Raw genomic sequence first — 143,202 nt, forward strand, 5'->3', positions numbered from 1 at the left:
CTAGAAGATTAAATACAGCAAAATATGAACATAAACATAGTTTACAAGTCATTTAATAACTGTAGTTGTATAGACTTTTCAAATTATTCACTTTTCAAATTATTTTTCTGAATTACCAAATTTGTAAAACAAAATATATCATGTGACCCTTGAAAAAACTGTTAAATGGTGGATTAACTCCAATGTAAAACTTCTTTCTATATTCCGGAAGAGAGGGGAATGCACAGTAATCCTATGTAGTAGTTAGCTCCTATGATCCCCACTGAACAGAAGAGGAAAATGAGGCTCAAAAAGACTAAGTAACCTACCAAAGGTCACACGGCCATGACTGGCAGTGTCTTGCTAGGAAGTGCAAACTTGGCCTCTCTGAAAGGAAGATTAATTTTAAATTAAGTACTAGTTGTTACTTACAAAATGAAAATATTCATGTGATTAATGACAAAATATTTCACTGAGGTCAGTCTTACAGAAAGTTTAAGGGAAACCAAAGTTAAGGACTCCAGATTCATTTAGGCCCCTTTCAAATATAAAATATTCCTAATTTTCCTTGTCTTACTACTACTGGAAGGGAAAGGGGAATCTTGCTATGAATTAAAAAGAAAAAAAAAAGCCAAAACAGCAATTCTGTTCCTAGGTATGTACCAAAAGAACTGAAAACAGGTATTTAAACAAACACTTATGCACAAATGTTCATAACAGAAGCCCTATTCACACAGCTAAAAAGTGGAAATAACCCAACTGTTCACCAAGAAATAAATGGATAAACACAACGTGGTATCCATGCAAGGTAGTGTTTTCAGCTATTACAACGAACAAAGTACTGATACATGCTACAATGTGGATTAAACTCAAAAATAATATGCTAAGTGAAAGAAGCCAGACACAAAAGGTCACATACTGTATGATTCCATTTATATGAAATGTCCAGAACAGGTAAGTCCACTGAGACAGAAAGTAGATTAGTGGTTGCTGGAGGACTGGAAGGAGGAGGGAATGACTACTTAGTAAGTACGGGGTCTCCTTCAGGGGGGATGAAGATGTTTGGAAACTAGATAATGGTGATCACTGCCCAACACTGTGAATGTACTGAATGCCGCTGAATTGCATACTGTAAAACAGTGAATTTTATGTCATGTGAATTTCACTTTGGCTACAAAAACCACAGAAAATAATGAATTAATGATGACTGACCACAAAACCCTAGATGAATAGCAGGTAATTTGCTTTGTCTTAATTTATCACAATTTAATGAGTTTTTGACCATCATAAACCAATATATAAAAAATTACCTATTAAAAGTTCCAAATAAGGCATTAATGTAGCTGAGGTCCCCTAATTTGTGCAGTTGGCAGAGCACCTAGTAGAGCTTACAGTACACAAGAAGCTTTGAAAATGTTTTTAATTTGTATAAAGTACAAAGAAAAAGAATATTGAGAAAAACGTGTAAGAATATAAAGTGGCCAGAGCCTAGAAAATAAGGTGCCGTACATGCATATGGAGAAATCTACATATTTGAGCATGCAGAGGGATGTAAACACTCAGGAGAGAAACCAGCTTCTCCTCAACTTATTTTGTGTTTCTCCAAAAACTGAAGAGTAAATAGTAGTTTACAATCACCACTCTCTGGGTTTCAGCAAAGAGGTCACACACATGCAGGGCCTCCAGCTGCCACTTCCAATTGCTTCCCTGGTTGAAACAACGCAGGAGGTTAAGTTACTTCAGGAGGCTCTCAACAGGGCTCCCATTGTTCCAAGCTCAAAACTCAGAGACACAATGGGCACCATTCATACTGAGCGCTTACGGGCTGGGGAATGGTCCCTCAGCAACAACTTTTTGTTGGGACATTGAATTTTCATAAACACGGACTTGCACAAATATGTGTTAATTATTTTTTAAAAGCAGCACAAAATAAAGAAATAAAACTCAATGGACACTAAACTGACAGGACACCCCAGTCTTATTCCCAGCTCTGTCTCTAATGTGACTTTAAGCAAGTCACTCGCCCTTTCTGAGCCTCACCTTCCTTGTTTGTAAAATGAAAATGATTTCTAAGATCACTTAGAACTCTAAAATTCTACAAATACATATGAGGTCTGTTGATGTTGCTACATTATTTACTCCAACAAGTGGGGATAAATTATGAGCAGAAAAGAATCGTCAGTTCACATCTTTTCATTTACTATCAGCACTAAAAAACAAGGAGGCTTAATAAAAACAGGCAGAGACGCTGTTTTGTTTTCTCTTAAACAGACAAACTATAATGAATAAGGTCTAGTGAGTCCCTCCACCCCAACAAGTTCAGGATCACTGAAGCGGGAATCCCTACACAAAGCACAGTGATGAAGGGCATAAACAAAAACCGTAAGTATGTTTTTCTGTCACCTTTTCTTAGGTTATTAATACATTTCATGAATCTCTTGACTTCTTTGCCATGACTCAAAATCCCCAGAAGAAAAATGCCATTTACTAGAATGTGATCAATGTCCCAAGCTTTCACACCACGTCATTTTTTTGTTTTTTCAACCTCAAAACTTGCCAAAGCAAGAACTTTGTCTCCAGAGCCTAAGGAGAAAGACACACAATAAAAACATCATTTCAAATGCATTTATAGTTCCAAGTAAAGAGAGAAAAATCTATCACATAGATATTAAAATAGAAAATAAAATAAGCTTCTATTATCAGTGTATTACCCCTAAACCTTCCCACTGCCATCCCAATTTCCTTCCCCTGCACAAACAACTCAGCTACATAGGGTGATTTTTGGTTACAAACACTTAATTTAATTCAGGTTTGAAACAGAATATGTGAAATTTTAGTTTACTTTTATATTTACATTTAGCTGACAAATATTTTTAAAACATTAGACTATATTAATTTGATTATTTTTAGTTAAAAATATTGGGAAATAAACCCATTAAAAAGGGGTTTATAAAGAAAACAATTCTGGTTTCACCTCTAAACACCCATGCCGTCTGTCAATCTGGAGCAGTAATTCCTGTCCAGCTTTCAGAAATACGAGGGTACTCACCAAGGTCTGTAGAGACTTTCTCAAACTGGCTGAGTATAGCACCTGCATTTGCTGACAAGAAGGCCTCATCATCTGCAGTCAGCTAAACAAACAAAACAAAGCCCAAAGGACTGAGTTCCAATGTCAACAAAGTGGTTCTAGGAACCACTGTTAAGAATGTCTTAGGACCACAAACTAGATCACAGATCAAGAAGTTCTATACCAAATACTTCCCACTTTTTCTTTATACCTAGTGAACTAAATACAAGTACCTTCTCTCCAAGTTTCCTGAGAGCTGTTAGTATCTCCACTTTCTGTTGAGTATACAGGTCTCTTTCCAGCTTTCCTACCATGAGATCTCTATCCATCTGTAATAGATGAGTGCAAAGCATACAGTATTTAAATTAAAAACATTCTTTGCATGCAATCAAGCTTTTCAGATCTACTTCTTTAAGAAAAGGCCCTCTACTGATTAATATCATAAAGAACTATAGAAACAATTCAAGGTAAACATGATAGAAATGTTATTACACAGTTCTAATAAATCTTGACACTAATCATAACCATTGTCTTAGTTATAAACTCTACTGAGGAATTAGTAGGTCAATAGCTTCCTTTAAAGAGAAGCTATCCTCTAAGAACTCTATTTCATTAAACTGAAGTGTGGTCTAAAGGCCTGAATGAGATAACTGGTAACAGATCTCCTGGAACTTTGATTAAATATCACCTCTACTACGAGAAACACTGACAGCATGTACTGAGCCTTAGTACTATTCTATGTGCTTTACGTATGTTACTCCATTTAAACCTCATAACAACCATAAGAGGTAGGGACTATCATTATTGCCTTTTTACAAATGGGGAAACAGGCACAAAAAGAGGTTGAAGAAAATAACTCCCTCAATATCACATATATCCACAGTAGAACAGGGGTACAAATTCAGCCAGTTTGACCCAAGTCCATGCTCCTAACCACTATGCTATTAAATTACCAGTGGTTGCAAATAACTTATTAATGTCTTAATTATATCGACGTCTATAAACAGACTTCTTCAAGTATCAGGTTTACAAAGGTGTCTGAAATTCTTACACGGGAAAGGCTACACACGTAGAGCGCACTGCTGCTAATGAATGCTAGATGGGACTTCAATGCAGAGCTCCAGAGGTAAATAGTGGAACGCTTAACATGGAGCCCTAGCAGAAGTGGTCAGGAGCAGTGTGGCTGCCACATGCTGCTTCAGCCACACATCCGTTATCAACAACAACTGCTCAAAGGACTAATTCTGTCCGAAAACTAGTTGTGGGTTGTGGCTCTAACATCAACTGACAAGTGTTTTAAAACAGACTATTTTTAGAGCAGTTTTAGGTTCACAGTAAATTGAGCAAAAGGTATAGAGATTCCCCATACAGCCCTTGCCCCCACTCATGCATACTCTCCCCATTACAAACATCCCCCACCAGATGGTACATTTGTTCCCGCTGAGGAACCTACACTGACACAACATAATCACCCAAAGTCCATACTTTACATCAGGGTTCACTCTTTTTTTTTTTCTTTTAAATTAATTAATTAATTTATTTGGCTGCGCTGGGTCTTAGTTGTGGCATGAGGGATCTAGTTCCCTGATCAGGGATCAAACCCGGGCCCCCTGCATTGGGAGCTTGGAGTCTTCACCACTGGACCGCCAGGGAAGTCCCTAGGGCTCACTCTTGGGGTTTGACATTTTCAACTGACCAATTTTTAAACCTCATAATAACATAATGAGCAAATTCTTGGGCTGAGGAAAGAAATACACACAGAGATTGGATCAATGTAAAGAAACTTTACCTCTGCTAACCTTGTCCGAAGCTGACCTGGTTGTTTCTTCGCAAACAATCTGATGACCTCTGGGGTTTTAAAGGCCTGGCTGATAGCTGCCTGGATAGCCTAGAAATACAAGAAGGTGAAAACTAACCAAAATAGTCCAAAAAATCAGATAGTACAATATTTGATTGATGGGTCTTCAATTCTTAATAGGACTTCTTTGCTCATCACTGTTACAACTTTAGTTTCCATTTGCTATTTCTATACATGTCACTGGAGTCAAATACATAACTAGATGAAGATCTGGAAGCAAATGATGTTTTATCCATAAGTAGACATTCCCCTAGAAGTTAAACCCCAGCAATGGTACATTTTCTATCTTAAATATACTTACCGGAAAAAGAAACAACAAAAACCAAACTGTGTCACCAATGTAAGTAAATTATGCTTACCAATTGCATTCCACTTAGTTCATCGACCAAAGTCATATTTCCAGACATAATTTTCTTCAGTGAATCATTAAATTCACTTAGTTGCTCCAGAGTTTCCTTTTTGGTTTCTTCATATTCATCTCCATCAAGTTCCTCTCTAAAGTACCATGAACATAATATAGAAAAACACAGAGTTCCAAGAGAAAAAAACAATCTTAGTATTTACACACTATAACCTCAGACACATATATACACAAAAAATATCCTTGGGGGAAAAGGCTGAAAGGAAATATCAAAATACTAATGATGGATGTGTTCAGATATTAGTGTGGGTGTTTTCCTGCAACTGTGACAATTAACTTTTTAATTTTTATAACCAAAATGAGGCATACTTAACAAACAAACCACATAATAACTTCCTTTTAAGCAGTCTCTGCATCAATGGTATAACCTCGGGCAAGATACTTAACTAGCCAAGTTTCCGTTTTTTTTATCTATTGTATAAGCTGCAGATTATGATAGTACCTCCCTTATATGTTATGAGCATTAAATGAAATATGGAAAGTCCTTGGCATATAACAGGTACTTAATAAATAGCTGTCATTATTACCATCATCATTAATGGTAGGTAAAATTTTATGCACCTTGAAATACAACAGCAATGCAGTACTTGCCATCTGAGTACTCCAAACAAGCCATTTATTAAACATTTGCTACAAAAACAGCTTCCATTTATTGAGTGCCTGCTTTGGGCCAAGCGTTGTGTTGCTCTCTTCATCTGTAATATTTACAACAATCTTTCACGGTTGTTAAAAAGGCAATGAGCAGTCTTAGTCCTTTGAGCAGTTTAGGCTGAAAACACACACCAGAAATTCAAGTAGTACCTTCTCAGCTTGATACCAGGCAGGGCTACTTTAAATACTAAAGACAAGGTGCATGTTATTATTTCCATTTCACACTCCAGGAAATGGAAACTTAAGGTGGTTAAATATTTTGCCCAAGTTTACACTCACTTTGTAATCAATCTAAAGACTTTCATATCCCAGCCTTTTTAACTCCAAAGCCAGTACTGAGTTTATTTCTCCAGCAGACAAAGCACTGTGAAGAACACTACAGGGGAAACCAAAATCACATGTGGACCTGCACACATGGAGCTTATAATCCAGCTGCAGAAAAAAGCCATTTCACAGCATAGCAGCACACAATTATATTACCTGCATTCCTCTAGGTCTTGTAATTGCTGCATTAGTCTATCCAACTGTTCTTCTAAATTCTGCTTTAATTTGCTTGTCTCTGTCTTTCCTCTGGAAGCCATTTTACTCTCTAAGTAGAACAATAAAGCAATTTAAAGTAGGCTATACTCAAAAAAATTTTAAAAAGAAAAAAAAAAAAGGAGGGTGGGGGGACCCTCCCCTGGCAGTCCAGCGGTTAAGACTCTGCACTTCCACCGCATGGGACACTTGTTCAATCCCTGGTTGGGGAACTAAGATTCTGCATGCTGCATGGCACAGCCAAAAGAAAAACAAAAGTAGGCTATACTCTTTCTGAGCTACAGGTGTGGGGAAGATAGCTATGCAAAGAAAATCTCCATTTTTTTTTTTTTGGCTGTGTCGGGTCTTCATTGCTGCGCTCGGGCTTTCTCTAGTTGCAGCGAGCAGGGGCCACTCTTCCGTGCAGCGCGCGGGCTTCTCATTGCTGTAGCTTCTCTTGCCGCAGAACACAGGCTCTAAGCACACGGGCTTCAGTAGTTGTGGCTCGGAGGCTCCAGAGTGTAGGCGCAGCAGTTGTGATGCATGGGCTTAGTTGCTCCACAGCATGTGGGGTCTTCCAGGACCTGGGATTGAACCTGTGTCCCCTGCATTGGCAGGTGAACTCCCAACCACTGTGCCAGCAGGGAAGTCCCCAGAAAATCTCAATTTAGATATAAAAGTTTAAACTCATTTAGTAGTAACATCCCACAAAAATGCCTGACAGTCTTCTTAACTGAATTGACAAATTTAGAAGTTTTAACTATTAGTCTATCTTACTTTAAACAAATTTGATAGATAAAAATATAGATTTATAAAGAAACAGATCAGGCATGACTTTGTTTTACAAGATTCATTTTAACATTCTTTTTCATTCTTAATAAGTATACTCTAGGACTCAGAATACTCCTAGTATTATCTTGTCAGCCTTTATGTGCATTTACCTAATGACGTGTGGGCATAAACAACTTCTGATATGAATTTCTTCTTTGGGAATATGCCCATTGTTCTACTGGATTATCTTTCTCTTATTGATTTATATAACACGATATACAGTCTTTGTAATTATGTTGTAAATATTACCTTTTGTGTCCTGACTTTAAATTTTATTTATGGTATTGTTATGGTAAATTATTATTTTTAATGGCCAAACCTATCTTCTGCTCTATGTCTTCTTAGTTTTGTGTCCCATGAAAGTAAGCCTTAACCATCTCAAGATTTTTTTATAATATATTGTTTTGTTTTTGTTTTTTGGCAGCATCACAGGGCTTACGGGATCTTAGTTCCCTGACCAGGGATTGAACCCAGGCCCATGGGAATGAAAGTGCCAAATCCTAACCACTGGACCGACAGGGAATTCAAAAATATACTATTTTGTATTCTAAGACTTTGACAGATTTTTTTTTTTTACATTGAAGTCCTTAAGCCCATGCAACTTTTTTTGTTAATGCTGTGAAGTAGGGATCTAACTTTTATTCACTTTCAAATGGATAGCCAACTGCCCCAAAACTGTTTACTAGTCAGTATTTATTTACACTACATTTAATTGAGACTCAAGAGAAACAGATTCAAGTCTGTTTCATTGATAATATTCTGGTCCGAAGGCATTACTTTGCTATTTTAATTATTACAGCCTTAGAGCTGGTGTACACTGATGACTGATAAGGAGTTGCCTCTATTATTGTGGGTTTTCCCCCTAAATTCTTGACTATTCTTGTTCATTTTCTCATCTAGATAAATTTAAGATTCAGTTTGACAAATTCCCCAAAACATTCAGTTGAAATTTTGACAAGGGTTACATTAAAATTAATATGGAGAAAATTTGCATCCTTGAAATTTGAATCTTCTAATCAAGCAATATATCTCTCCACTTATCTAGGCTTTCTTTTATGATCTTTAGTTTAAAAAAAAAGCACTGTTTTATTCACAAAGGCTTTGAACATTGGCTCTTCTTAGATATTTCGTATTTTTTGTTAATATCAGAAATAGGGTTTTTGTTATTACAATTTCTGATTATTGCTAGTGTAGAGAAAAGCTACTGATCTGGTGTGTTGACACTGTATGCACTTACCTTAACATTTATAGCATTTAAATTTTTCCATTTATAAAAATTAAACTTATATTCCTTTTCGGAAACACATTTAATATTAGGTACAACCATCCATCAAAATCTAAACCCTAGGGTAACCTATGAAAGCACTTAAAATTTTCCAGGACTTTCCCGGTGGCACAGTGGTTAAGAATCTGCCTGCCAATGCAGGGGATACAGGTTCGAGCCCTGGTCTGGGAAGATCCCACATGCTGTGAAGCAACTAAGCCCATTCGCCACAACTACTGAGCCTACATTCTAGAGCCCACAAGCCACAACTACTGAAGCCCACGCGCCTAGAGCCTGTGCTCCGCAACGAGAGAAGCCACCGCAATCAGAAGCCAGTGCATCACAACAAAGAGTAGCCCCTGCTCACCACAACCAGAGAAAGCCCGTGTGCAGCAATGAAGACCCAATGCAGCCAAAAATTTTAAAAATAATAATTTCCTACACATAATCATTACCACATGATTTGACATGTGAACTTTAATGAAGGGGATTCCTTACATTATTTTCAAAATAGAATGTAATCGGTGAGAATCTATTCTTACTACTGAATTTTTTTTTTTACTGTATCTTTTAAAATTGGCTTAAATCATCTGCAATCATTAATACATAAACATAAATGAACATTATAGCCAGAAGTGTAATTTATTATGGCTATATTTCATGTATAATAGGTTCATGTATAATAGATTAGCCAGAAGTGTAATTTACCATAGCTATGATTCATGTATAATTTTCCCTGGAAATACACATTTAAATTTTATTTTAGGGGCTTCCTAGGTGGTGCAGTGGTTAAGAATCCGCCTGCCAATGCAGAGGTCACGGGTTCGATCCCAGCTCCAGGAAGATCCCACATGCCACGGAGCAACTAAGCCCGTGTGCCAAAAAAAAAAAAATTTTATTTTAAATCTGTTGAATTTTCTAGTATAAGTTAAGGAAAACCCCAAATAAAACATGTCTTTCAGGCTTAATTTCCTACAGTCTAACCACACTGGACTACTTGCTCTTTCAAAACATGCCATGCACTTTCATCCTTCTCTTTTGAGCCTGCATTTTTTTCTACCTACCAAGGCCAAGTCATCCATTCTTCAAGGTCAAGTTTCACCTTCTCCATAATGCTCACCTTGGTTCCCTCCCAATCACTAGATTGTGAGTTATTTGAGAGTAGGGATTTTACACTTTCTTTATACACCAGCATCTAGCACAATGCTGGGCAAATAGAAGGTACTGGGTAAATAACTGGTAAATGAATAATAAGAACTAATTGCTTTTTCCATTGCATTCTACATCTTAGTCTCTATTTAACACTATGTCTGCCTTGAATTATATGTGATTTCATTACAGCTTGTTGTTTATTTGTCTGTCTTCCTCTCCAGACTGCAAACTCAGAGCAGCAAATTACTCTGATTCCTTTCTTAGCCTCTTCAGCACTTAATACGGACCAGATATTAAATAACTGGATGAACTGTATAAAGGCACAGCATATTTTAAGAAGATAAAGCTATTCTGAATGAATTTCAGGGAAGATGGAGATACTTTAAAAACAGCCTTGCACTTCATTATTTGAGATTTATCCCAGAACGATTAACTCGCGGGCACCACCTAGCATTCAATAAAGGTGGTGCACTTTTTACCGAAACTACAAAATTACTCTCAAAAACTGTAATCTGGAGTGGAAGGTACTCATTCATGCTCACCTGTCTCTTAGTCCTCTGAACTCTGCTCAGTGCTGACCGGTCTCAAACTGCATTAACCTCCAATTCTTGAAGTTCCAAGTGTCTTAAACTTGAGGAAAGCGAAACTGTTCATCAGGACTACAAGAGGTTCGAAGTTCAAACCAACCACCTGAGGGTGGAGCCGGCTGGGAAAAGGGAAACCATTAACAAGTGGTTCTATTTACAATATATAAACGTGGCCCAAAGCAGCCCCGATAACTGCCACTTTAGGCAGCCTGCAACTGAAACACACCCTCTCTTTCTAGGACGACATCATAGGGGAGGGAGGGGGTTGCGGAGGGGGGGGGGGGGAAACCCGTTTTCTCTTTCGACTGTGCCTCTGGAGTCAGTCTGAGTTTTTTTCTAGTAAGGCCGAGGGTGTTACTAAGGAAAACCCCGCACCCGGATCTGCCTTGAGAGACGCTGTCATACCCAGAAGCACAGAAAAGGTAAAGATGGAGCGCACGCGTTTTCCCGGCTGGAAGTGAGCACAGTCTGGACCTTCACCATCCGGACGCAGTCAGGGAGCAGCTCCGGTCACAGCCCCAAATCCTACCTCACACCGGGGAACTCGAAGCTCCCGCATTTGGGTCCTGCGGCGGCCGGCTCGACTAGGCCTGGCCGCCACCAGAGGTCGCCGGCAATCCTCCGTCCCAGAACCGCTTCCCGCTCTTGCCAGACCAGAAACCGAACCACCTCCTCAGGCCCTCGGGGTCCCTTCTCTGCCTCCACCCGCCAGTAAGTCCCAGAGTTGGGAGCAAGGGGCCCCGCCTACCTGAGGGGCCCGGCTGGGCGGACGCGTGCAGGAGGAGCACTTCCGTCAGAGGCACGCACTTCCGGCCTCCTGGAGCCAATGAGGGCGCGGCCTCGGGTGTTACCCTCAGTGGCGTCCGGGCTGCGGAGCGTCTCTCGGAGGTCTCGGGCCGCTCGGCCCTGAGGACGTGGTAAGTCCCCACCCGGGGCCTCTGAAAAATCCGTCTCTAGTGGAGTCAGCTCAGGACGTCTTGGGGTCTTTGAGGGTCAAATACAACTGTCCCTGAAGCTAGGTCACATTCAAGTTTGGGACAAAGAGTCTTGCTCCTTCATTCTTTCTATTTTTCTGCGTGGAACCAAAAACCTCGGTAAATTTGCCTTTGGAACAGGTGAGTTCACCCTGGGGAAAAAAAAAATCCTTTTCTAGAGGCTTCCTGGGGTTGGCGGGGGGCACTTCTCTTTTTCCCAAATCTATGAAAGACTAGATCCACGTTCCAGGAAGCGGTATGACACTCCTTTTGAGAAGGAGATTGCTAGCTGTCGGCAACACTAAAAATTACTCAAAAATTAGGTGGAAACCGTTTTCAGCTGGTCCCAGCCCATCTCCTTGAAGTCATTAGTCCACAAGACGACATCAGGGTTTACGGCGAAATTGTTTCTCAGAGGTTGTTTTTAAAGTTAATTCTCTTCCAGCCGCCCAGGACAACTTCCAAGATTACCGTAGAACTCAACCAGAATGAATTATTTGTCCGATCATAGGATTTCTTAAATTTCTTGCTTATCACCATAAATTGTGTTTCAGAGTTACAATGTGTACGTGAAGCCGCTGTTCGAAGTCCAACTTAGAGAAGACTAAGTTGACACAGTTGGAATGGTTCCAATAGCCTACCTTGCAGAACGCTTCAGAGTCACAGAATTTCCTTTGTAAAAGTAAGTGGCCGTTATAGTAATATGATTAGCTCTAATTTTTGATATGTGAATATGTGTGGAAGTGTCAACGTTTTTGTGTCGTGTCAAACTCTCAGCGACAAATAGGGTCAGCGCCACACAAAACAAAACTGGAAAATATACTTCTTTCATCATTTGAAGAACTTGCTGAATAAACGTTTTTCTCACTGTGTCCATCTCGGAATTTTGGTGATGATAATAAGGTGTTCTGTTTAGGTATTTGTGTTGCTTTTTTGGTGTGTGCAGTCTTAGGAGCGGTGGAGGAAAGGCCTCACTGTACATGCCTTGTATTTGCCAGCTTTTTCTCGGTAACAATCTGATTCAGTGGTTCTATGCTGAGAGTATTCTTACACACCTTTGAGTTCTTGTTTAGAGCTAATGCATAGTGGAAAAGTATTCCTAATGCATAGGCAAGAGAAACTGGTTTGGGTCCCAGTTCTGAAGCAAAAACAGAATCCAAGCCTGGCAGGGGAATAGGAAGGGAAGAGAAGAAACTGGGAAAAGAGGAATGCATGTTAGGGAGGTAGTCACAGGAGAGAGCACTGGGGAAAATAACTTCAGAACTGGGAGTCATAACTGGAAAACCAGATAAATACTACTTGGCAGCTGGGAGAGTTTAGGACACTTCAACTTGGACTTGGGATGGGAGTCCAGAGAGCACTAGTTGCTCCAACCAGGTAGCGAAAATGCAGGGGCAGATGAAACTTGAGTGGCTAACAAGACATACCATGAGCCAAAGGCTCTCTGAATGTGTGGACCTCTTTTAAATGTTTACCAGTAGATAATGTACCTTTGTAAATCTTGTGTAATGGTCCTAGAGTCAGGGTTGTCATACAAGCTGTGAGATCTTGAGCAAGTTAATCAACTGCTTTCAGCTTCAGTTTCCTCATGTGTTAAAAAAGAGAGATAATAACAGTACCTACTTCATTGGAGTGTTGTAAGGATCACACGGGTGCTTAGTATATTGCTTGGCACACAGGAGGAACTCAATGAGTGTTCCTATTATAGTTATCCCCATAGTTATAGTTACATGAGCATACTTGGGTAATTTGTTTATGGGAAAGAAGCCCATCCAAAGAGAATGGGTGAATGTATTGCCATTCAGTGAAAAGCCCAGGAGAAAAAATGAGGATTCTATATCAGGAACCCTGAAGCTCTCTGTCCTTCTGCTGTCAATTTCCCAGGCCCAGGCAAGCACTGATCTGTCTTCTGTCATTATAGATTAAAATCTCTTTTATAGAATTTCATATAACTGGAATCATACAGTGTGTGTTTTTTTGTATCTGGCTTCTTTCGCTCAAAATAATGTCTTTGAGATTCATCCATGTTATTTGTATCAGTAGTTTCTTCCTTTCTGTTGCTCAATAGTATTCCATTATATGAGTATAATAATAATAAACTTCATTCATTCATTCATCTCTTGGTTAACATTTGAATTGTTTCCAGTTTGGGGCTGTTACGTATAAAGCCAAACCATACAATTCTTTCTGTGGACATATGTTTTCATTTCTACGCATTTTTAAGCTATCCTCTTAATTGGTACCTAAAATCCTTTCTTTATGGCCTCGTTAAGGACCTTTCTTCATCAATTATTTGCTTTCTTGCAGGTTCTGTGGCTTCCCTCAACCTACCAACATTCTAATTCTATTCTTCAAAAAAAAAAAATCAACAACCTTCTTTGAACCATGATATCCCATTGAAGGTAGTCTTTAGTGTCTCTGGGTTTCACTGCCAAGTTCTAGTCTCTATTTCTGTCTACCTACTCAATCTCACTACTTGGGTGTCCTGTGTGTACCTCAGGTTCAGCACCTTTAAAACCATAGTGTGTCTCTATATGCCTTCCCTCCATACCTCCCAACCTGTGTGTGCTTCCCCTAATACTGTCTTTGTTGACCATCTGTTCAGTCACTTAAGTCAGAAATCTCCTCCCTTCACCTCCTTCCCACCTCCATTCAGTCAGCTGATCTACTTGTAAACCCTTGACACCACCCTTCCTGTTATTATCCTTTATTATCTCTCACCTGGACCAGTGGAGCTTTACAAACTTCAAGATGCATACAGATCACCTGGGGGTCTTGTTAAGATGCAAATTCTTATTCAGTAGACCTGGGGTAGGGCCTGTGGGTCTGTATTTCTAACCTGCTCCCAGGTGATGCCCACACTGCTGTTCCATTCTGTCACTCTCTTTCTCTTGGTAATGTCATCCAGCCTTACGATTTTAAATACCATCGATATGCGGATGACCCCAAATCTGGTAAATCTCTGGTCCTCTCCCCTGAACTTGGCTGTGTTCTTAGCTGCCTACTTAACACCACTGTTTGTATATCTAATAGACATCCCAAAGTTAACTACTTTATAAACTGAACTACTGTTCTTCTCCCCTAAACCTATTCCTTGGGCCATCTTTCTCTTCTCAATTTAAGGTAACTCTAGTCATTTTGTTTTGTTTATTTGCTGCATTGGGTCTTTGTTGCTGTGCCCAGGCTTCCTCTAGTAGCGGAGAGCGGGGGCTACTCTTTGTTGCGGTGCAAGGGCTCCTCATTTCAGTGGCTTCTCTTGTTGTAGAGCATTGGCTCTAGTAGTTGCAGCACAGGGGCTCTAGAGCACAGGCTCAGTAGTTGTGGCGCACGGGCTTAGTTGCTCTGTGGCATGTGGGATCTTTCAGGCCAGGGATCGAACCCGTGTCCCCCGCATTGGCAGGTGGATTCTTAACCACTGAGCCATCAGGGAATGTCTACTCTAGTCTTTTAGTTGCTTAAGCCAAAAACTTTTGGATTCATGTTTGACTCCTCTTTCTCTCGCAGCACACATTCCATCCACCAGCAGATCACATTGGCTCTACCTTCATAATATATCTAGAATCGAATGACTTCTCACCACTTGCGCAGCTACCATCCTGGTTCAAGTCAGCATCAACTCTCACCTGGGTTACTGGAGTAGCTTCCTCTCTGGTCTCCTTGCTTCCACCCTATTTCACCCTACATTCTGTTGTCAGCTTCAGCAGCCAGAGAGAACGTTTGAAAATATGTTAGGTCATGTCATTCATCTGCCCAGAAAGCCTGCAGTGGCTCCCTTTTACCACCAGTGATGTCTACTACTCCTCCTTCCCTCTGTTAACTCGGACTCAGCCCTTCTGATCTCTCAGGAGATCCTGGAACAGGCATGCTTCTGCCTCAGGACTTTTGCATTGTGTCCTTTGCTTAGAACATTTTTGCTTCATATGTCTGCCTGGCTTACTCCTTTGTCTCCTTTAATCCTTTGCTCAAGTGTCACATGGTGAGCCCTTTCCTAACCACCCTATTTAGAATTCCAACACTCCTTATCCTCTTGCCTTCTTTTGTTTTACTCATAGCCCCATTATTTAATACGCCTTTATATGCATGCATTTTGATTTTTATCTCCCAACACTAGAATGGAAGCTCCACATGGATAGGGAATTTCGATAGTTTTGTGTGCTGCTTTATTCCCACATCTTCAGCTAGTATTGATAATTGCTCCAGAAATATTGGCTGAACCCTGATGAACAAATGACAGTTATTTCTAAAGTGCACTGATACATTACTCCCTAATTAAACCCTCTAAAACACCCCCATCCCCTACAGGATAAAATTCAAACTCTGAGGGTGGGGACACCCTAAAACAGGCTTCAAATAGTTCCATATTAACGTAAAAGAAATTATAGTAAAGTAGAAAAAGGAAGAGAATTCTTGGTGGAATTTTTTGACCTTTCCCCAGTGAACTGTTTAACTATGACATATGTCGAATTAGGAATTCCATTTTTACATATCTTTGTTTTTAATATAAGTAGAAAATATATATTGAAGACTAATGGTATACTGAATATAGTCAAGCTTTCAGGTTAGATGAGCATTTAGAAATTCAATATTCAATTCAATTCGACTAGTAATTAGAAAGTTTTCACTTCTAGGGTTTAGCAGCTGTGGAAAAAGTAGTTTGAAGACTAACTTTAAATTTCAGTTTTTTAAAATTTTAAATGGAGAGTAGTGGGTGTCAAACATCATTTTTTTTTTCTTATAGTAAATTTAATGAGTGTAAATATTGTTTTTATTTTCTCAAACTTCCTTTGACATTCTCTCAGAAGGTTGCTCATAGGTGCATTTACCCAACATTTTGCTTATAACTTCGGAGATGTTGTGCCTCTGAAGCCCAGGTACAGGTTAAGAACCACTGAAACAAAGCATCCCCCCCAGAGTTGCTCAGCAAAGGTTTTCCACTCTGAGCAAACATGGGTTATAGCAGAAAGTGTTGTCAGTCCTTGAGGGAGTACTGCAGATCGTAGCTATCTAAATTATGAGGGGGCTGAAAAATAGCAGTTTTAGAATTTTATAATTTTCACCTATATCAGGAAGAGCATAATTTATATTTTGTAAGATGTCGGTAGCATAAAATAAATTTCTTAATGAAATTAACTCTAGTGAAACCAGACTTGGTTTTGGAGGAAACAATAAAACCATAAAAGTGCATGAAAATTCAGTTTTATAGGTTATGGATTAACGTGCCAGTGAAATTATGCTTTGAGTTATGCTTATCAGTTAAGAAATAAAATTTCATTTTCTGGAGTTAGGAATGTTGCATAGTGTCAAGACACAGAAACACCAAGCAGCCTTGGTCTTAAGAAGCAGCCTCTTGCATTTAGAAAGAGTTAGTTAAAAACTTCCAACTAGCAAAAAATGATTGGATTCTGAATGTATTTTGAAGATGGAACCTTTAGGACTTCCTATTGGGGAGTGGGAGAAGAAAAGCAATGCATTTAGCATAATTTGAGGTACTTGACTTTAGCAGCTGGAAGGATGCAGCTGTCATCAGCTGAGATCTTCGGGTAGCTCAGGTTTGGGGGTGGAGGGCAAGATAGTTCAGAAAAAAAAGAAACTTCTGATAAAAATCCTATCTTGAGAAAAGTTGACATTCATCTGACATGTTAATACTTGGTTACTGAGGTCTAGAGAATGTAAAAGGCTGTGTTGTTTTTAAGTGGTTTCTGTTAACCATAGTAATAGAACTATTTCAGAGGATTTCACTGTGAAGGTATGAGTTACTCGTGTTTCTAATTGCTGAGTTTTAGTGCTATGTCTGGAATGTGGAAGGTGCTCAGAAAATGTCAGTGTGGTGGTTGGATAGTGTTTGTTAGGTAACTTCCCCTGCAGCAGGTACCACCTGAACAGAGAAACAGATGGAAAACAATCATTCCCATTTGTGAAGGTCTGTGCCTGTCATAGATGTGTTAGGAGATGTTTGTATTAAACTTGTTCCTTCTGCCAAGAGATACTGTCCTTTCCCTCAAGAAATGGCATTGTCTCCACTTCCTAAAGACCTTGAGAGCATCTGTGAGTAACTGGCTTCTCCTTAAAATCCCCCAGAATCTGTCAATACACACAGAACAAGTCAAAAGACAAAGCATCACGCAGGTCAATTGGCTTTCTCCAGACAGCAGTTGACTGTCGCGATGCAGGAGATGGGTGTAACCCGGGGAGGGGATGTCATGATGATTTTTACTCTAATGTCTCCCCCTGCACTTTTAAAGAAGTGATAGGTTGACCTTGTTCAGATATACAGTCTGGATCACTGTGTTCTTTTGAAACTAGACCTTTGTTCATTACTGAGATTTATATTTTTCTTCTTCCTCGTCAATACTTATTATTACAGCAACCATCCAGCTGACGCGACTAACTTCATCGAAACAAAAAAGGAGGCTCAGAAAGTCATACGTTCACTAATGATCGTGAAAGTATCTAATAGGAGATCCTTATTGGGGCTGAATTTGGTTGTGATGTTGACCCGGTGATTTTGGTTGAACGATTCCTTTTTACCTACTGTCAGTGCTCATTGACGCTGTCACCTGCCAACTTTCTTCCTAATAACTGGTTTTGATGTGCTTCCTGTTGTCATGATTCTGATGTTTGCTGACCATTTCATCTAGGAGTAGCAGGGTGAAGGTGGTCACGTGCTTGCTGGCAGTTGTCAGGTGACAAGGCTACTGGAAAAGGCTCAACCTGCCAAAGACATATATCTAAGGCAGGGGACCAGCAGGGCTCAAAAGCCAGCTTCAGACTGTTGATTTAGCCTCTGGCCTTGGAGACGTCACACTGGCCAACCAGGTCAGCCCCAGGCTTGAGAAAAGCACTGTAGGAAAAAAATGGGATCTAATTAAATGGAGTGGAAATAAGGTGAGAAGGATGGCTTCTTATATCCCATTCTAACCCTCTCCACTTTTTCTTTGCTTTTCAAACTCTTTAGCTTCTTAGAGCTCCTGCTTTAAGAGGAATTAGAGCTTCTCCTTGCAATGTAACAATCCTAGCTGAGCATTTACTTTCTTTGAAAGACTGGTAAGCCTTTAACAGGTATGAGTTACTGGAGAAGTTTTTGCTTACCTGTAGAAACCAGGCTGCTCACTGACAGCAGCACAGACAAGTCGTAAAGTTCTGGAGTTGTTTTTTCCTATATTTGGGAGGAAAAAAACACTGTGAGGAATACTTGTCTTTTAATTGCAACACATATTTTAAATGTTTTTGCTGAAAGGATTTAAACAAAGGCACCAACTCAGCAAGAGATGGAAGGCTTCCTGCTTAACGTGCCAAACCCAGTCCAGCACTTCCTTTCTTAACTTTTTTTTCTTTTTCTTAATTCTAGTGAAGTGGAATTTACCCTACAAAAAGGAAAATGTCTCATGGAATTTTTAAACTTTCCCTGGTGAAATGTTTTAACTGAGACATATGTGTAATTAGAAGTTCTACCTCCCCCTCTCTATGTTTTTAGTGTAAGTAGAAATACACTACTAAATTTTAGTGTCAGTAGAAAATAAATATTGAAGACTAATGGTGCGTTGTATACAGCCAAGCTTTCAGATTAAGATGAGCCTTTAGAAATTCAGTATTTAAAAACGTACACAGTCAGTTGCCAAAAATGTTAACACCATGGTGCAGACTCCTTCACTGAAGGATCCCACACCAAATACAGAAAACATCCTCTTTAATGCCTGTGGGACCGGTTCCATCCAAGTAAGCAGCACAGTAAAACCTAAAAGGACAGCGCAAGAGCATCAGAAATACATTCCTTTTTTTTAAAATTGAAGTGTAGTTGATTTACAATGTTGGGTTCATTTCTACAGTATAGCAAAGTGATTCAGTTATACATGTATTCTTTTTCATATTCTATTCCAATATGGTTTATCACAGGATATTAATTATAGTTCCCTGTGCTATACAGTAGGACCTTGTTGTTTATCTATCCTGTATATAATAGTTTGCATCTGCAAATCCAAACTCCCAGTCCTTCCCTCCCCCACTCCCCTTTCCCCTTGGCAACCACAAGTCTGTTCTCTGTGTCTGTGAGCCTGTTTCTGTTTGGTAGATATACTCATTTGTGTCGTATTTTAGATTCCACACATAAGTGGTATCATATGGTATTTGTCTTTCTCTTTCTAACTTTGCTTAGTATGATTATCTCTAGGTCCATCCATGTTGCTGCAAAATGGCATTATTTCATTCAGAAACATATTCTTGAATGCAAAACCTAAATAGAAGGTGTTTCCTTGTGTATCTACTGTGGAACAGAAGTGCTCAAAACCTAGCCAGGGGCTTCCTAGGTGGCGCAGTGGTTAAGAATCCACCTGCCAATGCAGAGGACATGGGTTCGATCCCTGCTCCAGGAAGATCCCACATGCCACAGGAGCAACTGAGCCCGTGTGCCAAAAAAAAAAAAAAACAAACCTAGCCAGGCTACAGTCTTACTTTGATAGAGGCCATGTTCTTACTATTGGCAGTGCTGGTGATAATAACTGGGACTTTTTTTGAATAATTCCCCCATTAACTTCATTTAAACCTTACAGCAGAACTGTGAAGCAGATATTTTTATCTCCATTTTAGAAATGCGGACAGGGAAGGTCAGAGAGGTGAAGTAGCTCCTGCTGTTGTGGGGTGACTCTTTGAACTGGCCTCCCACCAGGGAATCTCTGGAGGCTCTTTCTAGAACCGAGCTAAGGCACCCAATACCTTTTTTCCTTTTATAAAAACTTAGACATAGTCTAAGTTTAAACTGCACATCACTCTTAAAAGTACATACAAAGGAAAATATAACTAAAATATATCAGTTAAAGTATTGCTAAAACTTTGGTACATTTCAGGGTCCAACTCTTCTGTATGACTGTTTGACTTCAGTTAGTTGGGATCCCTGGTTTTCTACCCATATCATCTCCTTAGTAGCTATTTATTGAATGAATGGATAAAGCTGATATTTTTATAACTGTAAAGAATTTTATAACATCAAAACAAAACATTAGTATTTAATTTAATTTGGTTTCATATTCAAGTTGTAGGATGACTAACAGGGATACTAAGGAACTTTTTAAGAATTCCCTTCAGGGACTTCCCTGGCAGTCCAGTGGCTAAGATTCCACACTTCCACTGTCGGGAGCACGGGTTTGACCCCTGGTTGGGGAACTAAGATCCAGCATGCTGTGCGGCATGGCCAAAAACAAAAACCAAAAAAAAGAATTCCCTTCACCTGAATTCTAAATGTGAATTTTTTCTTAGGTTTCAGTCTGTGAGCTCTTGAAGAGGAATAAGTCCTATCTTACCGTTTTTATTCTAGCAGTGTCTGGCAAATAGTAGACACTTAATAAGTGCTTGATAGAATGACTGTACACTTACCAATTGTGAAGAAAGTAAAGATGATATTACAAACCAGGTTGGTGAGGAGAGGTTGACTGCAGTATCGAGAAGATCTGGGCCTAAAAATCAACGCAGTGGGTCATACGTTAATTGATTACTTATTAGAAGAAACCCATGCTGTTAGCATAACACCAGAAGGCACTGACCTTGAATTCTTTTGTTTTCTTTTCTGACTTTGGGGTTATTTATTATTTTATTTTGGCTGTTTTGGGTTTTCATTGCTATGCGCAGGCTTCTCTCTAGTTGTGGAGAGTGGGGGGGCTACCCTTCCTTGCGGTGCATGGGCTTCTCGTTGTGGTGGCTTCTCTTGTTGCACAGCACAGGCTCTAGGCGCAGGGGCTTCAGTAGTTGTGGTGCACAGGCTTCGTTGCTCCGCGGCAGGTGGAATCTTCCCAGACCAAGGATCAAACCTGTGTCCCCTGCGTTGGCAGGCGGATTCTTAACCACTGCGCCACAGGGAAGTCCCTGACCCTTGGATTCTAATTGTAGCGCTAGGTTCATTTGGCTTCGGGCAACTCACTGCTCTTCAGAACCTTGGTTCATTTATTGTGACTACAAATTAATTAATGCTAGCATTAATAATAATATTATTGGGTTATTAATATTCTTAATTAGTGGGCAAATATTGTTTACCATTTTTCTAATTCATGTTAATTTGATACTTTGGTGAAAAAATATTTTGTGGAGATTCTGGCCTTCTGAAGTCAGGAAATATGCACGACCACACACAAACCTCTTATAGTAGAAGTTGGCAAGTTTAAATTAGGCTGATTACAACAAATGTCGCAGCTTCCATTCCTTCCCCATCATTTAAGTTTTCAGATTTTTTTTTAGGATTTTCACACTTTTAGAACTACAGTTTATTTTGAATGTATCAAACTGCATTTGCTTCATTTGCCTGAAAAAGGTATTAACTAAGTTTTTCGGCCAAAACCAGTTTCCAACATAGAATCCGAAATAACAGTCATGATCTGGTCGGGCGTGTCTCCCGCAGCCCCGAAGACGTCAGCTAATGCTCAGCTGTGGGGACTGGTCCCTAGGGAATCCGTACATTGACACATCGGCGCCCTCATTGTTTCCCATTTGACGACTTCTTACATTAGAAGAAATAACTTGATTAACAGTTAAACTCAGTCTGCCCAAATCCCAGCTCTCCTCGCTGTCCTGAGATTTTTGACTCTTCAAAGAGGTGAAGCAGGTGACTACCTTAATAACAGGGGCAGAACAATGGGGCAGGCTGCACTTAAACATGTAACAGGAATGGCAGAGGGCCCCCGGGCCACCCCCACGGGTAAGATGTGCGCGCTGAGCTGCCCGGGAGGGGTTGGCTGCAGAAGGAACTCACCTGAGCAGAACGTAGAACTGGAGGGTCAGAACTGCCATCCCAGACAGGAACACTGTCACTTGGCTGCATGGGACACCGTGAGTGACATTGTACATGAACTCTTTTATTTATCTATTTATTTTTAATAAATAAACAAATTTATTTTAAAAAATAAAAATAAAAAATAAAAGTCAAGGCAGACTAGGAGTATGGGATTAACAAATATAAACTACTATACATTACATAGATAAGCAACAAGAATTTACAGTGTAGCACAGAGAATTATAGTCAATATCTTGTAATAACTGATGCTGAAAGCTCAGCTTCTCTGTACACCTGTGCCAAATCAAATCTCCGAGACAGAGTTTTGGGTGAAGTAGAAAAGGACAGCTTTATTACTTTGCCAGGCAAAGGCAGACACAGCAGGCTCCTGCCTTGAAAAACTATGTGTCTCTCACTTGGAGAAAATGGAAGTTTTATAGTAATTGTTCAAAGAGGGTGTCTGTACATTACTCTTTTAGTGATAAAGTGGCTTCAAGAAACCAAATTCAGGTTCTGTTTCTTGGTAATGTTACATCAAACCACAGAATTAAAGCTTTAAACATGGCAAAGATGAATTGAGATCCATCCTGTTACAGCAAAATTATGTCTAATGATACTTCACTAAGTAATAGTTACCATTTATTGCACGCCTACTCTATCACAGTAAAAGGCACTGTGATACTGGTCTCTAAGGAATCTTGAGAACCTTGATTTCTTATTTATTTATTTGGCTGTGCCAGGTCTTAGTTGCAGTATGTAGGGTCTTTAGTTGCAGCATGTGAACTCTTAGTTGCAGCATGTTGGGATCTCATTCCCTGACCAGGGATCGAACCTGGGCCCCCTGTATTGGGAGCACGGAGCCTTAGCCACTGGACCACCAGGGACATCCCTGAGAACCTTGGTTTCTTTACCATGGCTGTAAATTAATGCTGTAAGACAACCCACAAGTAATAGTAAGTTATTAATATTCATAATTAGTAGACAAATGTGTTGCATTTTTTATTCACTTTCTCATTTAATGTGCACACAATCCTGTGAGGTGGGACTGGTTTCCCATTTTGTAAATGAGGAAACAGGCTCAGAAAGATTAACTGTCTTGTCTGAGGACAGACACCTTGTAGTGTTAAGTGGTAGAACTACAGTCTGAACTGGGTCTGAGAGTCCTAGCCGTGACGCTATGTTATGTTAGCTCTGCCTCCAGCCAGGCGGTTCACATTGAATAACTCACATTGAGTGAGTTAGCCTACCTACCACAACTTACACAACCAAATGAGGTCTGGGGTTACTGCTCAGACATTTCTGAAATTCTTTTGAGATTACACACATATAGTTTCCATGCTAATAGGAAAAATTTCCTCCTTAACTAATAGTTCTCTCTCTTCACTGTAAACTGTTATTTACCTTTATTATTTATTTTATTAGCTGGATTTAGTGCTGCGTGACATTAGGATATCTGTAGAAATCAAACTTTCCCTCCAAAGACAAAGAGTTACCCCCAGTGAAGGTACTCAAAACAAAAAGCAATTTCAAAATATACCCCCAGGCTAAAGCAGTGGCACTTTGTTAGAACTAGACTGTGGTTACATGTTTAAGGTTACTGTTTTAAAAGGAACAGTATCCCTTTAGAGGTGTAAGTCTGAGTTGTCAAGTCGATCCCATTAACAGTAGGTCAAAATAGATATATCGAGCATTCCGAAGTGTGACAAGAAAAGCCAGACAGTTTTTTCTTTGTTACTGTTTTAAAAATTGACTTAATGTTTACAAAATATTTCATTCATGTTTACACATCAGTGTTATTTGAAACTTAAAGTCAGTGATTCTAAAATTGAAAGTAAATTTTATTCCAACCTCATTCAGCCTCAGGAAAAAATGAACTTTTTGCCCCAGTGGGCTGGGGAGGGGCACTTACAGCCTGCGCTGATGAGGTCTTGGCAGCCAGCAGTGCAAGTGATAGGCTGTGTGAGCCAGACAGAAGTGAATCATGGTGACCCTGGTCCTTGAGCACCTGGAGCCAGGCAAGGAGGACCCAGAGCAGTCCTGTTAGAGCTTCCAGACCAACTCTTCTACACTTATTCTTCACCTGCCCGAGGCCCCCTTCCATACATAAAAACCCTGCAGAGATACGGAGGAAGTGCTCTCCCATGGAGAGGGAGAGGTCCTTGTTCTTTTATAGCCACTCGAGGCTATGATAGAAGCTCGCTGTAACCTAATTCTTCTGTGGCTTTGAGGATCTAAAGGCTAAAGCTGGCTGTGTTAACAGTGAATTAATAGGACTGAGCTGGATATTTGAGATAGGTCATGAATGTGAAAAGAGAGAAAGCTTCCTTTAAGCTGAGAGATCAGCTTCTCTCACCCCTTCCTCAGCCCTTCCCCTGGGGAGGACCTGGAAACCTGAGCTCACCCCCAAGGTCAGGGAGGGGCTTCAAGCTCTTTGTTCCATCCTTCCCTAAGCAGCCAGCAGCTCCCTGGGGACCTGTACCTCCAGCTCTCAACTTTACTGTTCTTCCAGCTTCCAGCTCAGTCTCCCTGGGGGGTGGTAGCTGAGACTTGAGATGGGTGGGCTGAAACTGACACTGGACTCCAGCTGAACCCAGCCCCTCCGCCACGGTCCTTGAGAGCTTGCTGGGTAGCTCGCCAGGTACCCTGCTTTCCCTGTGGGCCCAGGGCCACCCCATAATACCACAGGTCCTTTGCATGGGAATGGGGGTGGGGGGTGGGGACGGGTAAGAGGTGGGATGGAGGGAACAAGCCCCAAGTGAATCCTGGTATCATCCCAGGGATGATAATTGAAAAGTAGGACGTTTAAATTATTCTAACCAATGAACTCATTTTTTTAAGGCCATGTGGAGCAAATTATTGGCCCTTCTCTCCTGTATCTCCTATTAACAGTTAGCAGTGTGCCTGTGATCCTTGCTGGTGTTTGGAGTAGACCTCAAGTATTTATTGAATAAATGTTTCCTAATTTCCATTCCCACTGACTGTACTTAAATTGAAGCTCTCATTACTTTGTAACTGGCCTCCCTATCTTGTTTTGCCCCTTCCCATTAATCCAGTAGCATCACCGTCATCAGTATTATCACTTTCCTCACAGATAACACTATACCAGGCACTGTGATCAGCACTTTGCCATGTCGTGTCATCTCTGTTTTACTCATGTCACCTTATTTTTCTAGAGCCCTGTTGTCACTCCATTGCTCAGAAACCTTCAAAGTTTTCTGTTGTCTAAGGAACTGAAGTTCGCATTCCTCAGTTCCTCAGCCAGGAGGGCTCGTTTCCAATCTACATAGCTCCCATTTATCTCTCTCTCTCTCTTTTTTTTTTTCTTTTTTTTGGTGAGGGAGAACCTAGGAGTCAGGAAACCTAAATTCTAGCCCTAGTTCTGCCACTCACTAACTTTGGCCAATGAGAGCATAAAATCTGAGCAAAAGTAAGTTGGTCAAACTAGCAATTGGGTCTGAACACAATTAGGCTACAAATAAATGGTCCTGATACAGGTCTTTGGAGTGTTGGCAAGACTTAGGAGTACACAATGAGGTGTTTTAATTTTTTTTTTCTTTCTCTTTTTTTTTCTGGCTGCATTGGGTCTTCGTTGCTGTGCGCAGGCTTTCTCTAGTTGTGGCGAGCGGGGGATACTCTTTGTTGCGGTGCTCGGGTTTCTCATTGCAGTGGCTTCTCTTGTTGTGGAGCGCGGGCTCTAGGCGCGTGGGCTTCAGTAGTTGCATTGCATGGTCTCAGTAGTTATGGCTCACAGGCTCTAGAGAGCAGGCTCAGTAGCTGTGGCGCATGGGCTTAGTTGCTCCATGGCATGTGGGATCTTCCTAGACCAGGGGTCTAACCTGTGTCCCCTGGGTTAACAGACAGATTCTCCACAATTGCGCCACCAGGGAAGTCCCCAGTGAGGTGTTTTATAGCCTTAATTTCTAATTCATTCTCAGCTCATTATTCCTTCGAGATGTTTGTAATAGTGAAAAATTAGATAAACCTAAATGACCAATGGTAAATGATTAACTGGAAAAACTACATATCCAACAATGGATTATTATTTGGAACAAACTAAATGTGTTTGGCCATTTTTTTCTTTTCTGGTGAGAATTAAATTATAATGTGCATGAAAGTAGTTTATAAGTTGGAAAGTATCATATAAATGTCGATTTCTTTTTTTTTTTCTTTTTGGCTGTGCCACACAACTTGTGGGATCTTAGTTCCTTGCCCAGGGATTGAGCCTGTGCCCTTGGCAGTGACAGCAGAGTCCTAACCACTGGACCACCAGGGAATTCCCAAATGTTGGTTTCTTTATTGTCATTCGTTATATTTCTACATTAGCTATAAAAATACTTCAAGCTCTACAGGTAATTCCCCAAAAGTTCCCAAAACCCTTTGAGCAATTTGGCATCATTGCAATTATAAATGTTCCCAATTATTATTTTGAAACATAATTTGGATATATAAGAATATTTTTTAAAACTTCACAATAGCGAAGCTATTTTATTTAGTTATTTATTTTGGTTTACAATTTACAAACTTTTTTTGGGGGGGGACCACATTGCTCAGCTTGTGGGATCTTAGTTCCCTGGCCTATGGCTGAACCCAGGCTATGGCAGTGAAAGCACTGAATCCTTACCACTAGACCACCAGGGAGCTCCCGAAAGTATTTTATTTATTGGTTGTTAATAGGGAGTGTTTATTAAAGAAATAATTTGAGTTGGAGATGGAAAGGTTCACTGAGTCCCAGCACAATGAATGAGAAAGCCCCCCATGACAACACATCATTATGGCTTTTTGGGGGGCATAAAAAGAACATGCTTCAGACCCTCCAGAAAGAAAAAGCAGGTTACAGTGGAAGGAACAGGAATCAGAATAGCAGCAGACTTTCAGCAGCAGGGTTAGGTGCCAGAAAACAAGGAAGCATGCATGCATACTTTTAGAAGAAAATTCCAGCCTAGGAGTCTCTCAGTTAAGGAAGAATAAAGACGGATTTATCTTATCTCCCACGTGCCCTTTATTTGGAAGCTATTTGAGGATATGCTCCAGAAAAGTTAGAAAGTAAAACAAGAAAGACAATGACATGGCTGTAAGAAACAGGGGATCTACCTTAAGAGAGAGATGAAATGTCCCGTTTCCCAATGACAGATACATGATGGGTTAGAAATTTTCAGCCTAGATTAGAGAAAGAATTTCAGGGAAAAAAGCCTCCATGAAAAAACAGATTCAATAGAGTAATAATAATTGGTTGAACCATTTGAAATTGATTTTTTTTGAAGATCAGAAAGAGTTGAATTATAGCAACATGGTATGCAACATAAATAATTGCTATATTCGTAGTGTGTTCATTGCTTGCCAAAAGCAGCTTTCTGTAGTGTATGTGTATTCTCATTTAATTCTCACAATAATCATGAGGTAGGTAATGTTATTTTCTCTGTTTTAAGATTGAGAAAAACTGGGACAAAAGAAAGGTTAGGCTAGGGTTAGGTTGCTCAGGGTCATCCAGCTCTTGGAAGTATTGGAGCTGTGATTTGAACCCAGGCAGCCTGATTTCAGAGCTGGGGTTTGTAACTATTATGCGATATAGGCAGGAGGTGGGAGGTTACTTTTTTGTGGACTCTGATCAGTCCCAGGGGAGAGACCTATAAGACAGCCAAGTTACCACACAATGAAGCCTACTCCGCAAAAGCCCTACCTACCCACTTAGAACTTCCTATCAGCTCTTTGAGGGAAATTTAAAATATATCGTTAATATTGGTAGAGAAATAAGAGGGGTAATGCATTGGTGAAACAAGAACAGAATACCATAAAAAGGAACATTCAGACAACAAAGGTCTTAAAAATTGAGTATTGGGAATTCCCCGATGGTCCAATGGTTAGAATTCGACACTGTCATTACCAAGGGCCCGGTTTGATTCCTGGTTGGGGAACTAAGATCGTGCAAGCCTCGCAGTACGGCACAAAAGAAAAAGAGAGAGAGGATATAATAGCAGAAATGAAAACCTCAGTAAGTGGATTGGAAGATGAATTTGAGGATATTTAGAAATTAGAGCATGAAGGTAAGAGATGGAAAAGAGAAGACAAAGGGTAAGAAAATTAGAAGATCAGTCCCAGTGCTTCAGCTCTAAGTCTTAGGTACTTCCAAAGAGACCAGAGAAAATAGAAGGTAGAAAATCATCCGTGAAATAACGCGAGGACATTTTATACAACTGAAGGTTATGAGTTCTGAGATTGAAAGGGCCTGCTCAGGGCCCCGCACAATGGAAGAAAATAGAGCCTCGCTGGAGGACATCACTGTAAAATTTCAGAACACTGGGGATAAAGAGGAGGTCTCATAAGCTTCAAGGGAGAAATAACAAAAGCCACATTAAAAGGATCAGAATTACTGGAAGTGACTTTGGATTTCTCACTGTTAACACTGCAGTCCAGAAGCAATGCCTTGAGAATTCTGGGAGAAGATGACTTTCAACATAGACTAGAGATTCTCTCTGTCTCTCCCCTCCTTCTCTCTCCTATTCTCCCTCCCCCTCTCTCTCCCTCTCTCCCTCCATCCCCCCTCATTTACATAATCTGTGAGGATTAGCTCTCATACACTCTCACTACCCTTTCCCAAACTTCCCAAATATACAGCCTGCGGGTAATGGGGGTGTATGGGCTCATCTTCTTCAATCATAAGAGAAAGTAGATAGATACTCTACTTCGGATAAATTAAGAAATAGCATTATAAGCACATAATATACAATTACAATAGATTTGACCAGAAGAAATAGCTGAAAGAGTTAAAAGTGGTCACCTCTTAGGGATTTGGTTGAATGGTCGGTGAGCGGGATATGGTCAGTGACTGTTGGTTCCATTATGGACCTTTGTCACCCTATGATTTCAAATCTATATACGTGAATTTGTTTAATAAAAAAATTTTAATAAAATTTTAAAATTAGTTGCCTTGCACTACTTCATTAGGGTTATGGAAGGATCAAATGGAATGATTGATACAGAAAAAGTTCATCAGCTGTAAACTGTTATGCAGTTGAAAGTGATAATATGACCATGTTGACTAAGAGGATATGGATTTGAAGGATGGGTTGTTGGGGAGTTATGTTTGGTGGATGATAACGTCAGTGTATCTGTTAACCACAGCCACAATAGTGCAGTCACAGAACTGTACACATTCATTTTTGCTCATGAGTCTAGGTTCTCTGATCTGACCAGGCTCGGCTGACCTCACCTGGACTTGCTTGTGCATCTGAGCAGATTGTCTGGGGTCTGGCTGGTCCAGGATGGCCTCAGCCACGTAGCTGTCAGTTGGCTGTCTGTCAGTAGGAGCACCAGCTCTCTCCTGCATCTTCTGTCATCCTCCAGCTAGCCTGGGCTTGTTTTCATGACGGGGCAGGAGTCCAAAAGAGAATGGGAGTGTACACACGCCTCCAAGGCCTAGGCTCAGAACAGGAACCCTTTCCCATGTATCACATTGTTTGGGCCAAAGCAAGTCCCAAAGGGTGGGAAGGAGATTCCATCCCTTTACGGTAAGAGCTACAAGTGCACATTGAAAAGTAAGGGTGGAGAAATGGGGCCATTTTTGTAATTCACCCAGCGTAGTCACTGAAGCTGACTCTTTTTTCCATCTATTTGGAATGAGAACATGGAAAGACATCAAAAGAGCTGTAACTGAACTTACTTTCTTTTTCCTTTGTAGACAATAAGAGAGGTGTCAGAGTTTTCCATTTAGATCAACAACTTCACATTCTCAGTATGGAAAACTCAGAGAAGACAGAAGTGGTTCTCCTTGCTTGCGGCTCCTTTAATCCTATCACCAATATGCACCTCAGGCTGTTTGAGCTGGCCAAGGACTACATGAATGGGACAGGTAGGAACAGTAACCAAAAGCAATGTTGGGGTTCAGGATACACTACCCCACAGCGTGGCACTTTGGCATATTGAATATTTTAAGGTGAAGGATTTTGATAAAACAGCAGAAGCAGGAAGGTCACTCTGACCTCCTCCCTCCACCCCTCTTCCCTGAAGCAGATCGTGAAACATTCATGTGAGAGGTGCCCTCCCTAAACAGGGAGAAAGGAGCATCCTTGTCTCTGAAGACAGAGAGATGCCAAACAGGCCTTGCTAAATCCCCACAAGTTTTCTACACTTACTCTACTCTTTGCCCTATTCTATTTCCCCATGACGGTCTACCCTTCATCAAACCTAGCATAAAAATACAGTAAGCCCTCTATATAGAACAAGGTCCGTTCCGAGAGCGTGTTCGCAAGTCCAATTTGTTCGTTAAGTCCAACAAAGTTAGCCTAGGTACCCAACTAGCACAATCGGCTATACAGTACTATCCTGTAATAGGTTTATAATACTTTTCACACAAATAATACATAAAAAACAAACAAAAAATAAACATTTTTAATCTTACAATACAGGACCTTGAAAGGTACAGTAGTACAGTACGACAGCTGGCTTACGGGGCTGGCATCGAGTGAACAGGCAAGAAGAGTCACTGACTGCAGGAGGGAGAGGAGGTGGGAGATGGTAGAGCTGAAGGATCATCAGCTATGAGAGACGGAGGGCAAGCTGCAATTTCACTCACGCCTGACGTTGGTGGCACGGGTTCTCGTTCCTTGGTTCCTCGCTGGATTCAATTCCATCTACGCTCTTGAAAAAAACAATCCAGTGGTGTCTGGGTAGTAGCTCTTTTTTTCTCATCATAGGTGACACGGTAGCACTGGATTGCATTCTGAACGGCTGCTGCAACCTTTATGTTACCATTCAACGTTCAGGTCCTCGAAAACTAACAGTGCCTCCTCAAATAAAAATCCCCTTGCCATTTCCTGCGTCGTGAATCTCTTTGGTTCTTCAGTTACTTCTTCCTCTTATCTCTCTTCGTCCTTTCTCTGGGCCTCCAATTCCATCAGGTCTTCATTAGTAAGCTCCTTGTGTTGCACAGCAAGGAGTTCAGTGAAGTTGTCCTCTCGCAAATCTAGCTTGAAGTAAAGATACGGTACTACTGTACCCTGTACAGTACTGTACAGTAAAGTACACAAAGCACAACCGCTTGTAGAGGACGCACGCATGTGACAATGTACGCCAGACACGTGAACTGAGTTATGTGATTGGACATGAGAACGCACGTTCACATCTTTGAAAGGTTGCGACTTGAAAGTTCGTGTTTAGGGGACTTACTGTACTTAGGTTTAACTGTTTCTTGGGGTCTTTATTTCCTTATGAAGGCTCCCATGTCACATAAATTTACATTAAGAAAATTTGTATGCTTTTCTCCTGTTAATCTATCTTTGTCAGTTTCACACCCAGTCAGGGACCCTAAGAGGGTCGAGGAAAACTTTTTCTCACCTACATACACATAGATTTATTTTGTTTTGTTACGTAAATGATCAGGCTGTATACTGATAAACAGAGGGACGCGAGCTCAAACTCACTAATAATCAGGGAACTAAAATAAAAAATGAGATCTATTCTGCCCATCACATTGACAAAAAATTTTTTAAACTTGATAATGTCAAATATCAGGTGTTGGGAAGGAATGGTCTCTTGCACATACAAATGGATTAAAGCTTTGACAAGGCAGTTTGGCATATCAATCAACATTTAAACCTCTGAAGAATGTGGAGGCAGTGTTTGATGGGTACAGAAATTTCATTTGGGGAAGTTGAAAGAGTTCTAGAGATGGACAGTGGTGATGGTCGTACAGCATGTCACAGTACTGTACACTTACAATGGTTGAAATGGTAAATTTTATGTATATTTTACCACAATTAAAAATAAATTAAAAAATCTGAATTCCTGTGAGAAAAGGAGGGGCGGGGGGGGGTTGGAATCTGTGATTATGAAACCATATTGATGATATTTCCTGTGCATAAAATCTGATTTGTTATAATAACCTCATATCAAATCTAATTCTTTACCCAGGAAAATATAAAGTCATCAAAGGTATAATTTCTCCCGTTGGCGATGCCTATAAGAAGAAAGGACTCATCTCTGCCCATCACCGAGTTATCATGGCAGAACTCGCCACGAAGAACTCCAAATGGGTGGAAGTGGATACATGGGAGAGTCTTCAGAAGGAGTGGGTGGAGACGGCCAAGGTGCTAAGGTACCCGTTCCTGCATGAGGTGGTCACACGGTAACAGGGCGTGCGTGACGCTCAGCCTTCATGGCTTTTGTTGTGTTTTGAGATGTTTGCGCGCTTGTTAACTGTGTATATCCCTTTCAAAGAACAGAGGAAGCACTCCTGGCCTGTCTGTGCCCTAGGTGAGGAAGGTCACATTGTAAGATGATGTTACTGTGGTCACTCTTCCTAAGCATAAAAGAGAGAAGCAGGTAATTTAAGGAAGAGAAGCCACGATGCTTGATCATGGAGAGACCTGGATTTGGGCACTGCTTGCTTCCCTGACACCACATGGGTGTTGTCACAAATTGCTGTGCTCAAAACTCTGAAACAGTTCCAGTTTAAGGATTCAGAAACCAGAGTGAGTAACATCTAATTATTACTTAATGTTCTCTTGAGTATAAAACACAAGGACTATTCTGAAAAACCTTTCTGTCTAATATCTATTCTTAGAGTTTGAACCTTCTGGTTCTAACCATATCAGTTAGGGTTCAGATAGAAAATAGAAACCACTCTGAGTATTTTAAGCAGAAAGGGATTTTAGGTGTTCATGCAGAACTGTTGAAAGGGCTGGAAGAGTGGAAGTGGTGGTTTGTCTCAAGGTCATGCCTCCTTAGCTGCGGTTGGAGTTCAGGGAACTGCTCCTGCTTCTGCTGCCACCAATGCTCCTGTTAAACCATCCCAGTCCATAGGGTCTGGCCTTCACATTGACACGGTAAGAGATTGCTTGTCAGGGTCCAGTATATACTTGTTTTTCCTGTATTATTTGTGTGAAAAGTAGTATAGATCTATTATAGTACAGTACTAATAGCTGATTGTGTTAGTTGGGTACCTAGGCTGACTTTGTTGGACTCACAAACAAATTGGACTTATGGATGTGCTTTCGGAACGTACCTCATTCATATGTAGGGGACTTACTGTAATCGATATTAACTCTTGTTGTTATGACACAAGCACATACAGCTTAGAACAGTAATAGCTACCATTTGCTGTGCTCCCAGGATTTTCCTTGCTTTCCATCCTTTTTTTTTTTAATGTTTATTTATTTATTTACTTATTTATTTATCTATTGGCTGCATTGGGTCTTAGGTTTTCTTTGCTGTGTGCAGGCTTCTCTCAGTTGCAGTGAACGGGGGCTACTGTTCATTGTGGTGTGCAGGCTTCTCATTGTGGTGGCTTCTCTTGTTGCAGTGTTCAGGCTCTAGGCACGCAGGCTTCAGTAGTTGTGGCACATGGGCTCAACAGTTGTGGCTCTCGGGCTTTAGCATGCAGGCCCAGTAGTTGTGGCACATGGGCTTAGTTGCTTTGTGGCCTGTGGGATTTTCCCAGCCCAGGGCTCAAATCTGTGTCCCCTGCATTGGCAGGAAGATTCTTAGCCACGGTGCCACCAGGGAAGCCCCTGCTGTCCATTCTTGACAGCCAGAGCCCAGGGCTGCTGTGTCCTGGCCAGCATCCATTCTGACCCAGCAGTACTGTGTATTCAAAGTCATCCTTTCTGAGTAGTCAGGCATTGTCTGTACCTGTGGTTAAGTGTGTTTAATAGCACCCAACCTTTAACGTTGCATCAGAGGCCCTTAGGCATCTCCAGAGGGATGACATTTCAGTTGAGCATTGTGAGAAAGGGCAATGTTCTGTTGCTTTGTTGTTGTGCAGACACCATCAGGAGAAGCTGGAGGCTAGCAGCTGTGAACACCAGCAGGACTCACCTGTGCTGGAAAGGCCTGGACGGAAGAGGAAGTGGGCTGAACAGAGAGAAGATTTTAGGCAAAAGAAAAACCTAGAGCAAACAAAAACAAAAGGTCTGTATGTTTTACCAGGACTTACCAACAAGAGCTGAAAAGACTCTGGGGCTGAGCAAGCCCCCTTTGTATTTTACTTTCATATTCAGTATGTGTGGATGCCTGGAAAATGCCCCTTGTTAGGTTTCTTTTTTCTTTTCTTTTTTTTCCTTTGGCTTTGCCATGCAGCTTGCAACATCTGAGTTCCCCAACCAGGGATTGAACTCAGGCCGTGGCAGTGACAGCCCGGAATCCTAACCACTATGCCACCTGGGAACTCCCCACCCCTTGTGAGTTTTATGATAGGAGGAAGGGGGAGTCACAGGCACCCTGAGCTGCTTTCTCGCTCAGGAGGTAGACCTTCACTCTTGAGGTACCCTGGATCTCTTTTTAGAGAATCTGAATCTGGTTAAAACTAGGCGCCCTCGAGCCAGAAGAACACACATACATGTTCATTTTGATGCAGGGAGTTATTAAAAAAGGCAGACCCTGAAGCTCTGTGCTCTTCTTCTTCCCAGGAGGGCCAGAGGTGAAGTTGCTGTGTGGAGCAGATTTCTTAGAGTCCTTTGGTGTGCCCAATCTGTGGAAGGGTGAGGATATCGCCAAAATCGTGGGAGACTATGGGCTTATATGTATTACTCGGGCTGGAAATGATGCTCAGAAATTCATTTATGAGTCCGACGTGTTGTGGAAACACCAGAGCAACATTCACCTGGTGAAGGAATGGATCACGAATGACATCTCTTCCACCAAGATCCGGCGAGCTCTCAGAAGGGGCCAGAGCATCCGCTACTTGGTACCAGATCTTGTCCAAGAATATATTGAGAAGCATAATTTGTATAGCTCCGAGAGTGAAGAGAGGAATGTTGGGGTAATCCTGGCTCCTTTGCAGAGAAACACTGCAGAAGCAAACACATAAGAAATTCTCCAGCCTAGTATTTTGGACTCCCCTTTTGGGAATTTGACACTATATGGGTGTTAGTAACTGGGGGAAGGAATTGTGATCCGCTTTAAGAAATTAAAGTTTAAGAGCTTGGTAAAAATCAATAGTAAATTAAAAGCAGGTTTATCTTTTTATCAGAAGTTACTAAGAGGAATGTTTTTCTTTTTTTTTTTTAAGAATATACAAATGCCTTTGTCCTTAAAACAAGAGATTAGTAGCACTAAAATCAGAACATTCAGTCAAATTAACTGCAGAAAGAATTTTAAAAAGACATCCTGGCTTTACCACATAAAGAGAAGTAAAGTGTGAAAAGTAAGAGTCCGTTTAAGATCCTAATTTTAGTTATGAAAGGAGCAAACATTTTATGCATGCCTGTTTTTCTGGGCAGGTCTCACTCAGGGTGGCCAAAGAATTCTTAAAATAGTGACCTTGTAAAATGAATCACTGATCAGTCGTCTTCAGCAATGCAAAGCACAGGCCATGAATAGAAACTTTACACTAGTAGTTCATTCTGTCTGGCATACGTCACAAAGCCCGTGAAGCTTTGCTGAGGCACGCTGGCCTGCAGCATCACCTCTGGAGGCAGGGAGAGGGGTCTAAGCCGTGGAATGTCTAGAAAGGCGCACAGGTGTTTCTGATGCCCATGAGAGGTAGGGAGCCTCTGCCTACCGCGTGTTATGCACAGAGTCTCTTAGCACAGCCCTGTCATGGCTCATGATCCAGCCCTGGCCATCTGCCATCTTTGTATCTTTAGGAACAGCTTCAGAGGGGACATGGCGCTGCCTGAAACAGGACCACAGAGAATGAGCGATCTCCTTCAAGGATTTTGTGAAGTGTGAATGCTCTTAGCTCTTACTGATAGCTGAATAATCAAATGATGAAAGAACATGAGAGATGCTGCACTGCATCCGCCCAGCAGTCCCTTTAGCTCCGAATTTTGGTTCCTGATGAATGGCTTGTGGAAGTGAGCTCCACAGTCTCAATCTAAAATCTCGAGTTTCTGAAGACCCCTGCTGTTTCTATTCCCGCCCACTGTGAACCTGCCCTTTGTGAATTTAAGCAGAAAAAGGGTCTGTTTTCTTATACTTTTTCTCTTCTTGTCCTTTTGTAGGAACTTTACCCAAAGTAGAACAGTCAAATAATAAATCATAGCATTATGTTAAAGACAGAAACTTGTTATATGGTTTGCTACTGATTAAAATTTTGTGGAAGTTTTACCAATTAGTAAAGCAAAAAGACCAGAAATAGCTTTTTCTAGAATAGTTTTATGGTTCATGAAAATCACTCTGTGACAGAAACAGGACTGAAGTTAAAATTCTAATGAAAGTAGGAAAATGTACCTTTACATAACCTACACCTAATAATTTACATTTCATACCTACACTACTCTAGATAAAGGATTTATTTCTCTGCAGAAGAAAAAAAATGTACTTATATCTCTGCAATTGGATAGTCAGATCTGAAGCCACAGTTTAAAAAAGGAAAATGTTAAATAAAGTTGGCAAATGTAAATTCTGCAGCTTCTGGCTTAGTCTTACTAAAGTCAACGGGCTGACTTCTCAAAGACGGAGGACGCAAAGCCTGGCGTCCAATGGCTTCAGTGTCTTATCTGCTGAATGAATGAAAGGTTATAATCTCAGATCACAGAGTTGGGGATTGTTCTTCCACTCCTCAGCTTTTTGGAGTTTAAAAACTGTAGCAGTACTGAAAAATAACACTCTAGAAGCAGATGAAGTTATCAAAACGTAACTTTGATTTCTTCACCTGGAAAACCACATTTAGTTTATCTGAAGTGTATGTGAACTGCAGGAAGCATCCAGTGGTAGAAACTTGTTTTCTACTGTGATGCCTTTCTGCTTAGAAGTGCCCATAGTCTGCTTAGTTGAGCCGTGAGTATATTGACGTCAGGGCCCTGGGTAAGGCATGTGGGGACCCTCCCAGGAGACCCGGTAACAGTGAAAGGATCCTATTGTCGTGCTATTTCTGGACCTACAACTTTGTACATGGAAGGAGCTGCTTGGCCTTTTGTCCCAGTACCAGGATGCTGCTAGTGCTACCATGTGATAGCATAGTTTTGGGTACCCTGAAGGACAGAACTTCCTCTTTGGATGATGAAATTAGGACAATGAATTTCACAAGGGAGTGAATATTAGTAACCGTTGTGGCTTCTGTTGAGGAAGAGGGAAAAAATGCCATTGTTTATTCCCTACCATGCCTTTTTCATACTTGGCTCCTGTAATGTGAATTTAGAGTTTAGGAAATGTGTAGAGAGCTGGTGTTTTGTTTGATGATGGTGTTTTTTGTGTTTTGTACTCCTAATCCCTTACATTGTTTGTGTGATTTGAAGCAGCAAAAGAATGTTCAGTCGGAGGCATTTACTGCAGCTTCATTCAGTTGGGCATACGGCACGCGGGAGATGTGTGTTGCTGTCTACCTGGTTGGTGGACAAGTGTCCACAGCACTTGTTAGCAGTTCCTTGGGACTGGGGCACTGAATGCCTAGTCAGACTGAGCCAAGGGGGTGATTTAGCCTCATCTCCTGCACCAAAGAATGTTCTTTCTTTTTCTGACCCTTTGAGTATCTCACCACAGGGTAGAAGGGAGCATCCCCCCACGGTCAGCATGCACAGCAGTGGCGGGGCTGCTATCATCCTTATCCCAGCCTCTCCGAGTCGCGGCTCTGGGAGCCCAGACGTCACTGTGTCATGAAATGGGCTCCTTTAGCATCTATTTCTGGGTGCCACGGGACATCCATTCCTCTCCCATTCTTGTAACTGCTCCCAGAGGCCTCTGGACCTAACATGCTCACCAGAGCATCCACTGTGAGGATGCACAGACGGCTTCTGTCTCTAAAATCTGGCCCTAGGTCACGGGTGGTGCTGTTTGAACTTCATAATGCCAGCACTTAGGGAGCACTTACTGTGTGCCGAGCATGTGCTAATAATGTGTGCCTTGCATCATTAGGGAAATGGGCACAATTAGGTGACTGGTGTAAATGGCAAAACTGAAGCTTGAACGAGCAGTTTGTCTTCAGAACCTGAGCTCTTAACCTCTCTACTCCTCGTGTAATGTATTGCTTTTCAAAGAATGAAGTTTTAGCCATATCTCGACATTTGCATCCACCCAAAGTGGGTAAATACAAATAAATAAAACTTTCAACAGTATGGCAGTCTGATGGTGACGTCTGATGTGTTCACTCCCTGCGGAGGGACTAAGTTGAACCTGTGCAATGTTAGCAATTCCTTGGAACTGGGGCAGTGAATGCCCAGTCAGAGGAAGGAAGGGTATGAGCCCCAGCTCAGTCTTCACCAATAAAAAGAGAAAAAGAAGGGTGCCCAGCTGCCTGTGCCCATAATGCCGCCCTGCAGCACTGTTGTCCGTGAGACAGAGTGGAAGAAGCTTCTGCGTGGGAGGCGGGCTTCTAGCTCCAGGCGTGTCAGCCAACTGGGGGCAGTCACTAGCCTCTCAGCGTCCCTTTCTGTAAACAAAAGTGATTTTTTTTTTTTTTTTTTTGGCTGCACCACGAGGCTTGTGGGATCCGAGTTGCCCAACCAGGGATTGAACCCATGGCCCCTGCAGTGAAAGTGTGGATTCTTAACCACTGGACCAGGGAAGCCCCAAAAGCAATGATTTTTGAGGCCCCTTCTGGATGTGAAATGTGGCCCTGATGAAGAGTTGCCACTCACTGGCATCTCCCCACACTGAACTTCCACCTGTCCCCTCCCTTGTGCATAACCAGCAAGGTGCTAAAGGGGGCACCCCGTCCAAAACAGCCTCTGCCGCCAGGCTGCCTGCAGGTGGGGGGAGGGCAGGAGGAGAAATGCTGCACAGAGCCGCTCCTGGAGGCTTCCTCAAAATGAGTGCCTGGAAGTCCTGCAGTCAGAAACCCAGGACAGAGTGTGTTCCATGTGGAGCTCCTTATACTAGAAATTGTTTGTCGTTTATCTGAAATTTGAGGAGTCCTGTTTCTGGTTTGGTTTTTGACCAACTCAGGCAACCTTAGGCGGGAGAAACAACCTGAGAGGAGGTTTGGAGAAGAACAGGCACGTGCCCATGGACAGGAGGGAAGCTTGGAAGGGCCCAGATAGATGTTTTGAGCTGTTACAGTGGCGCCGGCACTTGGTGGGGAATTCCCATTCTCTGTTGTGACTCCTGAGGACCACAGCCCTCCTCCTGCTGAGGGGATTTTAGGTGCTGGGATTCTGATCCCTTTCTGCCTCAAGTGTCTTACGCATCTGAATGATACAGCAGACAGTGTTTCCCAAATCAAGTTGAACTGCCTGATAAGTTTTTCCAAACCAGTGGGTAACATGACAACAATTACGTTTTAAAAAGTTAGGGAATTTTTCAAACATAGACAAAACTAGTGATAAAAGTATAATGTATCCCTTTGTATCCAGGTCTTATCCCTGGATCTGGACCAAGCTCCCTGAAGGTGTTGCCTCCGTGCGTTAGGGAGGGGAGGTACGGTGGGTAAAGTTTACCGTATGTCCACACCACTCTCTGCTGGACCAGTGTCAGACTCCACTGAGTGCCCCTCATCATTCCCATCTGTTACTGTTGAGGAGAAGCAGTGCTTGTACACGAGATTAGGACCTCATCTTGGCTCTAATTTTATGGTTTATTTTGCCAGTATCAAATAGAAGGAAAGAAAGGGCTTGGGAATTCCCTGGCACTCCAGTGGTTAGGACTCCATGCTCTCACTGCCAAGGGCCTCGATTCGATCCCTAGTTGGGGAACTGAAATCCCGCATATCAGGCAGCATGGCAGAGAAAAAAAAGAGAGGGCTCAAATTTGGCGAAATAACTTTCTTCTTTCCTTTCCAGAGATAACTTTGGTCCTAGTCGAGAAGAAAGATCTTAGAACTGTAGAGGAGAAAATTACTCCTCCTCCCATGGGCAAGTCCAATCTATGTCCACTTCAACTCAGACTCAACCCTCTCCGTAACAGATGGCCCTTGCTCAAGCTGGCCAAAAGCCATACCAACCAGCACAATTGCTAAAATTATTACTAGTTCTTTCTGTGACTTTCATTTTCAGGCCAGCATTTAGAACAATAAGATTTTAAGGATAGGAAGGAAATATGATTTCTCCACGTCCTGTTCCCTTAGTCATCTGGAATTTAAATAGGTTTCATGCTCCAGAAATCTGGTCAGAGTTCACAGTTCTGTGCCCTCTTTAAGTGGCAAAGTATATCTTATCCCAGGACTTGATATCAGCCTATCATATTCCACCAAAGGAATCAGTGTTTTGTAGTTGTGAGAATCAATAGCCTCATTCTGAGCAAGGCAATGCCACTGTGGTTTCCTCAATGAAAATGGCATTTCTCCTTTGGAAACGTCATAACAATTCATTCAACAAACATTTATTAAGCATTTGCTAGGCCCTGAGGATACTATACAGTGAATAAGATGAACCGTCTCTGCCCTTGACTTTTTTTTTTTAAAGGAAGGTTTTTTGTTTGTTTTTTAATTAATTATTTATTTTTGGCGTTGGGTCTTGCTGCACAAGGGCTTTCTCTAGTTGAGATGAGCAGGGGCTACTCTTCACTGTGGTGCACGGGCTTCTCACTGCAGTGGCTTCTCTTGTTGTGGACCGTGGGCTCTAGGCGTGCGGGCTTCAGTAGTTGCGGCATGTGGGCTCAGTAACTGTGGCTCACAGACTTAGTAGTTGTGGCGCATGGGCTTCATTGCTCCACGTCATGTGGGATCTTCCCAGAGCAGGGATCAAACCCATGTCTCCTGCATTGGCAGGCAGCTTCTTAACCACTGGGTAAGCCACCAGGGAAGCCCCTGCCCTTGACATTTGAATGAAAAAAGGTAGTCAGTAAACAAAAGCAAAAAAGATAATCATGGATTATGGTAATCACGAAGGATATAAGCAGAGATGGGATGCAGAGTAAATGTATATCAGAAAGCTGTTCTGAAAAGGTGACTCAGATGCAAATATTTCTTTGTTCAACTTCTAAACCAATGGAAAAATAAGACAAAAGAAACAATAAGTGGAGAACCAAAATAACACCTTTTTTGCCACACCCCTCAGCTTGTGGGATCTTAGTTCCCCGATCAGGAATCGGGCCAGGGCCCCAGCAGTGAAAGCACCAAGTCCTAACCACTAAACCACTAGGGAATTCCCAAAATAGCACCTTTATTACTGATAAAGTCCAGGTTAGAAGTTGTAGCTTAGGGTGAGGGTCAAAAGAGGGATTGGTAACTGTGACTGATGGTATTTTCCAAGATGGCTGTTATGAGACTCTCCCATCTCACATGCTCCTTTTATAGTGTGACGTTGAGCAGTGAGGTCCACGTTCCCTCCCTTTGAATCTGAGTGGGCCTTGGACTCTATTGGAAGTGATGTTATATGACTTCTGAGACTAGGTCAAGATGGTATAGCATCTTCCTGGTTCTCTTGGGATGCTTCCTCTTAGAACCCAGCCACCCATGCTGTGAGGGAGCCCAAGTAGCCCGTGGAGACACCCACATGGAAAGGAACCTGGCCCCCAGCCTGCAGGCCTGGCTGGGCTCCTAACTAACACATAGCCATGAAGTGGAGCCATTTGGGAAGTGGCTTCTCTAGCCCTCCCAACTGGAGTCAAGTTACCCCAGCTAACACCACATGGCGCTGAGATGAGCCATACCCTGTGAGTCCTGCCCAAATTGCAGATTGGTGAGCAAGTTAATGATTTTTATTATTTTAAGCCATTGAGTTGGGGGAGGCAAGAATAAATTATATACTAACTCCCTCACTCTAGACTTTTGGGACAGTCTATCTGAGACAAAGTTTGGGTCTGTAAAATAGACACACCCTCAAGTCCATGTCAAAAGGGGGAAGAAAATACTGAGATACCCTGTGTTTAGAATGTTTGATAGACTGCCTACTTGATAAAATGTTTCAATGGCTGTTGTCCATAAGACAAACAACTCATTCCAGTTTTCCTAGAACTTTTACAGTTTTAGCAATGAAACTTCCACGTCCTGGGACTTCCCTGGTGGTGCAGTGGTTTAGAATCCGCCTGCCAATGCAGGGTACAAGGGTTCGATCCCTGGTCCAGGAAGATCGCACATGCCGCGGAGAAACTAAGCCTGTGCGCCACAACTGTTGAGCCTGCACTGTAGAGCCCGTGAGCCACAACTACTGAGTCTGTGTGCCACAACTACTGAAGCCCACACCTGGAGCCTGTGCTTCTCAACAAGAGAAGCCACTGCAATGAGAAGCTCGCGCACTGCAATGAAGATTAGCCCTCGCTCGCCACAATTAGAGAAAGCCCATGTGCAGCAACCCAACGCAGCCAATAAATTAAAAAAAAAAAAATTTCCACGTCCTGGGACTCCTTCAGTCTTGGGGAAACCAGCATGGATGGTCACCCTAGTTGCCCCCAGTCAGGTAACTCAGTCCCCCTCCATGAGGAGGAAATAGGGTTTGGAAACAGGCCAGGATGTTTCGGGAAAATTCTTCTCTGTGAAGAGCGTGATTAGAAATAACAACTAATAGCAACTTCTGAACCAGAAGCCAAAAGAGCTAACTGTGCAAGAACTAGGAGAAAAACATCCCGGGAACAGGGAACACTGTGTAGAAAGACCCTGAAGAAAGAAAGGGTTTGACCTCTGCACAGAATCACCAACCACCGCAACAAAACTGGTATGATTGGAGTGGCTGGGTCGAGTTGCTGAGTTGCTGAGGGTGACAGAGTATAATGACGTTGGACATGTATCCAGAAGCCAAATCAGGAATGGCTTCATGAACCATGGGAGGGAGGGCAAATTTCCCCTTATGAAAAATGGGACAACACTGAAGCATTTTAAGTTGGGAGTGATAAGATCTGAATTACATTTCTCAAAAGCTTGCCTGGCTGTAGGATGGAGAATGGTTTGGTGGGATCAGAGTTGAAGCAGCAATCCAAGGAGGAGGCAAGACAGGATTGTGGCTGGGGTTAGGTTGGAAGAACCAACCGGATTTGCTGATGGATTGACATAGGTGAGCAGAGAAGGGAGAAACCCAATGTCTAATCGGCTTTGGGCTTAAGAACCAGGTGACTAGTGGTACAATTTATGGAGATGAGGAAAGCCAAGGAATAATTTTGTTTTATGCTTTCTGCCTTGGATATGTTACATTTGAATGCCTTTAAGTCATCCAGGAGGAGACATCAAGAGGCATCTTAAACAGTGAGAGGTGACACATGAGCTTGGGGGTCTGGCTGTCTGAGGTTGAATCCAGACTCTTCCACCAACTATATGACCTTGGGCAAGTTACTTAACCCCTCCTTGTCCCAGGTTTTGTCTCTGTCAAATGGAGATACTAAAGTAACTATTGGAGAGGTAGAATTTTGTGATAAATGATAATACACATAGTAATCAATAAATGTTGGCTATTAATATACTTGAGTCTGAAGCTCATGGGAGAGATGGGAAATGGACAGATAAGCAGTACACCTGAAACTAACACAACATTGTAAATCAACTATACTTCAATAAAAATTATTTTGAAAAAAACAAAAAGAAATAGATAAGTCTTGGAGCCAGCCTATAGAGATGGTGTTTGCCTTTCTCTACCAACAAGGCTAAAGACTAGATACTAGATTCCCCAGGCTCCCTTGCAGTTAGAAGTAAAATAGGACACAGTTTTGGCCAGTAAGTGTAAACAGTGATCGGATGAAAGGATAATGGCAGGTGGTGCTCTACTCCTTCTTTCCCACCTTGAATGTGGACGATGAGGCCGGAAACCCAGCAGCCAGTTCCTGACAGTGAGGTAACCGGCAGGAATGAAAGGCCAGGACAATCCCAGAGATGCCACTTCTTATGTCACGGAGTTGGCAAGTCATCACCAGCAACCGCTTAACCTAGGACTGCTTGATAGGTAAGAAAAACAACCTTCTGTTTATTGAGACCACTGGAGTTGGATTTATTGATATAGTACCTGCAGCGGACACAGTAATCGATGCCATGTGTTTGAAGGAGATCCCTTGGCCATGTTGGCAGAGAAAAAGTATGGCTCTGATGCCCATCTGGGGTACCCCCTCTTTGGAGTGACAGCAGAAGAGGAGGAAGCGCCAAGGAAAACTGAGTTATTCCAAGGGAGGTAGCAGAGACCCAGGGGCGCGTGGTGAAGGCAGCTAGGAGTGGAGGGGGTTTCCAGGAGGCCTGTGTCCAATGCTCCGCGCACAGCTCCTCCCCGCGCTGTCCCGTCGCGGTCCCGCCCCGGTCCCGCCTCCCCGGCCCGGCCCGGCATCTACCTCCCGAGTCCCCGCCGCCCGCCGCCAGTGCCGCCCCCAGCCCCGCCATGCCCGCCGACCTCAGCGGCACCTGGAACCTGCTCAGCAGCGACAACTTCGAGGGCTACATGCTGGCTCTAGGTATGGTGGAGGGCCGCGCGGGGGCCTCGGGCTCCGACCGCGCGTCCGGGTCAGGGCGGAGGCGGAGGGCTGGCCCGTGGGTCCGTCTCCCTGTCAATCCTTAGCCCTGTCCGTCCGTCCCCCGCAGTCTGCCTGCGGGTCTGCCAGTTCCCCCGCTTCCCCACCCCGGTCCATCCTCCATCCCCCTGTCCGTCCGTCTGACCATCGGTCTCCCACCCCCGTGCGTATGCCAGTCCCCCAGTCTGTCCTCCTGGCCCCCATCCTTCGCTCTCCCCCATCCGCCTGTCCCCGCACCCGTCTGGCCATGTCCCTCCCGTCCTTCCTCCTGTCACCCGTCCACCCGCCCGTTCCCCGTCCTTCCTTTTCCAGCGTCCGCCAGTCTCTCTGAAGGTCTGTCCGTCCGCCGGTGGCCCCGTCCATCTCTACCCCGCGGCCGAGGCTCCTGTCCCATAGGACTGGACTTCCAAGCAGGCGGGGGCACGGGTGGCGTGGGCACCTCGCGGGCAGACGCGGGGTCCGCCCGGGTGAGGGGGCGCCCTGGCCGGAAGCCCTTCCCGGGAGACCCTCGCCCCGCAGCCGCTTTAACGCGGGGCTCCGGGCAGCCGGCTCTGGGATACCCCGAGTCCAGCAGCGGTCCCGGGGAGGTCCCGGCCCGCAGCATCAGCATCAGCATCACCCGAAGCTGGTCCGGGACGCGGATTCCCGGGCCCCAGAGGACCATCCGGAGCCGGGTCTCCGGCTGCGCCCGCGCCCGCAGGTGACTCCGGTGCCCGGCAGAGTTCGGGAGCTACGTTTGAAGTCTTTAGTTTTCTGGTTTGTTCCCTCGAGGGCTTGAGAGAGGGATGTCAAGAAACCCAGATTCCTTAGACGCCACAACCCTCTCCCCTCCCACCCCGGGGCCCAATTCCAGCCGAGAGGACTGTGTGCCGGCTCCTGGAGGGGTAGCTTCCCTCGCCCCCTGCCCGGCTCGGCTCCGGCGCGCTGGGCGCAGAGGGAAAGGGAAGGCGGGGGCTTCCAGGGTGTGTAGGGGGGGCGACGGGGCCCCGGCCAATGACCTTGCTTCCCAGAGGGACCCGAGAGTTTATTTCCTGCCGTGACGGCAGGACGCCTCCCTTCCGTACCCGTTCTTAGTTTGTCCTGCCCTAAGTTTAATTCTTCAGACTTGGTGGTTCTGAGCACCTACCCTGTGCCCAGCGTTTGGCCTAAATGACACCGATCAGGGGCGCTACTGACAGTTGGGCCAGAGCAGCTGGGAGTCCGGGGGGCTGGGGCTGCGTCTGGCTCCGCCTCCTTATTATCCGACCTGGGCCTCAGTTTCTCCACCAGTAAATTGAGAGCAGGGGGTCCATTTTTTTCTTTTTTCTTTTAATTGCGCTAAAATAAATATAACATTAAATCGGCCATTTTAACCACATTTACAGTTCTAAGGCTCCAGTGTGTTTTAAAGATCTCGCAGCCTGTGGTAGGATTCTCCTCTCCCTCTCTCACATTAAGCAGGGAAGTCTGGAACTCCTCAAGCTAAATCAGATACATACTGACACAAAACCTTATAGGCAAGGAAAAAGTATTTTTTCTCTACCCATCTTAGGTTCATTGGCTGGGCTCTATAAATTAGACTAAAAAAGACAGAGTAACAAGACCCAAGCAGAAGTTTGTTAACGTGTACAGTGAATGCTGTCGGGAACATTCAGGGATGAATATCTCAGAGTGGTTAGAACTTCAGCTTATATGGCATCTTGGCAAAAAGTAATAATTTTGTAGAGACGTGACAAGACAAAGAAAAGGGCTTTGAGTTTCCAGGGGTGGCAATTATAGGAAGATAAATACACGGAGGAACTAATGGAAAATAAGAGCTAGTTAATGAAATTTATTATGTAAATTCTTCTGGTGCCATCTCTAGGCTGATAGGAGTTTAGCTTTGTCTTCCTAACTCTGTCCAACCTGATACAGAGAAAGAAGGGGGACACCTTTACAAAAGCATGTCCTGCTCCTGGGGGAGGGCAGAGAGCTTTTCTTCTGCTTTCCAATCATCTTCATTTCAAAATAGTCAGTATGACAAAGTGGCACATTTGGGGGTGGCATATTCTTCTACCCTTAATCTGAATCTCATTTCCTCTGTTTCCAATTCATAAGAAGAAATTAGTGATTATTTTTCCCAAAGGCAGTAAGTCTTGATAATTTACTTATCTACTCACCCCCAAATTAGTGGTAATGCGACTGTAAGGGTTTTCTTCCCTGGTTTCTCTGGCTAGTATCGGGCTTCTTTATGCAGGATAAAGTGTTAAAAATCAAGTGATGGCTTTGAATTTTGCTTTACTGTACTTTCTTTTTAGCAATTTGTATGGCTTTTAGAGAAAATTTATTAGAGAAGAAAATAGGAATGGAGTCAGGGTCAACATTTCAAGTGTGCGAAAACATCTTTTGTTAACCTGTCACGTATCACAAAGCAGCTTTCTGAGTGTTGTAATTAGTTTTTCAAATGTGTATTCATGGGATCCTTCACCTGTCCCCAGTACTGTCTTGCTTTTCCGTACGCTCTGCTGTGACCCCTTGTTTGAGAATTTTTTTTCATGATTTCAATAGAGGCTTATCAATTATCTGCCACTGTATGAGATCCTAGAAGCCAACAGAGGCTATTTATTTATTTCTGCATCAGGTCTTAGTTGTGGCACGCAGGATCTTTAGTTGTCCGTGTGGACTCCTAGTTGCAGCATGCATGTGGGATCTAGTTCCCTGACCAGAGATCAAAGCCAGGTTCCCTGCGTTGGGAGCATGGAGCCTTAGCCACTGGACCACCAGGGAGGTCCTGAGGCTATTTATTTACATCAGCTGTATTCATTTATCATCCAACCCATTTCACAAAAGATTAAGCTATAGAGTATTGAGTTGATTTCCTGCCTCACTACTCCTTTTTTTACATTTGGTTCAGGTTCCAGAAAGATACTGGATCCAGACAACATATGAACTCTTTTTAAATTAATGTATTAGTTAATTAATTTATTCATTTATTTTTTATTGGTTGCGTTGGGTCTTTGTTGCTGTATGGGCTTTCTCTAGTTGTGGAGAGCAGGGTCTACTCTTCATTGTGGTGTGCAGGCTTCTCATTGCAGTGGCTTCTCTTGTTGTGGAGCACGGGCTCTAGGTGTGCAGGCTTCAGTAGTTGTGGCTCGTGGGCTCTAGAGTACAGGCTCAGTAGTTGTGGAACATGGGCTTAGTTGCTCCACAGCATGTAGGATCTTCCCAGACCAGGGCTGAAACCCACATCCCCTGCATTGGCAGGTGGATTCTTAACCACTGTGCCACCAGAGAAGCCCCCAGACAACACATGAACTCTTATTTGCAGTCTGTTTCCCAAAAGAAATGTAAGTGTGCTAAGGATTTGTGGAATAGAGGCTAGTTAGTATAGAGCACCAAACTGGAAACTCAGATAAGTAGCCATTGATTGTTGGTAATAGAATCAAAGTCATATGACCAAGGGAGTCCAACTCGAGGATGGAAGATGCCTTAGAGGACTGGGGCAGGGAGAGTGGGGGGGACTCGAGGGGGGGGGTGTCAAGGAAGGGAGGGAATATGGGGATATGTGTATAAAAACAGTTGATTGAACCTGGTGTACCCCCCCAAAAAAAAATAATAATTAAAAAAAAAAAAAGTCATATGACCTCTGAGTTCCTTTATATTCCCCATTTGTTAGAGGTGGTTGGACCAGATTTGATATTCTAAGAGAGTCTAAAATACAAACCAAGGGGTCTCTTAGTGTTACCTGAAAACTGGATTCACCTCTTGGTGGGTGTCCAGCCAAAAGACACAAACAAGCCAAAAGATCAGGAGAAGAAAGGATTTATTATTACTTGCAGCAAGTAAGGAGAACACCAGGATCTTTCCCAAAGCAGTGTCTCCCTGAATAACAAAATTGGGGAAGTTTTAAGCTAAGGGTATATGTGTATTGGTGAAGGGGCTTAAGCAGAGGAGAATTCAGCATAGAATTGGGGCAGAGTCCAAGCTTTAGTTGATTCAAGTCAGGAGGGTCAACATCATCATTCCATCCTCCACCTGGGTGGGGGCCTTAGTTCCTGTGGAACTGAGACTGTATCAGATTGTTCTGTATATTCTTTGAGGAGGAATTGTTACCAGACTCAGGTTCAGCTTTTTGCTGCTCAAAAGCCAATACCCAAGGGAATTCCCTGGTGATCCAGTGGTTAGGACTTGGCACATTCTCTGCTGTGGCCCCAGGTCAATCCCTGGTCAGGGAACTAAAATCCCACAAGCCATGCCATGCAGAGAAAGAAAGAAAGAAAAGAAAGAAAGAAAGAAAGAAAGAAAGAAAGAAAGAAAGAAAGAAAGAAAGAAAGAAAGAAAGAAAGAAAGAAAGAAAGAAAGAGAAAAAAGAAAGAAAGACCAATATTCAAGAGGCAAGTGTTGGTAGAAAGGGAAGTTGCTTTAATCAGAAAAGCTGGCAATCTGAGGAGAAGGTGGGCTCATGTCAGCAAACCAACTCCAAAGATTCTGCTCAGCCATGAATGTTTTTAAAGGGAAAAAGGAAACAATCTCAGTTAATCATTAAGGTGGGAGGTCAGATTCTTCATCATTTTTCCATTGCATGCAAACCTGCTGACTTCTGATCTTCCTTTGGATGTTATTTTGCCTACATGGTCTGCCTGTAAATTTTCTAAGGAGGTTGCTGGGGGTAGAAAGCTAGTCATTCTTAATTTTTCATTCTTACTTCTTTTAATCTAGTGAAGGAATCAACAGGTTAGCCCAGGCATTGTGTACATTCAGTAGAGCATAAGTCAGGAGTTAGGTTAAATGTTACCTAGTGATCTAAGGCTTAAGGAGAACAGAAATAAGCAAGCAGGAAAGGGGCAAAATAGCTGCTTACAAAACTAGGACTCTGTTTCTTGTCTCCTTTTCCTTTGTTCCTGCGTTCCCCTACTTCCCTTAAGATCATTGATTACTAAGACTTGTTCAAGAGCAAGCATTGTGGCTGATGCCAAAATATTGGCTCCCTGTCAAAATGAGATAAGGAGACAGAATTTTGGAGAAGAAAGAAAAGATGGCTTTATTCTTTGCCATGCAAAGAGGGAACACAGCAGGCTTGCACCTCAGGAACTGTGCCCCCCTCCCTGGGGAATAGGGAGAGGTCTTATAGTCTATGGTCTATAGTCTATGGTCAGGGATCACGGCAGTAACAGTCTTGGATTCTTCTTTCCTCTGCAAACTTTCAAAAGGGTAGCTTTGCTGACAAGATTAGGGTGTGTGCAGGGTCTCAGGTGGTTGGGTCTCCTAATCTTGATGAGCTTCTCTGGTCCCTTTACTCTTACCTCAGGTGGTTTCTTGGCTGCTCCTCCCTTGCTTGGCAACTGTTCAAATCTGCCCTTTGGAACTCAGGGAAGGTCATGGAGGCTGGAGTCTTGCCTACAAAAAATGGGGAACAAAAAGGCCTCCATGGCTGGGAGGCCCACAGGGTGCCTCTCGGTTTCATGGCCAGGCCTAGAACACAAAATGGCTAGGCCAAAAATGGCTTCTCTTATGTCAAGAGAGCCATGCCTGGTTCTCTTTCTCTGGGGACCCCCAACCTATCTGCTTACATTAGCATTTTGTACAGCGGCTGAAATCAGCCTAAAACCTATTGCCAGTTGCCAAAACACTGGGAAGAAAATGATTTGGCACACATTGCTATTTGTGCGGCAAACACTCTCTTCTGCCTTCCTCGTGTAAAAACATAGACTCCCGGTCAGTGCAGTTCTCCTGGGCAAAATAGGGGCTGAAGTCCAGATGAGTGTAGAGTCTTGTTACTCAAGGACCAGCAGAACTCCTTAGAATGCAGACTCTTGTGCCTCATCCCAGATCCCAGGTCTGTGGTATCAGAATCTGCATTTAACCTGATTCTTACTTAGGTGATTCTGAAACTAAGTAGAACCATGTGGGGCCCTCCTGGGTACAAATCCTTTCTGTGTCCCTCTTGTTTGTAGGAAGAAGGCTTCATTCAGCTTCTTTGACCTTCCCTGAGTTCCAAAGATCAGATTCAAGTTGTTTATCAAGGAAAGGAGGGAATGCAGAAACAGAGGAGGAGCAGCCAAGAAACAATAGTGCAGCCTTGGAGCAGGGTCCTGGTTCCTCCTCAAGGAATATACATAAGAGCACCTTTGAGTTTTTCTGCAGGAACTAAGGCCCCCATCCAGGTGAAGGATGATAACTTCAGGCTGAGCACGGGATTCCTGGAGCACCACCCTGTTAATTCAGCACCAACTAATCCAAAGAAAGTCTGCACGTAATGGAAGGTAGCGAAGACTCTGACCCCCTTCCCAAATGATTCTCCTTTAAAAATGTTTATGGTTGAGTAGAATCTTCAGAGTTGGTTTTTGGACACCAGCCCACCATCTCCCCACATTGCTGGTCTCCTGAATAAGGCAACCTTTCTATTCTTACCAGCATTTGTCTCTCAGGTATTGGCTTTCTAGAGGAGTCAACCTGCCATGGGCATAGACTCCTAGGCTGGCTTGCCAAAATTGTTAGCAAACACAAGTTTCTGTTTTTTCCAGTAAATCCTGCAGGTACAGATGACTCCTGGCTTTAACCGCACGCTCAAAATTCAGTCTTGGATTATCAAAAGAACCCCAGCTTTGCCATTTCAGGGCCCAGTTTCCTTGAGGTCCCAATTAAGAACTTGCAAGCATACATAAGTCCAGCTGGTATTCCCATAGGTGGCTGTTTGCATGGGAGCTGTTTGGCCTTTGTGGCACAATTTCCCAGTATTGGTTTCATAGCCTAATTCGGATATAAGATATGATCTTAACAACTGTCTTTTTTTTTTAATTTAAAAAAATTTTTTATTTATTTTTACATTGGGTCTTCGTTACTATGCACAGGCTTTCTCTAGTTGTGGTGAGCAGGGGTTATTCTTCATTGTGGTGCGGTGGCTACTCTTGTTGTGGAGCACAAGCTCTAGACACATGTGCTTCAGTAGTTGCAGCATACGGGCTCAGTAGTTGTGGCTCATGGGCTCTAGAGTGCAGGCTCAGTAGTTGTGGCATATGGGCTTAGTTGCTCCACAGCATGTGGTATCTTCCTGGACCAGGGGTGGAACCCATGTCCCCTGCATTGGCAGGTGGTTTCTTAACCACTGTGCCACCAGGGAAGCCCCTGATCTGAACAACTTCTGAGGACAGTGTAGTGGATCACATGTGTGCTGCTTCTGAGTCTAACTCGCTGAGGAGGTACCCATAGGTCAGTTTGACTTCTTTTATGTGGCTCGGCTTCTCCCAGTGACAGCCTAAAACCATCATGGTGCTTGAAGTGCTAGGTGATCAGCCTCTGTCACACACCCCACATGAACAATTCTTACTTAATGGTCATGCTGGGATTGCCCTGTGGGATCACTGCACATCACCAGGATTGATCCTCTTTGGCGCTGGATAAATCATTCTCTCATTTCACTAGCAATTTTTGTTTAGACATATATCAACTCAATTTTTTTTCCAATATAAGCCAAGTTTAACAAAAACCCAGCCACCCGTGTTTCCCTGGGCCTCTTGCCCAGACCTCCTAGGCGCTGCCTAGGGAATTCCTCAATTCACTTAAGATTCCAAATCTTAAGTGAAAACCAGCTTGAATAAAAGTTTTAGGATTATCACCCAAAAAATGAGATCTGAATAGCAAGAGAACTCACCAGAAGACCGAAAGAGTACCAAGAAACTGGTGGGCCTCAATGGACTTGAAGCAAGATCTTCGTTCCCTGCCCAGGAATTGAACCTGGGTAGCCTGGGTGAAAACTGGTAATCCTAGCCACTAGACCACCAGGGCTAGAGGCTAGAAGTGGAGTAGCCCTGGCTCTTGTGCCCATTGAAAAGTGAATTTCTCAAGGAGGCAAAAAATGTAAAAACAGGTACAAAGTTTATTATTAGAGACACAGCACAACAGATGGGAGAACATGTAGAGAAACAGTTTATTTAAGACAGAAGCAAGGCAGAGATACACACCCAGAAAAAAGGGTGTGGGCGTCCTCCCTGATGTGGAGGAGGACAACACCAGAGAAGTGATTCAAATCACTTACTTAGCACAATTTTGGGGTCTTTGTTTACCTTTGCCAATTATCTCATTGCTTTTCCACACCTGACCTGCCCTAGGGCCCTTCCCAACACACGTGTGCATCTTTTTGCCACGATGGATTCCAGTGCAGAGGCCTGTGAGAGGTTTGACAACTCTGTATCATGGGGTGGTGCCCCCTCCCTTTTGGACCCCAAGGAGCCTTTCTGTGCATGTGTAGTTGGGGGAGGGGGTGTCCTTGATCTCAAGAATGAGAAGTATGTGGTCTCTTTATCTTCTATCCAAGCATGACTCAGCTCCTCCTTTCTCCTGACACTATGTTTATCTTGAAGTGTCTGTCCCTGAGGGATAGGTTCCAGCTGCTTAGCCTGGGGCCCATCCATCTCCTGCATCAGGTCCATGCTGGTACCAGGCGCAGATTCCAGGTAGATTCCAGGTGTCCTTTGGCAGATGTCTCTGATATCCTGTCAGCTACACCAAGTACATGTTGATGAAAAATGAATCAGTCAATCTGAGAAAGAAATGGAAAATTCTGAGCCAAATGTGAGGATTATAACCTGGAAAGAGCATCTCAGAAAGCTCTCAGAACTGTTCTGCCCATTAGAAGTCAAGACACAGTTTAAGTTTTTTGAGACAGAGGGCTGTACATCAAATGACTTATTATTGACAGTTTCCATAATCCAGATCTAAGCACCACTGTGGTGGGTCATGTGACCCCTTACGAGATTACATCTTATTTTTTAAGGGCTTGTCTTGATGCTGGGAGAACATCACTGTTTTTGGTTGAGCAGGTATTCCTGCCAATGGGAGAGCTTTGCTTGATGCATAAGGCAGATACACAATGCACAGTGCGGGGAGAGAGGAGGCCAAAGAGCAGAGAAGTTTATTTTTAAATTTTTCTTGTCTTGCCGTAAAATGAATTTTATTTCACAATGGTGAGGCCAAATAAACCAAAACATCAGAGTTTGGGGTGAGTTTGGAGCAGAGAAAGGTTTATCGCAGTGTCAAGCAGGGAGAACTCGAGGCTCATACTCAAAACTCCTGAAGTTTTGGTTGATTTCCAGGGAGAAGTTTTTAAAGGCAGAATTTGGGGTAAGGTCTGCAGGGTGTGTGACTTTCTTCTGATTGGCTGGTGGCGAGGTAACAGTGTGGTGCTCCAGGAATCTTGTGCTCAGCCTTAAGTTACAATCCTCCACCTGGGTGAGGGCCTTAGTTCCTGCAGAATAACTCAAAAGTATTGTTAGGTATATTCCTTGCCCCGAGGCAGCACTATTGTTTCTACTTCTTTCTTTCTGCATTCCTTCCTTTCCCTGATAAGCAACTTGAATCTGCTCTTTGGAACCCAGGGAAGCTCAAGGAGGCCGAATGATGCCTTCTTCCTACAAATAAGAAAGGAGGGACACGGAAAGGATCTAACACAGAAGTGCCCCACAGAGTTATGCTCCGTTTCAATGTGCCCAAGCCAGTGTCGACTTAAAAATAATGCACAACATGAGAGTTGCGAGTTGAGTTTATTTGGGGTAAAATGAGGACAGCAACCCGGGAGACAGCATCCCAGATAATTCTGAGAAACTGTTCCAAAGAGGCAGAGGGGAAGGTTAGTATCTATGTATTCTTGATAAAGGAGGAGTACATGCAATCAAACACATTTTTTGTAAGGGGTTTCTGCTAGTCAGGAGGAGCAGATGTCGCCACGTAAGGATTTAGTGCTTTTCTAGATATGAGGAGATGTAAGGGTGGGTCTGATTTCCTGAAAACATCTAATTATCTGAAGACCTGTTCCGCCCATCCTCCAAAGTACAGAGTGCCTCATTCCTGGTCTCCACCCTGAATTCCCTTCAGGGGATGTGGAAGGTCAGCAGCTACAGCAGCACAAAGTGATTTAATTCTTGTACAGGCAGATGGCAAGTTCCAGTTTATAGTTGACACGAGCATCTCTTTTGAGGGGGGAAAATTACTCCTTTTGGACTAGAGCTGATCCTGCAGCTCCATAACATGTCTCTGATACTGCTCTTTCCTAGATTCTGCCAAATTGCAGGGAGAAGAAAGGCAACTTGTCCTTTGGACATTGAAGAAAATTTGCTTGGGTTCTAAAGTCTGGAGGAGCTAGCTTTGGATTTGGGAGTTCTTGGTGGACCCCGCAGTAGCCAAGGAAAACCCAGGGTGTGAAGATCTAGGCAGGAAGGAACTCTGTGGTAATGGCTGCAGGGCTTGACCATCTTGTCCAAGACTCCCTTCAATCTCATTAGGAACATGAGAAGGCAGGGATGTTACCAACTTGTCCAAGGTCACTGCATAAGCTGGGATTTAAAGCCAGTTTCTTTGGTTCCAAGACCCACATTGCCTCAAATTTAGAAGCAGATCTGGGATGAAGGGTTAATGTGAACAGATGAAGTTCAGAAAAGGATATGTTTGTGTTGACCTCCTTAAGGTTCTGCACTAAAATGTATATGCTCACACTTGTAATGGTATGTGCATTATTTAGATTGTCTCTTCCCCCTGCTGGAATGCCTTATTTCCTGCTTAATAATCTGATGGTATGGGGACATCCCTGGTGGTCCAGTGGTAAAGAATCTGCCTTCCAATGAAGAGGATACGGGTTTGATCCCTGGTCAGGGAGCAAAAATCATACATGCCACGGAGCAACTAAGCCCAGGAGCCACAGCTACTGAGCTCGCGCACCTCAACTAGAGAGCCTGTGTGCCTCAAACTACAGAGCCCACTCACCCTGGAGCCCATGCGCCACAACTAGAGAAGAGAAAACCCACACACCGCAACTAGAGAGAAGTTTGTGCGCCCCAACAAAAGACCCCGCATGCATCATTGAAGACCTGATGCAGTCAAAAATAAATAAATAAGTAAATAAATAAACATAATGATGCAAATACTAATTATTAAAAAAAAAACCTGATGGTATGGAAAAGCATGGTTTGACCCTTTAAAAGACCAGCCTTGCAACTGCAAATCTGTTAAGTGACAATCTTACAATGTGATAGTACAAATTATAAATTTACTAGCAACAAGTCATATCACTGATTGTAAAAGCATAGCTGATCATCTAAAGTAATCATCCAAAGTTTGATTTCTTGTTTTTGTTTTTGCTCCAGATACAGAATAGGGTTTAAGGAAAGTCAGTGATAACTATTTTAAATTTGGTATGGTCATTTTATTTTATTTTTATTTTTTAAAATATTTATGTATTTATGTATTGGCTGTGTTGTGTCTTCTTTGCTGCGCACAGGCTTTGTTTAGTTGCAGTGAACAGAGGCTACTCTTTGTTGAGGTGTGTGGGCTTCTCATTGTGGTGGCTTCTCTTGTTGTGGAGCACGGGCTCTAGAGCACAGGCTCAGTAGTTGTGGCCCCCCCAAAATAAAATACTTAAATAAAGAAAAAAGAAATGGTGAGGGCTAAAGAGATGCTGCAGGAGCCCTACTTAGGGCTTGGCCACGTTTTCTAGGCTGGAAATGGAGGTGTGAGGCACTTGGCTCTGAGAAGCACAGCTAGCCCTGAGTGGCAGTCGTGTCAGAAAAAAATGAATCTATTAGGCAAATAAATTAAAACAGGGGTCAACTCTGAGACCAAGCTACTTGCAATGAGGCACGTAAGTCTCTTAAATGAAGATTCCTGCAACTTTATTCTGCATAATAGGACAATCCCTGAATAGGAGAACCATGCCCTGTGACTCATAGAAATGTGCAGGGTGACGAGGCAGCATACAGTTGTGGCTGCCTGATCATGTGAGATCATGTCATCTGCTCTAAATGTTCCAGGGCTCCCATCCGACTCCATCTTGCTATGCATTAAAGCCCGATGGTCCTTACGGTCCCCTCGCATCTCATCTCTAGGTCCTCTCCTCCTCCTCATTTTCCCTCATTCTGCTCCAGCCACCCCAGACTTCCAGGGGTTCCTGAGACCATCTGGCAGACCCTTCCTAGGAGTCCTTGTGACCTCTGTCTTACACTTCTTTCCCCCCAGATCTGCACGGTTCACTTCACCTCCCTCAGCTCTGGCTGAAATTGCACTGGTCTTCCCTAATATTTAAAATAGCAATCCTTACTTCTAGTATATAAGGTGTTCAAAGCCACTGAATGGGAACTCTCTATACTAAAACCCTGATCATCTCGGCATTCCATGTTTTGGTGTATGACTCTTTTTTAAAGCTTATTAAAGATTTCTCAATGTATAGTAATATTTGCAGGATTACAATGTTTTCTTTTTAATTTTTTCTTTTTTTTTGTTTTAATTTTTAAAATTAAAAAAATTTTTGACTATTATTTTTTTGTTTGCTTGGCTGCACCGCACAGCTTGCAGGATCTTGGTTCCCAGACCAAGGATCGAACCCAGGCTTTTTGCAGTGAAAGCACCGAGTCCTTAACCACTGGACTGCCAGGGAATTCCCTGTTTGTTTTCCTTTTCTGTTAGAGGTGTTTTTGTTTTGTTTTGTTTTCAGTGTTGTTCAGAAACTCTTCAAATGCTGTCTTAATTGGAAGTGTAAATATATAAAGCAGAAAAAGGCAGCACTGCTGTGACTGAGGCTGGATTGGGGCCTGAGCCCTGTCCCCTTGGCTTCCTTGTCCTCTTGTCAGTCTCCGAGGGGATTTCCAGAACTGCCTCAGCCATGCCCAGCTTCAAATCCATCACCTAGTGCACAGCCAGCCAAATGAGACGTCCCTGAAAGCTGTTCGAGCTTTTTCATCAGCCTGTGGATGGAGGTTTGCCAGGATAGCTGACCCTGTAGATGCAATTTGGGCAGGAAAAGATGACATAGAAGCTGTACAAGAAACACTAGGCATCAAACACAGTGATTGGAGGACAGCAGCCAAACTCTCAGCTTTTACATCTCGAGGAAATGTTGAAATGTCTTTTCTTTCTAAAATATTATTTTTCAGATATTGACTTTGCCACACGTAAGATAGCCAAGCTGCTGAAGCCACAGAAAGTGATTGAGCAGAATGGGAATTCTTTTACCATCCACACGACCAGCAGCTTCAGGAACTACCTTGTGACATTTAAAGTTGGAGAAGAATTTGATGAGGACAATAAAGGCCTGGATAACAGGAAATGCAAGGTAAAAATGAATGACATAGGCTTTTAGCCTTGCAAGGTTACCTTGGCACCCTCCCTAGTAATACCCAAGGTTGCTGCCAAAGCAAACCACTATTCTCTCCCATCCCTCATGCAGAGCTTGGTCACCTGGGACAATGAGCGACTCACCTGTGTGCAGAAGGGGGAAAAGAAGAACAGAGGCTGGAGCCATTGGATTGAAGGGGACCAACTCCACCTGGTACTTGCCCTATTTTGTTCTTTTTTTTTATTTTATTAAAGTATAGTTGATTTACAGTGTGTTAATTTCTGCTGTACAGCAAAGTGATTCAGTTATACATGTATACACATTTTTTTAATATTCTTTTCTATTATGGTTTACCCCAGGACATTGAATATAGTTCCCTGTACTATACAGTAGGACCTTGTCCACCCATTCTTTTAAATAATTTATTTATTTATTTATTTATTTATTGGCTGCTTTGGGTCTTCATTGCTGCGCTTGGGCTTTCTCTAGTTTCGGTAAGTGGGGGCTACTCTTCATTGCAGAGCGCAGGCTTCTTATTGAGGCGGCTTCTCTTGTTGCGGAGCATGGGCTCTAGGCGCACAGGCTTCAGTAGTTGTGGCACACGGGCTCAGTAGTTGTAGCTCTCAGACTCTAGAGAGCAGGCTCAGTAGTTGTGGTGCATGGGCTTAGTTGCCGAGGCATGTGGGATCTTCCCGGACCAGGGCTCAAATCCATGTCTCCTGCATTGGTAGGCAGATTCTTAGCCACTGCACCACCAGGGAAGTCTCAGCCATTCTTTTTTTTTTTTTTTTTTTTAATATTATTTATTTTGGCTGTGTTGGGTCCTCACTGTGGTGCGTGGGCTTCTCAGTGTGGTGGCTTCTCTTATTGTGGAGTATGGTCTGTAGGCATGCAGGTTTCAGTAGTTGCAGCACGTGGGCTCAGTAGTTGTGGCTCACGTGCTTTAGGGCACAGGCTCAGCAGTTGTGCTGCATGGGCTTAGTTGCTCTGTAGCATGTGGGATCTTCTCAGACCAGGGATCGAACCCATGTCCCCTGCATTGGCAGGCGGATTCTTAACCACTGTGCCACCAGGGAAGTCCTGTCCATCCATTCTATATGTAATATTTTGCATCTACTAACCCCAAACTACCAGTTCATCCCTCCTCCACCCCCTCACCCCCTTGGCAACCACAAGTCTGTTCTCCACGTCTGTGAGTCTGTTTGTGCTTCATAGATAGGTTCATTTGTGTCATATTTTAGCTTCCATATATAAGTGATATCACACGATATTTTTCTTTCTCTTTCTAACTTACACAGAGAGTATGATAATCTCTAGGTTCATCCATATTGCTGCAGATGGCATTATTTCATTCTTTTTTATGGCTGAGTAGTATTCCATTATATATACATATATATAGCACATCTGCTTTATCCGTTCATCTGTTGATGGACATTTAGATTGTTTCCATGTAGACTTTTTAATGATGACCAGTCTGACTGGTATAAGGTAGTACCTCATTGTAGTTTTGATTTGCATTTCTCTAATAATTAGTGATGTTTTGATTTGCATTTCTCTAATAATTAGTGGTGTTGAGCATCTTTTCATGTTCCTATTGGCCATTTGTATGTCTTCTTTGGAGAAATGTCTATTTAGGTCTTCTGCCCATTTTTTTGATTGGGTTGTTTGTTTGTTTGTTTTCTCTTGTTGAGTGTTCTTATTTTTGATGAGATTATTAAAGAAAATGTTAAACAGGAAACCATGACCAGCAATCCCACCATCTGAATCCAATTCTTTTCAATTTAGTGTCTTACCTTCCAGTCTTACCTTCCAATCTGTCAGTATATTCTGCCTTTTCATTCAATAGAAAAACATATTCCGGGTTTCTAAATAATTTCCCTGTTGAATTCATCATGTATACATTGAATACATGTAATAAGGTAACAAACTGGCTGCATAATATTCCATGGGGTTCATGAACTCTCATACTAGTAAAACATTTTCTTAATTTCAGTGTCTAGGAATATTGTTTCAGGGTGTTTTCGGCTATTTCTTAAATTCGCATAAGCAGAGCTTTTTGCATGCAGAGATTTATTCCCTTAGGAAGAATTCACAGAGGGGATGAGTGTTGTCAGAGACAACAAAGTTGCCTCTTGCTACTTTGTTGCCTTACTCATTCCCCAAAGGGTGTATCAGGACTTCCCTGGTGGTCCAGTGGTTAGGATTCCAGCCCTTTCACTGCCGAGGGCGTGGGTTCAATCCCTGGTTGGGGAAGTAAGATCCCGCAAACTACACAGCAAGGCCAAAAGAAAAGAAAAGAAACAAACAAACAAAAGAGTGTATCAATTTCTTATGCCACCAGCACTTCCATACAAGTTATAGCGCGACCTAATCAATAATCTCTGGGGACTTCCCTGGTGGCGCAGTGGTTAGGAATCCACCTGCCAATGCGGGGGATATGGATTGGAGCCCTGGTCCGGGAAGATCCCACGTGCCTCGGAGCAACTAAGCCCGTGACCCTCAACTACTGAGCCCGCGCTCTGCAGCCTGTGCTCTGCAACAAAAGAAGCCACTGCACTGAAAAGCCTGTGCACCGCAAAGAAAAGTGGCCCCCACTCACCACAGCTAGAGAAAGCCCATGCACAGCAATGAAGACCCAGTGCAGCCAATAAATAAATAAATGTATTAAAAAATTAATTTCTAAATGGCTTAATTATGGCTTTTAAAATGAGAATTTCTTCCTGCCATGTATGTGTGTTACAATGGCTTACATTTTTTGAGCGATGAGTTTGTGTGCAATCACTTAGCTAAATCCTTTGAGTGCATTTTCTCACTTAGTCTTCAAGACAATCCTGTGAAAGGGACACTATTTTTCCCATTTACAAATGAAGAGATTGAGATTTAGAAATGCCCCAAGCTTGCAGAGCAGAGATTCAAATCTAAGTCTGACGAGAATGTGTGCTTTCAACCCTATGCTGTTTTTGGTCTCAGTGTACATATGAAATCTAGGTGAGAGCCATGAAAACAAAATTAGAGAACTTATCTTAAAGTTGGATATGGGTGGTCTTTGAGGGTCTGGGGAGTCTTTGATTACAAAGACATTGAAGGTATTTTGATTCTTAGACTGACAAATCTCACACTCTTCTGGCAATAAAAATAAAGTTAAGAAACTTGCCATCACAAAAATGTAACATGGAACTACAAAGAAAACACAAATATGTTTGAGGATTCAGATTAGTTGGTTGTAAGAAGTAATGTTCAAATTGCATGCACCTTCTTTGGCATATCCAAGAACTCTCCCCAAGCGGAGGGTAGAAGGACCCTTGCCCTAAGGATGCTCTTGGTATGAGTCTTAACAATCTGTGATACAATAATAATAAATATTTGGTCTTTGTACCTGGTTCCTAAAACCCCTGGAATCTCCAGAGAAATAAGAGGGTTTTCTGTGTGCTAATAAGATGGCTCGTGGCTGGAGACCCTAGAGAGCTTCAAAATGGGGGCTGGTCCCAAGAAAGATCAAGGCATGATTAGAAGGCTGAAACTTTCAGCCCAGCCCCTGAGCTCAGGCGAGGGAAGAGGAGCTCAAGATTTAGTTAATCACCAATGGCCAATGATGTAAGCTATGATGTAATGAACCATGTAATGAAATCTCCAAAAAAAAACCCTACATAAGGGGGTTCAGAGAACCTCCTGGTTGGTAAAGACATAAAAGTGCTGGAAGGGTAGCCCTCCTGGAGAGGGTGTGGAGCTCGGCACACCAAGCCAACCCCCGCCTCCCAATACCTTCTCCCATACATCTCTTCCGTTTGGCTGTTCCTAAGTTACATCCTTTATGATAAACCTGTACATGTAATTAAAGAGTGTTTCTGTGAGACATTCTAGCAAAGTATTGAACCTGAGGAGGGGGTTGTGGGAATCCCCAATTTACACTTGGTCGGCCGGAAGTATGGGTGGCTTGGGACCTGTGATTGATGTCTGAAATAGGGCAATCTTGTGAGACTAAGCCCTCGACCTGTGGGGTCTGCACTAGCTCTGGTCCTCTGTGTCAGAACTGAATTAAATTCTTGGCCATCCAGTTTGGCGTCAGAGGGTTGGAGATGTGGGATTGGAAAAACCATGTACATCGTGTCAGAAGTGTTGTAACTAATAATACTAGTAGACCACATGCCAACTCATCTTCTTTCCTTCTCCCTTCCTCCCTGTCCCCAGGAAATGTTCTGTGAAGGCCAAGTGTGCAAACAGACGTTCCAGAGAGCTTGATCTGTATCCAACCGGAGTCCACGTGTGACAGCAGCTTAATGCTGAGTTATATTCCAGAATGAATAGAAATTGATCTGTCCTGGTTTGGAGGTGGTGCCTCGTGGTCAGAGAGATGTCACACAGCCTGTACCAGGAGCCATTTGGATTGTGGGAAAACTCAGCTTCAATAAACCTGTCCAATGATTCTGACTTTTTCCTTCTAAATTGAGTGCATCTCCTTATTTTCAGAAATATTTGGAAGACATAGGTGCACCATTGACACACTGATGAACAAGTTGTAATTCCCGCCTTCCAGATCTAGTGAGGAAAATAGAGGAAACAGGCAGTCTGAACAGTGTTGAGAATTACACGCAGCTGTGAGAACTCAGGAGGGGCAAACCGGACATCTGGGGATGGGCAAGTGGTGGCAAGGGTCTGGGGTCTTTCTGGAGGTGATCCTTAAGATGGGACCTGAAGCACAGGTAAGCAGGAGGCATTGGGAAGCATTCTAGGCAAAAACTGCAGGGATGTTTGAAGAACTGAAAAGATTGCTTTAGCTGTAGCATAGGAGAGATGGCAGGGGAAACTGACATGACAGTCAGAGACCCTACCATGAAGAGTCTTGAATGCTAGGGTAAAGAAATGAGATTTTTGTCCCCAAAGTAATAGGAAGATGGTGACGGATATTAAAGATATGCACAGGACTTCCTAGGTGGCGCAGTGGGTAAAGAATCCACCTGCCAATGCAGGGGACATGGGTTCGATCCCTGCCCCAGGAAGATCCCACATGCCGCGGAGCAACTAAGCCCGTGAGCCACAACTATTGAGCCCACGTGCTGCAACTACTGAAGCCCACAGGCCTAGAGCCTGTGCTCTGTGAGAAGAAAGGCCACCACAATGAGAAGCCCGCGTACTACAACAAAGAGTAGCCCCTGCTCACCGCAACTAGAGAAAGCCTGTGTGCAGCAATGAAGACCCAACACAACCAATAAAATAAATAAATAAATTAAAATAACGATAATAATAAAGATATGCACAACCAGGGTGGCTCATAGAAGGTAACTCTGACTGCAGAGGGAAGAAAGGATTGTGGGTGGGGCTGAATTCAGGAGGCAGTTTAGAAAGCCCGGAAGAGATCACAGTGTGAGATGACATTGTTCAGGCTCACCTGGAGCCCAGGTCTCAAATACGGGGAAAGGACTCTTGGGACTGGAGAGAAGTAACCAATTATTTAGGAGGCAGAATCTATAGTCCAAGGTGATGAATGAGATGGAGGGAGGCTGGCAGGGGGAAGAATCAAGGGAGGTGCTCTGTTTTGGTTCAGGCAGCTATAGGAAGGTTGAGGCCCATCAGAAAGAATAACACAAGCAGAAGAGGGAAGTGGAGTCAGAACTTCAGATTCCAAGGTGCCTGTGCCCAGTGAAAGCCAGGCTACCAGGAGACAATGGATAGATGGGTCCAGGGACACGTACAAGTTGTCGAGCATATAAACTGCGCACGTGGTTGAGACTGTCTGGGACATCGTATTTAAAGCGAGAAGAGAGAAACCTAAAGTACAAACCCCACAGCCCTGTGACTGGAGGGGCTGGAAAAACAGGGTGGCATCAGGGAAGCAAAGGAAGGAACCGTTTTAGGATCGAGGGAGTGTTCAGCGCTCGCTGAGATGCCCGAGGTATCCATGAGGCGATTGTGCAAGATTTTGCCATGTTGGTGAGGATGTCTTACTGTGGCACAACTGATACTGAAGCGGCGCACGAAGGGAACCAGCAGAGGTGAAGAGGTACAGACAGTAACAAGCAGAAGGAATGTGGTGGTAGTTTCAGGGAGTCTTGGGAGCGAGCAAGTTGGCAAGATGGATGGAATCGATGGACCACAGAGTCTATGTCAGATAAAGCAAGTCAGGGAAGGGGACTCATGGTCACTGAGCACTCACCACTAGGTCTGTGCCTGTAAGGAGGTTACCGTCTGCTGGTGTTGACAGAAAACTATAGGAAGTTAAAGTCTGAGTATCAGAAATAGCTCCAAGGATGTTGCAGCCATCAAGCCATCAGCCACTGCGCTGCCTCCAACTGTGCACCCTGAGGGGCCCCAGAATGGAGAAAAATAGGATACTGGCCTTAGATAGTTAAGGTGCATAGCAAAGGAATGATTTCAATGAGCCCAGACTCTTGCATCTTGCCTTACATAGAAAAGTGCTAAATTCATTAACTTGCGAAGTCTGGTTTTTCTTTAATTAACAGTAATCTTGTGATGTTCTGACTACCTGGTTTTTGTTGCAAAAACTCCTATATATCCTGGCTCCTCCCTTACCTCTTTGGAGCAGTCCCTCAGTACTATATGAGAGGCTGGTTCCTGGGCTTAAGTCCTCACTAAGTCCGCCGAATAAAACATAATTCTCAACTTTTAGGTTGTGCTTTTTTTTTTTCCCAGTTGACATAAGTAATAGAAACCAAGTTGTTAGTTTGACCTTAGAAGCAGTGACTTTGGAGCCAAATGAAGTCAGAAGACAGTTGTAGATCCAATTAGATATGATGATCCCACCAGATAGAATCAGGCAGTAAGTGGATTAGCTAAGGCTGCAGACCCGGTCAGATTTGAGAATTAATGTAGTGAGTAACCCAAATCCTAGGCTGTGGGCTGAGACCACCCCTTTTTAGAAATCTCCTAACATGACAGCATTGCTTTGAGGCGGTTTGAAACAACAGGCTCTGGTGGGAAGGCAAAGTTTTATTAGCATATTTTAATTTATCCAAATATGGGAGGACTTCCCTGGTGGTCCAGTGGTTAAGACTCCGCACTTCCAATGCAGGAGGCCCGGGTTCTATCCCTAGTTAGTGAACAAGATCCCACACACATGCCATAACTAAAGATACTGCATGCCGCAACAGAGATCCCAGGTGCAGCAACTAAGGCTTGGCGCAGTCAAGTAAATAAATAAATAAATAAATAAATATTAAAAACTATATATGGGGAATTCCCTAGCCGTCCAGTGGTTAGGACTCAGCGCTTTCACTGCCCGTCGCCCCGGGTTCAGTCCCTGGTCGCGGAACTAAGATCCTGCAAGCCGTGTAGTGTGGCCAAAGAAACAAAAACAAATATGAAAAACTTGCTGACCCCAGGACCGTGCTAACTCTTGGAAATTTTTAGCAGTGAAAACAATGAAAAATTCTTCCCCTCATGGACCAAAGGGAGAAGGTAGAGAATAAACAGGTTAAACATACAGTGGTAAGTGCTATCAAAAAGAAAAAAAGTATCCAAGGAGAGTAGAGAAAACAGGTTGTTGGTGGTGTCCTTTCAAGCAAGATGGTTAAGAAAATCTCAGGAAAGTGATACTTAGGCAGGGTCATAGGACAAGGAAACAAGCTTTGTGGTGAGCTGGGGGGCAAGAGACCCAGCGCAAAGGGCCTGAAGTGAAAGGATGTGTGAGGTTCTGGAGGGGCAGCAGGGAGGCAGAGGGAGCAGGGCCGGGAGTAGGAGATGAAGTTGGCTTTTGGCAGCGCCAGGGTTTTTTGATCAATCTTATCTGCTAGACCAGCGGTCCCCAACCTTCTTGGCACCAGGGACGGGTTTGGTGGAAGGCAATTTTTCCACCGGGGGGGGGGGGGGGGCGGCGGGGGCGGGGCATGGTATGCCAGAGATGGGAAGAGGCAAATGAGGCTGCTCACCTCCCGCTGAGCGGCCTGGTTCCTAACAGGTGCCGACCAGTACGGGGTCTGCCCCGCGCCCCGACCCCCGTGGGTTGGGACGCCCCTGTGTTAGACTGCTGCTCAGCAGTACGTGGAACTATCCACTTCAGTTCAGGGTCTAGAGCAGTTTTTGTTGTTTGTTTGTTCAGTCCTTCAAGGTGCCAAGTTATGAGGCCCTCAGGTCACAGGAAAAGAGCATCACTTTTAGCAAAGGTGGGATCCATCCACCTCCACCTGCAGGCTCACCAGCTCCAGAGCGGCTGGCCCTCCTCCATCCCTCCCTCATAAGACTTGAGGTAAAGCCACAACGAGTAATCAGCAACAGTTCTCTGCCTTTCTCCTTGGTTTCTCTTCCTCCTTCCTCTCACCTTATGACTAGGAAACATTTCTTTAAAAAAAATTCCCCACTGATGCAAGCTACCAAATCAAGATGGCAGTTGTTTTCGTTTGAACCTTCATCCCCTTACCCCTGCAGATGTCCGTTTCTTCGGGCATTTTATTAAAAGTTTTAAGCGTTAGAAATTAAAACTCTTCTCCTTCTCCGAGGAAAAGACTGGTATACAGCTTCCTATGGCGTTTATTTTGGCTCCAGTTATGAAGGGCTCAGAATCTAGCCTCCACGAGGCAGTTTTTGTTTCGGTCAGGAGAGGTCCCCCGGGGAAGGGCTGTGCGGATTTTTCTGGGCGGCTCTGGGAGCAGCTGCCACGAGTCCTCCCTGGAAGGAAGGGGAGGGTGGCCGTGTCCACGTGGAGCACCCGGCTCGCATTGCAGGAGCCTGACGTGTGGGAGCGTGGCGCGCTGAGGCTGTTTGTTCCCCAACGTTATTGCTGGCCATCCTGTAAGAGCAGCATGAGATACATGATGTAGGATAATTAGGGGATGCCTCCGGACCTGGGAAGCGGAGAAAGGCTTCTGGGAGGTCAGGAGTTTTCCAGCGAATGGTGCGCGCTGCAGAGCTGGCGCCGCCCGCCGCCATCCAAACATCGGGAAGGGGCCCGAGAGCCGGGGAGGGGAGGACCCCCCTGGGGATCTGCAGTTGAGGGAGGTTGGGGGGGCGGTGGCGAGCCGTCTGGGGTGGTCCCGGATGTAGCGGATGCTGCGGAGGCGCAGGGGGACCCTGACGCGCCTCCTTCTGGATGAGCCCCGCATCGTCTTCTCGCGCGGCATCTGCGGACGGCGGGAGGGCCCTTGCTCTCTTTTTTCTCTTTTCTTTCCTTTCCTTTTTTTTTCTTTTTTAGTGGTTTTTTAAAAATAATGGTAAACTATACATAAAATGTACCATTTCAACTATTAAGAGCACAGTTCAATAGCATTCAGTCCATTCACATTGCTGTGCAGCCACCACCACCAGGATTTTTTAAATTTCCCAAGCTGAAACTCTGTCCCCGTGAAACACCTCCTCGTTCCTGCTGCCCCCATCCCGTGGCAACCTCCATTCTACCTCCTGTTTCTATGAATTTGACTCTTCGCGTGTGTGGAATCGTATGTTTGTCCTTCTGTGTCTGGCAAATTTCGAGCAGCATAAGTCTTCAGGATTCATCCATGCGGTAGCCTGTGTTAGCATTTCCTTCCCTGAGACTTCCAGGGTGGCACAATGGTTAAGAATCCGCCTGCCAATGCAGGGGACACGGGTTTGATCCCTAGTCCAGGAAGGTCCCACATGCCCCAGAGCAATTAAGCCCCGTGTGCCACAACTACTGAGCCTGCAATCTAAAGCCCAAGAGCCACAACTATTGATCCTGTGTGCCACAACTACTGAGCCTGCACTCTAAAGCCCGAGAGCCACAACTATTGAGCCCGTGTGCCACAACTACTGAAGGCTGCATGCCTAGAGCCCATCCTCTGCAACAAGAGAAACGGCCACAATGAGAAGCCTGTGCACCACAACAAAGAGTAGCCCCTGCTCTCCGCAACTAGAGAAAGCCAGTACATAGCAATGAATACCTAATGCAGCCAAGAAAGAAAGAAAGAAAGAAGAAAGAAAGAAAAAGAATTTCCTTCCCTTTAAAGGCTGACACTCCATTGCATTGCAGGGATGGACCACATTTTGTGTATCCATTCACCTTCCAGTGGATACTTGGGCTGCTTCCACCTTCTGGCTATTGTGAATGATGGTGCTGTGAACACAAGTGTGCAAATATCCATTTGAGTCCCTGCTTTCAATTCTTTTGACTGTATACAGAAGTGCAATTTCTGGGTCACATGGTGATTCTGTGTTTTAACTTTTTGAGGACCCGCCAACAGTGTACCAGAGCAGCTGTGCCATTTTGCATTCTCACCAACAGTGCACGTGTCCCAGTTTCTGCACATTCTTACAAATGCGTTTTCTATTCTTTTTCATAATAGCTATCCTAATGGGTGCATTTTTAAAAACTGGTAATTTACTCATAACAAAGTTTGCCATCTCAACTATTTTATTAAAGTGTACAATTTGATGGTAGTAAGTACACTCACAATGTTGTGTAACGGTCACCACTGTCTAGTTCTAGAACTTTTTTATCACCTCAGATGGAAACCCCTTCCGCACAGCCCCTGGAAACCATTAATCTACTTTCTATCCCTATGGAATGGCCTATTCTGGATTTTTTGTATCAATGGAATTCTACAACATGTGGCCTTTTGTGCTCCCACGACTGTCCCCTCAGATTCAATGACTTGCTGGAATGACTCACAGACCTCTAGAAAGTGCTTTACTTACTATTACTAATGCCAAAAACTTGGCCTCTGTGCAACGGTGCCAAACTGAATCTCGGAGACAGAATTTTGAGTAAAATAGAAAAGAACAGCTTTATTGCTTTGGCAGGCAAAGGCGGGGCACAGTGGGCTCATGTTCTTGAAAACTGTGTGTCCCAATCCCAGGGGACTGGGTGAGGAGCTTAATAGCAGATGGTTCAAGGGTGGGGTTGCTGATAAGATTAGGGTGTGTGCAGGGCCTGCACTCCTTTAACCTGGCCTCAGGTGGTCTCCTAATCCTGATGAGTTTCTCTGGTTCCCTTAATCTGGAATGAAGAATACTGACACCTTTTACTTGTTGGGTTTTTTTTTTGTTATGTAAAGAGCTCAAAGATATTGTTAGGTGTGTCCCTTGAGGTGGAACCAGGACCTTGCCCTAAGGCCACACTATTGTTTCTTCACTGCTCCTCCCTTGTCTCTGCATTCCCTCCCTTTCCTGATTAGCAATTGTTGGAATCTGCCCTTTGAGATTCAGGGAAGGTCATGAAAGCTGGAGTCTATTCCCTACAAATAATGTCACAGAGTCCAATTTCACTCTGCTCACCACACGACAGGCCAATGAATCGGAGATGAGGTGTTGAGGGAAGGAACACGACTTTATTTGGAAAGCCAGCAGACCGAGAAGATGGCAGACTAGTGTCTCTGAAAAACCATCTTGTTGGGGTCTGCATGCCAGTTTCTTTTATAGAATCAGAGAAGGAGAGGCGGTGAGGAAGTAAAGTAAAAAGGTAGAATAGAGAGGGAGAGGCAGTGAGGAAGTAAAGTAAAAGGGCCATCAGTCTTGCAAAACATCTCCTGGAATGACAAGCTTTGTGTTAATTTCTCTTTTTCTTCAGCCATTCAGAAGTGGGCAGGGTAGATTGTCTGCCTGTGAGCTGAACAGAGGCACTTCAGTTTAACATTCAGGCAGAGGGCAGGGTTCCCTGAGGCAGGCCATTATGTATGGTTATGGTAACAAAAGCAGCAAAAAGCAAAGGTTAAAGTCAAAAAACAGATCAAACATGGAGTCAGATTTAGCTCTTCCTGGTTACAGTAAGAAATGGGGGACATCGAAAGGCTTCCATGCCCAAGAACCTCACAAGGTCCTGCTTGGTTTCATTATTGGTTTATACTAAAGGATGCAACTCAGGGACAGCCAAGGGGAAGAGGTACAGAGGGCAAGTGGTTGGGGGAACATGGAATTTCCATGTCCTCTCTAGGTCCACCACCTCTCAGCATCTCAACCAGCACCCAACCCAGCACCAATTTGGAACCCTCCCAAACCTCATTGTTAGAAAGTTTTTATAGAGCTCAGTTTCCAGTCCCCTTTCTTCTGGAGGCTGGTGGGTGGAACAGAGAGTTCCCATCCTTTAAGAAAGTGTTTGGTCTTTCTGGTGACCAGCTCCCATCCTGAGTCTACAGGAAGCACCCTAAGTTATCCCATTAGGACAAATTCAAGTGTGATCTACAGTTGCCCCCTGTGAATGACAAAGACACTCCTATCACTCAGGGAAATCCAAGAGCTTTTGGACCTTTGTGCCAGGAATCAAGGAAAAGACCAAATATATACTTTAATTGTGCCTCACTGCTTTAATTTCAGTTTGGAAAGACATTTTGGAATGGTTCAGTAAAACAAACGAGAAAATATAATATGCAAAGGGTCCCTTTGTCATTTTAAAATGCAAGAGGCCATCTTCATGGTGATTCACCATAATTAACTATTAGGGACTTCCCTGGTGGTCCAGTGAGTAACACTGTGTGCTCCCAATGTTGGGGGCCCAGGTTTGATCCTTGGTCAGGGAAGTAGATCCCGCCTGCATGCTGCAACTGAGTCCACATGCTTCAACTAAGAAGCCTGCATGTCAAAGCTAAGACCTGGCACGGCCTAAATAAATAAATAAATAAATATTTTAAAATAATGAACTATTGAACATATTTTATCACAGTATCTTAGACTGAATTCAATTGAGCAGACATTTGGAGAGGTTCACCAGGTATTACTAGGTCCTGAGAGTATGAAACAAAAGTCATAAAAAGTGAATGATAAATTCCATATAAATGATTTTAACATTAAGAAGTAAATTGTAACCAAAAAAAAATTTTAAGGTCATACACAAAGCAGTAGGTCATTACAAGGATAAATTTTGAATAAGTGTAACGAATAGTTTCTTGAATTGTTTGATAATCCAATTAAGAAAGGGAGTGAGTCCACAATGTTCATTGCAGCACTGTTTACAATAGCCAGGACATGGAAGCAACCTAAGTGCCTATCAACAGATGAATGGATAAAGAAGATGTGGCACATATATACAATGGAATATTACTCAGCCATAAAAAGGAATTAAATTGAGTTATTTGTAGTGAGGTGGATGGACCTAGAGTTTGTCATACTGAGAGAAGTAAGCCAGAAAGAGAAAAACAAATACTGTATACTAACTCACATATATAGAATCTAAAAAAATGGTACTCATAAACCCAGTGACAGGGCAAGAATAAAGATGCAGATGTAGAGACCGGACTTGAGGACACAGGGTGGGGGGCAAAGGGGAAGCTGGGACGAAGTGAGACAGTAGCATTGCCATATATACACTACCAAGTGTAAAATAGATAGCTAGTGGGAAGCTGCTGCATAACACAGGGAGATCAACTGGATGATGGGTGATGACCTAGAGGGGTGGGATGGGGGGTGGGAAGGAGCCATGGGAGGGAGGGGATATGGAGATATATGTATAAATACAGCTGATTCACTTTGTTGTACAGCAAAAATTGGCACAACAGTGTAAAGCAATCATATTCCAATGAAGAGCTTAAAAAAAGAAAAGAAAAGAAAAGAAAAGAAAGGGAGTGAGTCCAAACATAGAGAACAGACTTGTGGTTGCCATGGGGGAAGAGGGGTGGGGGAAGGATGGATTGGGAGTTTGGGATTAGCAGAAGCAAACTATTATATATAGAATGGATAAACAACAAGGTCCTACTGTAGAGCAGGGGGAACTATATTCAATATCCCGTAATAAACCATAATGGAAAAAATATGAAAAAGAATGTGTATATATGTATAACTGAATCACTTTGCTGTACAGCTGAAATTAATGCAACATTGTAAATCAACTATACTTGAATAAAATCAATTCAAGTAAAAAAAAGAAAAAAAAGAAAGGGAGTGACTCAAAAGATTTAAATTTCTGGCTAATTTACATAAAATACTGACACTGAGGGAGTTAATATGAAACATAACACACCATGATGACAGCAGAACCAAACTAGTGAGTGTGAGTCATCAATTCAAAGTGTTACTGTTAATCACAGCATAAGAAAACTTATGATTCTCTGAAATCTCCCAGTTCATCTCTGAAACTTCGTAGAAATAGCCCCAAGGAACTTCCCTGGCGGTCCAGTAGTTAAGACTTTTTACTTCTACTGCAGGGGTTATGGGTTCCATCCCTGGTCGGGGAACTAAGATCCCACATGCTGCAAGGCGCAAAAAAGGCCAAAAAAAAAAAAAAAAAAAGCTCCAAGTTTAAAAACAGTCCTAAAATTCACATACCCTGACCAATAATGTAATATCCTTACTATAATGAGTTGTGAAGCTAAAAAAAAACCTTCCTAAGCTACCAGTAATAAAAAATATTCAATAGATTTAGGTCAATCATGATAGAGGAAAGATTAGCTCACTTTTTAAAAAATTCTTTTATATATATATTTTAAATATTTATTTATTTATGGCTGCATTGGGTCTTCGTTGCTGCATGCCGGCTTTCTCTAGTTGAGGAGAGCTGGGGCTACTCTTCCTTGTGGTGCGCAGACTTCTCATTGCGGTGGCTTTTCTTGTTGTGGAGCGTGGGCTCTAGGTGCACAGGCTTCAGTAGTTTTGGCACTCAGGCTCTGTAGTTGTGGCACACGGGCTTAGTTGCTCCGAAGCATGTGGGATCTTCCCAGACCAGGGATCGAACCTGTGTCCCCTGCACTGGAAGGCGGATTCTTAACCACTGGGCCACCAGGGAAGCCCTAGCTCACTTTTTAAAATTGCTCTAAAAAAATATGTTATGAAATTATCACATGAAGAGGCAAGGAGTATGCAGAAAAAACTTAGAGGCAGTTAATAAAATTATTTTTATGATTTTTAAAATTCACATTTGAGACTAATTTTGTATTCTTTTTCTTAAAGAAGACCTCCCAAATTGTTTATGTTTTAGGTACTTCAAAACCTAGATCCATCCCTGGTACTGGCATTATCTAAAATAGAAACAATACTATTTACTTAGTCACATTTCTCAGAAGCTGTCATTTACTGTTGGGGTGGATGATGGGATTTTTATTTTGCTTGGGGGAAATCCATTTGGTTCTATTGAAGTTATCTCCACCCCAGCTCTAGACTGAATCAATTAGTGCTTGTTTGTTTGTTTGTTTGTTTGTTTTGGTTACATGTTGTCCAAGTGCTCTGATGTGAGTGGGTTTCAGGATTTTAGCTGGGAATGATGGGAAAAGACAATCACTCTTCCTTACAAGGCTTGGATGAGGAAGTATGACCCCTCCTGGGGGCCACATGCACATCGCGAAGGAGGCCCTCCAGGGGAGGATGCAGCTACTGCAGAGAGCAGAGAGCGAACCAAGAACCTTGAGTCCACTGTCAAGCCTCTGGAACAACCCTGACCTGAAAGCCTACTTTGGGACTTTGTAGTTATGCAAATCAGTAAATTCCATTTATAGTTGGAGCCAATTGGAGGTGTGCTTTCCTTTTACTTGCACAGAAGTTGTCCTAGCTAACACAGTGTAGTCATACGGAAGCACCTGGAAATTCCTAAGCATTATTGTACATAAATTATTGAAAGGCAAGGATTCATTCCCATTTCTCCTGGACTCCTTGCATCAGTTTATTTACTTATTTATTTATTTATTTAGGCCATGGCGCTCAGCTTGTGGGATTTTAGTTCCCCAACCAGGGATTGAACCAGGGCCACCACAGTGAAAGCGCTGAATCCTAACCATTGGACCACCAGGGACTTCCCATTTGCCTGAGTTTATATTACTTATTCAGATATTGATAATGATATAGAGACACATCCGTTCTCAAAACAGGAACATGGTGAGGAATGCAAATACGACTGAATAAATAGATGAAATCTGTCACACTAGGACTTCTACTCTGTATGTCAGGTTTATTCTTATTTTTTATTTAAAAAATTTTTGTTGACGTATAGTTGATTTACGTTGTGTTAGTTTCAGGTATACAGCAAAGAGATTCAGTTATACATATACTATAAATATATTCTTTACATATATATATTCTTTTTCAGATTCTGTTGCATTATAGCTTACTGCAAAATGTTGAATATTGTTCCCTGTGCTGTACAGGAGGTCCTAGTTTTTTATCTATTTTATATACAGTGGTGTGTATCTGTTAATCCCAAACTCCCAATTTATTCCTCCTGTCTCTGTGTGTCATATTTTGTTTCTTAGACTGGTAGGTACTCAGGTGTTGTTATATTGAATATTATTCTTCATACGTTTTTGTTTATCTACAATATTTCATAAGTAAATAAAAACACTTTGGGCCTAAAGCAATTATGCTGTGCCAGTGGGAAGAGACTCTAAACCTGGTGAAGCATTCATGGCAATGTTGTGCCTGCTTTACAGATGAGGAAACCGAGTTACAGAAAGGGTAAGTGACTTTCCTGGAGGGTCACGAGGTTGGTTAGTGACAGAGCCAAGAGTAGAACCACAGGCTCTAACCATTACACTACACGTCTCCTTCTGGTTTGGCTGAATGTCCTGATGATGGTGGTCGGTGTTAACGTCCTCCAATGAGGATTGGTAGAACTTTTCACAGTAGGCACCAGGGATCCACCACAAGATTAGATAAGAGTCAGGCATAATCCTCACTCAAAAGTGAGCATCGCAGCTCAGGAAATATATCTTTGGTAGTCTTGGTAGCATAGGTCTCCGTGGGGAAGGGTATGGTGTACAGGGAAAAATGGAAAAATGCTAGCTGACTAAAAGGATAGTTGAAGAAAATAAGTGATAATAATAAAATATTCATATATGTTTACTCTTGGTTAAGCAATGTCCTAAGCGCTTTACATCAACACATTGATTTTCATAGCATATGAAATAGCCACTATTACTCCCATCTTATACAGGAGGCAGTTTAGACACAAATTGCCCAAGGTCACAGAGTGAGTAGAATGGGGGTGTCAGAATTCAGTCTGGCTCTAGAGTCTGTGCTTGTAATCCTACACTCTGCTGGAGAACATACTTGCTATGTTTCACATGATGAATTGTTTCATCTTGGGTTAGCCTTGCTGCTTGGTAAAATGTTGCATCTTTGTTCCTCATGCACCTTTCTCCCCCATGCCTTTCTCCCCTTTCTTCTGCTATCTTGGCCACTGGAATACCAAGAGACTTATTTCCATGTAGAAAATTTTCAGTTACTCATTTCTTCATGCCTTCCATACACACCGTGTACTTGGACGTGCTTGTATGTGAGGGTTGTTTGGAACCCAGGGACACTTAAGTTTCTATTAAGTTAAACTTTGCATGTTCCAAGGCTCCATACAAACAGCAGTTTTATCCCCAAAACCTGGTCCTAAATTCAGATGTGTTGGTTTCTAACTATGGAAGCAAGGTGAGGAAAGAACTTGACAAAAAGGAAGCTGAAAACATAACTCTCCATCTTTGCATACCCTGACTTACATGTTCTTTCTCAAGGCTTCCCATGGCAGCTTCACTCAGGAAGGATAAGACATAACCTCCAGGTCAAGGTGTACCAGATTCTGATTTAGACCTGCCAACCAGCTAGGGTCAAATCAATAACTTGATTAAGGCCACTATTATATGTCAATTACACCTCAATAAAGCTGAAATTAAAAAAAAATACAGGTTCACTGTTTCCACTGATCACATGCTGAATCTCCGAAGTTTCTTTTTTTCGGCTGTGCCATGTGGCAGTGAAAATGCAAAGTCCTAACCACTCGACCACCAGGGAATTTCCTGGATCTCTCAAAGCTGTGATTCCAAGGAGCACTTATCAAAGATCTTTCCATGAAATCACTACCAGATATAGGCTCTTCACACAACCAGCTGGAAAGGCTCATCCGTAGCAAAAGAATACCTCTGTTATCTGCACATTCTGGATGCACTTAAAGGAAAAAAACAAAACAGGAGGAAGAGGAGCATTTCAATTTGGCTTGTAATAAAAATGTCATTTCTTAGAATATGATTCTTGTTCATGTTTTTCCTCAATTTTAATAGCTTTATTAGATTACAATTTACATTTTATATACCATAAAACTCACCTATTATAAGTGTACAGTTTGGTAATTTTTAGTACATTTATAGTTGTGCAACCATCCTCAGGATTCAGTTTCATAGCACGTCCATCACTCCACAAAGTTCCCTCCACCCCATTTGCTGCCTATTGCTATTTTCTAACCTCTTCTTTCAGAGTTTCAGACAGTGAACTCCATAGGTATACTTACAATGAACGTTTTTTATGGCCACGCTGTGTGGCTTGTAGGATCTTAGTTCCCCGCCCAGGGATTGAACCCAGACCAGCAGTTGAAAGTGCCAAGTCCTAACCACTGGACTGCCAGGGAATTCCCAATGACAGCTTTTTATATTCACTCTTGTTTCTGCTCAGGGCAAGAATCTCCACTTTATTTCCCGAGACCTTTTGTAGGCTATTATTTTGCCTAATTTCCCTGGCCTCCCTTCTTTTGAAAGGTCTTCCGTTCTGCACAGATGACAGGTTTGCTCTTCACAGTTACTCCATGTGCTCATTAGCATTTAATTACATCTTCTGGGTGAAATATTTGGGGCCCTTTGCAAAACAGTCTTCTAATCAGTAACAATAAATGAGCTTTGGTTTAGGATGAAAATAACAGGTACATTTCCAATCCTATTTCCCTCCAGGAAAATGTTTTCTGTGAATGTACAAATCACCAGTATAAAATTACAAGATAACTTTTTCTTTTCATTAGAAGGTGTAGATTCACCTTATCACTTTGAAAAGGGCTTATTTCAGTACAGTGACAGACCTGGCAGATTATGGTGCTGGCAGCCCCTAGAACAATACATAGACTCAGCCCTGTACTCTTGTTATTCATAAATCTGGTGGCGTGGCCATTGCGGTTGCCTCCCTAACATCCATTTTATCCTTTTCTCATTCTGTTCCAGTCACATTCTTAGAATGGGATTGGCCACACCCCCTAGTTCAGTGAGTGAGCCCTGACTGGTTTAATTGTGGAGGGCATTTCCCACATGCACCGTGATTGGTTCAGAGCCAGGTAATGAGAACACAGTTGACCCAATCAGAGTGCAAGATTCTTATTTATTGATGGTAGGAAGAAATTTCATTCTCTCTCTAGTACCCATTCCCCACCTCCCACTTTTTCTTCAAGTCAGGAGGCTCAATACAGTCTTTTAGTATCTAAAAGTTTGAGTTGGATTTTGTTCCTTGCATTGTAAGGCGTTCTTATGGACAGGCTTTACAATAACATTGTAAGGTAAATATTATTATCTAAATTTTATAGAATAAAAAACTAAAAATTGAAGAAGCTAAACAATTTACTTAAAATCTATATGATTCTAAAGCCCATGTTGGATTTCCCAGGTGGCGCAGTGGTTAAGAATCTGCCTGCCAATGCAGGGGACATGGGTTCAAGCTCCTGGTGTGGGAAGATCCCACATGCTGCGGAGCAACTAAGCCTGTGCACCACAGCTACTGAGCCTGTGCTCTAGAGGCCACAAGCCACAACTACTGAGCCTGTAAACCACAACTATTGAAGTCTGTGCGCCTAGAGCCCATGCTTTGCAACAAGAGAAGCCACCGCAATGAGAAGCCCGCACATGGCAACCAAGAGTAGCCCCGGCTCACCACACCTAGAGAAAAGCCTGCGCAGCAGCAACAAAGACCTAACAGCCAAAAATAATAAGTAAATAAATAAATAAAGCCTATGTTATTTACCATTGTGCTGTACTAGTTCTCCCACTCTGTGTAAGTGTTCCAATTTTTCTGCACATTGAATGATGCAATTAGATGGAACCAACAAAGTATATATTCCAAATATTAAATACACAATTTGAGCTTTCCATTCAAACACATGAATGTAAATAAACGAACAAACAGCAAGTTGGAAAATGCCAGAGGAAAATGTGGTAATTCCATTATCATAAAGATACTGTGGTATTTTCAACACAACATGCATATGCTTCGGTGTGCCAGGATGTTAAAGAAAATTCATAATAGCATTGTTTATAACTGCCAAAATCTGGAAAGATATGTTCATCAAGAGTGAGATGGCTCTCTTCCTCCCTGGCTGCCTGAGGATGGGCCACACAGTCACTACCCAGACCAGCAAGTTCACCACCAACGGACAACCTCAGCAGAAACAAATGGTCGTTGACGTCCTTCACCCTGGCAAGGCAACAGTACCTAAGACAGAAAACCGGGAAAAAAGAGCCAAGATGTATAAGGCCATTCCAGATGTCATCCCTGTATTTGGATTTAGAATCCATTTTGGTGGGTGTCAAGGCAACTGGCTTCAGCATGATTTACGATTCCTTAGGCTATGTAGAGTAAATGAACCTGACCCTGACTTGCAAGGCGTGGCTGGTAAGAAAAGGAAAAGACCTCAAGAAAACAGAAGAAGGAACTCTAGAACGTCAAGGGGTCTGCAAAGGCCGTGGCTGACGCTGGCAAAAGAAGGAGCAAAGATTTTGCAATAAGTTTACCTGCGGGGATTGTGCAACTTTTCCCCCCCAAGAGCTTTAATTGAAAACAACAATTTAAAAGAGTAAAATGGGTGAATAAATTGTGGTATATTCATACAACGGAATATTTTACAGCAACGAGAATGAACAAACTACACAAGCTAAATACAGTAACATGGATGAATCTTATGATATTCAACAACGAATTTCAGCCCCCAAAATACTACAGTATAATTTCATTTATATACAACTCAAAAACAAACTATACTGTTTTAGGATGCACATATAAATGGTAAAACTATGAAGAACAGCAAGGAAATGATTGCAGTGAAAATCAGGATAGTGACATCACTAGTCACAAGGGACAGGGTTGTAACTGGAGGCGACTAAGGTCTGGTAAGGATTCCTTGACGGAGGTTGCGGTGAATACACAGGTTTACCTTATAATGACCTCTAAGCACATTGCTGTATGTGTATCATTTCACAATGAAACTTTGTTTTTGAAATAGAGAAAAAGAAACCTCTAGAGAAATGGATAAGCATTAAAGATCTCTGATTGTTTGCTCTGCTATTTTATTGTTGGCGCAATTTCTCAGAAACAAAGGCACAATCTCTGAGATTAAGTCCAGGTGCAGAGAAATGTTCTAGAACATCATTTAGAAACCTGTTTCTCAGAATTGTGCAAACTAAAACTGCATTCTGGAAACTCATAAGCATTTTGATATCTCAATACATAGATATAACATTGATGAAAACTTGTGATTTTTATGTGGTTGCAAAAAAATGGAAACATGCATATATTTTACAATTTACATCGTTGATTTGTCTTCTTTGTAATAGTTCTATTTCCTCTCCAATTGTTCTTAAACACACATTGCTGGAAGTTGGGGAAGGCAGGAATATGCTGTCTTTATCCTTCCCTCACATTGAACTTATGACTTTGTAAAACAAAACAAATTATACCTTTTAGAATGCTTTCCTAAATTCAGCCCATAATTTTTTTTTGCCTCTCTTTGGTCTGTTGTGATGTCAGCCAGGTCACATTTGAAGCTACTGGAAATATTAAGAGGGAAGAAGGAGGGGAAAGGGGCGCAGTTAGTATTTTTTTAGTTTATGATACTATGTATTTCACGCTTCTCCCCAACCGCCTTTTAAAAAATGTTTAAAAAATTTTTTTTCTGAACCCCTTGAATCTGGTGTGACTGACTTATTCCCCTGTGAGGTGGTTTCTTCCATAATGTCCCTTTCTTATGCTCACAGACACATTCATCAATTCTTTTATGTATGTTTATTTGGTTGCTTTGGGTCCTTGTTGCTGCACAGGCTTTCTCTAGTTGTAGCAAGTCAGGGCTACTCTGTTGCAGTGTGCAGGCTTCTCAGTGCAGTGGCTTCTCTTGTGGAGAAGGGCTCTAGGCAAGGGGGCCTCAGCAGTTGTGGCACACAGGCTTAGTTGCTCCACAGCAAGTGGGATCTCCCCAGACCAGGGATCGAAAACCTATCCCCTGCACTGGCAGGTGGATTCTTAACCACTGTGCCACCAAGGAAGTCCCTCCTTTAATTTTTAAAGCCTAATGAACAGTTGTATTTGAATAAAAATAAGATTTAATATGTTTTTAATCAGATGAACTGCTCACAAACTCAATATTTATATTTCCTCATTGAGTGAAAACTATTACCTGGAGAAAACTACCTCTTGGCTATATTTTCATCATATGTCACCTATGATAAGTTTCCTCTCTCTCAACTTTTAGAAAAGAATTGATAGGGACTTCCCTGGTGGCACAGTGGTTAAGTATCTGCCTGCCAACATAGGGGACACAGGTTCGATCCCTGGTCTGGGAAGATCCCACACGCCCCAGAGCAACTGAGCCCGCGAGCCACAACTACTGAGCCTGCGCTCTAGAGCCTGCAAGGCACAACTATTGAGCTCACATGCCACAACTACCGAAGCCTCTGTGCCTAGAGAAACAAGAGAAGAAAACACACTGAGAAGCCAACACACTGAGAAGCCCACACACTGCAACAAAGAGTAGCTCCCAAGACCCAACACAGCCAAAAATAAATTTATTTAAAACATAAACTCTTCTAATATTACATTTTAAGTGCATATAACATTAGTAGAATTTTTTTATCAAAATGGTGGAGTCAGTTCATTTGGCTATAAAATGAAAGTGGGGTCAAGATGTTCCTGCTTTTCACAGAATTATAAAAATGAATTATCATGTTTTAAAATGTGGGAAAATACTGACATTAGTGGAGATCATTGGAAGGAAGGCTGTTGGGTCGATTTCCTTCAGAATACTTGCCTGCTTCAGTGAGTCCAAGCAATGCCCTCCAAATCAGAAGTGATAATCTCTTTATCCTTTAGACTCCTCTAGTACTTTCCTGGGATTTCTTTCTTTACCTTTTCTTTTTTGGCTGTGAGGCGTGGCTTGTGGGATCTTAGTTCTCCAACCAGGGATCAAACCCGGGCCCACAGCACTGAAAGTGCAGAGTCCTAACCACTGGACCACCAGAGAAGTCCCCCTTGGAATTTCTTTTACAGCATTTAACACTTTCTAGCATGGATTATAGTTGTGTTTGGGGCGTTTGTTTTTAGTTTTTAATTTTTTTTAATTTTATTGACATATAGTTGATTTACAATGTTGTGTTAGTTTCAGGTGCACAGCAAAGTGAATTATGTATATATATACCTTCTTCATACTCTTCTCCCTTATAGGTTCTTACAAAATATTGAGTATAATACTTGTTGGTTATCTATTTTTTATATAGTAGTGTGTATATGTTAATCCCAACCTCCTAATTTATCCCCCCTCACCTTTCCCCCTTGGTAATCATGTTTGTTTTCTATGTCTGTGGGTCTATTTCTGTTTTGTAAATAAGTTCATTTGTACAGTATCTCTTTTTTAGATTCCAGACATAAGAGGTATTGTCATACGATATTTTTTCTTTCCCTGTCTGACTTACTTCACTTAATATGATCATCTCTAGGCCCATCCATGTTGCTGCAAATGGCATCATTTCATTCTTTTTCATGGCTGAGTAATATTCCATTATCTATCTATCTATCTATCTATCTATCTATCTATCTATCTATCTATCTATATATATCACATCTTCTTTAGCCATTCATCTGCTGATGGACATTTAGGTTGCTTCCATGTCTTGGCTGTTGTAAATGGTGCTGCAATGAACATTGGACTACATGTATCTTTTCAAATTAAAGTTTTCTCTGGATATATGCCCAAGAAAGTTGTGTATCTCTCTTTGATTGTAAAGCATCTTACGGTCAGGAGAATACTTAGCATGTCTTATTCACCAGTTCATCTTTGCATCTTGCATAGTGCTTTGCCCATCATAGGCTTTTTTTTCTTTCTTTCTTTTTCCTACTGGTGTTTTGTTTGTTTGTTTGTTTGCTTGTTTTTTGCAAGATCTCAGTTCTCTCACCAGGGATTGCACCTGGGCCATGTCAGTGAAAGCCCAGAATCCTAACCACTAGGCCACCAGGGAACACCCCCATCATAGGCTTTCAGTAAGTGGTTACCAAATGGACAAATAGATAGATGATACACTGAGTCAGCAGCACTGGTTTTCTTTCCTGGCTTTGGCAACCACACCTGCTGAGTATATCAAACAACTCCAGACATTAGGCATAACCATGTAATCCTATAAAAATCAAATTCTAGTCCAAGCAAGCAGAATTCTGAATCCTAAGCCCAAGTAACAGTCAGAATACATAAATTTCAAATAGTTAACTTTTAGAGACATTAAGTCAATCATAGGCATTACCTGTGATTATAGCCAGAAACAACACCTAATAATGAACACGGCCTCATAAAGCAGTAGGCATTCTTTGCAGGCCTGCTGTACCATTTTAGATAAGAAGAATGTTAAAAATCTAGAAAACTGCTAACATGAAATCAACAGCAATAGCAAACAAGATCTATGTAAGAAAAAAGTTTCTATTATTTTCTTTTCAAGAGGAAATACCCTTTTCCAATGTATAAGATAAGAAAATACTTCTTAGGACTTCCCTGGTGCCACAGTGGTTAAGAATCCACCTGCCAATGCAGGGGACACAGGTTTGATCCCTGGCTCAGGAAGATCCCACATGCCACAGAGCAACTAAGGCCATGAGCCACAACTACTGAGCTTGTGTGTCACAACTCCTGAGCCCACATGCTGCAACTACTGAAGCCCACGTGCCCTAGAGCCTATGCTCTGCAACAAGAGAAGCCACCACAATAAGTCTGCACACCACAACAAAGAGTAGCTCTAGCTCGCCACAACTAGAGAAAGTCTGCACACAGCAACAAAGACCCAATGCAGCTAAAAAAATCTATCTATCTATCTATCTATCTATCTATCTATCTATCTATCTATCTAGTTTACATATACACACACTTCTTAGAAGGTAAAGGACTCAAAACAAAACACTTTTACTCACTTCTTCCTCCAACTACTGTCCCATTTCTTTGCTCTCTTTTGCCACAAACCTTCTTGAGAGAGTTGTCTATTCTTGCATTCTTTCTTATACACATTCTGGTCAGGTTTCTGCCCCATCAATCCACCGAAACTGCTCTGAAGGTCACGGAAGAGCTGCTTGTTGCTAAATTCAATGGACAATCTCCGTCTTCACCTTACGTCATCTATCAGCAGCATTTGAAACAGCTGATCATTTCCTCTTTCTTTCAACACTTTATTCACTTGACTTAACAGATATCACAGTCTCCTGGTTTTCCTCCAATTCCAGGCCAGTCATTGTCAATATCCCTTGCCAATTCCTTTCCCACTCCTTGCTTCTTCATGTCGGAGGCCCCAGGGCTCAGTCTGGAGACCTCTTCTCTTACTGTAATCACTCATCCCATCTCATGACTTTAAATTTCATCCATGCACCAAAGATGCTCAACCAATGTCTCTAGTCTGGACCTCTCTCCTAAACACCAGAGCTGTATGTCCAGCCATCTACTTGACATCTCCACTTCAAAGTCTAGTAGATATCTTAGACTTACTATGCCCCAAAATGAACTTCTTATGTTCCCCCCAAAGTCAACACCACCCACAGTCCTCCCCACCTCAATGAATGGTAACTCCTCCTTCTACCAGTACTTGGAGTTATCCTTGACTTCTCTCATTTTTTCCATTCTCACTCTCTACTCCCAAATTCTATTGGCTATTTCTTCAAAATATATCCAGAATCTCACCACTTCTCCCCACCTTCCTTGCTGCCACCTTGGTTTGAGCCCTCAGCACCTCTCACCCGGATCACTGCACCTCTCACCTGACCGATCTCTGTGCTTCTACTCTTGTTTCCTACAGTCTGTTTTCAACATAGCATCAAGAGAGTGACCCTTCTAAAACATCAGAGAGATCAGATCACTCCTCTGTTCAAAATGCTCCAACAGCTCCTATCTTAAAGTAAAAAGCCACACACATCACCTTCTACTTTCCCTGAAACTCATCCTGCTTTGGCCACACCGGCCACCTGCCAGGCCGATTCCTGACCCAGGGCCTCTATTCCCTCTGCTCCCCTTGCCCTCCCACTTGGCTCCCTTCTTCTGTCCCTTCAAGTTTTTCTTCAAATGCTACTTGCTGAGTTAGGCCTCTCTGACCACTCTCTATTTACTTTATTTATTTATTTATTTTATTTAGCTGTACCAGGTCTTAGTTGCAGCACGCAGGATCTTCAGTTGTGGCATGCAAACTCTTAGTTGCAGCATGCATGTGGGATCCAGTTCCCTGACCAGGGATCGAACCTGGGCCTCCTGCATTGGGAGCGAGGAGTCATAGCCATTAGACCACCAGGGAAGTCCCTTTATTTTTTAAAATTAATTTTTTATTGGAATATAGTTGATTTACAATGTTGTGTTAGCTTCTGCTGTACAGCAAAGTGAATCAGCCATATGTATACATACATCCACTCTCTTCTAGACTCCATTCCCATGTAGGTCATTATAGAGCCCTGAATAGAGTTCCCTGTGCTATACAGTAGGTTCATATTAGTTGCTTTTTATATATAGTAATGTGTATTCATCAATCCCAGTCTCCCAATTTATCCCTCCTCTCCCTTCCCCTTGGTGACCACAAGTTTGTTTTCTACATGTGTGTCTCAATTTCTGTTTTGTAAATAAGTTCATTTGTATGACCACCCACTTTAAAATGGAAACACCAATCTCCAGCATTATTCCCCATCTTGGACTTTAACCTACAGCACTTATGTTGGCAAAGAGAGGAGGGCTCAGCCCTGAGCCTGCAGCTCTACGATATTTAAAACCTGGGTTTTAAGGAGGCAGCAAATGAACCTGAGGAAGAGCTTCCAGCGAGGCAGAAGAAAACCCAGGCGAGTGTGGCCTCATGAAAGGCAATATAGGCGAAAGTGTTTCAAAAGTGCTCAACTGTACTGAATGCTGCTGAGAAGGCCGATAAATAGTGGATACAGAAACGAAACTGTTTTTTTTGTTGGTGATTTCAACAAGAGAATTTTCTCAGAATGGCACAGACAGAGGATAAACTGGGCTGAGGAGTAAGGGAAGGAGGGGAAATAATGCGCAAAATATCTTCTGCGATGTTTTGCTATCAAGGGAAGCAAGTAAAGGAGGCATAGCCCAAAGGAGATGCAGGGTCAAGGTAGGGGTTTTTCAAGTTAGTGTTCTTAGAGCAGAAATGTGTCCAGTGGGGGGAAAGAAAATGATGGTACATAAGAAAGAGGATAAATCCTGGACCAAAGTCCTTAAGAAGGTGGGAGGGGAAGGAATCCAGAGTGCAGGTACAGGGGTTGACCTTTGATGGCAGTAGAAAAAACAGAATATACTTGCAGATGTAGGTAGCTTTGTAGATCCAAAGCGTGATCATCAGGAAGCTTAGTAGATACAGCTGTGTATTTTGGTCCAGTGAGCTCTCTGGATCCTGGCACTTGAATAAAAGCTATCATAAAAGATTATAAATTCTAGAATTTACTTTCACAAATGCCTTTTAATTGACTAGGAGGCTATTTTTTACTTTCAAGTAAAAACAAAACAAAACAAAACAAAACAAAAACCTCCTTTCCCCTTATGAAATAACAAAATCTGCCCAAAGTATACCTTTATTTTCAGTCTCATGTTTCAGTTTGTTCTCCTTCTTCATCTGTTACTAGTATGAAAAAATACTTTTGCTAACTTCTAGGTAATTCTGGGAATTAATTTGTTTTAGGCTTTGATGCTTGGTAGCTCCCAAAGGAGGCAGAGAGGTTATTTTGCATGGTCTAAAGGGGGGTAATATAACGCTCAAATGGAAGGAACTGAGCAAAATATGGGCTAAGTATCATGAACACCTCTGAGATACTCTTATTTATGATTTTTGGGAAAGCTTCCCCTAAAGGTGTTGGAGGAATTGGTAGAGGTAGGCAGGACACCAAGGCTTATAATGCAGGAGGCAATGTTTATTGTACCGGTACAAGCCTAGTGGATTCACATCCAAAGACTGAGCCCTGAACCAAAGGAGAGCTTCTCCTTTTATAGACCAGTTCCCATGCTTTTGGGAGTGTATAGCTATGTTTATCTATGCAGAAGCAATGTACAGAAGCCAGAGTGTATATGTTAGTTTCTCCTTATCTCGTTGACCCAGATGTTTGTTTGCTCTGCCCCTGGCAGGGTCTTGTGAAAGAGGCCATAAGTTATTTATTTCCTGGGGCTTGCATTTTCCTATGTTTGCCTCGTCCTTCCTTGTTTTTGTTATTAACCTGCCTCACTCCCCCCCTTTGATGCTTGGATCCGACTTAAGGTCCAATAGCATCATTTTCATTTTCACTTACTGGTTGATATTTCCATAGCATCACTGCATGGGTGGCCGTATTTCTCTTGACTAAATTTTCAGTGACGTTTGAAATCATGAGTATAATTAAGGGGACAAAACACGGAAGTAATAGGAGAATTCCCAATATTGTGAGCACACTTATTATTAGAGTCTTGTAACCACCTAAAGATGAGAACCATTCTTCCAGCCAGCCAGTAATAGGGTTTTTAATTCCTGAATTTCTAGCCAGTTCGTTTGCCAATGATGATAATCCCTTGAGGGCCTTAGTTATGGTGCCATCCGAAGGGGTGTTATTGGGGATAAAGGTACAGCAGTTCCCTCCCAGCCTGACACATACCTCCCCTTTTCTGCTAACAGCATATCTAAGGCAATTCTATTTTCCCAAGTCATGCAGCTAGTGGTGTCTAACTGGCTAGCCGCCCCTTCTAGGGCCTCTCTAGTGTAATTAATAAATCTTTACTGGTTGTAGTAAATATAGTTTATCCAATCTACATTTTTGTTAATTATTATCCACCAGAAAAGGAACGACTCAAATCCTGCTGTTATCTGATCTCTGGCCTTGAACTCATTGGGGACTCCCCGGGGCACTCCTATTGAGTCTAGATATACATCTGGGTCGAAAGATCCGGGTATGGATCTTTTGGCCCTTGTAGGGGGACGGAATGCCAGGATGAATGGTACAGCCAATTGAAACAAGGCACATGTTCCCATCCACCTGGTGGGCAATCTGTCCAAGAGAGTCCGATTTCCGCAGTACCACCAGACATGGGCCCGAGGAATATTTAAGTTAGAGTAATTGGCTCCCGGTTCGTGCGACACGTCTCTTGGCTTTACACAGTCTGACAGGTCTCCCACAGGAGTAGTGAACTTTTCTCCCCGTCTAGAGAGACACGAAGAGTAGTTCACCTTTCCCACCGAGAAGGAGGGTGTTACCCTCGGGTCTGACTTACGGATCGCCAGGTAGAGCAGGGCCAAACTCCTACATGTCTCATTTCCCCAGGCCTTTTTGTTTTGATAGAGTGCCATCATGCAGCCAAATCCGGAAGGATCATTGTCCCATCTGAGAAGGAATGGGACTACCTGTGCCTGTGGTCACCATGCAGCACATGCGTAACAGTCGCTTTTGTTTAGGGCCAACACTGAGAATTTTACCCATTCTACCCAGGCATTTGGCCCCCCATATCCTGTTTCAATTTCTATGGTCTGTCTCAGATCCTTTACTTCAATCACCTTTACTTGTTTTGGATTATCTACAGGCTGGCGTTTTGATGTCTCTTTTTTTGGATTAGGCGCTATGGTAGTAGATTTAACTACTGGACCACTAACTAAAGCTATTTTGAATTTTCCCTGGGGGTCCCTTCCAGACACACCAGCCCCCCAGTCCCTAAGTCGGAGGGGCTACCACAGGGAAGGTGTTTATTTTAGCAGGGTTATTAATAGAAAGGATTATCGGATTACATTGTAACCGCGGGCAGTTAGGGGGTGTAGTTCCTTTGTAAATATGTAATTTTGGCTTCAGGCGGTCCCATTCCCGCCTAAGTTGCCACCTGAGTGGACTTGTGCTGGCTGCCCACCCTTGATACTGAGTGGTCCACCATATGTCATTCCAAGTCAGACAGGGTGGCCCCATGCTATCATCTGTCTCAGGACAGAGGTATTTATCTACCAGGGAAAGTTGTTTTTGTGCATTTAGAAGTTTACAGGGTATGACTTGGCAAGAATCAAACTTTACAGAAAAGGGAGTAGCTGATCTAATCACATTAATGATCAGCTTGATAGGGAAATAGGGGTTTGGGGCACTTCCTATCACAACAATTATCCCAAGCATCCAACAGCAAGCAAGCAACTTACAAGCACGAGGAAAAACAGCACCAGTAAAGTCCTTTCCCCCCATGTCCAATTTTCAGGAGCAGTAGATGCTAATCCCACAGCTAGATTTACTGCTAAAAGTGCAGCTAGAATCAAGAAAAAGGGATTACAGTCCACGGGGAGGTAATAATAGTCTTATCTGTCCTTTTGCTGTGGCATCCTTTCTCAGGCTTCTGCCGTGCGTAGCTCAGTCAGCCTCCAGAGTGACTGAGGCAGGGCTGTTGTCTTCCAGGTTTCCAAGCGCCGCAACTCGTTTCTTTCAACAAACTTGCTTAGCTGTAGTTTTCAGTTCTATTCATTCGCTCTACTTTCCCTGAACTTTGTGGGCAATAGGCTGTATGTCCGAGTAATTTTTAATCCTTTGGCAATTAACTGTACTATTTCTGCCACAAATGCAGGCCCATTGTCTGACCCTATGGTAATCGGAATTCCAAATCGGGGAATGATCTCCCTTAGAAGGAGCCAGGCTACTTCTCACGCCTTTTTCATACAGGTGGGAAAGGCCTCGACCCACCCTGAGAATGTGCACACAAATACCAACAGGTATTTACAGCCCCGGACGCGGGGGAGTTCAGTGAAATCTACTACAATATTCTCAAATGGAGTTCCTCCAACACTTTGTGACTTGGGAGACATTACTGGCCCTTGGCGTGGGTTGTTTTTAGTACACAGTTCACATGGTTGGCTTATTGCCTGAGTGATACTAGAGAGCCGAGGAACATAGACCTGTCGGCTCAGGGTAACCTGAGGCTGTCCAACCCCCATGTGTTCCTTGATAATGTGATTTGACAAAGGCCGGAGCAAGGGCTTCTGGGATGGCTATGAGGCCATCCTCAAACTGCCACCATCCACTTGGGAGATATTTTCCCTTCTCAGTTCTAAGCCAAGTTTCCTCATTTTTGGAGTACTGAGGGTTCCATTCTGTTAGGGGATAGGGGATTAAAGCAGTGGTTAAGGCTGCAGTTTCCGGAAGTTCTCTAGAGGCCACTAGTCTTGCCTCTCCATCGGCTCGACGATTTCCTCTAGCGATTACTGTGTTTTCCTTCTGACGTCCCCGACAATGCATAACTGCCACTTTCTTTGGGGCCCAGACTGCATCTATAAGTTCAAGAATTTCTCTTCCATATTTTATATCTTTTCCTCCTGAATTAATTAACCCCTTTTCTTTGTATAGGGCTCCGCGCACATGGAGAGTGGTGAAGGCATATTTAGAGTCAGTATGCATATTTACTTGTACACCTGCTGCCAATGGAAGAGCCCTGATCAACGCAATCAACTCTGCCTTTTGGGCAGAAGTTCCCTTTGGCAAGGGCCTAGCTTCTATGGTGGAATTTAATGTCACCACCGTGTATCCAGCCAGCCGCTCTCCCTCCTTCACAAAGCTGCTACCATCAGTAAAATATTCTACATCGGGGTCTTTGAGGGGCTGATCTGTTAAATCTGGTCTGCTAGAGAACACTTCATCCATGACTTCAATGCAGTCATGGTCTGGCAGACCTGGTCCCACTGGCAACAGCGTAGCTGGATTGAGAGTTTTTACGCTTCTAGGTGGACACGGGGGTTTTCACATAACATTCCCTGATATCTAACCATCCGAGCATTGGTCAGCCAATACTGTCCCTTATAGTCCATCAGAGTTAGCACCGCGTGTGGCACCCGAACAGTCAATTCTTGTCCCATAGTGAGCTTGTCAGCCTCAGCGACCAGGAGAGCAGTAGCTGCCAATGCTCTCAAACAAGGGGACCATCCTCTAGCAACTGTATCCAATTGTTCGGACATGTATGCTACGGGATGGTGCCGGGTGCCCAGAATTTGAGTTAACATTCCTACCGCTATCCCAGTACATTCATGTACATGTAGAAAGGAAGGTTTTGAGACATTCAAGAGCCCTAAACTGGACGTGTTAATGAGGGCTCTTTTGATCTTTTAGAATGCCTCCTGTTGTGCCTGTTTCCATATTAATGGTTCCCTTTCCCCCCCTTTCGTTGCTTCATATAGGGGTTTTGCCATTATAGAAAAGTTGGGTATCCAAATTCTACAAAAGTCTGCTGCCCAAAGGAATTCTTGGACCTGGTGTTGGGTTGTAGGGACCGGGACTGAGCAAACAGATTGTTTTCTTTCTGGGCCTAGCCGTCGTTGCCCCTGTGAAAGGTGGAACCCAAAGTATTTTACGCTTTCCTGGCAGATCTGGGCTTTTCTTTTAGATACTTTAAAGCCTGCTTCCCATAGGAGGGCAAGGAGGCGGTGGGTTCCCTCCATACATCCTTCTTTGGTTTTTCCTGCTAATAAAAGTTCATCCACATATTGGAGCAAGGTACAGTCCAGCTGGTTGGCCAGATAAGCCCCTGAAACAGTTGCTAGGGCCGTCCCAAAGACGGTTGGGGAGTTTTTAAAACCCTCTGGCAACCTAGTCCAAGTCAGCTGGCCCTTGTCTCCATTTACAGGGTTTTCCCATTGGAATACAAAAATGTCCTGACATGGTGGAGCTACATAGATGCAAAAGAATGCCTCCTTTAGGTCTAGACAAGTCAAGTATGTTACTTCAGCAGGAATAAGTCCTAATAGCATGTAGGGGTTCGGGACAACTGGATGCAGGGTGACAGTTGCCTGGTTTACGGCTTGGAGATCTGGAACTGACCTATATTGTTCCGTGCCTGGTTTCTGTACAGGGAGGAGAGGCGTGTTCCATGCTGACTGACAAGGCCGTAGAATCTGTACTTTAGGAGCCTCTCCAAATGTTTTTGGATCCCAACCCAAGTTTTTCGGGGAATGAAATACTATCTTTGATGGATTGGCCTGGCCCCAGGTTTTAGTTCTATCATTACTGGGGGAATGTTTCTAGCCTGTCCAGGGGGGTTATCTTCTGCCCATAGCCCAGGTATTCAGAAAGGGAGCTCAGGTCCTTCTTGTGGGTCCTTTATGGCACTATAGAGGTGCCATTCCTTTTCTCGGGGGAAAATAAGAGCCAAAATCCTAGTCTTGGGCTTTCCCAAAGTCAAAGCCGCTTGTCCTTGTGAGTTAAAGGTTATCTGGGCTTGTAATTTTGCTAACAAGTCATGCCCCATTAGGGCTACAGGACAATCAGGAAGATATAGGAACCCATGAACCACCTCATGGCCTCCTAGCCTGCATCGCTTTGGTAACAAAAAGGACGGTGCGCTTGACCACCTGTGGCCCCCACAATGGTAGTTTGTTTTTGAGAAATAGGTCCCACCAATTGTGTTACTACAGAGTGTTCTGTACCCGTGTCTACCATAAAGTCCATGGGTTGGCCCCCAACAGTCATTCGGACCATGGGCTCCTGGGGGCCTAGTAAAATGGAGCCCGGTCTATCCTAGTCTGCCTCACATCCTTCCATGGCGGCCAAACCCACGAAGTCATCAGAGGAGGTCTCATGTCTCTGTCGCCCAGGCTGATGTCATCCCTGGATTACTCGCCCCCTTTCCTCTCCTTTATGGACTGAATGACGGTCCTCTGATCGGTGAGGATATTCATTTTTCCAGTGTCCTTCCCTACAGCAATGGGCACATTGGTTCGGTCCCAGCCTGGATCTTGAATAGGTTGGTTTCCCCTCTAGACTCACTTCCAGGCAGCTTGTGTGACTCTATGGCGCTCTTCGGTATTAAATAATGTCAATAAAAGCTGATGACAGTCCGCCCAAGTGGGCTTATGAGTTTGAATTATGGACTGCATGGAATCAATCATAGCTTGGGGCTTTTCTGTATATGAGCGGGTATGGTTTTTCCAATTTAGGAGGTCTGTTGTGGTGAAGGGCTGATACACGAATGTACACTGTCCCCCCTGTATCTGTCCATCCTGATCATGGTAGAGAGGTCCCTGTGTTACCCTCAATGGCATATCTAGGGCTGTCCGCCGGCCTCAAGTGAGGGGTGGGCTGCTGTCATTTCCCTTCTGTTCTCCAGGATTCAGAGACCTCCCCCTAGGAGGTGGTTTGGAGTCTGATGTCTGGGGCATAATGCGTGAGGAGGCTTCAGACGAGCTACAGACCTCACTATTCCTTGCTGAGTCAGTAGCGGGTAGGGGAGGGTATAAGGGTACATATGGTGGGGGCAGTTCCTCTGGCTCTCCCACTAGGACTGGCTTTTTAGGTTTAGGCTTGCACCTAGAGGAGGCTATTGCCTGTGCCATCAGGATCTTACAATTTTCCTCCAGGCATAGCTGAAGCCAGGGTGGCTTTATCAGGACTACATCCTGCCATGAGTCTATATATGGGAATTAATCTGGGTATCCCAGGTCCCCTGTCACTACTTTATATATCTTATTGATTAGTCCCCTGTCCAAGGAGCCTTCTGAGGGCCATCCTACTCCAAATGATGGCCACTCTATTTTGCACAAGGTACAGAGTTTTCTAGGGGTCAATTTAACTCCATAGTCTCCTGAGTATCCCTTTTTAAAGTTCTTAATCATGCATTCTAAAGGGGTGAGTTTACTCTGCTTGCCACCCATTTCCTCCCGTCCTATCAGATGAAAGGAACACACACAAGGGAGGGTAGCAGTAGGAAAACCAGGTTTTGGAAATGCGCTTCGTCTGTCTCTGGCCGCCTCCCTAGTGGAAATTTTCAGGCACCTCTTAGCACTGGTGGGACGGAATACACCCCATGTCAGGACTTCTCTGAAGAGAACCACCCTAAGCCATACGAGGATTGCCATGGAACCGGATCAGGACTCAATACTCACTTCGACCTTAATTGGTCATCTCATTTACTCACATTCGTTCAACAAGCTCCAGCCCTCCGCCCAATCCTTTAACCTTAGAGTCCTGGTTTTGCCTCCTCTTCTCCCCCTGAGAGGGTCTTGGAGGTTACTCGGGAGACTCTTGGGAGGTGATCAGGCTCCCCTTCTGTCACTTAAAGATGGGCCTATTAAACCAGAATGAACCTGGGTTCTTACCAGTCTGTCGGGCGGTGCACCCTGCACTGGTTGCTGTGCCTCTCTGGGTTCCGTTGTGCTCTCGGAAGTCTCACCCCGACACGCCAGGAGGGCTAGTCTAAGGAACAATTGGTCCGCTGGTGCCAGGCGATGTCACCACCCCTGGCGCCCCGGGGCTCATACGCCGGAGACAAGGGAGGTGAAAGCATCATCTCTGTATACTGCCTCCTGATCCCGGATGAGCCCCCCGAAATGTTGGAGGAATTGGTAGAGGTAGGTAGCACACCAAGGCTTATAATGCAGGAAGTAATGTTTAGTGTACGGGTACAGGCCCAGTGGATTCACATCCAAAGACTGAGCCCTGAACCAAAGGAGAGCTTTCCCTTTTATAGACCAGTTCCCATGCTTTTGGGAGTGTATAGCTATGTTTATCTATGCAGAAGCAATGTACAGAAGCCAGAGTGTATATGTTAGTTTCTCCTTATCTCGTTGACCCAGATGTTTGTTTGCTCTGCCCCTGGCAGGGTCTTGTGAAAGAGGCCATAAGTTATTTATTCCCTGGGGCTTGCATTTTCCTATGTTTGCCTAGTCCTTCCCTGTTTTTGTTCTTTTTATTTTTTAAAATTTATTTATTTATTATTTTTTTGGGGGGTACACCAAGTTCAATCATCTGTTTTTATACATATATCCCATATTCCCACCCTCCCTCGACTCCCCCCCACCCTCCTCGTCCCAGTCCTCTAAGGCATCATCCATCCTCAAGTTGAACTCCCTTTGTTATACAGCAACTTCCCACTGGCTATCTATTTTACAGTTGGTAGTCTGTTTTTGTTCTTAATCTGCCTCAAGGGAAGTGGTAGGAACTCCAGCACATGGGCAGTTTCATACACAACTGTAAAAGGCACTAAAAAATGTATTAGAGGGAGTCATCTTATAAAAATCTCTGGGAAGTACAGTACATGGCTAAAGAGAGTTCATTTCTAATTTTTGTGATTTTACAAAATTCATTATATTTACAGAAAGAGTACTTTGGTATTGAAGAAAAAGAAAGGTAGTGGACTTGTCATGCAAATAGTAAAAACATCCATGTATTTTTTAGTCTTAAAATAGTGAGACAGCTTTAAAAGTGAATTCTACGTCAGAAAATCCAAATATCATAAGTCATGAAAGGTTAAACTTAGATTGGACATAGAATCTATGGTGAACAAAATACTGTGGCATTTTCACAAAATCACTACTCAGCAAACATACAGTCAGTACTTTATCTTAAATTTTTTTGAGTATCCATTTTATTAGATATTGTGTCCTTGTAACATACAGACAGAGATATTTGTGTGATAGGGAAAGAATTCAGGGGAAGGAAGATTTCTAATCATTTTCCCATTTTCCCATTTCATATTAACAGTTTCACTTTCTCCAACCACAAAATGGGAAGGATATTTCCTATAATATTTGAATATTGTTAGGGACAGAATGTTTGTATCCCCCAAATTCCTATGTTGACACTGCCCCCTCCCCACATGTGATGGTATTATTTCGGAGAGGTAATTAGGATTAGAAGAGGTCATAAGGGTGGGGCGCTCATTAATGCTGATCAGTGCCCTTATGAGAGATTCTAGAGAGCTAGTTTGTTCTCTGTTCAGTCATGTGAGGATACCAGGAGAAGCTAGTACAAGCAACCTGGAAGAGGGAGTTCAGCAGATGTGACCATGCTGGCACCCTGACCTTAGACTCTGAGCCTCCAGAACTGAGAAATAAATTTCTGTTGCTTATAAGCCACTCAGTCTATGGTATTCTGTTACAGCAGCCCAAAGTGACTAAGAGAAATAATAAATGACTCAATATGTCTTGTAAAAATGCATTACATCAAAAGCACAAGAGACAAAAGAAAAACATAAATTGGACTACATAAAAATAAAAAATTTTGTGCTGCAAATGATGCCATCAAGAAAGTGAAATGACAACCCACAGAATGGGAAAGATATTTGTAAATTACATGTTTGATAAGGGACTCATATCCAGAGTATATAAATAATTCTTATAACTCAACAATAAAAAGACAAATAACCAATCAAAAAATGAACAAAGGATTTGGATAGATATTTGTCCAAAGATATACAAATATCTATCCAAATCCTTTGTTCAAAGATATACAAATAGCTAATAAACACATGAAAAGATGCTCAGCAGTGTTATACAAAGATATACAAATAGCTAATAGACACATGAAAAGATGCTCCACAGTTAGCCCTCAGAGAAATGAAGACACAAAACTGCAATGAGATACCACTTCACACCTACTAATGTGACTAGTCTACAAAAGAGACACTAACAAGTGCTGGTGAGGATTGAAGGAACTGGAACCCTCATACATTGCTGATGGAATGTACAATGGTGCAGCGCTTTGAAAACAGTTTGTCAGCTGCTCAAAAAGTTAAACATACAACCCAGAAGTTCTCCTCCTGGGTATATACCCAGAAGAAATTAAAACACATTCCACAGAAAACCTTACACATAAATGTTTATAGCAGCATTATTCATAATAGCCAAGTGGTGGAAACAACCCAAATGTCCATTAATTGATCAATGAATAAACAGTATGTGGTATATCCATACAATGGAATATTATTTGACATTAAAGAAATGAAGTACTGATATATACTACAAAGTGGATAAACCTTGAAAGCATACCCTAAATGAAAGCAGCGGGACACAAAAAGCCACATAGGGTAGGATTAGACTTATGTGAAATTTGCTGGAATAGGCAAATCCATAGAGACAGAAAGTAGATTAGTGGTTGCCCAGAGGGAGAGGAGGGGAGAATGGGAGTGACTGTTAATAGGTACAGAGTTTCTTTCTGGGGTGATGAAATGTTCTGGAATTAGTGATGACTTGATAACTGTGAATAGTCTAACAGCATCTTACACTTTAAATGGGTTAATTGCATGGAATATAAATTACATGGCAATGACCACGTTTAAAAAAAAGAAGTAAATGTATTAATATCAGTGTCACCAGGAGTCTAAATTCTGGCTTACACAGAATTGCTTTCCTGAAGAGCAGATAATATGTAAAGCCAGCAACAGTCTAACTTTACTTACAAATTCCTTACATATCTGGTTGTCAGGTTACTATTTTAAGTAAGTAGCAGAAAAAAAAAATGTGAGTTTTGATTCTGGAATGCAATCTGTACTATTATGGTTAAATAAACCATCCCATACAGTATATTCTTCGTATGTGGCAAAAATCTGGAATTTTATGACACTGTTAAACCTTGACCGCTGTTTAGATTTGTATTTTATAAAATATTTGCATTCTTCAGGGAACAGATTGGTGGTTGCCAGAGGAGGATAGTGGTCAAAAGGTACAAACTCAGTTATAATAAGGGGGCGGGGGGAAGCACAATATAGGGTAGAGAACGGGGCGGCATAAACTATTGGGTGTAAGACAGGCTACGAGGATGTATTGTACAACATGAGGAATATGGCCAATATTTTGTAATAACTAAGTTGAAAGTAACTTTTAGGTAATTACATAAAAATTTAAAAAATTTAATAAGGGTATTTTCCAAATAAAGGCTATAATTAAAAACCTGGGGATGTAATGTACAGCATGGGAAGTATAGTTAACAATACTGCATCATATATTCGAAAGTTGCTAAGAGAAGAACTCTTTAAGTGCTCATTCCAAGGGAAAAAAATCCCCAAACCTATGTGTGGTGATGGATGTTAACTCACTGTGGTAATCATTTCCCAACATATATGTCAAATCCTTATGTTGTACACGTAATACTAATACGATGTTATATGTTGATTACATACATTTCAATTAAAAAATTTTTTTGTATTCTTGTCCAAGTGAGGACGAGAGTTTCTTTTCTTTGGCTCCACAAGCCTTCCTTGTTTTCGTGTATGCACTTCAAAGTTTTCTGGGTCTCAAACCCATTTATACTTTCAAACTTTGCCATCACTCTGGAACACACTTTAAATAAAAAAAAATCAGAAACTCTCAAAAAGAACAAAGTGAAATGAAGTTCTACTTGTGTTCAAGTCTTCTTCCAAGTGGGCTTTCTTTGAGGAGGTGCAAGAGTCTACGTGGAAAGGTTTTTCAGCATGTGAGCGGTCAGGCCGGTAGAGAACGCTCGCCCCGGAAAGGAGACGTTTTCCGTCTTCTTTTACTTCTTCTGGGCGGAATCGTGGGCAGTCGAGAGGCGTCCGTGAGACGCTAAGGAGAAGGGCTTGGGAGCAACGGAGGCGCTGCGGGCCCGGGTCGCGCGGGCGGACGTCCCCTCCGGGCCAACCTTCCCGCGGTCGGTGCGGCCGCCTCGCCCCGCGGCCTCCGCAGTCGCCCGCCCGCGTGGCCCTCGGGGGAACCTATCTGGGCGGGACCCGCCGCGCCCCCGCCCCGCGCCGTCGCCATGGCACCGCGCCGTCCCGCCCCCCGCGCTCCGCCCGCCCGCGGCCCCGCTCGCCCCTCCCTGCGCCCCGCGCGGCAGCCGGGGAGAGGGTGGGGCGAAGGCGGGAGGAGACGCAGGCGAGAGGAAATCGGCGGCGCGACGCCCATGGCCCATTGGCTGCCTCGTCCTGGGGCCAGAAGCCCCGCCTCTCCGGCGGGGTCACGTGATCCCTTTCAAAGATGGCCGCCCTGTTGTTTTGATGAATAATACTTGGTGGGGCGAGGGGTAAGAGTAGGGGTGGAGGGGTAGGAGGGTTTACTCTTCCAGCCAAAGCATCGCGAATCCGGTCCTCCCCCTCCCCCCTGCCCGGGCTCCGGCGTGGAGGCGGGGCGTGGCCGGCCTGCTTTGGGAGGGGAGGAGCTTCCCTCCTCAGTGCTGGGCTCTGCCTGGGCGGCTCTGGGGTCGCCTTGCCTCGGGGCACCCACTCTGCAGTTGAACACTTCCCGCCAGGGGCAAAGGGTAGAGAGGAGAGCAGGATCTGCTGGAGGAAGCGCAGCTGCCGCGCCACCACCACGAAGACACTAGGCTCCAGGCACGAGACGAGCTGGAGACCGAGCTCCCTAGTCTGGGTAACCTGGGAGGCAGAGGGTAATAAGTAGCGCCTTAAGATAACCCTGTAGCAGCAGCAGTGGCGGTCAAAGGAGGCTGCTCGTGGCGTAAGCAGCTGTAGGAGCCTCTGGGGCGATTGGAGTGACCGACGCCAAGGCATCTCAGTGCCTCCCGTGTTCTTATTTTTTAACCTCTGACTATGCAATTCTGAAACCTCCCCCATTCGGGGGACCAGACAGCCCGATAGACACCTTCCACTCTCCTCCCGCCCTGGTCTCAAAGAACAGAAGATCTCTCCCTAACGCCTTTCACCATTAAGAGGAAAGCGATGGAGGAGCTGAGCGCTGATGAGGTGAGGAGGTTGGGGGACACCTTGGGAGATTAGTTGGCAACTCTTTGGCGCTTTGGATAGGGTTGATATTGCGCCAGTGGTGCTTGGCCTTTGGGCAGAAATGGAGATGACATTTTCCAAGAATAAAATGAGTCCCTGAAAGGGTCTCCGGTTGTATTCTCTTGTATTCCTGTGCCTTCTTTTTTCATCCTGAACGCCATTTGCCTCTTTTCGAGTTTTCTTTTAGGGTCTAAAGAAGCGGAGAGCATATTGAGGCTTTCATTCCTTTCTTCAGGGTATTTAAGCAAGAAGGGCTAGATTTACATCAAGTTGTGTGTGTGTGTGTGTGCGCGCGCGCGCGCCTTACTGCAGAGATCTAAAGAATAATTTTGGGTGGAATCAGAATGTATGGGTGTATGTTTTCAAAGGATTTGAAATCCCAAGTATCTGTGGCTGTTTCATTGTATAAGTTAATTAAACATTACGTATGTGTTTGGGGGTGGTCTACAGACATTCTTTGATATTTAACAAAGTATGTATCTTCTCAATAGCTTAGTGAGTTACAGTTAAATTCTAGCAATTTAACAGGCCACTAATGGCTTCTGGCATACTTCTTTTTCATTCTGCTTTTTTCTAGTTTTTGTCCCTTTCAAACTTGTGTTTTGCTGTAGCAGACACTGAACAGGAAGCAAATGGAAGCAAATGACTTTGAAAATTCCCCCATTATCATTTCTGAAGGGTGTCTTACAGATCCCCTTCTTGATGTTTTCAAGATTCTTTAATAATAATCATGAAAACTGGCATTTAGGGTACCAGGAGTTTCCTGTGACTCTGTTGACTTTTCCTGTTATTTTTTTTTTTAACAAAGTGGAAGCTTCCCATTCAGGACCCCTGCTGGCCTCACTGTCTTCCATCTACCATTTCTTCCACTGGTTCATGTAAAACTTCCTTACAGTATTATGAAAGTAGTCGTCCATCAGGTTGGACTGTAAAACTTCCATGCTTCAGTTTTAGCTACAGAGTAGTCAATATGTTCACCTAGGGACTAAAATTCTCCAGAGGTGAGGCAGGCAAGTGATGGGTTAAAGGTCATGTAGGATAGGAAGCAAATAATTTTGTTGGTTTTGATACCTGGCTGCTTGGAAAGTCAGGTTTGCCCACTCTGTGTTGTTCACTTTGTTTTTTAACTACATCAGCAATAATGTTGAATTAGAAAAATATTGAACAGTTTCTTTCATTCAGGTAGGATCAAGAGATCCTCTTAGAGGCACTTTGTTTTGTGTAGTTTTTTAAAGTACACCCCATTTTTCTTGACTATTAATCCTAGTGGATCATTTCTCTTAAGGCAAAAAGTTTTTTAGTAAGTCTTTTACATCCAGAAATTGCTTTTCTTTCTTTTTTTTTTTACATTCTCTAAATTGTTTCTGGTTTAGAAGTTTTTACTTACTTGAGTTTTCACCAAGAAAACCATTAAAGCATACAGACCAATTAAAGAATCTGAACTGTAGCTCTTCACTTTATCCAGTCCTTGAAGAAGGTATTAACATTTTTTTTAAACCATATGTGGAACAAATGTAATCATCATGGAGGAGATAGACATTTTTCAAGGTCAACAGAATATTAAAATAAATGTGAAAATTAAATTCACTAATATAAGATCAATATAAAATTATGTTCAACAAATTAGTTGGTCTGAACACAAAGGGACAGTTCAATAACTGGTATTTTTACTCTCAGCAGAATCTAGAACAAATCTTTTATGGGGGAAAAAGCTTAAGTTTTTTTAAAAAATCTGTTTCCTTTAATTCTGGGACTAGGTAAACAGTTTTCAACAGAAATATTTCCAAAGCTTTTGCCTTATTGTTACTCTGTTGGTGGAAACGTGTATCACAGGTATGGTAGGTGACATTTATTTGGTTAGAAAATAATACATTTATATTACTGAAAATTCAAACATGCATCTCAGAGTGTAAATAGTGAAGACAGTGATCTTTCCATCTAAGTTAGGAAGTTAGGTAACACAGAGTTTCATATTTTGGCAAAATGAAGATATATCAGAATGCAGTCCATGAAAAGTAGAGGCTGCTATTACCAGACTAGTAGCTTTAGAAGATTTTACATTATGGGTACTTTTTGGTCCCTCTTATAGATCACCTTGAATTCTTATATTTTTCTTCTCTTGCGCTTTCTAAGTGGAGTATTTCTTTAACTTCATTGCTGTTTATATAGCACATTGCAATGAGTCCTTTGCTGTATAGAGCAGATCCATGACTAAGTTTATTCTCTTCAGGAACCTGCATTTCAAGTCGTCATTATTTACATCACATTCATTCTGTACCCTGCTCATGTGTTGTTTTCTTATACCAAAATGATGCTGTGAGTAGGGCAGGTATTTTTAACTGGTTTTCAACTGTAGTGATAATGTGTTTTCATTGAAATGACTTGCTTTTTTTTCCTTTTCTTTCTTTTTCTTTCTTTCTTTTTTTTCAAAATCTATATGACCTCGTTCATCTTCAGGAGGGCTGGCTGGAATTCAGGGTGTGGTCACAGTTTTAGAAGTTGCCTTCCTTCCCAAATGCAGAATATGTGACCTTGGACATTTTAGTGGTGTTTTTTCAGTGGAAAGGGACCCACATTTATTAACAGTCTTAGAAGCCTGCTCTGTGCCATGTACTTTACAGCCACTGTTTCATTTGATAAAACAGTGCAGTCCAGCAGGTCCCTAAATTTTCCTTGTTTTATGGATAAAGCAACTGAGAATTAGGTTAAGTCCATAGTGCCCTAGCTTAGAAGTGGCAGAATTGAAATTCAAACCCAGGGTTCCTGATCTAAAAGCTCTTCTTTTACTGTATTTTACCCCCTAACAACTGGCAATAAATTCACCACAGCTTCTATATAAATATCCTAGTAACATCCTTGATCTGCATAGTGTAGTTTTTCATGAATTCATTCATGATGTGATCAAGTTTATAGTCTTTTTGGTGCTGACTCTCTTCATACCCCTCCAAAATCATTCACTCAACAAACATTTTTAAAAAAGATGCTGTGCGTCTCCAGCAGTGTGTTAGGTTAGGAGAAACACAGTCTTTTTCTTAAAGAAATTATTTAACTGGCGTTAGGGGGATGGGTAGAGATAGAGATAGCTAGGAGTCCAGCAATTATAATACAGGGTGCTAAGAGCTATTGTGGACATATGCCCAAGACAGTAAGAAAACAAGAAGGGAGCCCCGGTGGCGTAGTGTCCCAGAGAAGACCGTGACGCTTATGCTGAACAGCAGTTATCAGGCGAAGGGCTCTTGAAACTGGGGAGCTCAGGAAACCCCAAGAAGTAGTGGGACTGGAGACAGGATTTGCCTGGAGGAGTGGCCTCAGGCAGACAGGCACCAGGTCAGTTTTCAGAAATGGTTAGGAGTTTGAACGTTCTCGGTAAGACTGTAAGAAGCCGTTGAGGAATTTTAAGGGATTAGGAAGATGACTGGCAAGGGTGTCGAAGGTGGGTAGGGAGAAGGTTGGCTGCAGGCTGGGAGGCTGCTGTTGCTGTCGAGGAGTGAGACAGTTGAGTCCGAAGTAAAGCCTTGGCAGTGGGGATGGAGGAGAGCAGACACCAGACATATTGAGAATCTAAGGTAACCCACTTCTGATGATCAGTTTGATGTGAAGGAGGTGGAGGCAGGGGAGGAGGAAAGAAAAAGATGACTCCTTGGTTTCTGGTTTGGGAGAAGGATGGGTTGGAGGAGAGAGAAGGAATTCCAGACAAGGAGCAGATTCTGGGAAAAGCAGAATAGTTCCTGTGGCTGCTGAAAGATGAGCTGACAGAGAGACCCCCAGTCTTGGCCTTTCTGCTTTCAGCATCTCCATCTCTGACCTTTTCTTTCTTTGTGACGGGCCTCAGGACCTAAGCTCACTTTTTTCCCAGTAGAGAATGGCTAACATCACTTCATAACCAGGCTTCTCCTTCCTCAAGCCTGAAAGGAGAATGGGATGTTGCCTCCCAGGTCCCTCCTCTACTCCTTTTTGTTCATTTTAGCCAGGAGACAGAGAATGGTAATGGTGATAGCTGATACTAATGAAGCTGTTAATACGTGCTAAGCACATAACTTGCTCAGCAAGGTTGGTATTAGTAGCCCCGTTTTACAGATTAAAAAATTGAGGCTGATAGAAATTAAGTAGATTGCCAAAAGGGGCACAACTGGGAAGTGGTAGAACCTGGATTCTAATCCAGAGTCTGATTCCAGAGTTCTTACTCTCTTTATTAAACTACCTCCAAAACAGGAATAATCTGAGCAAGTTGCGATGGTTATGGCATCTTTATTGTCCCTTTTGAGATGAGAAGTAGAAGCCCTCGTTATTGCTAGGAGTGGAGCTCATCAAATAGCCTTTTACTCTTTTTAAGGGAAAAAGACAAAGACTTCTGGCGAGGGGTCCTTGGGTCTTCAGGCCTGTGCTTGGCACAGAGCGCATTTTCTCAGAAGGTACTTGTGGTGTGTCTGGGTGAAAATAGCTTCCCGCAGCCACTAATTCAGTGGTTATTTGCTGTTTACTTGCTGCATGTCAGATACCACATGAGCCTTGCTTGCCTGGAGCTCCTTTCTAGTGCGAGGAGAGGTGGTAAACAAACACATACCCATAAGATGTCATTTGGTGGAAGTACCATGGAGAAAAATAAAATAGGCTATAAAGGGATTGAGAGCAATGCGAGGAATGTGTGCAGTTTTAGGAGGTGACTTCTGGGAAGAAATGTAAAGGATGACAGGGAGCCATCTGCGGGAAAGAGTGTTCCCAGCAACAGGGAACAGCAGGAGCCAGGGCACATCCCCGATCTGCTCGCAGAGCAGCAAGGAGGCCAAGTGTGTTTGGAGCCCGCTAAGCGGGGGCACAGTGGCAGGAGATGAAGTCTTTCATTCACTCAGCACACATTTACTGAGTTCTTGTAACTGGGTTTCCAGTCAATTTTGAGGTGCCCCCCACCGCCTTTTTTTCCTTCACATTTTCACATCTTTGAAATTGGGATGCTTCTTGGTGTAATCATGGTTGGTCAGGTGGCAGTTGTGATGCAGTTGTCATTTCCTGTTTGTGTGCAACCTGGTTATACCTGTTCATGCTGTTGTACCTTCAGTTGAGGGCTATGCATGATAAGTTTAGTTGCCGTTCTAAATGCCTCCCCCCCAAATTGTACACTTTGATCAGCAGTGAGAGCAGATGTTACTCTGTATGCAGAGAGAAATGGAAACAGCAGTGGGGTCTCAATTGGATATTAGAAAAGAAAACGTTGACCACGATTTCCTGTTGTATTGCAGTGCAACAACCAAGTGCATTAGGAAGCTGTAGAAAGGCAGAACAACACAGGTCTCTGAAGCTGTGTCACATTTTGAAATGGGACACATAGTTAGGAGGATTGCCTTTCACACACAGGCAATGCAATTGAAGGTCAGAGATGCTGCATTCTCAGAAATTTCAAAGCAATGAGAGGCTGGTGTAACTGATTACTACTACTCTGGCCTGGTCAGTCGTTAATGCATTTTGTTGTGGTTTAATGGGCAGTAATTTTTTTTTTTCCCTTGGCGGTACAAAAAAATAATAGTGCAATTTACAGTCAGTGACACTTTGCATGTGATGACACACGGTAAACGCCCGGCTTTGTTCCAGACCATGAGGATATACGAGTGAACAGTACAGGCAGAAATCTCTGCCTTCATGGGGCTTAGATTCTGATTTGTGGTTTTTTAAAAAATTTATTAATGTATTTGGCTGCGCCAGATCTTAGTTGCGGTTTATGGGATCTTTTTAGTTGCGGCTTGCAGGATCTAGTTCCCTGACCAGGGACTGGACCTGGGGCCCCCTGCATTGGGAGCTTGGAGTCTTAACCACTGGACCACCAGGGAAGTCCCTGATTTATGTTTTAAAAGAATCATTGTGGGACTTCCTAGGTGGCGCAGTGGTGAAGAATCTGCCTGCCAATGCAGGGGACACGGGTTCAAGACCTGCCCAGGGAAGATTCCACATGCTGCGGAGCAACTAAGCCCATGTGCCACAACTATTAAGCCTGTACTCTAGAGCCCATGAGCCACAACTGTTGAGCCCATGTGCTGCAGCTACTGAAGCCCACGCGCCTGGGGCCTGTGCTCCACAACAAGAGAAGCCACTACAGTGAGGAGCCTGTGCACCACAATGAAGAGTATCCCCCTCTCGCAGCAACTAGAGAAAGCCCGTGTGCAGCAATGAAGACCCAACGCAACCAATAAATAAATAAATTAATTAATTAAAAAAAAAGAATCATTGTGGCTTCTGTGAAGAGAATAGATAAAGGGGGAAAGAGTGAAAATGAAGAGAAAGATTAGGAGGCCAGTGCAGGAGTCCCAGGACCAGGGTTAGTGGTGGAGATGGTGAGAAAAGGTCAGGTAGAGAATGGTCAGATATTTTATGGGTATAGCCAATAGGATTGGGTGATGGGATGGATGTGGGTGTGAAAGAGTGGAGAGTGGAGTCAAGGATGGCTGTCTGAGCTGGGATGTCATCGAGTGGACCGTTGTAACAGAGCGACGTGCTTAAACCAGATAGATGTTTATTTCTCTCTAAATAGAAGTCTGGATAGGAGCTGCTGTGGCAGCTCTGGGGCTGCTGTGGCAGCTCTGTGCTCATTAGGGGCCCAGGCGCCTTCTGTCCTATTGTGCCAACTCTCCTAAAGTATGGCTTCCATCTTTTGGTCCATGTCTGTCTGCATTGTAGCCAGAGGGGAAGGAGAAGTCCTGCTTCTCTTTAGTGGCACAGCTTGAAAGTTGCACAGATCACTTCTGCTCACCTTCCATTGGCCAGAACCTAAGTCACATGGCTGCAGCTCCTTGCTGAGTAGCCATGTGCTCAGCTAAAAGCTGTCTCACTAGAAGGGGAGTAAAGTCAAGGCCTTTGTGTTCAAACCCTTCTTCTGAAATCTAAAACACACTGTGCCTTCCTAAGGAGGCACCCCTCTGTCACCTGCAGAGTCCAGGATCTCTGGGTGATGTCCTGTCCAGGAACCTTTAGATTAAAATGCAAGTTTGTCAGCTGCTCTCCCCTCCCTGCCCTGCGTGTGCTGGGGTGGAGTAGGATAGAATCATAGAAGTCACTCCCGTTTGGAAAAAGGAAGAATGGGGAGTACAGATCCCTCACTGGTCCACGGCCATTTTCACCCCGTCAGGCTGCGGTGTGGGGGCTCCCTGCCTTGGCAGTGGTGGAAGTTCCTGAGCAGTCCATGTATAAGCCCTTGGTGTGCTTTCTTGGAGGAACTCCCCTGTCCTCTGCCCTCTGTGGTAGTTTTGCAGTGTCTGATTTCCTCTGGGGCCAGATCATTGGAGACTATCCCCTTCCTGGGGCCAAACAGTGTCTCCCGCTTGTTTCCTTCAGGAGACTGAAGGAGATGGCTTTTTCTACCCTGCTTGGTCCCCAAATTACCATACTCTGAGCAGACTTAGACTAGACTGTGGACGTGCCTCAGGCAAGACCTCTATTCCCTTTTATCTCTGTGTGCAAATCGGCAAGCTGCAGCTTGAGTCTGTCTCATTCTTGTGGGACTTCTTGCTTAAAGTGGCAAGAAGCCAGCAGGCACCCAAATTCCAAACTGTTCAACCAGTTCCCCTAGAATTACAGGCTGTGTAGGCATGCGGGCTATTTTCTGAGGTGTCACAGGTTTTACCAAACATTCTCTTGTGGCCTAACAAGGGTTACCATGCTTCCATCCTGCAATATCTGTGCCCGTGCTGAGCCCCAAGCCATTGCCACATATTTATATTCTGTTTAGGTTGATTACTTCCAGGTTCCAAAATCTATATATTAGTTAGGATGTTGGTTTGGTTGCTGCAGCAGAGAGGTCCAAAATAATAATGGTTTAAATATGATAGAAGCTTATTTTTCTTTTAAGTAAAAATCTGGGTAGGCAGTTGAGAGCTGGTTTAGCAATTCCATGATTACTGGGAAGCCAGCTCTATTTAGTGCTCTGTCATCCTCTGCAGGAGGCATCTAGCTTGTAGTCCAAGATGGCTGCTCCAGCACCTGCACCCACATCTGCATTCCAGTCCTCAGGAAGGGATCAAAGGGGAGGGCATGTTCCTGTCTGTCAAGGGCAAGATCAGAGGTGTCACACATCATTGCTTACATCTCCTTGGTCAGAACTTAGTCACTTGACCACAACCAGATGCAAGGGTGGCTGAATGTATAGGAGGAGGCAAGTAGCTGTCTCTACCACAGTGATACCAAGAGTTTTAGCCTACGCAGCTTGAAAAATGGAGTTGTGCCCTACTGAGGTGGGGAACATTGAAAGAGGAGATTAGAGGGAGACATTAAGCTGTTTTGATCCTTTTCTGGTTATACTGTTTCTTATTCATCCACTTGGAGATGTTAAGTAGGCTGTTGGATATATGTTGGGCTTGCAGCTCAGGAAGGAGGTTGGGGTTGGGGTTACTTATCAGGAAGTTTTCAGTGTATCTGAAATCACAAGAGTGGACAGATGACCAAGGGAGTGAGCAGAGAGAGAAGAGTGGAGGTCAGAGGACTGAGCCTTGAGCCACTCCAGCGTTTAGAGACGGGACCAGGAAAGGTAGAAGCAAAGACGAGAGCCTGGAGTTCTGGCGTCCAGGAGAAGAATGTGTTTCACGATGGAGGGGGGCGTTCAGCTCTGTTGAATGTCAGTAAAGTAAATGAAAGGAAGGCCAAGACTTGACGATGGGATTTGGCACCACGGAGGTCATTAGTGACCTTGACAAGACCAATTTCATTGCTGAACAGATTCAAGACAGAATAAGACAGAGTGGGAGGAGAGAAAATACATAGCTCAGGAGTGAGGCATCGGCCGCAGGAGTATACTGGGGCGCCATCCACAGACTGTGGAAACCGTGGGTTTAAAAAGTGGGAAGAAGATATTTGGGGAACATATCCTTTTAAGTTTTATCTCTTACCAATTCCTATCATGATCACCAATTCCTTCATTCAGTAAATATTTATTCACTCTTTGTCCCTTTCTTTCCCCGAGACAGGAAGTACAGGTGTGGAGGTCGATTTGTATATTGTTCCTAGCAGGGTGTTTGTGGCCTGAAGAATTCCAGATGTAAATTTTGAACCATAACCTGGGCACACTGAATCATATTAAAGTGAATCTTTAAAACATTTAAGAAAGAGTGGCAAATAGGTACATGGTAAAATTTTAATTTCATTTATTTAGTTACAACAAATACATGTGGGATGTTTACTCCCTGCTGGGTATTGAGGGGTCCACGTGTGGAGATACCGTCTCGAATATGAGTAAGACCTGGTCTTCACCTTCAGTGAGCTCATACTCCAATGGGGAGACAGCCAACTAGAGTTCAAGTGCTGAAATAGACGTTTAAGTCAAGGAGGACCGTTGATGTAGCAGTGAACTCTGACTGGGGACATCTGGGAAGGGCTCGAGTTAGTCCTTAAAGGTGATCAGAATTTTTGACATCTAGAAAAACCTGTGGTGGAGGATAACTGTTTCAATTATTTCTTACTCTCGGCAAACTCTGTTACATTCACTCTTTTGAAATTGATTATAAAAATTTTAGAAGCACTGAAGAAAAATTGGAGATGGTGAAAAAGATCTCTGATATTGGTGGGTGTTGGTGGGTCTGAAAGGTTTTGCCATGCAATTATCAAGCACAGCCAAGTGTGTGACCCCAAAGGCTCTTAAACTGGTAAGAGTCAGCAGAAGCTGAAGGAGGAGGAGTTGAGGAGAAATAGGAAGAACAGAATAGGTGTTTCATTTAAATCACTTCTCCTGTCCTGGTACTAATCACACTGGTTGGAATTGTCTGTTCGTTTGGTGTATCTCCCACTGCAACATAAGCCCGGGTTGTTCTTGTTCATTGTTTTTCTCCATCTCTTAGCACCGGGCTTGCCACAGGATGCCCCACAATAAATGTTTGCCGAGTTCATGAACTGACTGCAAGATGTCTTTCCATGACTCCCAGTTCTTGTGTTGCAATAGTTTTGTTTTTGCTGTTGCTACGTTGAAATTAAGGTAGGCACCAGAAAGAAACCTTATTGTCAGAGTTGTAATTCAGTCAGATGTACCTGGGTTTTAGGTGGACCAACGAATTGGATGACCCAGGACAAAGTACTTTCTGAGCCTCAGTTTCCTCCGTTGTAAAATGGGGGTCCTTACACCTCCCCGTGGCGTTGTTCTTCACACTAATCTCAGTGATACACAAAGTGCCGAGCGCAGTGCTGTGGCAGAGTATGTAAATTCCTGGGACATGTTAGCTCTCTTTTCCAGAGTAAGATTGAGTTGTACGTGATTGGAATTTTAGTTGGTGCTCATGTAACACCTGATGAGCCCTTTGCGTGTAATAATGCCAAGAGTGTAAAAGGAGGTCTGTTAATGCAAATCAAAACTACAATGAGGTATCACCTCACACCGATTAGAATGGGAATCATCAGAAAGTCTGCAAACAGTAAATGCTGGAGAGGATGTGGAGAAAAGGGAACGCTCTTGCACTGTTGGTGGGAATGTAAATTGATACAGCCACTATGGAGAACAGTATGGAGGTTCCTTGCAAAACTAAACATAGAGTTACCATATGACCCAGCAATCCCACTGCTGGGCATATACCCAGAGAACACCATCATTCAAAAAGACACATGCACTCCAGTGTTCATTGCAGCACTATTTACAGCAGCCAGGTCATGGAAGCAACCTAAATGTCCATCAACAGATGAATGGATAAAAAAGATGTGGGACATATATACAATGGAATATTACTCAGCTGTAAAAATCAAGGAAACTGGGACATTCTTAGAGACATGGATGGACTTGGAGACTGTCATACAGAGTGAAGTGAGTCAGAAAGAGAAAAACAAATACCGTATATTAACACATATATGTGGACTATAGAAAAATGGTACAAATCAACAGGTTTGCAAGGCGGAAATAGAGACACAGATGTAGAGAACAAACATATGGACACCAAGTGGGGAAAGCGGGGAGGGTTGGGGGGGAATGAACTGGGAGATTGGGATACCAAATTGTACACTCTAAATATATGCAGTTTATTGTATGTTAACTGTATCTCAATAAAGGTTCCAAAAAAAAAAAGGAGGTCTTTTACTGGTTAAGGTAGCAAATAGGCTGAGGCCTATGTGACAAGTTGGGTTGGAATCCTCTCCCCCAGCCCCTTAAACTTCCCAAAGTCTCTTCTCACCCAGGCGCCCTCCTTTGCTTGAAGCCACCCTGTTATCACTTGCCACGCCTCCTCCTTTTCCCCTAAAGTCTGAAGTGATCAGGTGGCCTGCAGGTGCTAAGGGAGTGAAGGAGGAGCAAGGACATTTGAAGGGAACCTGAGGTGTCCTAGGAGAAACATGCTGTATCAGGACCAAAAACCAAAACATGAGGTGACTCAGTCTGCTCAAGTCAGGTGACTTGTTTTGTCTTCGAAGGGACTGTCCCCTCCTGCAGGGCTGGGGAGGAGGAATGTGTGGATGAGATGCCGCCGGGTGAACTGCTCACCAGCTGCCGTATCTTTAGCGTCATTTGAAGACAGTAGTCAGGCTGGGCAGAGAGGTATCTTTTGGGTCCCAGTATTGAGAATGTCTGACCTTGACTTAATTAACTTTCTGTGTAAACATTGAAATGTATTCAGTGCACATTGTTTCTTTGTCCCCTGTCAGTGTTTGGTATAGATTCTAGATGTGTAATAGTGTCATGGTACTTCAGTTAGTTAAATTTTCTGCCTCAATGAGGTGGCCCTTTGCTTTTATGGGTCTTTTTGGGAGGCAAACTCCTCGGATTTCCAAACAAACCATAATGCGCACCTGTCATCTGCCAGGCACTCTTCTAGGATCATATCAGGTCAGGGTTTTTGGTCAGACCTCTGTCTATACTTGTCACCAGGGCTGGCTTCACAAGCATGTGACCTGCAGTCAGGAGTGCCCCACGCTTGGTCGAATGCTCTGCTGTTGCCGTCTTGAAAGTTTTAATACATTTGAGCAAGAGGCCCTTTGAACTTTGAACATCAATTGTATAGAGTAGATGTTTAGAGTGTCGTTTACGACATTATTATTTTAGGATGCTACCATATAGCAGCGTATATATGTTTGTGTTTGGCAAACATTAATTAGCTTTCCACTTTTATGTTAGTTAACCTTTTATTTATGATAAATACAGACCAGGCATCCTTTTTGTGGAGTTTCATCATAGAAGTGCCCAATTTTTTTTCCTTCAAGGCCAACCAGGGACAGATGGGTTGTTCACCTGCAAGGGCTTTTGTTTGTTTGTTCCTTTTTACTTTGTATAAATGTCCTCATATTCAAATAGTTTGTGATTTCTGGTCTAGGGAAATGTGGATAAAGCAGTCTTTTTGCCTTGAGATGTTATGATTAGAATGGCTTGTGAGTGGGAGAATTTTAGTGAATGCCAAGTGGAAAATACGCTTGTGAAAGCGTCCCATCAGGCACCTCTTTGTCTTTTTTGATGTGGATGTGGACAGGTAACAAAGCACATTCACCCATACTGGAACGGGGTGGTTATGTGAAAGTGTCACCATTTCTGATTTTAAAAAGGGCCGAGTGGCATTTAGGATGATGCTTATCCTGTAGGAGGAACTTAAATAGTAATGATCCATGTTAGGAAGGAAACCTTTATTCATACCAAGAATATGATGGACATGAAGTGGCTAGAAGTCAGTATTTTCTCCCTGTGAAAGAGCCCGTTTTCTCTAACCCTGCTGTTATAGATCTGCTAGAATATTGGCTTTAGGGAGTATTCAGAGTTGGTGTGAATATAGAACTTTGGTAGAGATTAGAGAAAACACCCGAACCCTGCCCCAGAAGAAGTTACACTTTTGTTTCAGCAATAATGACTTTGTGAGTCAATTTAAGAAACTCTTTCCACGTAGCTAGGCTTCAGAAAATTCTTTAAAATGTTTAATACTGCATATTTCACACTCAGTCATTTTTAAGTGACCAGAAGCCGTTCTGTGGAAGAGCATCAGAGGTAGCTGCTGCTTGGTCTCTAGCCTCATCTTGTCTGTTTAACCAAGTGGAATTAAAGATGAGAACGGGGACCACACCATCTCTATTACTTGGGATGTTTTTGGTGAGGACACAAAATTGCAGCTGTAAGAATCATGTTTTAGAAATCAAATCCAATTAAAATGCTTCTACCCTCAGGATGTTTCTCTGCTGTATAATGTTCGGCTCTTGATTCTAGTGGCTTCTCCTAATTTCACAGCCAGCTAACAGATCTGATGCTTTTCACAGATCTAATGTAGCTGTGCTATTTATTCCTATTGTTTGGGTGAAACAGAGCCCTAAGCCAAAGGAAAACAGTGTTTGAGCCTAAAAGGAAGATGATGGACAGAGCAAAAGGATGGCGAAAACGCGGAGGCTGAAGTTGTAAAAAAAATAGTGACTTTACTGTGTGTCAGGAGGGCACTTCATGTGTTCAACAAATATTTACTGAATGCTCTCTGCTGTAGGCATTGTTATAGTTGCTGGGGCTGTGGCTGCAAGTACAGTAGACCAAGTCCCTGCTTTCTTTGTATTGTGCTGCGGGGAGATAGACCGTACACCAATAAATGGAGACCAGTTCAGGAGATATGTTGCATTACCTATATCTCTGATGACTGTCTTGCAAGATAAGTGATATATATATCATCACCTTCTTCTAAACAGGGAAACCAAGACCCAGAGAGGTAGCACAGCTAGAAATGGGTACACCTGGGATTTTCTTTTTTTTTTTAGAACTTTTATTGAGATACAGTTAACATACAATAAACTGCATATATTTAGAGTGTACAATTTGGTATCCCAGTCTCCCAGTTCATTCCCCCCCAACCCTCCCCGCTTTCCCCACTTGGTGTCCATATGTTTGTTGTCTGCATCTGTGTCTCTGTTTCTGCCTTGCAAACGTGTTGATTTGTACCATTTTTCTATATTCTGCATATACGTGTTCATATACGATATTTGTCTTTCTCTTTCTGACTCTCTTCACTCTGTATGACAGTCTCTAGGTCCATCCAGGTCTCTACAAATGTCCCAGTTTCATTGCTTTTTACATATAGCTGGGATTTTGACCGAGTGGCCCCACGAGAGCTCATCCTGTAGAAGACTGAACTCACTCACCCACCCACTGCACTTGGTCCCTTGTTTCACTTTCAAGTGGAACACTTTCTTAAAAAAAATCACTCTAATATCAAATGTTGATGAAGAATCTAGAAGTCTTTATTATTATAAACTATTATTTTAATTTGAAGTAATAATATTAATTAACATTGTCAGTGTTACGGGGTGACTCAAAGTCTTTTTGATAATTAGGCATACTTTGCCTTTGGTCCTTAGCCCGTGCCCTCTGGCAGAACGTGCTTAGGCATACCCAGTGTTCTCTGTGCTATTGATCAGATGCAGGAAGTATTGATGTTAATAATTTTTGTTGCACTTTATAAAACTCCACGTAATGAAAAGCATGTAACCTCTGCCTGGCATTGGAGAATTATTAAGGGTCAAATGTTCTTTCCTCCCTAAGACAAAACAGTTTACAGTCTCGTTTCTAATGACAGTAAAACCGTTTCTTCGTCGTGAGCCAGACTGTGGGATTGGTGGTTAGGCTAGCTATGTAGGTGTGTGGTTCCTACGGTAAAGCAGCCAAGGTAGTAGAGTTCAAAAGACAGATAGTTTGAAAATTGTGTGTTTTGCCAGTGATCCTAGAACTTGGCCTCTGTAAGAATTTTGTGCTCTATTTTTGAGAAATTTACTCAACTAGAAAAGTACTCATGGAAGAAATCAGATAAACTCACCTTGTCTGCATTCCTTTTGCAGGGAAGGGGATCCCTGCAGGGTGAAGAGAGGTGCTGGAGTAGAGTGGGCACCAGCCTGGGGGCCAAATGCAGGACGGCCAGACAGACGGGGTGACCACAAAACGGTCGTGTCCAAACCTGGACTCTTCCAAGAGTGAAAGGGGCTCTGTTAAGATGAGACAGGAGTACCTGGAGTGCACTGCTGGGAGCCAGGACGGATGGTCCCCCTGCTGTATGAGACACATTTGAGCTGGGGAGGAACGTTTGGGTAAAAGCACTGATCTTTAAGGTTTTGACGTGGAAGTCAGTCCTGAGCATGGTCATCATCCTTTGGAGAGGAAATGCAGTAGAGAACACAGGCTTTTTGTAGCTTTGAGTAAACATTTTTTGAGTTGGGTGGGTAGTCTGGAAAGTGAAGCAGAAGGTGATTGGAAAACAGATTGCAGAGGTGACAGTGATGGTCTACTGTTGTCTCTGCTGTGCTTTGTGTGTCCTGTGGCAGTTTTCAGCTGATTGGAGAGCTTGGTCCTTTATTTGGAGTATGGGGATCTGGGCTTGTTGAGCTGTTAAATTCATGTGTTAAATCTTACAGTGCACAGTCACAGGAATGCGACCAGCCGTCTGTTCCTTTCTTCTGATACCTCCTTTTTATGCCTTGCTATTAAAGGAAGGGTAGAGAACTGCAAATTTGCAGTTAAATGTACTTCAGGTTCATTGTATTATGAGGCAAAAATAAAAATAGGAAACAGAAGGTAAAAGCAAAATCTTTGTTCAGAGTCTCACCATCCAAGGATAGCTATAGTTCATATTTTGGTGTCTGTACTTTCTTCCACTATTTTTTTCCAGGTTGGATACTCCTCTCCTCCCCCCCCCCCACCCCTGCCACTGGGAGACTAAATCTAACATATGATTTTTTTGTCCCCCTAGAATCATAGATTTTTGGAACGTGAAAAGATTTTAGAAATTTTTCTAGCCTACTCTCTTCATTTAAATTTTTTTTTTCTGATTATAAATTCAGTCATATAGATTCACTGAATTCTGCTTGATTCATTGTTTTTTTGTTGTTTGTTTATTTTATTTTATTTTTATTTTTATTTATTGGCTGTGTTGGGTCTTTGTTGCTGTGCTCGGGCTTTCTCTAGCTGTGGTGAGCGGGGGCTACTCTTTGTTGTAGTGCTCGGGCTTCTCATTGCTGTACCTTCTCTTGCTGTGGAGCATGGGCTCTAGGCGCACAGGCTTCAGTAGTTGCAGCACGTGGGCTCATCAGTTGTGGCTCACGGGCTGAGTTGCTCCGCTGCATGTGGGATCTTCTCGGCCCAGGGATCGAACCTGTGTCCGCTGCATTGGCAGGTGGATTCTTAATCTCTGCACCACCAGGGAAGCCCCTGATTCATTGTTGAAGATTTCCAAAATCAAGAATAAAGGGAAGGGGGACTTCCCTGGTGGCGCAGTAGTTAGGAATCCGCCTGCCAATGCAGGGGACATGGGTTTCAGCCCTGCTCCAGGAAGATCCCACATGCTGTGGAGCAACTAAGCCCATGCGCCACAACTGTTGAGCCCGTGTGCCGCAGCTATTGAGCCCGTGTGCCACAACCAGTGTAGCCTGAGCACCTAGATCCCATGCTCGGCAACAAGAGAAGCCACTGCAATGAGGAGCCCATGCACCACAATGAAGAGTAGCCCCCACTCTCTGCAACTAGAGGAAAAAGCCCATGTGCAGCAACGAAGATTCAATGCAGCCAATAAATAAATTAATTAATTAAAAAGAAAAAAGAAAAAAAGGGAAAAGCAAGAATTACCTGTATTCTGTTACCCAGAGATGACCATTGTTAGTCTTGTGGGGGATTGCCTTCCTGGATTTTCTCTGTGTGTATAGACTTGACATACTCTGCTGTTTCTCACCTTTGTACCTCTGCTCTATCTGGAGTCCTCCCTCCTCAGCATCACAAATTTTGATTCAAAAAAATCTCCAGTTCACTCCAGTTATAAAAATAAGATGCCATCTCTGGTCCTGCATTCCCCTCTTGCTGTCACTTTATCCCTTGGCTCTAGTTTCACAGACCAGACTCTTACAAGGGTAGATCTCTTATGGTCACTCATTTTTCAGTCACCCTCCTTCCCTCTGCTTTTTGGGGAGGCTTTTGCCTTCATCACTCCACTCAGATTGCTCTTGCTAAGGCTCTCAGTGACTTCTAGATTGCCAGATCCCTTGACACTTTTCAGAACGTGTTATTTAACCTCTCTTTGGCTTTTGACCGTGGTGACCACTTCTTTTTTTCAAAGTCTCTTCCTTTAGATATCATGCGTATACAGCTTTTCTTGATTTCTAGTTTTCCTGTCTCCATCACAGACTGCTCTTTCCTGAATACCTTCAATGATGATGTTTCTCAGAGTTCTATTCTTGCATCTCTTCATTCCCTACCTTCAAGTTGTGTTTGTTGAGTGAATGAATACCCTGTTACTGAGCCTTCACTCATTTATTCTCCAGATACTTATTTAATGTTCCTGTGATCTGTGCTCGATTCTGCAGTCCTCAGGAGATGGATGTGAACCAGATAGCAAAGTTCTGCTCTCGTCACCTAGAGTTATCTACCATGTAAATATTGGTACTGAATACTCGCAAGTGCATATCTACTGCCTACGATCTGGACCCAAATCTCCAGCCGCCCCATCCTGGAGGACAGTGAGGGCGCGTGCCTTCTCAGCCTGCTGTACTTCTGCACGTGGCTCTGCTTTGGGGAATCGCTGAAAGGCTTCTAAAATTTGCTGCAGCTCAGTGCCTATCAGTTCTGTTGAGAACACATTTTTATGGGGGATTCAGTAAAGGCTGTGCAGCCCACTCATTCCCTGAGAGAGTGATTTTTAATCTGCTTTGAGTCAGAGACCTCTTTACAAATCTTATGAAAACCAGAGGTCCTGGGACTTACCTGGTGGCACAGTAGTTAAGAATCCGCCTGCCAATGCAGGGGACGTGGGTTCGATCCCTGGTCTGAGAAGATCCCACATGCTGTGGAGCTACTAAGCCCGTGTGCCACAACTACTGAGCCCATATGCCACAACTACTGAAGCCTGCTTGCTTAGAGCCCATGCTCCACAACAAGAGTAACCCCTGCTCGCTGCAGCTAGAGAAAGCCTGAGTGCAGCAACGAAGACCCAACGCAGCCAATAAATTAATTAAAAAACAAAAACAAAACTGGAGGTCCTCATGACCCTCAGGTTTTAGATCCCTGCCCTCAGTACTCTAAAGTCTATCCCCAAATCAAGTCACACCACAGAGGTGAGGCGAGGCCCTCCTTCCTCACTTGAGCCACTCCAAAATTGCTTTCTCTGAATCACATTTTGGCATTAGCATCTGCCGATACTGGCTATGTGATACGTGTTGTCGCTCGCATACTGTGTTGATAAACTGCATGTGCAGTGTGTACTAATCTCCCTTCTGGCTTTATCTGATTTTTTTCTATCATCATCTTATTGCTGTCCTGGTTTCCTTAGCTATCAGTATTTGATTTTAAGTTAATTGAGTTAAATTAAAAATGTATTTTATGTGTTTTCTTGTTAATCACTTTCAACGCTTGTTAGAACAAGGAAATGATAGCCATAAATAAAACAAATGTCAGCGGCCTACAGGGGGTTTCTGTTTAGATGTTCTTTCAGGCATCTCATACCCAGTAGTCTAATCATAAGTTGTCTTCTCTTCTGAAAAACTCCTCCCTCTGTATTCTCAGTTTTAGGAATTTTACCATCTACTTAGGTATCCTGGCCTGAAATCTAAACTCGCCACCCTTCCTCACATCTCACTTCCAAAATAATGACAAGTTCTGTTGATTATTATACGCATTAAATATCCCCAAAACTGTCCCTTGCAGTGCCCCTCTCACCCAGGCTTGCTTTGTCCCGCCTCAGTCCATTCTCCACTTGGTAACTGGAGTGATGTGCTTTAAAAAGATAAATCTCAACCAGTCACTCCTCCCGAATCTCTTCCTTGCCTTCATGAAGAAGCTGAGTCTTAGGATGGTGTTCAGAGCTCACCATGGGCCTGCCCCAGCCTGTCTCTCCTGCCTCGTGCCTTGCTGTGTGTGGCCATGCACGCTCTCCCTTAACAAGCAGCTCAGAAGTCCCTGAACACTGTGGTTCTCACAAAACCTCCCCACCTTGGCCGATGCTCCCCGTCCCTTCCGCTGCCGAGTCCTGCCTGTCCTCAGGAAGCAGCTCTAGTCAGGTAACATGCACAGCGTGTTTGTATGTTGTAGAATTTGTATGTTGCTTGATTTTCAAAATTACTGTCTGGGATGATTCAGAAATGACGTTACTATAGTTAGCGAAAGTTATTTTGAGTTCTGAAAACCTCATAGTAAAAAAAGCCAGGTGATATTCTGTGCACGAACTGCAGATCGTGTCTCTGGAAAATTGAGTATTTTTTTAAAAATTTTATTTGTTTTAGGGTGTGTTGGGTCTTCATTGCTGTGCGTGGGCGTTCTCTAGTGGTGAGCGGGGCCTACTCTTCATGGCAGTGCACGGACTCCTCATTGCCGTGGCTTCTCTTGTGGTGGAGCACGGGCTCTAGGCGGGCAGGCATCAGTAGTTGCAGCACATAGGCTCAGGAGTTATGGCTCTTGGGCTCTAGAGCACAGGCTCAGTATTTGTGGAGCACGGGCTTAGTTGCTCTGTGGCATGTGGGATCTTCCCGGACCAGGGCTCGAACCCAAGTCCCCTGCATTGGCAGGTGGATTCTTAACCACTGCACCACCAGGGAAGTCCTGGGAATTAAGTATTCATAAACATGCACACAATAAGTAATAGAGGAGCGTATCCAGCTTAAGCAAAAAATGGGATTTATTTTAAGAATACAGGGGTCCTGCTTCTGAACACAGGGACAGAAAGGTAGCTGCATCACGGGAAGGAACTGGAACCCGGAATCCTAACGCTGCCAGGGCTTCCTTTGTCTTGGGTTTGTGCCTCACTGTAGTCACTGCTCGTGCAGAGCGTGCATCACCTCACCTCTGTCTCATACTCACGGGCAACGCTGCCTGCTCCAGCTTCATGCCTGCTGTGTCCAGCTGAACATGGCTAGAGAAAACCCAGACCGGACTGGTAGGCCTTATTTTTCTCTCAAGTTTGTATCTGAAAATGTTCGAATCTGCAGAAAGGTTGTTTGAGTCACCTGGATCCATCATTTGTTGGCATTGCCTTTTTCCATATTCACTTCTCAGTATGTGAGAGAGAGAGAGAGTGAGTGTGTGTGTGTGTGTATGTACAAGTACGTACGTACACATACGTGTTGATTTTGACCGAACTGTTTGAAGGTACGGAGAACCATAAAGTAGAGATGGGAGATGTGAGGTGGCCAGGGAAGGCCTCCTTGAGAAGGTGGCATTTGAGCAGAGACCTGAGGAGGGGATGCTGGGCGGTCGTCTTGCAGAGGAGTGTGCCAAGGAGGAGGAAGAGGCAGCAGGACAGGAAGTGACCCCCGCTGCCGGGACAGTGTGTGCACTGAAGAAAAAGGGGCCCCCGCTGCACTGGACTGTGCTATTGCCAAAATATTCTCTGCCCCTTCCTGGCCAGAGGTCACGTTTCTCAGCCCCACTGGCTGAAGGCCTGGCCATGTGACTTGTTTTGGCCAATGAGATGCGAGCGGAAATGAGTAGGTCCCTTCTGGGCCAGTACGCAGTGTGCACTCCCCTCTCCCTTTGCCTTGACAAGTGGCAGTGTTCACTGTAGAGGCAGCTTTGTCATCCTGAGTCCTTGGAGTGAGGACAGTTTGAAGCAGAGCAGCACTTTCATCTGAATGTTTTCAATTTTATAGACATAGTAGGAAATAATAGCAGTTTCATTCCCTTCATCAGAAATTGTGTGAAAGGAGAAGAAAGATGGGGAAAAAATAGAAATTTATTATGTATCCTTGCCACTTTCATTTGCACTAATATCTGTTGTCATGTAAGTATACCCAAATGGAATCACAATGCTTTTTCAACCCGCTTTTTCAACTCAAAAAAAAAAATACCGTGGTGAAATACGTATAACATAAAAATATACCTCCTTTTAAGGACAGGAGGTATCAAAGTGAATAGAAAACACATTTTCTTTTAAAGATACAGCATGACTAAGCTCTGTGTGTGTATGTACGTATATATTATACGTGTATGTACCTATGTATGTGTAACCTCCCTGTGAAGTGACAACGGATGCTACAGACTGAGTTGCAGTCCCCTCCTTTGTGTTTTTTCTACTCTTATATCTTGTGCAGCCTTTATTTTGCCGTATTATAATTGTTGATTTTCTTTTGTGTGTTCCCCAGTGAAGCTGGAAATCCCTGAGGGTATAGCTTTGACTCCAGGGTTGTCTTACTTTTAGTGCCTGCTACAGTGGCTGGTGCAAAGTAGACACTTAATAAACCAACAAAGGACTGAATTAGGGGGGCAAGATTGTGTTTATAAAGTGTCATTTTTTTCCTGTTTTATTTATTGATACTCTGTATACTTTAAACCAGAAAGCAGAAATATTCTTTATTTCAAAATACACACTCATCAAAGACGAAGTTTACTAATATTCTGTTAGAATATAAATACAGTATCTGAAATACCAACATCCTATACATAAATTCATTTGTTCTTTTTTAAAAATATATTTATTTACTTACTTATTGGCTTCGCATGGGCTTTTCTCTAGTTGCAGTAAGCAGGGGCTACTCTTTGTTGCTGTGCTCAGGCTTCTCTTTGCAGTGGCTTCTCTTGTTGTGGAGCATGGGCTCTAGGCGCACAGGCTCAAAAGTTGTGGCTCATGGGCTCTTGAGCACAGGCTCAGTAGTTGTGGCACACCGGCTTAGTTGGTCTGTGGTATGTGAGATCTTCCCCGACCAGGGCTTGAACCCAAGTCCCCTGCATTGGCAGGGGGATTCTTAACCACTGTGCTACCAAGGAAGTCCCATATTAATATTAATTATTCTTTTGTCTTAAGAGTTTGCAGCAGCCTCGCTAAGTCAGTGACCAACCTAGAAAACTGTATTATTTGAGTGCTGTGTTCACTTCCTCTCTGGAGGAGAGGAGATAATAGGATTATATTGAGAAGAGAGGAGACATTTACTTGTGAACACTTGAAAACTTTGACTTAAATTCTTAAGTCATTTCTTGCTATAATGTTAAGATTTAAAGAAAAAGTATTTTTTTCTTATTTTTGGCCTCATGTGTATTGGGGGACAGTGGTAGACTGAGTTTGATATAGTCTTTAAAATGGGGGGCTGGATTTAAGTGACAAGACTTTTGGAGCTTTTAAGTAAAAATTAATTTAAAATTGTGAATTATAAAAGGAAACGTGTGAATTTTAGATCACAGAGCTGTGCTGTTCAGCTTAGAATTATTTATTTTGAAGTATGTTGTTGGGCTTAGATATAGGCACATTGTGAAATTGTCATAGCCTTTTTTTGTTTTTTTTTAGAACTTTTATTGAGATACAGTTAACATACAATAAACTGCATATATTTAGAGTGTACAATTTGGTATCCCAATCTCCCAGTTCATTCCCCCCCAACCCTCCCCGCTTTCCCCACTTGGTGTCCATATGTTTGTCCTCTACATCTGTGTCTCTATTTCCGCCTTGCAAACCTGTTGATTTGTACCATTTTTCTATATTCTGCGTATATGTGTTAATATACGGTATTTGTTTTTCTCTTTCTGACTCACTTCACTCTGTATGACGGTCTCCAAGTCCATCCATGTCTCTAGAAATGCCCCAGTTTCCTTGCTTTTTACAGCTGAGTAATATTCCATTGTATATATGTACCACATCTTCTTTATCCATTCCTCTGTTGATGGACATTTAGGTTGCTTCCGTGTCCTGGCTATTGTAAATAGTGCTGCAGTGAACATTGGAGTGCATGTGTCTTTTTGAATGATGGTGTTCTCTGGGTATATGCCCAGCAGTGGGATTGCTGGGTCATATGGTAACTCTGTTTTTAGTTTTTCAAGGAACCTCCATACTGTTCTCCATAGTGGCTGTATCAATTTACATTCCCACCAACAGTGCAAGAGGGTTCCCTTTTCTCCACACCTTCTCCAGCATTTACTGTTTGTAGATTTTCCGATGATTCCCATTCTGACTGGTGTGAGGTGATACCTCATTGTAGTTTTGATTTGCATTTCTCTAGAAATTAGTGATGTTGAGCAGCTTTTCATGTGCCTCTTGGCCATCCGTATGTCGTCTTTGGAGAAATGCCTATTTAGGTCTTCTGCCCATTTTTTGATTGGGTTGCTTGTTTTTTTGATATTGAGCTGGATGAACTGTTTATATATTTTGGAGATTAATCCTTTGTGTGTTGATTCGTTTGCAAATATTTTCTCCCACTCTGAGGACTGTCTTTTCTTCTTGCTTATAGTTTCCTTTGCTGTGCAGAAGCTTTGACGTTTCATTAGGTCCCACTTATTTATTTTTGTTTTTATTTCCATTACTCTAGCAGGTGGGTCAAAAAAGATCTTGCTGTGATTTATGTTAAAGAGTGTTCTTCCTATGTTTTCCTCTAGCAGTTTTATAGTATCTGGCCTTACATTTAGATCTTTAATGCATTTGGAGTTTATTTTAGTGTATGGTGTTGGGGAGTGTTCTAATCTCGTTCTTTTACATGTAGCTGTCCAGTTTTCCCAGCACCACTTATTGAAGAGGCTGCCTTTTCTCCATTGTAAATCCTTGCTGCCTTTGTCATGGATTAGTTGACCATAGTTTATCTCTGGGCTTTCTATCTTGTTCCATTGTTCTATATTTCTGGTTTTGTGTCCGTACCATATTGTCTTGATTATTGTAGCTTTATAGTATAGTCTGAAGTCAGGGAGTCTGATTCCTCCAACTCCATTTTTTCCCCCTCAAGATTGTTTTGGCTATTTGGGGTCTTTTGTGTCTCCATACAGATTTTAGGATTTTTTGTTCTAGTTCTGTAAAAAAAAATGCCATTGATAATTTGATGGGGATTGCATTGAATCTGTAGATTGCTTTGGGTAGGATAGTCATTTTCACAGTGTTGATTCTTCCAACCCAAGAACATGGTATATCCCTCCATCTGTTTGTATCGTCTTTGATTTCTTCCATTAGTGGCTTATACTTTTCTGAGTACAGGTCTTTTACCTCGTTGGTTAGGTTTATTCCTAGGTATTTTATTCTTTTTGTTGCAGTGGTGAATGGGATTGTTTCCTTAAATTCTCTTTCTGATCTTTCATTGTTGGTGTATAGAAATGCAAGATATTTCTCTGTGTTAATTTTGTATCCCGCAACTTTACCAGATGCACTGATTAGTTCAAGTAGTTTTCTGGTGGCATCTTTAGGATTTTCTATGTGTAGTATCATGTCATCTGCAAACAGTGACAGTTTTACTTCTTCTTTTCCAATTTGGATTCCTTTTATTTCTTTTTCTTCTCTGATTTCTGTGGCAAGGACTTCCAAAACTATGTTGAAAGTAGTGGCGAGAGTGGACATCCTTGTTTTGTTCCTGATCTAAGAGGGAATGCTTTCAGTTTTTCACCATTGAGAATGATGTTTGCTGTGGGTTTGTCATATATGGCCTTTATTATGTTGAGGTAGGTTCCCTCTGTGCCCACCTTCTGGAGAGTTTTTATCACAAATTGGTGTTGATTTTTGTCAAAAGCTTTTTCTGCATCTATTGTGATGATCATGTAGTTTTTATCCTTCAGTTATTAACATGGTGTATCAGATTGATCGATTTGCATGTATTGAAGAATCCTTGCATCCCAGGGATAAACCCCACTTGATCATGGTGTATGATCCTTTTAATGTGTTGTTGGATTGTGTTGGCTAGTATTTTGTTGAGGATTTTTGCATCTAAATTCATCAGTGATATTGGTCTGTAGTTTTCTTTTTTTGTAGTATCTTTGTCTGGTTTTGGTATCAGGATGATGGAGGCCTCATAAAATGCGTTGGGAGTGTTCCTTCCTCTGCAATGTTTTGGAAGAGTTTGAGAAGGATGGGTGTTAGCTCTTCTGTAAATGTTTGATAAAATTCACCTGTGAATCCATCTGGTCCTGGACTTTTGTTTGTTGGGAGATTTTTAATCACCGTTTCCGTTTCATTACTTGTGATTGGTCTGTTCATATTTTCTATTTCTTCCTGATTCATTCTTGGAAGGTTATACCTTTCTAAGAATCTGTCCATTTCATCCAGGTTGTCCATTTTATTGGCATATAGTTGCTTGTAGTAATCTCTTACGGTGCTTTTTATTTCTGCGGTGTCTGTTGTAACTTCTCCTTTTCCTTTCTAATTTTATTGATTTGAGTCCTCTCCCTCTTTTTCTTGGTGAGTCTTGCTAGAGGTTTATCAATTTTATTTATCTTCTCAAAGAACCAGCTTTTAGTTTTATTGATTTTTGCTATTGTTTTCTTTGTTTCTATTTCATTTATTTCTGCTCTGATCTTTATGATTTCTCTGCGTCTACTCACTTTGGGTTTTGTTTGCTCTTCTTTCTCTGGTTTCTTTAGGTGTGAGTTTAGATTGTTTATTTGGGATTTTTCTTGTTTCTTGAGGTAGGATTGTATTGGTATAAACTTCCCTCTTAGAACTGCCTTTGCTGCATCCCATAGGTTTTGGATCATTGTGTTTTCATTGTCATTTGTCTCTAGGTATTTTTTGATTTCCTCTTTGATTTCTTCAGTGATCTCTTGGTTATTTAGTAGTGTATTGTTTAGCCTCCATGTGTTTATGTTTTTTACAGTTTTTTTCCTGTAATTGATTTCTAATCTTATAGTGTTGTGGTTGGAAAAGATGCTTGATACGATTTCAGTTTTCTTCAGTATACCAAGGCTTGATTTGTGACCCAGAATGTGATCTATCCTGGAGAATGTTCCACGTGCCCTTGAGAAGAACGTGTAATCTGCTGTTTTTGGATGTAATGTCCTGTAGATATCTATTAAATCAAGCTGATTTATTGTGTTATTGAAAGCTTGTGTTTCCTTATTAATTTTCTGTGTGGATGATCTGTCCATTGGTGTCAGTGGGGTGTTAAAGTCCCCCACTATGATTGTGTTACTGTCGATTTCCTCTTTCATAGTTGTTAGCATTTGCCTTATGTATTGAGATACTCCTATATTGGGTGCATATATTTATAATTGTTATCTCCTCTTCTTGGATTGATCCCTCGATCTTTATGTAGTGTCCTTTCTTGTCTCTTGTAACATTTTTTATTTTGAAGTCTATTTTATCTGATATGAGTATTGCTACTCCAGCTTTCTTTTGATTTACATTTGCATGGAATATCTTTTTCCATCCCCTCACTTTCAGTCTTTTTATGTCCCTAGGTCTGAAGTGGGTCTCTTGTAGACAGCATATATATGGGTCTTGTTTTTGTATCCATTCAGCCAGTCTGTGTCTTTTGGTTGGTGCATTTAGTCCATTTACATTCAAGGTAATTATCGATATGTATGTTCCTATTACCGTTTTCTTAATTGTTTTGTTTATGTTTTTGTAGGTCCTTTTCCTCTTTTATGTTTCCCACTTACAGAAGTTTCTTTAGCATTTGTTGTAGGGCTGGCTTGGTGGTGCTGAATTCTCTTAGCTGTTGTTTGTCTGTAAAGCTTTTGATTTCTCCATCGAATCTGAATGAGATCCTTGCTGGGTAGAGTATTCTTGGTTGTAGGTTCTTCTCTTTCATCACTTGAAGTATATCATGCCACTCCCTTCTGGCTTGCAGAGTTTCTGCTGAGAAATCAGCTGTTAACCTGATGGGAGTTCCCTTGTATGTTATTTGTCGTTTTTCCCTTGTTGCTTTTAGTAACTTTTCTCTGTCTTTAATTTTTGTCAATTAGACTACTATATGTCTTGGTGTGTGTCTCCTTGGATTAGTCCTGCCTGGGACTCTCTGCACTTCTGGACTTGGGTAGCTATTTCCTTTCCCATGTTCGGGAAGTTTTCAACTATAATCTCTTCCAGTATCTTCTCGGGTCCTTTCTCTCTCTCTTCTCCTTCTGGGACCCCTATAATGCAAATGTTGGTGTGTTTAACGTTGTCCCAGAGGTCTCTTAGGCTGTCTTCAGTTCTTTTCATTCTTTTTTCTTTATTCTTTTCCGCATCAGTGATTATCACCATTCTGTCTTCCAGGTCACTGTGATACATTTTATAACGTTTAGATATGACCAGCTGTTGAGAAAGAAAATAAAACCTACAATGATCAAAATAGGAGGTATCTCTAGGACACCAGCCCAAAGAGTAAATATTTGAAAGTGTTTTTCTTTATGTTGGAATTTAATATTTTAGAATTTAATAATTTGGAAGAGTATGATGCTTTTGTAGAGTGACTATTTACTAAATTTAAAACAATGCCTTTTGGACTTACTTTTCCCCATACAAACGCTAAAAATAGGAGGAACAGTTTGGCCCATCCTGTCTTAACTTCTACCTCATGTCACCACAATGGCCCCTGCTGTTTTGAACAGAGGCTGTTTTGAATCTATTTTTAGTTAATCAGAAACGTGAGGGTAGGAAATGCTGTATCAGGATAGAACAGTTCCAGGGAAACCTGTTTTATTTTATTTTTTTAATCCTTAAAAAATTTTATTATTATTACTTTTTGGCTGTGCCGCATGGCTTTCGGGATCTTAGTTCCCCAACCAGGGATCGAACCTGTGCCCCTGCAGTGGGCCCCAGGGCCCAAGGCCGTGAAAACGCTGAGTCCTGACCAGTTGATCACCAGGGAATTTCTGGGAAACCCCTATTTTAATGTCATTTGTGAAATAAGAACTGAAACAGTCAAGACAATATAAGCTCTAGGAATGAGATTTCATGATCAGTATGTTTGGGTTTGAGTTGTGGTTTAGGACATAAGTTGAGGAATTGGAAGTTCCTTTTTTATGCTTTTGGTTTTTTTCTCTCTGTGACATCTAGGAAAACAGTTCTTTTTAAAAAAGACTTTTGCTTAACTTAAAAGAGATTCTACCAATCTTATGGGCTTATGTATAAAGTAGAGTAAGCGAAGAGAAGAAAGTTAAACAACAGTTTGGTGTGTTGGGACTATTTTTAGTTTGTGTCTCATATGTTCTGCTTGTGATAAAAGTGAGGTCACGTCTCTTAATAGTAAAGTTAATTAGATGGGCCTTCGTACCTGCGATTGCTCAAAGCCATTCTCTTGGGAGTCTCCAGTCCAGAAATTCCCAGGGTCCTCAGTTTGCTAAACCAGTTCAAAGCCACCACCATGGTGGAAGTGGTCGGTCCACTGAAGGGCATTGTCTTCTACTGAGGGTGTTGCTGTGGGGCTGCCCAGAGCACTGCCCCATTCATGGCTGTTTCTCCCTTTCCCAGTAGGTCTTTAAGATGGGAGGTTAGGACAGGTTCTGCCAGTCACCTCCTACCAGCTCATGTTATACGTGAACCTGCCCCTTTTCCTTACTCCACTCCACTGTCTCCCTTAGTAGTCCACAAAGTCTTGATTCTTCTTCTGTTTTTTTTTTGAACCTCTGTTTGTGGAGTGGTGGTGGGGAGGGATTGGGGAATACCAGCACAGTGGAAATCTTTCTTCTTGGAAAATTTCCTTCAAGTCCATATTGCAGTGAGTCAGGGCATCTATTCTATGTTTATATCACTGAGGAGAACATCTGAATTTAACATCTCTGGCTGAACTTGGCACCTAGATTTAAAGTGGCTGCATTTTTTTTTTTTTTTTTTTTCAAAATCAATGTGTGAGCTTTTTCAAAGGTAATATTATTATTCCATAAACAGTAAATTTTATGTGCAATGCATATTTTTCATTTATTCTTTCATTCATTCAGCAAATATTTAAAGAGTACCTACTGTGTTTCAGGCGCTCTTCTAGGCACAGATAAGACATTAGAGAAAAAACTGAGAAAAGTCCTGGCCTGAGGAGACTTAGAGTAGGAGGATGGTGAACATGCAACACACAAAGAAACATCACTTATGTAGCAGGTCAGGTAAGAGCCATGAAAATAAAATGAATTAGAGAACAGGGCAAAGTGGTGGTTTTCACACAGCTCTCTGAGGAAGGTGCTGTTTATCCACATTGTACAGATTTGGAAATGGAAGCCCAAAGAGGTCAGGCAACTTCTCTTGAGCCTGCTTAGGTAGTGAGTAGTAAAGGTTGAATTTGAATTTCAAGTCAAGCATGGGCTCTTAAGTTTAGCTGCCTCTAAAGTAATGAAGCTTCTAGCAAATACCCAAATGCTGGTTTCCATGAAAATTTAAAGTCTCTTTTATTGTATTGGTGTGTATACACAAGCACATTTAAAAATTAAAATACTGCCTTAATTTCAGTATCAGGTAGTAAGTACAGTGTTTGTATAAGGTATTTTAATTTACACTAAATTTTAAAAAATGTAGAATTCTCATAAAGAATGTAGCATTTCCAGTGGGCCTCTGAAGGATAAGTAGGATTTATTTTTTAAAATTATATCCTATTTGAAACATATAAAAGACTATACTTAACGTATAAGTTATGAAGAATAATAGGATGAATACCCCTGAACTCACTACCCATAGTTGTAAGTATACAACTCAATGAATTGTCACGAAGTGGACACACCTGTAAAGTTAGCATCTTGTTAAAAAAACATTACCAGCACCCAAAATGCACTCATGCCTCCCTCAGTCATCTTCCACCCCCACACCTGCCAAAGGTCACCACTATCCTGACTAATGTTATAGTTTTCCTTGTTTTTGAATTTATCTAAATGGAATCATGCAGTCTTTGGTTTTTCTTTTTTGTTTTTTTTCTTTAAGAGCTTCTATTGAGATACAATTGACATACAATAAACTGCATATGTTTAAAGTGTACAATTTGATTTTTTTTCTTATTAATAATGTATATATGGCAATCCCAATCTCCCAGTTTATCCCACCCCAACCCATCCCACTTTCCCCACTTGATGTCCATATGTTTATTCTCTATATCTGTGTCTCTATTTCTGCCTTGCAAACCAGTTGATCTGTACCATTTTTCTATATTCTGTGTATATGTGTTAATATATGATTTTTGTTTTTCTCTTTCTGACTCACTTCACTCTGTATGACGGTCTCCAAGTCCATCCATGTCTCTAGAAATGTCCCAGTTTCCTTGCTTTTTACAGCTGAGTAATATTCCATTGTATATATGTACCACATCTTCTTTATCCATTCCTCTGTTGATGGACATTTAGGTTGCTTCCATGTCTTGGCTATTGTAAATAGTGCTGCAATGAACATTGGAGTGCATGTGTCTTTTTGAATGATGGTGTTCTCTGGGTATATGCCCAGCAGTGGGATTGCTGGGTCATATGGTAACTCTGTTTTTAGTTTTTCAAGGAACCTCCATACTATTCTCCGTAGCGGCTGTATCAATTTACATTCCCACCAACAGTGCAAGAGGGTTCCCTTTTCTCCACACCTTCTCCAGCATTTACTGTTTGTAGATTTTCCGATGATTCCCATTCTGACTGGTGTGAGGTGATACCTCATTGTAGTTTTGATTTGCATTTCTCTAGAAATTAGTGATGTTGAGCAGCTTTTCATGTGCCTCTTGGCCATCCGTATGTCGTCTTTGGAGAAATGCCTATTTAGGTCTTCTGCCCATTTTTTGATTGGGTTGCTTGTTTTTTTGATATTGAGCTGGATGAACTGTTTATATATTTTGGAGATTAATCCTTTGTGTGTTGATTCGTTTGCAAGTATTTTCTCCCACTCTGAGGACTGTCTTTTCTTCTTGCTTATAGTTTCCTTTGCTGTGCAGAAGCTTTGACGTTTCATTAGGTCCCACTTATTTATTTTTGTTTTTATTTCCATTACTCTAGCAGGTGGGTCAAAAAAGATCTTGCTGTGATTTATGTTAAAGAGTGTTCTTCCTATGTTTTCCTCTGGCAGTTTTATAGTGTCTGGCCTTACATTTAGATCTTTAATGCATTTGGAGTTTATTTTAGTGTATGGTGTTAGGGAGTGTTCTAATCTCGTTCTTTTACATGTAGCTGTCCAGTTTTCCCAGCACCACTTATTGAAGAGGCTGCCTTTTCTCCACTGTAAATCCTTGCTGCCTTTGTCATGGATTAGTTGACTATAGTTTATCTCTGGGCTTTCTATCTTGTTCCATTGTTCTATATTTCTGGTTTTGTGTCCGTACCATATTGTCTTGATTATTGTAGCTTTATAGTATAGTCTGAAGTCAGGGAGTCTGATTCCTCCAACTCCATTTTTCCCCCTCAAGATTGTTTTGGCTATTTGGGGTCTTTTGTGTCTCCATACAGATTTTAGGATTTTTTGTTCTAGTTCTGTAAAAAAAAAAGCCATTGGTAATTTGATGGGGATTGCATTGAATCTGTAGATTGCTTTGGGTAGGATAGTCATTTTCACAGTGTTAATTCTTCCAATCCAAGAACATGGTATATCTCTCCATCTGTTTGTGTTATCTTTGGTTTCTTTCATTAGCGTTATATAGTTCTCTGAGTACAGGTCTTTCACCTCCTTAGTTAGGTTTATTTCTAGGTATTCTTTTTGTTGCAATGGTGAATGGGATTGTTTCCTTAAATTCTCTTTCTGATCTTTCATTGTTGGTGTATAGAAATGCAAGATATTTCTCTGTGTTAATTTTGTATCCTGCAACTTTACCAAATGCACTGATTAGCGAAAGTAATTTTCTGGTGGCATCTTTAGGATTTTCTATGTGTAGTATCATGTCTTCTGCAAACAGTGACAGTTTTACTTCTTCTTTTCCAATTTGGATTCCTTTTATTTATTTTTCTTCTCTGATTTCTGTGCCAGGGACTTCCAAAACTATGTTGAATAGTAGTGGAGAGAGTGGATATCCTTGTCTTGTTCCTGATTTCAGAGGGAATGCTTTCAGTTTTTCACCATTGAAAATGATGTTTGCTATGGGTTTGTCGTCTATGGCCTTTATTATGTTGAGGTAGGTTCCCTCTGTGCCCACCTTCTGGAGAGTTTTTATCACAAATGGGTGTTGATTTTTGTCAAAAGCTTTTTCTGCCTCTATTGAGATGATCATATAGTTTTTGTCCTTCAGTTTGTTAATATGGTGTATCACATTCATTTGCATATATTAAAGAATCCTTGTATTCTAGGGATAAAGCCCACTTGATCACAGTGTATGATCCTTTTAATGTGTTGTTGGATTGTGTTGGCTAGTATTTTGTTGAGGATTTTTGCATCTAAATTCATCAGTGATATTGGTCTGTAGTTTTCTTTTTTTGTAGTATCTTTGTCTGGTTTTGGTATCAGGATGATGGAGGCCTCATAAAATGCGTTGGGAGTGTTCCTTCCTCTGCAATGTTTTGGAAGAGTTTGAGAAGGATGGGTGTTAGCTCTTCTGTAAATGTTTGATAAAATTCACCTGTGAATCCATCTGGTCCCGGACTTTTGTTTGTTGGGAGATTTTTAATCACCGTTTCCGTTTCATTACTTGTGATTGGTCTGTTCATATTTTCTATTTCTTCCTGATTCATTCTTGGAAGGTTATACCTTTCTAAGAATCTGTCCATTTCATCCAGGTTGTCCATTTTATTGGCATATAGTTGCTTGTAGTAATCTCTTACGGTGCTTTTTATTTCTGCGGTGTCTGTTGTAACTTCTCCTTTTCCTTTCTAATTTTATTGATTTGAGTCCTCTCCCTCTTTTTCTTGGTGAGTCTTGCTAGAGGTTTATCAATTTTATTTATCTTCTCAAAGAACCAGCTTTTAGTTTTATTGATTTTTGCTATTGTTTTCTTTGTTTCTATTTCATTTATTTCTGCTCTGATCTTTATGATTTCTCTGCGTCTACTCACTTTGGGTTTTGTTTGCTCTTCTTTCTCTGGTTTCTTTAGGTGTGAGTTTAGATTGTTTATTTGGGATTTTTCTTGTTTCTTGAGGTAGGATTGTATTGGTATAAACTTCCCTCTTAGAACTGCCTTTGCTGCATCCCATAGGTTTTGGATCATTGTGTTTTCATTGTCATTTGTCTCTAGGTATTTTTTGATTTCCTCTTTGATTTCTTCAGTGATCTCTTGGTTATTTAGTAGTGTATTGTTTAGCCTCCATGTGTTTATGTTTTTTACAGTTTTTTTCCTGTAATTGATTTCTAATCTTATAGTGTTGTGGTTGGAAAAGATGCTTGATACGATTTCAGTTTTCTTCAGTATACCAAGGCTTGATTTGTGACCCAGAATGTGATCTATCCTGGAGAATGTTCCACGTGCCCTTGAGAAGAACGTGTAATCTGCTGTTTTTGGATGTAATGTCCTGTAGTATCTATTAAATCAAGCTGATTTATTGTGTTATTGAAAGCTTGTGTTTCCTTATTAATTTTCTGTGTGGATGATCTGTCCATTGGTGTCAGTGGGGTGTTAAAGTCCCCCACTATGATTGTGTTACTGTCGATTTCCTCTTTCATAGTTGTTAGCATTTGCCTTATGTATTGAGGTGCTCCTATATTGGGTATATATATATTTATAATTGTTATCTCCTCTTCTTGGATTGATCCCTTGATCATTATGTAGTGTCCTTTCTTGTCTCTTGTAACATTTTATTTTAAAGTCTATTTTATCTGAGTATTGCTACTGCAGCTTTCTTTTGATTTCCATTTGCATGGAATATCTTTTTCCATCCCCTCACTTTCAGTCTGTACGTGTCCCTAGGTCTGAAGTGGGTCTCTTGTAGACAGCATATATTTGGGTCTTGTTTTTGTATCCATTCAGCCAGTCTGTGTCTTTTGGTTGGTGCATTTAGTCCATTTACATTCAAGGTAATTATCGATATGTATGTTCCTATTACCATTTTCTTAATTGTTTTGTTTAGTCTTTAGTTTTTCATGTCTGGCTTTTTTTGCTTAGTATTGTTTGTGAGGGTCATCCAGCTGGTGGCATCGAGCACAAGTTCATTCCTTTGATTGCTCTACAGATTCCAGTGTAGGAATAACACAATTAATGAGCTTTGCCTGTGGTTCTTAAAGCACTTTTACGTATGCCATCCCACTTAATCATAACAGTTACCTGTGAAAGCTGTTTGAGGCTGAGTTGATTATCTCTGTTTTCTAGCTGAGTAATTGGTGGCTCTAAAGAGTTAAGTGTTATATATAAAATAGGTAATTAAGAAGGACCTACTGTATAGCACAGGGACCTCTATTCAATACCCTGTAATGGCCTATATGGCAAAAGAATAAAAAAAGAGTGGATATATATGTATGTATTGCAGATTCACTTTGCTGTACAGCAAAAACTAACACAACAGTGTAAATCAACTATTACTGATAAAAATTTAAAAAAAGAGAGAGAGAGAGAAGGAAGAGTTAAGTGTGTTACTCAGCATCACACCAAGGACAGCCAGTCTATGGGGCACCAGCATGCAGGTTTCCTAGGTTCATTTCACTCCACTAAACCACATTTCTTTTTTTTCTGTCTTTTTCTTTCTTTCTTCCTTTCTTTCTTTCTTTCTTTCTTTCTTTCTCTCTCTCTCTCTCTCTCTCTCTCTCTCTCTCTCTCCCCCTCCCTCCCTCCCTCCCTTCCTTCCTTTCTCTTTCTTCCTTCCTTCCTTCCTTCCTTCCTTCCTTCCTTCCTTCCTTCCTTCCTCACTCCCTCCCTCCCTCCCTCCCTTCCTTCGTTTCTTTCTTTCTTTCTCTTTCTAGCAAATCCATTTTCTGTATTTTTATTTATTTTATTTATTTTTTAAATTTTTTGGCTGCATCAGGTCTTAGTTGCAGCACATGGGCTCTTTGTTGCAGTGTGTGGGCTTAGTTGCCCCGCGGCATAATGGATCTTAGTTCCAAGGGTCGAAACTGAATCCCCTGCGTTGGAAGGTGTATTCTTAACCACTGGACCACCAGGGAGTCCCCTCTTTTTTTTTTTTCCCTTCCCTTTTTCTTTATTTTGGCTGGGCCGCATGGCTTGCGGGATCTTAGTTCCCCAACCAGGAATTGAACCCCGGGCCACGGCAGTGAAAGTGCCAAGGGTGCTGGACCGCCAGGGAAGTCCTAAACCACACTTATCATGTCTTAAATTCAGCCACACTGGGATCTACAGCCCATCTGCCGTCCCCCCTTACACCCACACTTCTCCTCTCCATCAGGGTGGACCCTGGACCTTCATCGTCATCCCTCCTTTGTGTACTCTCTCAGTTCCCTTGTTCCTCTCTCCCTCTAACCTACTGCCTGGCAGCTGGGGTTCGATCCAACTTTCTGCCTACCCTTCACCACGAAGCTGTATGTGGCTGGAGACGAATATACCGCCGTCTTGAATGGTCTCATTTGGTTCATTTTGAATCCGTGATCACCAGTCTCCACAGTCACGAGCCTGGTTATTTAGCACTGCCCGACTGGCAGTTCTACTTCATTTCCTTAGTACGTTCATTCTCTCTCTTCCAGATGACTACTTTATACCTTCTCTTCCCTCTTTAAACCCCTAACTCCTCTTTCTGCCCTCTCCTCTCAGCTGATGGCCTTGATTCCACTTCCAGTGAGAAAATGAAGGCAGTCAGAGGAGAGCGAGTGCAAGCTCCCACCATCACATCTGGTGTGGTCCCTTTTGTGTCACCATCTTTTCCTATCAGCATGAGTCATGCTGTACTCTCTGCCATCTTTGAAAACAAACAAGCAAAACCTCTCTAGACCCTGCCTTCCCTCATCTGCTCCCCCCGCCCCCATTTATCCACCCTTTTTTTAATAGCAAAAATTCTAAGAAGTCTGTACTTCCTGTCTCCAGTTTTTTTCCTTCCCATCTTCCTTGGACCCACTCCAATCAAGCTTCCATCCCCAGGGTTCCATCACAGTGAAAGTGCCAGCTCACTGCCAAATCAATAATCACTCTTTCTTGAAATCCTGATTAGTTTCTAGGAAGCCAGTCTCAGTTCTTTTAGAGAGCTAGCCCTAGTCTCTTGCTACTACTTTATCAGTCTCCTGTATTGGTCGTACCTCATGTCCCCAACTTCCACCATTGCTGTGTGGTAGGGCTTCATCCTCAGACTTCTTAACCTCTGCCTACACTCCCTACCTAGGCTGTCTTACTCTGTCTCGTGGCTTTATGTGCCAACTAGAAGCTGACATCTCTCAAATTGTCATCCTAACCTGCCATCTGCTCTGCACATCAGATTATATATCTCCTTGACAACTCCATCTGCATGTTTAATAATCATATGTCTAAAAGAATTTTTTCTCTCTCCCCACCTCCTTTCTTCTTACTGTCTTTACCTAGTAAATTGATGTGATAAATTGCTTGGGCCCAAGACTTTGATGTCATCTTTGCCTCCTCTGGTTTTATCCTGCCATTCACTCAGATTTAAAATAGCTTCCTATTTTTTCCAAAAACAGTACATGTGTACTTTTTCAAAGGTAATAATATTATTCCATAAACAGTATGTACCCCATCATTTCCTCCATCAATCAGTATGTATAATCTATCAATGCATCCTGTGAGCTTGAACTCTGTTTTCAAATTTTATCTGCAATTGACCACCCACCAGCATCTTCACAGCTACCTGCCTGGTCCAGGTTATCATACATCTTCCCATAGTTTATTACAGTGGCCTCCTAAGTAGTTTCTCTGCCAACTTTCATTCTCCTCTACAATTTCTTCTCCATAACAGTCAAAAATAATTTTAAAATGTAGGTCAAATCATGTTACTTTTCTGATCACAAAACCACCTGGTGGCTTCAGAGAGCCATTCCTCTTAGAATGGCCCTCAAAGTCACTTCTTTTTTTTTTTCCAAAGTCACTTCTTAACTCTGACCCCATCTCCTGCTGTTTTCCCCCTTGCTCATCCTGCTTTAGCCACACTGCCCTTGCTGACCTTGAACTTGCCAAGCACAGCCCCACCACACTCCCCAGAGACCACATAGCTTACTTCCTCCCTCCCTGCAGGTGCTTGCAGATACCCCCTTTACCAAAGAGGCTTGTCAATCCACCTTATGTAAAAATTCTGGTGTCTTGTCCCTCCCCTACTTTATTTTTCTCTCATCACCACCTGGCATCATTTTTGTCCATTTGGCTCTTGTCCTTTGGCCTCCACTAGAATCTGAGCTCCACGAGAGCAGGAACTGTCCAGTTTACTGGGGTACTTGATGACTTTTGTTGAATGAAGGCATATCTGAAGAGGAGTCAATGTCAGAAGTCTGAAACTGTCTGGGCTTTGAATATTCAGTTAAACATTCTTGTGTGTGGCTTTAGTACTCCCTCCATTCTATGTATTCGTTTTTCCCTTCATCCTGTGTGTACAGAGCTGTTACGTGCCTGGCCCCGTGCTCCGTGCTGGGGATACAGTGGTGAACGAGTAGATGTGGTTTTCTCATGGAGCTTCTACTAGTGAGGAAGAAATAGATATTTATAGACCAAAGAGTGCTGGATGGCCTGAGTCGAGGGCTATAATATCAAACAAGTGTGATGGGGAGGGCTGTGCTAGATGTGATGGTTAAGGAAGTCCTCCAGGAGCTGACATTTAAGCTGAGAATGGAAGGACGAGAAAGAGCCGGCCATGCCAAGAGTTAGGGACAGCGCTCCCAGGCTAAAGGAATTGCAAGCAGCCAGAGGCAAGATAGAGCTAAGATGTTCTAGGAACCGTCAGAGGGCTAGAGTGGCAGAGGGCTAGAGTGGCTGCCACCCGGCCTGGGACACACGAGCCGGGAGAGGCAGCCAGGGGCTCTGTACAACACGCTGAGGCTTGGGGTTTTATTCCAAGTGCAGTGGGACACCACCGAGGGGTTTCAGCAGTGGGGGGTGAGTTGTGTTTTTAAAGAATTACTGTGATTGCTGTGTGGAGAATGGGTTGCAGAGGAAGCTGGATGATACATGCTTTCTTATCACTTAGGATTTTATTCTATACTTAGATTAAAAAAAAAATCTCCTTAGCTCTTGGCAACCGCCGTTCTACTTTCTGCCTCTATGAATTTGACTAGTCTCGGTGTCTCATATAAGTGGAATCATACAGTATTTGTCTTTTTGTGACTGGCTTGTTTCATTTAGCATAGTGTCCTCAGGGCTCATCTGTGTTTCAGCGTGTGTCAGAATTTCCTTTTTAAGGTTGAGTAATATTCCATTTATGTATAGAGCACATTTTATTTATCCGTTTATCTGTTGATAGACATTTGGGTTGTTTCCACCCTTTGGCTCTTGGAAATAATGCTGCTATGAACATGGGTAAACAAATACCTATTTGAGTCCCTGCTTTCAGGTCTTTTGGAAATATGAGTGGAATTACTGGATCATATGGTAATTCTATTTTTAATTTCGTGAGGGACTGACGTACTGTTTTCCATGGTGGCTGCACCATTTTACCTTCCCACCAACAGTGCATAAGGGTTCCAGTTTCTCTACACCCTTGCTGATGGTTATTTTATAGGTTTTGTTTGTTTATTTGATAGTAGCCATCCTGCTGGGTGTGAGGTGTTAGCTTATTGTGGTTTTGATTCGAATGTCAGAAATCTAAAGCTTTGAAAGTGCTTAAAGAAAGGCATATAGGGCCTCTGCCTTTACCAGGCCAGAGTGGACCCAGGTGGGCCCATTGGGAGCTTTTGCAGAGGTCCTGGGGGGAGAGGCTGGTGGCCTGGAGAGGGTGGTGCTGGACGCGCTGAGAGGGGAGGGTGGACTCCGGTGGAAGGAACAGGAGTGGGTGGTAAATCGTCTGTGTTTGAGGAGATGAAGGGAAGCTGTGAACACAGCCCCTGGGTCTCTGGCTTGCTTGTTGGGTTGGGAACAGGTTGTGGGGGAGGGTGTTTCTGGTCCACCTCCCCGCCTCTACCCCAGTGAAGTGTCCATGAGAGAACGACTTCATTAGCTTCTTCCAGTGAGGGTTTTTTTTTTTTTAAGACAAATATTCTTTTACTTCTGTTACACTGAATATAGTTATTGTACCCTAGGCAACCAACTTTTACTTATAACTACAGTTTAATTTCACGTTAACAAAACACAGGCGGTGAAAAGACAACTTTGTGTAGATCTAATCACGATACTAAATAATTTATACAAGTTTCTTGGTGACTATTCTATAGGGGTCATACTCATTAAAGCCCTGGAGGCTAACTTTGGCTTAATCTTCTCTAGTGTAGGAATGACTCTTGATTTGTTTCTTTTCATTACAGAAGCAAATTCTGTTTTTTTTAAATTTCATGAGAGGGAGAAGTTATATCACAACGCCACCAGTCAATGCATTAAGTGAACGGCAAACTCTGATCCTCTCCTCAGCTATTTCCTGGGTAATTTGTATAGCAAAACATGTACGAAAGGGTCATGGTATAGGATGGGCAACAGTACTTCCTTTCCCGTCTAGTTTTCAAAGTGCTAACTTGGTAAACTAATAACTGGGTTCTGAGGGGGTGAAAACTCACCTTCCAGTGAATTTTGTTTTAGTCCTCTCATCCATAATCCCTTTAGAAGTAATAAAGGGATTAAAAAATTAATAAAAGTAATAAAAAAAATTCACCTGTACTGAATTCTCTTAACTCTTTTAATGCTTTCCTCTTTACCGCACCTAGATGAGCGCCCACTGCCAGCAATGGGTAAACCAAAAGTAATCACTTAAAGTCTCAAACCATTTAAAAGATACTTAATGCTTGTGGAGATGGTCAGTGTTAAGCCCTAGACCACGTTGATGTGACTTCTCTGAAATATAAACAGGCCAACTTGAGACTGGATGCAGCACATATCTGATCTTTAGAGGTGAATATTACTGCTTTTAAACAGTAGTTAAGCTTTGGTACTTTTAAACTTTTCTCCGTTAAAGTGAATGAAATTCCCTGCTGACAGGTGACACTGCTCACTGGAATCTCTGCAGTTAAGACCCCAGTGCTCCATCCTTGAGTGAGTTTTTCATCACAGGACCAGTGTCCTTGGAGGATTGGTAACGACTTCCACTTTTCCCCTCCCCTGTTCGGTTCTGGTCAGTGAGCAGTGAGCCCCTGCAGAGACCAGGTGCTGAGCCAGGCTTTAGGGAGATAGAGATGAGGGAGGGAGCCTGGGGAGTACAGCAGTTCTCAAAGGTTTTGGTCTCAGGACTCCTTTATACTCATAAAATATTGAGACTCCCAAAGAACTTTTATGTAGGTGGTTTATATCCACTGATATTTACCATATTGGAAATGAACACTGAGAAACTTAGGAAAATATTTATTAATTCTTTAAAAAATAGTAAAAGCCATTGTGTGTTAATATCAGTAACATTTTTTAATGAAAATAACTACATTTTCCAGAATAAATTTAGTGACATTGTTTTTCCTTTGCAATCTTTTAAATGTCTAACTTAATAGAAGACAGCTGGATTCTCATTAACTTCTTTATTTAATCTGCTGCAACATCGCTTGCCATGTAGCCTCCGGAAAACTCCACTGGACACTTGTGAGATCATGAGAGCGAAGGAAGCAAACGTCTTAGTGTTGTTATAGACATAGTTTTGGCCTCACAGACCCTCTGAAAGTGTTTTGGAGACCCCCAGCTCTGCCCAGACTGTTGGTTTAGTGGTTAGAGCACAGACACTAGAGCCAGACTGCTGGAGTTCAGATTCCAGCCCTGCCGCTTACCCATTAGGCAAGAAATCTAACCTCCCTGTGCTTCAGTCTGCTCATCTATAAGTGGATGTAATATAAGTACCTGCCTCAGTGGATTATTATGAGGGTGAAATAAGTAAAGTGTAAAGTGCTTATGACACTGCTAGAAGGGCTACATCAGTGTTTATTAAATAAATAAAACCTAATGCTTTCCTTCAGGGAATTTAATCTAGTCAGGGAGATTGATGAACAGCTTCAGGATTTTATACAAGTTCATTGATAGATGTATTTACAGAGGGGCACAGTGGAGGGCCTTCTGAACTTTGGGGTCAAGAATCAGGATGTTCTTGTTGTCTGAATAATAGAAGGAGCAGATTTCCAACAATGTTAGAATGACAGATTCTTAGTTGAGACCAAGTCCATCCCAGTTAGCATTTGTCATAATTTAACTTTGTCATCTAACATTCATAATGGAAAGATTGTGAGCAGCCTAGTTGGTTTGCTTCTTTGATGCCCACTTAGAGCCAGAAGCCTTATCATAATTGTTATATATGCCCACTGCCTGGGAGGGCAGGTGCTCAGAGTTTATTGCCTGATTATGAATTAATGACTGTCAAAATGTGGGGAAAACATTTCTGTGATCCATTGGGAGTTTGTGGTACCTATTCGTAATCACGTGATAACTGAGATGTCATTATAAGGAAGTTGTTGATTATATTTTTATTGAAATTAAGTAAGGAAAACCTAATCATTTTGTTCTTTAAAGTCAGAGGAAAATTTGTGTCTTACTATGACTTTTGTTACTTTCATCGTTTTAGCGAGTTATACTGGATATTTATTTTATATCCTACCTACTTAAAATGACCAAGGTGATGTAGTTTTATTACAATAACAACAAGCTTTAGTGTATTTAAAAGTGTAGTATGCTTATTATAAATTCACAGTGTCACTCAAGAAGGTTTGATTAACAGAGGTGAGGCGATTAAGATGCCGTTTTTATTTACTTATTTTTTTATCTTTTGCGGGGGGAGGATCTTTGTTCCCCAACCAGGGATTGAACCGGTGCCACGGCAATGAAAGTGCCTACCACCGGACCGCCAGGGAATTCCCAAGGTGCAGTTTTTAAAAAGTGAGGTGGTAGCTTATAAAAATACTGGTACACAGAGTTATCATTTGTCTCGGACAAATACTTTTTTACTTTTTATCTCAAGGCATGTTTAACTAGTTGTTAAGTCCTAGTATGGTTATTGATAACATTGATGTTGTTATTCTCGGGCAGAATAGTGTTTCTGCTGTTGAGTTATAGAATGCCCTTTTCCCCTCGTTGTAGATCCGACGGAGGCGCCTTGCACGACTTGCTGGTGGACAGACCTCCCAGCCAACCACCCCGCTCACCTCTCCCCAGAGGGAGAACCCTCCCGGGCCTCCTATAGCAGCATCAGCCCCTGGCCCCTCCCAGAGTCTTGGTCTCAACGTCCACAACATGACCCCAGCTACCTCCCCCATAGGTGCATCAGGTAAGCCCTGCCCTCACACCTGGGACACATTTATTGTTCCTGTCATAGCTTTCTGTTAAGTTTACAGTTGTGATGTTTCCACAACAGGATAAAATGAATTGAACAGCAACTTTTTAAAATCCTGCAAGCAGTAGTTTAAAGATTAAGATGATTACAATGTGTTTTGTTAATGTCTATTCATTTTGATAGTGATCTGTTGAAGCTAATTGTTTTCCTTTCTATAACTCTCATCCTTTTTTACAAACCGGATCGGGTCTTTATCTCTGACGGCAAGGAGATTAAGACTAAATTTGGTTCTGCTGATGTTATGAGTTTGGTTAATGAGTTTTTTTTTTTTAAGGTAAAATAATCTGAAAATGCAAGATTGAAATAATGGTCAACATAAGCTTCTGATTATGAACTTCCTTGTCTTCATTCTACATTGTCATGGGACTTCCTCTAAAATTTACAGGGTATAAAAAGTTCACCTGATGTGATGCTTTATAACTGTCTCATTGACAATTGTCTACCTATCGTAAAGGTTTATTTCTTTATAATTAATGAGCTTGTGGTTGATATCCAGGGTTGTCTTTGTTGGAAAACGCTGATATTGACTCATCCTGTATGTTTGAAAATATCTGTCTTTTCTCTAAGTGAACTTTTCTATCGAACATAATAATGATTACCATTATAATTATTATAATAAATAAGATTCTAATTAGGAAAAGGCAGGTGCTAAGAGACCTGTGTTGGTCATCATATCATCTAATAATGCAATATATGATTGTCAGCTCTGCAGTCATTTAATGCACTCTCTCTCTGACACCTCCGAATATCCATCTTCACGATCTAGGATAACTTGTTAATTAACAGTATCTGCAGAGTTTCTGTTACTGTAACTCTCATTAGGCATTATGGTAGGCTCCTCCCCGTGCAAATGTAAATGCTTCCACATAAATCTGTTAATTATTAAAAGTGAGAGAAGCTGCAGCCAAAACGCTGGTTAGTCGTAAACAACGCCTGTGCCTGAAATGTTTCCTGTGTATACTGCTTGGAGGAGCTGTGATGGTCTTCTGATAGGGGAAGGGTTCAGAGTTCCAATTGTGTTTTCTCCTTTTCCTTGGAAGCTGTGCTACCAGTAGTGCTGCTTATCTCACCATGATCAGACCCCACCCGGGATGCTGGAAGTTGCAGGGAAGAGCTCATGGGATGGGGAGGGGCTTAAAATCTCACTGCATCCGCAAAGGTCAGACAGGAGACCCAGAACTCTGCCTGCGCCTGGCAGGCTCCTCGACACTCCCAGCTGCAGCACGTCGTCTCTTTGGGACCACCAGGAATAATCTCGGCGTGCCCCTTATCCCCGCTCATGTCAGCCTCCTGGTCTCCCTCCAGTGCCTGATCTCCCAGGCTCTAACCCTCACATGGCTTGTTACAGGTACCTCTTCCGCCCCGCCTCCCCACCTCCCCAAATTCTGAAGTCCTCGCGCTCAGTCACCAGCGCAGCCCTGCTCCGGGAGCATCCCTTCCGCGTGGCTCTCTCACTGGGTCTGTGCTCTTCCTGTTTGTGCTCTCATCTCTTCTCCTAGAGCATTCTTCCTCCACCCTGGCAACACATCGGTTTGAATCTTGTGTCACCAGACGGCATCCCCCACTCCCCTGCCTTGTTGCAGCTTATACTGTGACCTGCTCACCCACAGGTCTGTCCACGGTCCGTCCTCCCGCACCATTTCTGTCTTAATCCGTGATGATTTCCACAGCCACGTAGATGACGCTTCCAGCTCTCCGACCTCTCCGTTTCTTGAGCTCCTCTCCTTCCGCCACCTTTTCGTCCACCTCGCTCCAGCCACTCACTGCCGTGGGTAGACTCTAGATCTTTCAGTCCCAGTGACTTTCTGACCACCACCTTCAGCTTTCTCGCGCACCCCTCTGTGACCAAATCCTGAGGGTCCCTTCGGGGCTACAGTCCATTGACCCGTCACCTCTTTACCTTCTTCGCTTTTTCCTTCCCACGTGTCCTCACTTCCCTCCTCACCCTGTGGAAATGTGGTAGTCACTCACTACTGACACTCCCTTTCTGGCCTCTCTCTTACTTTGTCTTACTCCCCTGGTTAAACCATGATCCTCGTTTTAAAACCCATTCTCCTCCTATTCTTTTTTAAAAATCTTTTAATTTTTTATTTACCTATTTATTTATTTAATTTTTATTTTTTATTTATTTTTGACTGTGTTGGGTCTTTGTTGCTGCACACAGCCTTTCTCTAGTTGCGGAGAGCGGGGGCTACTCTTCCTTGCGGTGCGAGGGCTTCTCATTGCGGTGGCTGCTCTTGTTGCAGAGCACAGGCTCTAGGCTTGCGGGCTTCAGTAGTTGTGGCTCGTGGGCTCTAGAATGCAGGCTCAGTAGTTGTGGCACACGGGCTTAGTTGCTCTGCGGCATGTGGGCTCTTCCTGGACCAGAGCTCGAACCCGTGTCCCCTGCATTCTTAACCACTGTGCCACCAGGGAAGTCCCCTCTCCTCCTATTCTTGGTCTCTTGCTGTGGAATAAGGCTAGAGAAAAACCACACTGGCTGTCTCATTTCAGAGTCATGATCACAGTCTCAAGTGGACCCTTAGTAGCAGCAAGTAATCACACCGTATTTCCTGGTTTGCTCTCCCACAGTCTATTTCAGTCTATTTCATACCTTCTCCTCCAGTCTGTCATGCCTCATTCTCCATGTACACGCTCAGCTGGTGGCCTGCCTGCCTGTTTCGTGGAGAAAACAGACGCAGGCAGAAGGGAACTTACCTTCTTCAGCTTCTATCATGCCTCCACCCACCTACCTAATGTATGGCCAGTCCTTGTTGGGCTTGAACTGTCCCTGCCCTAACTGCAGGCCGTAGCTCAGATCCCATCTCCTGTCACTACCCAGAGCCGTTGCTCCAGCAGTTCCTGTCTCTGTCCTGCTTCATCCGGTTCTCCATCTCGAGTGGAAACCTTGTATTTATATATTTTTAACAGCCATTGTACATCCTGTTCCTTCTCCCCTCCTGGGAGTGAATAAAAAGGAACTCTCTTGATCTCATGTCCCCTGCCAGCTTCCACCCCACATCTCTGTGCCCCTTCACAACAGAACTTCTGGAAAGAGTTGCCAGTGCTCAGTCTCCTCCTTCTGTCCTTGCACGTCTGCTGAGTCAGATCCCGTCAGGTGAGGCCTCCTGTGGTCTGCTCTGAGTCACCGTCCGAGCTGACCTGTCAGCCCCACTCGATATGGCTTTGGCCTTCTTCTCCTCGAGACGCTTTCTCCCTTGGGCTGCAGAGTACCACGCTCCTGGTTTTCCTCTGGTCTCCATCTGTTCCTTCTTAGCTCTTTGTATGAGTCTTTTCCTTTCCCCTGGCTTCTAAGTGTCCGTGTTCCAGGGCTCAGTATTTAACCTCTTGTCCTCTCCATCTGTGCTTATTCTCTTACTGACTTTATCCAGCTTCGTGGGTTTAATTAGTATTCTCATCTGAAGGTGCCTAGGTATCTCCAGCTCAGACCTACTCTTTGAACCTCAGACTCATACATCATCTAATACTTATCTCACAGTTAACACCTCCAAAATCGAGTTCCTGATATTTCCTTACATCTTATCTTTCCCTTGGACCCCCTCTCAGTAAATGGCAGCTCTTTTTTTTTTTTTTTCCCCTAATTGCTTAAGCCAAAAACATTCTCTCTTCTTTTTACCTCATATTCTTGATCGGGGGTCAGCAAACTCTCTCTGTAAAGGGCCGGATAGTAAATGTTTTTGGCTCTCCGGGCTCTGCGGTCTCTGTGACAAGTATTCTTCTCTGCCCCATAGTGCAAAAACAGCCACAGACAGTATGTAAACTAATGAGCAGTGCTGTGTTCCCATAAAACTTTCTTTACAAAAACAGGTAGCTGTGGCCTGTGGACTGTAGCTTGCTGTCCCCTGCTCTAGTCCATCAGCAAAATTTAGATCC

At 42.7% G+C, this 143,202-nt stretch overlaps 4 protein-coding genes and 1 pseudogene across 16 annotated transcripts in view; 4 read left to right on the forward strand and 1 right to left on the reverse strand.

Moving 5' to 3' along the window:
- Positions 1 to 1,228: 1,228 nt before the first annotated feature.
- On the reverse strand, positions 1,229 to 10,996 carry LZIC (leucine zipper and CTNNBIP1 domain containing). The gene is made up of 8 exons (XM_057695920.1): positions 10,856 to 10,996; positions 10,282 to 10,445; positions 6,457 to 6,565; positions 5,264 to 5,399; positions 4,836 to 4,934; positions 3,280 to 3,375; positions 3,029 to 3,110; positions 1,229 to 2,562 (listed from the first exon to the last, which is right to left on the reverse strand). Exons 3-8 carry the CDS (start codon positions 6,555 to 6,557, stop codon positions 2,504 to 2,506), a joined length of 573 nt encoding a protein of 190 aa, XP_057551903.1. The 5' UTR covers positions 6,558 to 6,565; positions 10,282 to 10,445; positions 10,856 to 10,996; the 3' UTR covers positions 1,229 to 2,503.
- On the forward strand, positions 10,904 to 35,019 carry NMNAT1 (nicotinamide nucleotide adenylyltransferase 1). 4 transcript variants are annotated; one of them, XM_057695818.1, is made up of 6 exons: positions 10,904 to 11,037; positions 11,855 to 11,982; positions 29,729 to 29,899; positions 31,960 to 32,143; positions 33,812 to 33,957; positions 34,455 to 35,019. In XM_057695818.1, the coding sequence occupies exons 3-6, from the start codon at positions 29,785 to 29,787 to the stop codon at positions 34,853 to 34,855; spliced, it is 846 nt and encodes a 281-aa protein (XP_057551801.1). In that variant the 5' UTR covers positions 10,904 to 11,037; positions 11,855 to 11,982; positions 29,729 to 29,784; the 3' UTR covers positions 34,856 to 35,019. The 4 variants fall into 4 exon arrangements, with proteins under 4 accessions (XP_057551801.1, XP_057551779.1, XP_057551790.1 ...); XM_057695796.1 differs by lacking the exon at positions 10,904 to 11,037 and adding an exon at positions 11,089 to 11,441; XM_057695807.1 differs by lacking the exon at positions 10,904 to 11,037 and adding an exon at positions 11,092 to 11,243.
- Positions 35,020 to 44,105: 9,086 nt separating this feature from the next.
- Positions 44,106 to 61,783, forward strand: RBP7 (retinol binding protein 7). Its single transcript, XM_057695935.1, has 4 exons — positions 44,106 to 44,226; positions 57,159 to 57,337; positions 57,452 to 57,553; positions 61,529 to 61,783. The coding sequence occupies exons 1-4, from the start codon at positions 44,154 to 44,156 to the stop codon at positions 61,577 to 61,579; spliced, it is 405 nt and encodes a 134-aa protein (XP_057551918.1). The 5' UTR covers positions 44,106 to 44,153; the 3' UTR covers positions 61,580 to 61,783.
- A 15,497-nt stretch (positions 61,784 to 77,280) lies between these two features.
- LOC130851063 (40S ribosomal protein S24-like) lies at positions 77,281 to 77,729 on the forward strand (annotated as a pseudogene).
- A 19,122-nt stretch (positions 77,730 to 96,851) lies between these two features.
- UBE4B (ubiquitination factor E4B) overlaps positions 96,852 to 143,202 on the forward strand; it is a 140,783-nt gene continuing 94,432 nt past the window's right edge. For 8 of the 10 annotated variants that reach the window (XR_009047522.1, XR_009047521.1, XR_009047523.1 and 5 more), the window contains exons 1-2: positions 96,852 to 97,574; positions 139,077 to 139,263. Coding sequence is in view for 2 of the 10 variants with exons in the window: in XM_057696018.1 (XP_057552001.1) it covers positions 97,551 to 97,574; positions 139,077 to 139,263 (211 nt within the window). In the remaining 8 variants the exon portion in view is untranslated. Of the gene's footprint in view, positions 97,575 to 112,420; positions 112,599 to 136,738; positions 136,923 to 139,076; positions 139,264 to 143,202 lie in introns of those variants that run through there. The other 2 variants (XR_009047531.1, XR_009047532.1) reach the window with 2 other exon arrangements.

This window comes from Hippopotamus amphibius, chromosome 1 (genome assembly GCF_030028045.1).
Source record: "Hippopotamus amphibius kiboko isolate mHipAmp2 chromosome 1, mHipAmp2.hap2, whole genome shotgun sequence".
NCBI classification, from domain to species: Eukaryota; Metazoa; Chordata; class Mammalia; order Artiodactyla; family Hippopotamidae; genus Hippopotamus; species Hippopotamus amphibius.

Excerpts from the sequence above, each read along its gene's own strand:
- LZIC (XM_057695920.1), bottom strand. The coding sequence starts at position 6,557 with ATGGCTTCCAGAGGAAAGACAGAGACAAGCAAATTAAAGCAGAATTTA. Across the intron at positions 5,400-6,456 it reads CAAGACCTAGAGGAATGCAG|AGAGGAACTTGATGGAGATG; the intron begins GTAATATAATTG and ends ATGGTACTTTAG. Across the intron at positions 2,563-3,028 it reads GAAAGTCTCTACAGACCTTG|GCTCTGGAGACAAAGTTCTT; the intron begins GTGAGTACCCTC and ends CTTTCTCCTTAG.
- NMNAT1 (XM_057695818.1), top strand. The coding sequence starts at position 29,785 with ATGGAAAACTCAGAGAAGACAGAAGTGGTTCTCCTTGCTTGCGGCTCC. Across the intron at positions 32,144-33,811 it reads GAGACGGCCAAGGTGCTAAG|ACACCATCAGGAGAAGCTGG; the intron begins GTACCCGTTCCT and ends GTTGTTGTGCAG. Across the intron at positions 33,958-34,454 it reads AGAGCAAACAAAAACAAAAG|GAGGGCCAGAGGTGAAGTTG; the intron begins GTCTGTATGTTT and ends TCTTCTTCCCAG.
- RBP7 (XM_057695935.1), top strand. The coding sequence starts at position 44,154 with ATGCCCGCCGACCTCAGCGGCACCTGGAACCTGCTCAGCAGCGACAAC. Across the intron at positions 57,338-57,451 it reads TGGATAACAGGAAATGCAAG|AGCTTGGTCACCTGGGACAA; the intron begins GTAAAAATGAAT and ends TCCCTCATGCAG. Across the intron at positions 57,554-61,528 it reads AAGGGGACCAACTCCACCTG|GAAATGTTCTGTGAAGGCCA; the intron begins GTACTTGCCCTA and ends CCCTGTCCCCAG.